At 36.4% G+C, this 144,179-nt stretch overlaps 4 protein-coding genes and 1 long non-coding RNA gene across 10 annotated transcripts in view; 3 read left to right on the top strand and 2 right to left on the bottom strand.

Moving 5' to 3' along the window:
- The first annotated feature begins 437 nt into the window (after positions 1-437).
- On the top strand, positions 438-71,348 carry mitfa (melanocyte inducing transcription factor a). Of its 6 annotated transcripts, none has more exons than XM_015347212.2 (11): positions 559-645; positions 28,480-28,562; positions 35,396-35,648; positions 59,607-59,834; positions 61,888-61,983; positions 62,890-63,007; positions 63,895-63,987; positions 65,663-65,719; positions 66,199-66,274; positions 66,914-67,061; positions 67,457-71,348. In XM_015347212.2, the coding sequence occupies exons 2-11, from the start codon at positions 28,507-28,509 to the stop codon at positions 67,859-67,861; spliced, it is 1,530 nt and encodes a 509-aa protein (XP_015202698.2). In that variant the 5' UTR covers positions 559-645; positions 28,480-28,506; the 3' UTR covers positions 67,862-71,348. The 6 variants fall into 6 exon arrangements, with proteins under 6 accessions (XP_015202695.2, XP_015202696.2, XP_015202698.2 ...); XM_015347211.2 differs by lacking the exon at positions 559-645 and adding an exon at positions 23,309-23,339; XM_015347209.2 differs by lacking the exon at positions 28,480-28,562 and having other exon boundaries at positions 438-645.
- On the bottom strand, positions 70,948-78,962 carry eevs (2-epi-5-epi-valiolone synthase). Its single transcript, XM_069189357.1, has 5 exons — positions 78,717-78,962; positions 76,138-76,771; positions 74,281-74,514; positions 73,596-73,848; positions 70,948-73,182 (listed from the first exon to the last, which is right to left on the bottom strand). The coding sequence occupies exons 1-5, from the start codon at positions 78,902-78,904 to the stop codon at positions 73,082-73,084; spliced, it is 1,410 nt and encodes a 469-aa protein (XP_069045458.1). The 5' UTR covers positions 78,905-78,962; the 3' UTR covers positions 70,948-73,081.
- LOC102695979 (uncharacterized) lies at positions 78,261-98,027 on the top strand. Its single transcript, XM_006630612.3, has 12 exons — positions 78,261-78,351; positions 79,967-80,084; positions 85,144-85,333; positions 85,437-85,528; positions 85,631-85,863; positions 88,084-88,320; positions 89,102-89,176; positions 90,245-90,461; positions 91,609-91,817; positions 92,131-92,203; positions 95,147-95,264; positions 97,600-98,027. The coding sequence occupies exons 2-12, from the start codon at positions 80,069-80,071 to the stop codon at positions 97,793-97,795; spliced, it is 1,656 nt and encodes a 551-aa protein (XP_006630675.2). The 5' UTR covers positions 78,261-78,351; positions 79,967-80,068; the 3' UTR covers positions 97,796-98,027.
- A 15,438-nt stretch (positions 98,028-113,465) lies between these two features.
- mdfic2 (MyoD family inhibitor domain containing 2) lies at positions 113,466-132,714 on the bottom strand. The gene is made up of 4 exons (XM_015347206.2): positions 132,630-132,714; positions 132,201-132,285; positions 118,319-118,564; positions 113,466-113,875 (listed from the first exon to the last, which is right to left on the bottom strand). Exons 2-4 carry the CDS (start codon positions 132,283-132,285, stop codon positions 113,619-113,621), a joined length of 588 nt encoding a protein of 195 aa, XP_015202692.1. The 5' UTR covers positions 132,630-132,714; the 3' UTR covers positions 113,466-113,618.
- Positions 132,715-132,754: 40 nt separating this feature from the next.
- The window catches only part of LOC138238437 (uncharacterized), a 71,409-nt gene continuing 59,984 nt past the window's right edge, over positions 132,755-144,179 (top strand). The window contains exon 1 of the long non-coding RNA XR_011189475.1: positions 132,755-132,844. This is a non-coding gene — a long non-coding RNA (uncharacterized lncRNA). The remainder of the gene's footprint in view (positions 132,845-144,179) is intronic.

Here is a 144,179-nt window from a genome sequence, read left to right on the forward strand (position 1 = left end):
AATCACAAAAAAGGCTGCATGCGCACGTTTGGCACCATCACTGATACTGTGTAGTTTATGAACGCAGAAGAATCGTCAGTCGATACTTCAGATTCTGAAGAGCTGTACCCTTATTACCCGGAGCTAATGCTCCATAGGGGGCTATAAACAATTACACAGCAATTTCCACTTGCAGAACGTCTTTTCCCAAAGGTCTGAACGCGGCCAAGGAATGAAGACGGTGAAATTCCAATAGCTACTGCGACCAATGAAAAGCTGCTGACATTGACATACTATGAAAACACCATACGCTGGCGACCAACGCTGCAGCTTTGCCGCCTGGGACTTGTAGTTCTTAAGAGCGTGGCTTCCAATTCGATTATGCTTCATTCGACACTCAGAAAAACTACATGTCCTACAAATTCTAGCGCCATCAAGCGTAGGGAGGACAGTGACAGTTTGCCACCGCAGCGGCTGGCACTGTGCGTTTGACACTGATAACATTATTGCGTTTTCTTTTAACATCTGTATTTGTTAAAACGTGACATTGACAGCGGACACAATGCAGTCAGAATCGGGGATAGTACCAGATTTCGATGTCGGTGAAGAATTTCACGAAGAACCTAAAACGTATTACGAGCTGAAAAGCCAGCCTTTGAAAAACAGGTTAGTGCGTAATGTGATGTTAACTAGCTCATTTGCAGTTTGCAGGGAATTGCCTGAGTCGAAAACTCCTAAAAACAATGATAATAAAAATTATGACGATACGGTATTTGTAACAGTGCAGTATTCATTAATTTTTTATAACTGTTCGTATTTTTCTTATTTTGCATATCCCGAAAAATCCCATATGAATGTGTTCCATATGTTAACTGCGTTTTTTGCCACACAGATAATATTCTAAGTACTATGTCATCATATTACTTCCAGTCTACATGAGTTTTCTGGGAGGGTTTTGTTTGCTATCGGTTTTCTATGGGTTTCTTTTACACAGATATAAGCTTTAATTTGGGGTATTGTCTTCCTCAGTATCTTCTATAAATATTGTTAATTTTAAGTTATGATAAAGCTTTAAAGATTTAATTATGCTTTTTAGATTTCTTGTAGAGATATTTAATGATATTTAATGATAAGTCATTTTTACTTCAAAAATGGGATAACTAGAAACCGTTAAGCGTGGATCCATTTATTGATTTAATAATGCTCTATACTTCTTGTGTCTTGTCAGTAAGAAGTAGCTATTAGGAATTGATCCTTAAATTAGGAAGTAACAACTAAAGAAAGGAAAACAAAGAGCTATAATGTATGCATCAGTCTGCAGCTTTAAGAAACAATACGGTGGAAAACGAAAGAACACAGAGTATCATAATTCATCAGAGCAAATTTCCCCTAGAATTTTGCAGATTAATATGACGTGTTATGTAACAGAGACTTTGCAGTTAGGGATCGTTCTTTGTTTGGACATAGGTTAAACTGCTGTAGGTAGACATTTTAATGAATCCATGTCTTCGTTAGTAATTATCTAAAATAATACATTCATTTTACCGTAAGTACGGTGAATGTCCTGACAGTTTGAATTGCATACGTTAAGGAGCACGTCGGAAACTTGAGAGTGCTGACGTGTTTTGGATGGTTTTTGTTTTAGTCTTTAACATCGCACTTCAGAAGATAAGGGTACAATGATTTTTTTAAAAGATAGGTTCATTTAAATAGATAAAATCAATTAAAATGTAAATTGATTTAAATATTTTTCTGACCGTTTTATTTAGTTTTTCAAATAAAGTATTCCTTCTATCCGTGTACAGGCATTCAAAACGTATTGTGAGAATAGGAAAATATTTCCTATTTACTGTACATTGGATTCAGTCCTTTGTTTCATAAGATATTCTACTCTTCTGCTTAACGGAACTAAAGTCAATATTTTGTGTCAGAATTCAGTGTTGCACTGTTGTCTGAAATGGGTGGTAACTTTGTTTAACAAGCCGTCATATTTATTTGTTTTAGAAATTAAACACGGCACAGTGGTGCACTGGTTAGCATGGCTGCCTTACAGCCTTGGGTTCAATTCCTGGACTGCTTTCTGCAGGGAGTTTGTATGTTCTCGCCATGTTCAAATGGGTTTACTACAGGTGCTCCAGTTTCCTCCCACAGTCCAAAAACATACTGGTTGGTTAATTAGCTTCTAAGAAAATAGGCCCTGGTGCAAGTGTGTGCGTGTCTGTGTCTGCATCTGTGTGTACCCTGTGATGCTTGTCTGGAGAGGCTCCAAGTCTTCTGCCATCCTGTACTGGATAAAGATCTAAGTAGATGGATGGATTATTTTGTAAACGATATACAGGTGAAGTGCTCTAAATAACTGAAGACTGGTTGACCTGCCTTAAGAGATTCTAGTAAAAAGGATTCATCCATAGTTATGCCATGTACAGTATAGTTAATAGTCTTGCTTTCTGTTCAAGTAACAGCTTCTTTCTGAAAATGCAAAGTACCTTAATTGTAATACTAAAGTTCTGCAATATCTCCTAACTTATGCTTGTGCTGACAGATAACTACAGTTTAATTACTTAATAGTTCAAAGTTAATTACTGCACTTTATAGTTTACATACAGTATACATTTACAAATGTCATGACTTACAAGTGACTTAAATCATTTCCTAGAGCTACAAAAAAAAAGCCCTTTGAAAGTTTTTCATAATTTGAAAAAGTGAAACACTATTTTAAAGCAATTTTCTGGTTCGGTTCCACTTGCTTTCAAAATTCTGTTTTCTGTTTATTGTCATTAAAACTATAGGCATTAAAAGAAAACTATTCCCATTTTTCAAGTAATTAGGGGACATTTCAAAAGTAACAGGAAAAACAAAGCAAAAAAATGGTTGTATTTGTAATTTCAGAGTCACTGCAGTACCTTATTAGGGATATGTACCTCCTAATATTAGAAGTAATACAGGATACATGTAAAAAGAAATGCTGCTTCCAAAAATCTGTACTCTGTACAAATACATAGTGCTTTCTGTCATCCTCATAGCAGAGGCTGGGACAGGTGAAGCATTGAGCTCTTGTTGCAACCAAAGCATTTTCTCCTTCCAGCTGAACAATGTAAAGCCAGCTGAGTCAGGGCCTTGTTCTAGAGGTAACCTTTCACCCTTTTACTGAGAAGAATAGTTGAAAACCATGAGAGACCAGGCTTTGGAAAGCCAGCAAACTATCAATACAGAGCAGGCTATGAGAGAGTGAATAACATAACAGCAGCACTGGAATATTGCATCTCTGTGCAGGAAAAATACACCGGCATACATGACTAGAGTTCTTGGAATTGATAATTGATTCATTTTTTAATTCAAATGATTTAATCTAATTTCTTGTGGTCAGAATGCTGGTAATACTTTTGGATTCATCTTTTAATTTTAAACTTCTGTGTCTCGATAGCCATGCCTTTTTTTTAGAGTGCGAATACCAGCTAAGAGCTCTAGATCGGTTGGCAGTTGATCTGTAATTCTGCACACTGAAGGGATGGGCACAGTGAAAATGTGTTTTGCCGCATTCTGACAGTGCAAAGAAAAAGACCATAGAGGCCTTTAGCATAAAGGATTAAAACCCTACACAAAGCAAGAGTCATTGTAGTCTCTTTGAAGAACAAAAACGGGAACAAAGGCCAGTACTTAGAACTTGGGAGTATTGGAGTAATGTTTTTTTTACATTGATAAAACAGACACTGTTGCTCCAGTCCATGTCATTATAGGAACAAGTAATAGGTTTATTCCATGCTGAAAAGAGAAGAAAGAAAACACAACGTTTCGGCCGTGGAGCCTTCTGATGCAGCATGTGACCCAGATCGCTGAGGAGCAGTGACTACTCATGAAAAGAAGAAGCGTGTCTCAGATCCCTGTTCGTGCTGGTGGTCTGTACTCATCGACACAATATTTTCTCATAATATATGGAGTAACACTGCACTTTTCTCTCCACTTTTTAAAACCAAGATGTCACAGTTCATTTTGCCTTCTTATCATTAAAAACAAAATGGAAAAGAGAAAGGAGCTGAGCTCACGCACAACGTGAAGCTTGTAACTTAATTCATAATTCTAAACTAATTTCTTCATTAGAAAATTTCATTACTTTACTAAGTTAAAAACTGAATGGCATTTTTGTGCGCTCAGCTTTTGAACCACTGCCACTATTTCTTTGGGAAGCTGAGTACAATTAATTTGCTCTTATCCTGGTTACAGTTCAAAACCAGCTGAAAACAGTGGGACCTCAAAAATCATTACAGTGTGACAGTGGCAAAGGGGCGTTTGAATTTTTAAGCCCAGTTTCTATGGCAACATAAAAACATGAAGGGTAACAGCAAGTTGGAGCTAATTAGTCTCAGTTTGTCTTGCAGGAGAAAAGCAGAAGAAGTGCAATGTATTGCTACAGTAGCAAGGTACTGGGTGTTTGCTGTTATACTTATGCACAGTAAATTGTACCTTACTGTAAGCTAGCGGTGTGTGATGTCACTTGCAGCGCTATTCTTTTTGTTTTTGCTGATTAAACCGAGAAAGCCAAAAAAAAATCATTGCTAGTTTAGAAATCACTGTAAGTTTGATTATTGCTGGATGTTATTTGAAAATATGGTTCTTTCAAGTAACCCTAGGATCAAATTGTCCTAACAATAAATGCAAAGGACATAATTATAGGTTCTGAGCTTGATAAATCAGTTTTTTATTATTGATGCTAATTTACTCTAGACAGCAAATGTAAATTTGCTTCCTAGGATATAGAAAGCACATGATAGAGAGAACTGACATTTGGCTTCTAAGTATTTTTAAATCTAGTTAATTTAAATGGTTTACTACTTAAAATGTTCTATCCAAATATTTTTCCAAAGTTACCAAATATAGCATAGTGTTCTCCTTTGGAGTGTCTATCATTTTTGTCTCATACTTTATTTGTTATTCGTGGTACTCTGCAATTTGTTTTCTGTTGCAACATGTAAGGAAACTTCGTAAGCACAAAAACAAAAACAAAAGAGAAACCCTATGTTTGTAACATACAATAGTTAAGTGACCTTTCATTTCAACAGTGTGTTGTACTCACCACCTTCAAAATATTAGTGTTCCTTGAAAATATATTTATATTTTTGATTTATTAATTATAGTGGCTTGTATAATGCCGTATACAATATACAGTATTTTTATACTGTGTACTGTAGTACTGTTATAAGATTAATTATAACAGTGGTTAGCATTACTGCCTTACAGTGCTGGGGCCCTGGCTTCATTTCCTGCAGTGCTACCTACGTGGAGTTTGTATATTTTCCCTGTGTTTGTGTGCGTTTCCTCTGGGTGCTCTGGTTTCCTCCCATAGTCTAAAAACATACCGGTAAATTAATTGGCTTCTGTAAAATTGGCCCTGATGTGAGAGTGTGTGTTTGTATCTGTGTCTGTGTATGCTCTGCAGTGGCCTGGCATCCCATCCAAGGTTTATTCTGCCTTGAACCCGTAGCTTACCATGATAAGCTGGCCCAGCTTCCCCCATCACCCTGTACCGGATAAAGCAGTTTAGAAAATGGATGGATGGATTTATTCATTCAGTAGATGCTTTTATCCAATGCAAGTTATAATTGTATCCAGTTAAGCAAATATGCAAAGGGTACGTATGATAGTACCATGAAACAACAATAAAACCACAAGACATAGTAATTGCAGGATGACGTGCTAGATGGTGTACAGTACTAAGGAGTTTCAGAAAGTCACAGATGAGGTGTAGTGTGTGAATGTGAGGTTGTTGTAAATGACAGCACCAAAGTTCTTGGCATTCCCACTTGGCTGTGATGTGTGTTAGCTTAGTGTTGGAGAGATTGAGCTAGAGATGGTGGTTGCTGAAAAAAGATCATCACAGTCATGCTATGACGTGTTAGGTAGACCTGTATACTAATTGTATAAGGGGAGGTAGAATTGGTTATCAACAGTGTGCAGTGATACAGGAACCTTTGTGAGAGAAGAAGAGAAAGACCCTGAGGGACTCCTGTTTACAAGCTCTGATGCAGAAGCCAAACCTCTCCTTGGCACTTTGTAGGATCTTCCTTTGAGATAATATGCTGAGAGTAGTGCCAGTAATGCCAGGGTTGACAAGAGTGTTGAGGAGGATCTGGTGATTTACAGTATCAAATACTGAAGAGAGACTGAGAAGTTTCATAACAGAAGAGAGCAGCTCAGAGTATAAAGCTTCAGAAATTGACAGGAGAGCAATCTCTGTAGACTGTCCTGCTTTGAAGCTGGACTGATTTGAATTAAGGAGGTTTTATAAGACGAATTTGGAGAGTTGGTTAAATACAGCACATTCAAATGTTGTGGACAGGAAAGATATGAGAGAGATTAATATATTTATTATTAATAACATAATTGCAACATATGTAAACAATTTTGCAATTAACCTAAGTAATTGCAATTAGAACATTCTAGTAACCTGCATTATCAAACTGAACAGCAGCTGGGCATTCTAAGGACATGAAGTTCAAGTAGGTACAGTAGCCTTGTCAGCATGCATAGACTGCAAAGAAACAAGTAAAGGTTTATTCCTTGCTGAGAAGATAAGAAAAGAAACACGTTTTGGCTCTGGAGGTTCATGAAGAAGGCTTCACAGAAGAACAAGGCTCTGCTTGCAAAAGGCTCCTAAATTCAGACCACTTCAGATCTCCTTTTTTTTTTAACCCTGTTGTGCTTTCTGACATTCTTGTGCCAATAATGTCTGCTTCTATAAACATTATTGGCACTCTTATCTTGAAACTGTTCTTCGCTAATTTAGTTCTTATTAAACTCTAGGAAACTGTCCATTCTTTATGAAACCAATTACAAGCATCCTTGACCTCCTTTGGTTTGGATAGAATTTTGCAGAACTTTCATTAGGAGTACTAGTCTGACCTGTTAGAAACCTTTACTTGTTAGTAACTTCCTGTATAATTGTCATAATTGTCCATAAAGTAGATTTGACTTTTAGGTGATTATCTTAATATGTGACACTGTCCCACATCTAAGAACAGCAGAAGATGCTCTTTTCCTTTGTGGCCATGGACTCAAGGCTCTGTCCATCTGCTTGGTACACAGAGTGTCCTCCCTGTAGTACAGTTCAGTTGATATCAGTTCATCTCCAGGGTCTGTAATAAGTGGATCTGGGTGGTGTGGGAAAAGAAAGGGTTCTACTGGTCCTCTAATATGTAAGAAGTCGGAATTGGACTTCATGTTCGGCTGTGACTGATTCTACTCTTCATGAAGTTGACTGGAATGATTCTCATACAAAGCTTTGGACACTGACAGGGAGAGGCACATGGCCTCTTACCTGTTTTTACCTTTCAGGATAGCTTCTGTTCATCTTGCAGTGGTGCTCTTGTGAAATATTCCATTTCACGAGCAAGGACTCTCTTGCAGACTTGTGCAGCTGTCCTGAATTCTGAATTTGGTCATGGTATGAGAAGTACCAAAGGGTTTTAGTACTTCTAAGTGATGGCAAATGTTGAGAAGGTGGTTTGTACTTTTTATAGTGGCCAACCAGATAAAAAGTAAATTATTGTCTGGAACCTCCTAAGATTTCTCTACAAGAAACATACAAGCTTGTTTTGAAAAAGATGAAGAGGGGCAGCCTCATAAGTCTGATAAGCATTCTCATATTGTAACAAAAAAGATTAAATGAGAATTCCTATCTTTTACTAGCCAGTAGCAAACAAAAGAAAACATATGTTTTCAATGTTATGACTGTGCTTCATTCTGCATAATGCAAGTGAGGTTTTCGTTAATTTCACCAACAGCTAGGAATTCATATCTTGTAGGAGTTGATCCCTCAGTTGTTGATAATATACAGTCTGCATCTTTGTGTTTCTGTGAACAGATAAGGTTCAACATTGGGTGAGTCTGTCAGTTGTTCACTTCCCATATTGCACTGATTCCACCTCACAATTTTGAAATCATCATCCTAACGTTTTTCAGACATTCCTGAGAGACATTCATTATGAGGTGTGGAACACATTAGATAAGAGAAGGAATACGCCTGTCTGTTCAAAGCTTCCTTATTGTCACAGCTTTTAATTTTTTTTTTTAAATGCGCCAAGTTTAAGCAAGTGCCTAACTATATTTGTGATATTTTATTTTATTTTGCAAGATTCAGTTACTTGTGTTTGCGGGACACTTAAGTTAATTAACACAAATCTGCTGTAGCTGCTGCAGTTTGTTACAGCTAGTAATTAGCAGCATTACCTTTTTACAAATAATACCTTTTTAAATTGTAATAATTGTGTAATCACTTCATTCATAGGATTCACCTGAGTTTCTGCACTGTGCCACAACCTGTTGGAGGCACCAAATTGAAGCTTGTAAGAAATGTAAATGTTGTACTCAACAATATATGTATAAAAGAAATGAAGAAAATGCAATGATTTGCATTTTAAGTGGAGTGTTGTAAAAAGTCACAAAATCAAACAGAATCAGAAACAACATTTATGTAGATTTTATAGAACAGTATATAAAATTATAGTATAGCTCCAGCTGAGAGTTTTATAGTGACACCAAATCTACATGTTTTAGTCAATTATCTCTGCGGTATTATGACCCCAAATGTTAGATGGGGTCCATAATAAATCTTTGACAGTTTGTTAAGAAGAGGAGCTCACGCAAATTATGCTTTACATTATGATACTTTCTCCCAGGGCAAACATATCTACAAAATGTAATTAAAATCAAAGGAGGTCACATTAAAATGGCCTTTTTGTGATTGATTTCACGTAGAATGATAATTATTAACAATAGTTTTCTCAAATGTATTACACATTGATTCTAGCGGGTGGTTTTGTATTGAACATTTTAGCAAGTAGCAGTGAAGATTCCAGATCAATTACATGAGTCTGGGATAATACTTGCGTCTGCAACTCCACAGATTTCTACATTGCCAGTAAGAAACAATCATTTAAAAGTAAATGGAGTTAAAACCGTTTAATTATTAATGGATTAGTGAAATACATTGTCTCAAATGAGTGATGACAAAACTTACATCTTCCAATGTATACTCGCTGGTCAAGATATCAGGACCCCTGCCAAATATTATACAATTTTTTTGCTCCATGCAGAAAACTATTTTTTCTGTGGCTTGTGTAAACAAGATCTTGAAATGTTTATATCCAAATGACAATTCTAGTTATATCGTTCTGTGGTGAAGTTATGATGAGGATTGTGGTGTCTGGAACTGACCAACACTTTCCAGCAGCTTTCAGATGGAATGTAATCAGGGGATTGTTCCTCACATTTGCCATACTTTGCCTGCATGGAGAGAGTCTTTCCTCTTGAGTGGGGGTTACTGATGTACTGGCCAGTGAATGTGCCATATCTATTTGTATTGCCTGAGCTGTATGTAGATAGCTTTCAGAACTGTTTCAAGTTCTTCCCTTTGCTTAGAGGGAAGAGAAAGAGGGGTAAAGAGAAAGAAGGAAAAGGGAGTCATGCTTACTTGTCTTTAAACCAAAGAAGGGAAGTGAGACCAAGTCTGTCAGCATATAGACTGTTTTTTCAGTTAATAATTTAATCAGGCAGTTCTACAATCTCTCAACATATACTAAGTACAGAATGACTAAGCAAAGGCACAAGAAATAGGTTTATTCCATGCTGAAAAAAAGAAGAAAGAGAACACAATGTTTCGGCCGTTCAGGTGTGAGGGCGTAAGCAAAGGCGTATGCTCTTTCAGGTATTATTAAGGTTATTTTTGTATTTGTGCCCATTCTAAATTGTCACCACAATAACAAAGTGTGAACGCAATAGACAGTTGAAAGATTTTGTGTTTCAACACTGTGTTTCGACACACATCAGTCAAATACTGTAGAAAGCGATTATTTATAACCTCATCCCTGAAGAGCCCCATGTGAAATACTAAGATGTCAGTGTGATCATCTGAAACATATTATAAATAATTGATTATTGTCAATTATTTAATTGCAATTAAGGATATAATTTTTAAGTTCAGATCATAATCATAACAGGATTCATTACATTTATTATCATAGTTCCTAAGTGAAAGTAAATTTCAGTCTCTTACAAACATACAGTGAACAAACATCTGTCAGCATTTCATGTTCTTGTTTTTTTTAACATTTTCATTTCTAGTTTATCATAATCAATTTTTCTTTACCCCATGTTCCTTTTGACACAAATAATACAATCCGTCTTGAAATGAAAGTTTATAGTAATGAGATGAATTTGAAAGTTGGGCTAACTGTCTTCATGATTGGAAGATACTTTTTGATAGGTTAAGAAGATAAATTTGTAATGCAAAGTGCACTTTATTAAATATATAAGGCCCTAAGTTTACTGTGGTATAGTTTTATGCAGTTTTTTTTCTAATGTTTCTAATGATTTTATTTTAAAAAAATTACTTCCTACTAAAATATTAAATAGCATCAGACATTTAATGAGAAATATGAAAAGCATATTACAGTAAACATCAAGAGACTATCACAGTAACATTCAAATAAAACACTCTTCGAAAGTAGTTCTGGCAGCAATAATGATGAAAGTGTGTTTAAGTGAATAATGGAGATTTCACAACTTTATATATGGGTTAAAGCTTCTTCGAAAGTGGCTCAACCAGTGTAGGCATTTAAACAGATTGACGCATAAGATCCTGACCAGTTTTAATCGGACTCGTGCTATTGACTTGTATGGCTATCATTGCCAAAGTGGCAAAAGGATAGGTTGGGTATTAGTTGGTTAGGCCCTCTCACCTTTTGGCAAAACAGACATTCCTTTGGCCCCCTGGGTATGGTGATCACAGTTCGAGATGGGCATCTCATCTCCTCCATTCTGCAAGGAGCATGCAGCCTGTCAAAAAACGTGTCTCTTACAGATGAGCAAGTTGAGGAGGATGTCTGTCGATCCTTACTGTCTCTGTGTGGAACGTGAGTTGGAGGCATAGACCAGATAGTAAAACAACCGGTAATTCTTAACTGATTGGGTAAATACAGTAGGGTCTTGATATTCAAATGGGTTTGGTGCAGAGAACTTTTGTGAATAGCCAGATTTGCATACAGTATAACTAAGTCCACCCAATACGGTCAATGATGTGCTACAGTATATAATATATATAGTAACCCTCCCTTATATGACATTTAAAGTACCAATGCATTGGCCTTAAATTCATTAAAATAATATGGGTCATCTAAATTAAATGATAATAATTACATACTTGTGGTAATCTAAGCAGTAACCTTAGTAAGCTAAAATAAACAATGTGAATTCCTCCTCTGCAACCAGCAGATGCCTGCACTTTCTATCTTCCCAGCTCCATGAGTAGCATGGCCAGGGCAATAAAACTGTCAGTGAGCCTGTAAAGTCGTCTCCAGCCTGTCATTCCCTATGCTGACACAGAACCGGGAGCATATGTTACAATACATAACAAGAAGCAGTTGGGATGTGGATGCTGGGTAGTGGGTACTTGGTCAGGGAGAGGCTCACTCACCAGCTAGATTCGTCTTACGATCCTACTCTGTAGCGCAGCTAATTTTAAAGTTGAAATGCTGCCCTTATCACCCTTTGGCTCAGTTTCAGCGCACTCTGCTCTTACTTCTATCATAAGACCTCGTTGGCCAGGTAGGATCGTGAATATGTAAACTTGCAAATGTTAAATTTGTAGATGTTGAGACCCTACTGTAATTAATTCTTTACTTAATTCAGAGTATTGTAGAAATAGTAAGTCAGCCATATTTGGCTACTACCACAATTGCTAGCAGCACACAGAAACTGCATTAAAACACAGGACTGCTGCAGGTGTCACCTCTGCATGTTACAGTTCCTCACACTTAGGTATCTTCAAGGCACCTACTATCAGCTGCTGATGAGTTGAACATACCACATAAATGGAGGAGCCTACAGTACTTTGCCTTTGTCAGCATAAAGTAAGTAGCATAAGCCTTCATCAGGCTTAGTGTATAGTCTGTTCCTCCGTATATTCATTTTGAGAATTAATTTTGATTTCTTGCTGTCCAAAATGTTAGTACTTGTCCAAAAAGCTGTCTTAAAAATGATTGTTTTCAAATCATAGAACTTTCTCCTACCAAACAGAAAAAAAAATCCTGAACCATTGTTCAAACCAGAAGCTTGAATTACTGCTGACAGTGCTGTATATTCAGGTATGATTTTGCATTGCCCTTCACTTTAGTTGCGACAGTTTCATAGTAAATTAAATCCTGCATTTTTTGCCAGTTCTAATGAGAAAACTGTGTTCTGGTCTGGTTGATTCCTTTTGAATGTACTTTTCTTAAATTTGCTAATTCAAGTATAGTGGTTTGTAAAATAACCCAGTAAATGATTACAATGTGTTACTAATACTCTGTGACAGCTTTACCAAGAATCTCAGTAGTGTCTGATTGAACAAATTCAATAGCAGGCTTGTTCTTACATTTATAAAACGTTTATGCTAATCAGATCATTGTACATATCATGGGAGTCACATTAACAATGATCTTTTCTATTTTGGAGTCACATGACTTATATATATACAATTTATATTTATGTTTATATATATTTTACGAAAAGGGTGGAGCGGTGGCTCTGTGGCTAAGGATCTGCGCCTGTGCCTGGAAGGTTCAAATCCCGCAGCCAGCAGAAGAATCCTCCGTTGGGCCCCTGAGCAAGGCCCTTAACCCCAACTGCTCCAGGGGCGCTGTACAATGGCTGACCCTGCGCTCTGACCCCAAGCTTCTCTCCCTGTCTGTGTGTCTGTGTCTCATGGGGAGCAAACTGGGGTATGCGCAAAAATGAATTCCTAATGCAAGAAATTGTATATGGCTAATAAAGTGATCTTATCTTATCTATACAGTATATATATATCTTTAACCTTTTTAGTACCTTTTGTAGTTGGAAGATGCCTTTGGTTTGATTGTGTGGCTAAATGAATGCAAATTCCCAGAGACATTTCCTTCCCTACAGTAATTTAGTTGTACTGCCAGTTGCACAGCTGGTACAAGTACTGTACCTTGGTGCTCAGGGACTCTGGTTGTTGTAACTAGTGCCACTAAAATGTACAGTACCTGCAAATAGTTTATATCACACCAGCCAGACAAAATGTTCCTCTCTGCCAAATTGTAGACCCGGAAATGAAATTAAACTGGTATTGAAAAAAACACTCATTATGATATCTTTTTCTCTTATCCTTTTTTTTATTGAAAGTATTCCTGAAAGTCATGTGTCTTGAATCTAAATGAACATTTCTCAAATAACTTCTTATTTCATTGTAATATGAATAAGCCCTCCACATCGAGCCTTATGTAAGATAAGTTCCATATTTTAAATAATGTGATAATGTGATAACAACCCATTGACAGGTAAACATACCTAGAATAGAATAAAACATAATTTAGAAGAAATGCATTCGTTTAAAATATGTTTAAGTACTTATATATTATTATTTAAGGCAGTAGCAACAGTATATATTATGTATATATGTGTTCCTGTGCCTCATGGATTCTTGATTAACCTTTAGGCAATTAAGAACAAGTCACACCTTGTCCATATTTGCATAACATTATAACACAGTCTTATGGTATGTACATGAAGTTTATTTTTAAGGAAAAAGTAGGTCTTTTTAACAAGTCCATACTATTCTCTACTTATATTTTCTTTCCTTAACTGTCTTTAAAAATCATGTTTCAGTTATGAACTAGAACACTTCTTGGGTGTTAAAAATATAGAAAAGTGATCTGTGAAGCACACACAAGGTAAAAGTTAGAAGCATTACTTGCATGTTCTTCACAGATCTCACAGAAAAAAAAACTTTTTTGTAAGTTTGTAACACTCACATTCTCCAGCCTTCAGAGATTTGAATCACCCAGCTAGACCTAGAGGAATACAGACAGGGTTGATTTTGAAGTCTGAGAAACTGTTTAATGCAAGAGTCATATATTCAGTGTAAATTAGGATTATAAATTTAGCAAAGGAAGTGAGAATCCAGAGGAGAATAGCATTGCAGTTTGATGCTATTAACTCTGTTTGTACTGAAACAAGAAACTGCTTACTGAAATCCTTCATATAGCTGAGGACAATATGTGGTTCCAAAAAAGAAAATGCAGTGCATCATTTTTAATCAGGGGTCACTAGTTTCATAAACATACAAAGTTATGAATTCCTTTTCAAACCTTATATTCAGTGTTTGTGTCCCAAATGTCCACCTGTTCTTGCTTCACTTCCTTTATTAAAAAAGGAATGGCTTTTGAATTTTATGGTTGTATTGAAAGATGTAAGGTGTAAATGTCTGTTGGTTTGTGCCTAACAGAAACATCCTTGTCAAAACCAATCATGTAAAGACTTCTATAATTTGAAATGTGTGTTCTTCATGGCAGTGGAGTTTGAAGTTCTAGCCCACTGAGTGTAACACCAAAGGGTTTCTGCTTCAGTGTGATGTGCACAGCAAAAGAGATCAGGGATACTTGCATATAATCTATAATGACTGTAAAGGTCTTAGTGGCATTGATTTCTGAAGAAGTGCTTTGCGTGTCAAATTTCATATTCCAGTAATTAATAATACTGGATCTCTGCACCTGACCTTTCACCTCCAGAGAAAGGCAAGTTGGCTCATTTGCTTTTACAAAGAATGTCTTGTTCTTTTAAAAGGAGCAGCACATCACATTGGAAAAACTAGTAAGCATCTCCTCAGATACAGTATGTGGTTATGGGCCTGCTATGGGACTGATCATCTTTTAGTAGAGGTGCTACAGCAACATGGGAAGTTGATTCATGGGCATTGCTGTGGTTTAATTCTAACCGGAGAGAGAACAGATGTTACCCGTAACTCTTTTGAAATATCCTGCTCATATGTAACTAACAGTGAGTCAGTCCATCGACTGATGGTTTTTATTTAACCTCAGTTTTTCTGTACAGTTGAAGGAAAGATCACTGTACATTGAGCAAAAAATGTTTTTGATTTCTCTAATGTTTTGTTTTCTGGTGTTTTGAAAGCATTTGAAAGGTTAGAATTAAATGAGTAAGAGTGAAACATGGCTTAATAAGTAAGTAGGTAAAGGTTTTTGCTTGTGATTTGCAAAATCACATCCAAGTGGCTTGTAAAATGCTTTCATCTTGTTCTGAACTGGTCTTAGAGAAAAATTGCTGAAGATGGTGGTACTGTATAGGCGGATAGGGTGTTTTTCTTATGTTGTATGATGAAAAAATACCAATATTTTTAATATAGGACAGAATATCTTTATCTTCTACTCATATCAATTTTGACGTGCAAGTCACAGCATCAGTAAGAATTAAAACCCACATTGACATACAGTATTAACAATGTTAGCAACTGCAGCATGAGTGTTTCCAGAAACAATTTCATACAGTTAATGAAATGGAGAGCCGTTTCCTTTTGCAATTAGAGAAATAATGTGTATTCATAATACTCCAAGGTAATGGACAGTTGTTCAGTTGTTGTACACTTGTTTTTTTGCTTTATAGATCTCACTCTCAATCAAGTCCTCTATTCCATAAATTAATGTAAAACCACTACATTTAGCGCTCATTAAAATTTTCTTGTTGTCAGGGTAGTGTTCAATATGAATTTCATGACTTGACCTTTATGTTCTATTGATGTCATCTTCTGTAACGCTGGAAATGAAATGGTCCAGGAGATGAGTTTAAGGAACAAGTCTTCTTTTGTTTCATTGAAGTTGTCGCTATAACTTTAGAAATTTGGTGACTGAGATTTTTTTTCCGATTTCTAGAGTCTTCAAAGGGCATTTAAGGCTGTTTGTTATGGTCATTCTTTATGGATTTGTACTCCTTTGGTTCCACATTTGTTTTGCTTAGCTCATCACAGAAAATCCAGACATGCAGCTAAGAAGGATCAGGATTATTGTGTTTCAGAGGATAATTGATTTTAAGTGGAAACCGATAAAAGTTTTGACATTCAGCTCCCAGCACTTCTTAAGGTGTTCTTACATATTAACTTTTTAGACCTCCCATGTGTCACAGACCTTTAGAGGTAATTTCCATCTGAAATGTCCCCTTAAACATTTTACATTAACATTTAAGTGTAGACAGTAGAGGCCTGGTTCAGTTATTTAATTGAAGTTATAGGAAAAATGTAAGAGACCCTCAATTCACTCTGCAAGTTTATTTATTTTCTGTTGGGATTCCTCCTTAAAAAGCAACATCTAATTAAATAATAAGTAAAGTAAACTTTACATAGAATCATTCAGAGCCTCAATGTAAAAGATAAAGATAAAATGCCAGTCAATGCTATGCTTGTGTTCAGTTTTTTTAGATAACAGATAGTTGTTTTATACAGTAGCTTTCAGTGTATGTGTACTATTTAGTTGTATACTGTATACTGCTCTGTAAATGTCTTAAACATTATAGGCACAATCTAGCATTTCAATATACAGTATGTACATTATAAGCATTGACAGTTTATCAAATACATCCCCAGATATTACTATTAGACTATCGTTAATACAGCTTATCTTGGATGAGAAGAAGCTAAAATGAGGTGTAAAGTAATTAATTACTCTGTATAGATTCATAAAGCTTAAAGTGTACTTTTTATGAGAAAAAATAGATACATCAGGACTCTCTGTGAGCTTAAAACAACAAAGCTACTGTTTAATATTAATAGATGACCACCACAGAATTATGCTTCTGCGCAGAAAAGGAAAATGTTTAGTGAAAAGAGTTCAAGAATGCAAAATGTCCAAGCAGCAGTGTGTATGTATAATCTATATATACTATGTAATCATCAACCACATTCGTTTTCTCTGTTTGTTGCTACCTACATCATCCCTGACATGACCTATACTACATATACAGTATATAAGCTCACTGCCTTACCAAACAGTTTTCAAACACAATAGGTCTTTCCACTCCAGGCAGTGATTACAGCTGAAACACATTGCTATACTGCTTCCACTAGATGTTCACAGATGTCTAGGGACCACTCAGCCAACAGCAGCTGGTATAGAACGAGTTGTAGATACCAGTGAATTACATCTGATGTGAAGTTCTAAAAACAATGGTTCTCAGTCCTAATCCTGGAGGACAGCTGTGTCTGCTGAATTTTTATCCATCTTGATCTTTGATGTTAGCTTCTTCTTTTCTTCTTTAGCGTTTCCACTGCATGCCAAGCGAGCAAGCAGCATCATCATCAGCTAGGTGTAAAGCTGACAGTCCACCATTGAAGCGTGTCAGCGGGCAGTCGTTCACAATGTGTGACATAGTCTGTAGTGCACCAGGGCTGTGTTGTGGTTCAGTTGCCTGACCCCATCGGACAAGGTTGACTGCACAGCGACCCTGACCCTGTCTAGGAGGGAGTGGTTTACGACATCTGTTGTCGACCACTCAGCACTCCAAGCCGAAACAGCTCTCGTATCCTCTGGTGGCAGATCCAACCAGACTGGACGTCTTGAGGACAGGCGTGCTGTTGGATGAAACACAATGTCCATGTGAAGTGGACAGCTTGGCAAAAACTTCCTGTCAACGTAGGTGTGGTGGTGGGATGTTGCTGAGTACTGGCAGCCATGGTAGTGGAGTAGGACACAGGGTTCCAGTGATGGTATGCATAGACATGTTAAGCACGTCAACCAGCTTGGTGTGGGATGATTTAGACCAGACTGGGGCATAGTACTCTGCTGTTGAGTAGCACAGAGCAAGTGCTGTTGTCTTAAGTGTCTGAGCCCTTGCACCCCAACTTGTACCTGCCAGTTTACTAAGCAGTTAATTACGAGTACTGACGTTAGCTGCTGTCCTCTTCAAGTGTTCGTGGTACTGTAGGTCAGCGATCTATCCAAGGTTACACCCAGGTAAACCAGATTCAAGTCATCCTTAATATGCTGACCCTTGAGGTAAATATTGAGTTCCTGGTTAGCCTTTGCACTGTGCAGATGGAAGAAACTGGAGACAGTTTTGGTTGCACTTGGCTGAAGACGCCACTTAGTGAGGTACTCCGCCATCGTCTCCATGTCTTTGTTCAGCACACTCTCTACCTAATTGAAAGTGTGACCTTGGGTTCCGAGGAAATATAATTGGCATAGATGAATTTGCGAGACTTGGTCACTGGTAAATCGTTGATGTAGACATTAAAGAGGCTTGCAGATAAGACCGAACCTTGTGGTAGTCCTTTCGCTTGCTTTCTCCAAGAGCTGCATTTGTCTCCCATGTGAATCCAGAATCTTCCATCGTGTAGGAAAAGACTATTTCAGCTACCCAGGGGGGCAACACACTGTGTCATATGCTGCCATTTGGTCAAGAAAACTGTTCCAGTTTTAAGGTTTTGCAGGAATCAGTTCTCGATAAACATGGTCAGCGCAAGAATTGCAAGTGCTACATCCTTGCTGACACCTGCCTGCTCAACTATGATGGAGTTTTCCAAAACCGTGCTGTTCCTTTGGAGAATCAAACGCTCCAGTAAGCACACAGAAAGCAATGAAATTGGGCGGTAGCTAGCCACACTGTATCCTTGCCAGGTTTCGGGATGGCAATTACCTTTGTCTGGCACCATACTTGTGTGATCCTCTTTTCCTGCATGATCCTTGTGTAGAAAGTATCAAGCCATATCTTTGCCTTTGGGCCTAAACGTTTCAGGAACTCAGGCAGGAGTCGAGCTCCGATTCCTTGAATGCCTCTGGGCTGACACCATTTAATCCAACTGTCTTTTGGCGGCAGTACTGCCGCCACTCCTCTTACACTTGATGTTGGTGTTCCTTCTTTAAAGATGCTTTCGCCATGGCTAGCAACAGCATTAGGGCTGACAGCTGATCGAGCTTGGACTGGTGGTTTTTGATCAGCTCCCAGTCGACTAATTAGCCTCCATCATTTCCAGCTGGAATGAGTGAAGGTGAGCTTCTCCGTACTTTCCTCCCAATTACTTAGTCTGGCAGAATCCAGAGAATTGGATCAGCTTTCCTGTCGCACTCCCTGTCAGCACCAACTCAGCCTCCAACCTTGTTCAGGTGTTGCGAATGATCCAACTAGAAGACCAAATTCCAGTGATGAATCTCTCGGTCTTTCAAGCCATTGGACCAGCTCTTCAAGTTCTACAACTGAACATTGAGGGTCTATCAGCAGCTAAACGAGCTCTCATCAGCAGTTTGGCAAGTTGCTACAGTGTTGATGTAGTCGGTCTTCAGGAAACACATGTAGCGCGAGGACTCGATTTCATCTCATCAGCATGACATGCTAAATTCAGCCGTACAGCATACAGTATGTACATTCGGACATCACTGATGCCTCTCTGATGTTAGCTGATGCTAACTGAGACAATTACTGGATATGCTTGCCTGTTTTGCAAACCCTTGTCTGTACTTAGTCCTTAGTTTGCTGTAATGTAGTATACAGAACTTTACACAGGCTTTCCTCAACTTGTTCTCAATCTGTGGACATAAAAGAGAGAGTATGCTCCCTTTTATTTCCTCTTAGAGCTCTTAATTGGTGATTGATTTATGATGAACATGCAGAAGAAGATTGACAAAATATCTTCAACTTTTTTTTTTCCTTTGGGAGAGTTCAACCTAGTTATATTTGACAGTACCATACCAGGATGAGAGGGGTTCTGAAACTCAGAAATTGTTACAGGGTTGATAATGATTTCAAGTTCCATTCACATGTTTAAGAGCTGAAATCGAGTTTAAAAAGTGAAACTTGACATCAATGAGCTTGTGAGTAAGAATTTGGCTGGAACAGAAACAGAAGACACAGAAGTCCCACGGGACAGGGTTGGGAACTACATTAATTGTAGTCTTGGGCTAGTTTTGTGGTCATGGTGGTAAGGGTATCTTTAGTGACATATAGTATTAGACAGGTCTCCTGTTGTCATCAGTGACTTTTATTTGTCTTGTGAGGTTTCTTATGGCAGGAGCCTGCTGTTTTACATTCTTGGAAGGACCATGTGGAGGGTGATTCACACTATTTTGGACAGAACTAGCTAAACTTTGGAACAAACCATTCTCTAATAATTTGGTAGAGAAGTGCATGTTTTTCTGTACGTATTTTTCACAGTATATATCAACTATATGTGTTTATTGGTGCACACAGATTTTAAAACTACTTTTAGTAATTTGATGTCTTAATCATTTAATATATTTGTGGTGGTAAATTACTGGACTTTACTATGCCCATTCACAGACAACAGTGTCCACCTGAAAAGGAAAGTACAAATCTACATCTGTTCCTTAAAATCAGTAGAAAGTTACAAATTTATGAATTTTCATATGCATAGCGTGAGGTTTCTATGATATGAGATGTGAAAATTAGATTTTCGGACTCCTGAGCAAACTTGAAAAGGAAAATATTACACGTAGAGACACTATTTGTACAACCTCTGTATTGGTGGCTTTTTCATTACATCGATTCCAGATATTTTTCTCAGTCTGTGAGAAAAATAGCACAGCAAAGGGGGGTGAATTTCTTTTTGCGAGATCGATGCAACTTGACAAAAGTCTGCAGTCCTGCTTTTTAAATTGCAGCTAATTCACATAACAGAATTTGTATGGAAGAGTCTGAGGAAATAGGTTTACTGAGATGTTTTTCTCTGAAATAATGGACTACATGTGCTTAGTGTGGTTCGTGTCCAGGCTAGGACACAGACTTCTCAAGATGCTCCAACTGTCTTTTTTGTTTTTACTGTCCACAGACATTGTCAGTTGAGTCCCAATCTGCTTTAAAATTACGGATCAGATAAGTGTGGGTGGGGAAAGATGGTTTTAGAAAGAACTTACCATTCCTCTAGACACCACCAGCTTTGAACATCCAGAGGCTGAAATCATGCTTCTCACCAGAAGGTGAATGTGTGCTGAGAATATGGTCCAGTAGACTAGGATTCTAATCTCCTACTGTTCTTACCACTCCACAGATGTTTAAGCACACTCTAGAGGGCTCAAGGCTGAGGCTTTAAAGTGTTAACCTTACAAAAGTGCAATCTACAGTCTTGGAACAAACAGTTCCTTCTTCAAGAAAAGAAAGTTAGCAGTTTATTTGCATGTCTAGTCTTTGTTTTTGCTGTGATAGGTTTAGTGTTACATCAGTGCAAAAGTCTCAGTTATATGTTAAGCACACATATAATAAAACTGCAACTCTCAAGACAAGCAGAGGACTAAGTGCACAAAACTGTAATGTGGCTTGCAGAGCAGTATGTTCTGGAACGAATGGCAGAGGTTAAAGAGACTGACTGACAGAGGCAGGTGGCTGTTTAGGGGCTTTACTAATGATTGTGTAAGCACATTACTGTACAGTTAGTCATATGAGAGGTATAAATTCATGTATTGGTCACCCGCCATGTTTTTCTTAATAGATTATTCCAGGTTATTATTTAAGTAACAAAGTGGGGAAAAAACTGTTGGACTGAAAATTTGATGAAATTAGCATGTACAATGGCAGATATTGCATCTAAAATGTAATATCATTACAATGCCTAGGTCTGCAAGCAGTACAGCTAAGAAGAAAGAAAATATCTTTCCTCATGACTTCTGGAAGTCCAGGAGTTGTTCAGTCAAGTTTACTAATGCCAGTGGAAATCTATGTCTTTTGCAAGCATTTGTAACATAATTAACTTGGCAATAACAAACGTTACAAACAGAGGAAGCCATTTGACCTACATAGCCTGTTTAGTCACTAATAGATAATTGACTCAATCATCCTACTATTTCTTGAAAGAGGCCAGGATATTACAGTAGCTTTGTCAACACTGCTGGGTAGCTTGTTCCAGCCTCCCATAACCCAGCAGAAAAAAAGAAACATCCAGAAGGTTCTTGCTTGCCTTTATCGTACACATTCAGAGAAGAGTCAATTGCTAAAGATTGTGCAGCCTGAGATAGCGAGTGCTGGTGACAAATGGATGTGCACAGACACTCTGCTGAAGAGGGACTGGTGTGAAGAAGTAGAGTGAAGGGTGGAACAAAACGGTATTTTTAGACCTAATCTGTGCACGGAAACACTTGAGTCATCTGAATTGTTCCTGTTTTCAGTGACCACATACAATATTGAAAATATCCAATATTATTTTCCAGGACTTGTAAGATAATCTTAGTAAAATATTATTAAACTGGGGAAACGCCCATAGGTGAGTCAAAACCACAAGGATCATTATACTAAAATAAGATTCATAAAATATTATCTTATGTTTCCCCACAAATACATGTTTAAATTGTTATTTCTGTCCCTACAAACATTTCTAATAAAAATTAAAGTACAAACATATTAAAGATGGAATTTAAATGCATTTGAGTTTTTTTCATTCTTGAGGGTTAATACGATTGAGATATTTTCACAATTTATCACAACACTTGCTGTTGTCTTTCAATTTCCTTTCAATCCTAATGCCTTGCTCTGGAAGGAACCGGGCCCTTTGTATTCCAAGAAGTGAAACTGCCTATGTCCAAGACCGATGTAACTGAAGACATTGCAAAAGACTTTGAAAGGTCAACTAAAAACTACAAACTGAAAACTACAAAATAACTATAAACTGTGTTTGTCTTTTCCTGAAGTAAGACAGAAGCCATTGTTAAACATGGATGCTATCTATAAGATTTTTCTTCTTGTTGTATTCTTCCAGTAACATAGCCTGAATATATTTATTATAGATTTCAGAAATGCGTTATATTACATTATAAGTTTCTCCAAATGTAATTTTGAGTTACTTTTGGCCTATAGATTTTATGGAATAAATGTGCTTAGAATAAAATCTATAGGCAAGGTTTACAGTTAAGTGTATACAACGTCACTTTGAGAAAAAAAAGCTGTTATCTGGAAAGAAACATTCTTGAAGATATGGATGGTAGACACTTTGAACAATATTTTTCTGGAATAAAGGTCTGGCCATTAAAATAAATTGCTTATACGATCATCTTAATGTAGATGCCTATACACTTCTTGTCTTATTTATGTTGTTAACATATATAGCATTTTATGTTTACATTTTTAAAAGCAGTGGTTCCTTGTTTACTGTGTTATGTTCACAAGATATATTGCATAAACATACAGTTCTCTTCTCCTTCTCAGATGTTGAATTGTTAGTGGATTGTTGAGCAATCTGTGTTAAAGGGTAAATCAGTGCTAATTTCTGCAAAGCAAATAATTCTAATGTCAGTAGCATGGCTTGATAAAAACAACAAACCAACTAACACTTAACAGTCCCAGACTGAAGTTAAAGTTATGGTGCGTGCATTATTTTGGTACATTATAAGTTATGGTACTTGCATTATTACTCACAAAGGAGGAAAGCAAGAAGTATTGATGGGTAGAGGGAGTAAGAATGATGTCATCTACCGGAAGTAGGTGTTCAGCATAAGCTTTAAAAAGCTTCACAACCTTTTGTCACACAAAGCAGTAACAGTGAAGCATAGTTAAAAGGTGTGAATTAAAAGAATGAAGATTCCAAGGTAAGGTTTTTCTCACGCAATATTTCACTGTAAACTAAATCACATTTTTGTTGTATTCTGATTTACTTCAGTATTTATTATTTTATATACATTTCCTATTTCAGTTACTTTTGTATGATATAATCTTGTTTTAGAAAAAAGATTTGAAATTAAATTAAGATGTGTAGTAGGCTGTTATAAAATCTTCTGAGGCTCGTTGAACTTCCTAAAGCATGGTCAGCATTGAGAGCTGTTTAAGACTGCATGTTGCAGTTCAATAAAATTATTTGGATAACCTTGGTGGCTCCTATATTAACTCATGATACTGACTATTCACTTTTAAAAGAACAGAAATCGTGAAAACGCTGTTGCGAAGAAATAGAAGCAAATAATTTTAAACATGCAGGATGAAATTACATAAAAAATTGAAACCTTGTTGTCAGAAATTGAATTCATCCTTGTAGGTTTGTGCAGAAGACAATGATATCCTTAGCCATACTGCCATTTTAATTACATTTGGCTTAGCTTTGCTTTAAAGTGAATGTTTCAATTTGTTTAAGTTAAAATTTTCGACCGTGGCTTCAGGCCATGTTAGAAAATATTAATTCCCACTGTTCCTGCAGATGTTAGCTGAAGTCATTAAATGGGGAGAATTATATTTATGAAATATGTTTATCTGCTGACAAAGCCCATGTCTGGACTGACAGTTCTGATAACCTAAAAAAGTATAGGTTTAGCTGAACAATAATTTATCTTTTGCTATATTTGTGAAATGCCAGCATGGTGGTACAGTGGTTAGCGTTGCTGTCTTGCAGCACTAAAGTCCTGGATTCCATTCCATACCTGGGTGCTATCTGTGTGGAGTTTGTATGTTCTCCCTGTGTTCACTTGGATTTCCTGTGGGTGCTCTGGTTTCATCCCACGGTCCAGAAAAGCTCATACTGGTTGATAAATTGGCTTGTGGGAAAATTGGCCCTGGAGTGAGTGTGTGCAGGTCTGCCATGGGATGGGCAACGATGTACAGTACCTTATCTTGCGGATGAATGGATTTGTGAAAGCAGCAGCCACAAAGTAATACCAATGTAGTCATGACGTCTGCATGGCATTAAAATAGCAATTTTTTTCCAGTAGCAGCAACATTTTTTGCACCGCCGGATGACACCTGGGTATCCCACCAATAGTTTTGAAAATGCAACCTAAAAACGGGACCATCAAGTCTCAAGACAGAGCTTTAAATTTTGGTCGATGGTTGTAAAGATGGCAACAAGCTAAAATAGGGCACAATAACTGGGTACCTTAAAACTGCACCTGTGGAATGAAGCACTCTAATCAGTTTTACATTGTAAGAAGAAACAAAATGCACAAAATGCAGAGAGATGGCAGAGCTATACATCATACTTATAGTATTCTGAGTTATTTTTTAGTTAACTAAAATATTTCAATGTGCTGTGTAGCCCCACACATCTATAAAAAAACTACAAAGTTCTTACTGAAAGAGTGTCTAGAATGTGTTTGTGTATAATTGTTTGTTTGAAGAGTATGGGGATGTGTAATGCTTGATCATTTTTGAGTACATTTCTTTAATAATCATTGTTTTGGAACTTCTGTTTAATGGAGATTTGCTTGGTTGGAGTGGCTCACATGATTTGCTCTGGGAGAATACTTTGTTTACTCCTTGGAAATGTCCCACATAGGGGAAAGGACAGCTTTGACCAACTGTAGAGAAGACCTGCTTTGTCCCAAATGAACAGGGAGGAGATGAGCAGCATCATAGACGAGGACAGTAATTTTAAAATTCAGCATCCTGGACCAATAGATATTTTCTAAATGAGGAAACGAATTAGAAAAAACAAATATAGCTTCTTAAAAGGGGCTTTAGAACACATCAACAGAATTAAAAATAAAACAAAATACCATGTAGTATAATACCATGTAGGCCCCAAAATGAAAGGCAATTATCTCATAATACAGGTAATGTGAAGTTTTGATTGCTGTGTGATTGTTCGGTGAAACCAACTGTAAATTGTAAAAAGGGATATAGTTATAATCTTGACAGAGCCATTTAATGTGCCAGACATGCAAACAGGCCTGGTAAAATGAATGGGTCTGTTCCGAAGTTTGGTATTTATCACATTTATAAAATAGATATTGCAACTAGTATCCCTGTTTTGGACAGTATCTATTTTGTCTAGGACAAAATAAAAAGCTTTCAAAAAAGCTAAACACTCAACAATTGCCTCAAGAAAGTTTGAGCTTTTTATTTGTAGTTTTAAATTACTTGAATGCAGGACAGTCATTGTGAAGAATCTAAAAATTAAAAAGTAGGTACAAGGTAATTATAAGCATTCAATTTTAATTCAGTTTAAATAATTGCACAAAACGTTATATTTTAAAAAATAAAACAGAGGAAATATTTTTATTGATATTTTACAGCAAAAACTTGTAGTTTCACTCTTTTATTATCAGTCACAGTTGTGTATAGTGAGCGAATTTTGTAACTTAGAATTTAAAATTGTGTCACTGTTTTTGTCCATTTTTTGTCTGCAGTACTTATGTAAACAGTGGATCCATTTCAGCATGCTTAATGTCATTATCGTGTTAAAAATACTCTTCATGTGCTAGTTGCCTTCCTGGGGGATAATTTTGTTTAACATACTGTACATTGATTGCCAATGCAATAGCTGAAAATTAATCAAATGTAAGACAAGGAGAGAAATATCTAATTCCTTCTGCAAAAGCTACAAAATTGCATTTGAAATCCGGGAAAAAAACGAATTAAAGTAAATAGTGCTCCGATAGTAGTTATTTGCAAGCAGTGACTGAACATATGATACTCCAGGCCTCACTGTGAGCTGACTTTGTCAGTGAAGGTGACACAGAAGGTGAAGGAAGAGGAAGCAGAGCCCCCTCTAGTGTGGAGAAAAATTAATGAAACATCCCAGCAGGTATTATTCACGCATATCCTGATGTGCAAAAAACCTTCTGCCCATTATCCTCGCATGAAAAAAGCATGGAAATAGCATTTTAGTGCTGTGCGGTTATCAGGCATGTTGTCCATTTCATTTGCTACTCATGTCTTTTGAGAAAAAGGGGCTCTGAAACTGCACTGGGAAGTAACCTGAGATGAAAAGTGAGTGCCGGAATTTCTTGCTCATCCCTGTTTGTTGAGTTGATTTTTTTCATTTTGGGAAATAATAGATTTAAAGATTTTCAGAAGTGCACTGTATGGGTGTACCTTTTTGTGCTAGAATCACAGCTGCTGTGAACCACCAGTGAGCCTTGTAGTTTTGTTACTTGGTTACATCCTTCAGAAGCTGGCATTATTCCCAGCAATACACAGATAGCTTTGAAAATAGATATAGCTATATCGTTCTTGTCCTGAATACCTAGGAACAGATGCAGGCCATTCATGTTGCATGTTCAATTTTCAAATAGTCTTTTTGAGCCTTATGAAAATAAATGTTAGTTTACATATACTGAGTGGTGAGGGTATTCTGAGTTGTACAATAACTGTTTTGAACATTTCACCATACTACACACCCGAAAATTCAGTCAAGTCATTGAATGTTATAGAGGTCTAAAGCCTTTTTTGATTTTTTGTTTTTAGTAGATCTGAATTATCTTTTTGGATCTGTTTAGAGTGTTTTATGGAAAAGGCAATGCATCAAATGAAAACCTTATGAACTTTTGAATTACATTGCGTTTCCATGCATGCCACAGACACTCATGCTGTTTCAGTACATATACAGAAAAATAAAAAATTAGTACAACGGAGATGGACAAGCGATAATAGTTTATGCTTTCATTCCCATAACTCATTAAATAAGTCTGTATTTCTTTATTGGGACATTTTGTCCCCACACTTTAGTTATCACCTTTACAAAGGGATATGTGTTAAAATTGTTAAGAGATTACCAGAAAAGATCATCTTGTGTGAAAAAGTTAAATTTCTTCACATAAGGTCATTTTACTGCTAAGACATTTGTAAACAAAAACATGAGAAAATGATTTAACCTTGAAATACATATATTGGAGACCATATGTCTTATCAGAATCTTTTGATAAAAATCCTTTCCTTAAGGAGGCTGGCTCATTTTATGTTCTTTTAGTCTTTGTTAATATATTATCTAGTTTTGATATGATAAAGGGGATTATAAAAGCATATACATCATATAGAACAATGTGTGATATCTATCAATTATAACGGTCAGATTGTTTGTCGTTTTAGAAATTCCATTTATTTTTGTAGTTAGATTAAGAAATTATCCTTAGAAAAGAAATATAAATTTTGAATAAGAAATGTAAGAATCTTAAACACTATCATTATCTGATAGTATTCTTAGTGATAATTGATTCCTCAGTCATATTCATTGCACTTTATTATACTTCTTTTATCTTATATTGATCCAGTTTGAATTGTACAAAATCAGAACCTTTTTTAAATCAAACAAAAAATACTGAACCTACCAATGTTTTTTTTTGTTTATATTTGCCAGTGTGTGTTGTATTCTTAGATTAAATTGAAATTCAGTCTTCTGTGTAAAGAGATATTATGGTTAGGTTCTCTAATTTTTCAGCAAAGTGCACCTTTTCATCCCCAAAAGAGTAATGTAGTGCTTAAAATGATCGTTTTAATTAAAAAGTCAGTGCCGACAAAGGCCTTTTTATTGTAATGGAAAGCAGGCAGAGTGGAGTTCCTGTGGTCAAGAGGTGGGGAGATGTAAATTATGTTTAATTATGACAGTAGTCAGGGTGCTATGATTTCTTCTTATTTTATCCCAACATGTTCTGGGATAATGGAAACAACATTGTTAATGTGATCTGGTAGGAAAAGCAACGATAATCCTGAATCATGGAAAGAAATTAACGGTGGTTGTGTTTGTAAAAAACTACTTGAACTCTTAAAACACCTAGCTGAACATAAATTGTATTATGTGACGGTAACAGTGGCTAGCTATCGAGTGTAAAAGGTTGTGCTGCCCTGCATTGTTTCTCAGGTAGGTGTTGGATTGAGCAGGTCTGCTGTTTCTGACAGGCAGCGGGGCACAGGCATTTAGACGAAAAGCTGAGTCTGGATTGGAGTTGCCAGGGCCTTATCAGGAGCCTCCCCCTGTGACACATGCACAGCTAGAGCTGGGTTTGACTTTCACTCTTCTCCAAGGGCTTGCAGAACACCTTTAAGAAAAAGATGGAGGCTCTTGGAATACAAGTGCACAGACCATGCTTGTTTCAAAGCTACTGCGTGTAAGTACCTTATTTTATATGTCATTGTAAAGGACTGCTGAAGGTGCATTCTGTATCTTCGCTATAAATACCCTGCCCATATATAAGTCTATATTCATTTGAACTCAATGGTCTTGCACAGGTTTTATTGTATTTACCATTACAGCTCTTGAAGAGGTAGTATGTGCAAAGCTAAAGTTCCTAGGCAGTGTATTATCTCCAGGGGTATTGATCTGTGTTGAACTACAGCTATTAACCTTAAGTGTCTCTAGTCATTACAAGGTTGCAGACAGCAAACATGCTGTACAAACCACTCCTTTAAAATGGTACAGCAAGTATAAAGATACATGTGTTTCTAGAAATACAATTTACAGATCCGTTTGTTATAGAAAGGTATCTTAATGAGAAAATAGGTATTCTGGAAGCGCTTTGAATCTGTTCCTTAAAATACCATCTGTGTTATACGTGGTCTCTTATATCTGTCTTTTTAAGCTGGTTAGAGCTAAGGGAGTTAGAAACAAATAAGGAATGGTTATACCATGTAATGTAATTTAAACTCAAAGAATAAAGGTATCCATTCGATTTTTTTAGTCCATACTGTGCATCCATTCAGAACACTCACACAGATCAACAATGCTTTTTGTATTTCTGATCTACAGAATGGGCATTGAAGCGAATCAGCATTACGGGGTCTTATTAAGTCAAGACCCATGCAAACGCCACCTCCACAGCTTATTAATAATTTACGGAATTGTTCTCGGGTCATGGGAGAGGTTTTGGTTGGACTATAAAGGCATTGTGTTTACTAACAGTGCCTGAGCACGGGGAGGTGTGTTACAGTATGGGACAGAAAAGTGGAAAAATACTTGCAGCCCAATACAAAAGAGCTTTTCTATTTTTAGCCCGTATATTATGCTGCTGAAGAAAATAGGTTACTATAAAAAGTTGGCATTGAGTGCTAACTGCAGGACAATGGAGGGGCAGTTGCAACATATTTGCTTAAGTAAGCCACGTTTGCCCTGAAATACACTAAAATTATTCTGCATTGTGTAATTTTGATTAAATTGTGCTTGGTTTTGTGGATTCAAAAGACTGTCTTCATGGAAAATCATTTAAGAGTAAAGCATAAGCAGTGATTACCTTTGCTGCTTAGCAGGGCTGGGGTCCTGGGTTCAGTGCCAGATCTGGGGTGCTATCTAAGTGGAGATTGTATATTCTCCATGTGTTCACATGGGTTTCCTCTGGGAGCTCTAGTTTCCTCCCACAGTCTACACAAACATAATGGTAGGTTAATTGGCATCTCTGAAAATTGGTTCTGGTGTGAGTGCGTGCGTGTCTGGGTTTGTATGTTCTCCCTGTGTTCACGTGGGTTTCCTCCGGGTGCTCTGTTCGACTCCCATATTCCAAAGACATACTGGTTGCTTAATTGGCTTCTGGGAAAACTGGCTCTCCTGTGAGTTTATGTGTCTGCGTCTATGTGTGCCTTGTGATGAACTGGCGTCCATTCTATGGTGTACCCCACCTTGCTCCTGTTGCTTGCTGGGATAGACTCCAATTCCCCTGTGACCCTGAATTGGATGAAGCAGTTAGCAAATGGATGGATGGATAGAAATCTATAGGGTTATTCTGAGTACTGTATACTCTGAACCCTTGCTGTACAGTACAAAGAAGCTACAGTTACAATTCTAAGATGTGCTGAGGCTGGATAGAGTTGGAGGACAAAATAGCAGATTGTTAATTTTCTCAGGAATGTAACGTAGACTGGGAAAGAATCCTGGCTGAACAACTTTATCATGATGTTCTGTGAGAACCTTTTGGGACTTATAATCTTCCATCTCTCTGGGGCCAGCTTGCCCATTTTTATCCTCAAAATAAACTGCTGGTTTGCAAATTAGTACAGTATTACAATGTTCTGTCAGTTTCAGTTGCACAGAAAGAGACTTTTGTTCAACAGCTTTGTGCAATCAAAACAAATAGGTAATTAAAATTCGGGGGGCAAACCATGGAACACCGCTGTTTTTGAGCACTAGAATTGCTTCTCCCTGGTACAGAAAGTTTAAGGGTTAGGATGTGAGCATCTGGTTTCTCATACAAAAAATAAAGTTTGAGAAGCAGGGCGGAAGAGATAGAGCTGTATGCTAAAACAAATTACTACAGTTCTTGATTTATGTTTGCTATTTGAATTACATTAATGTCACTGGGGATCAAAAGTGCACTGCTAAATTTAGGCTCGGCAGGCACAGTTTCAGACTACGTCAATAGCTTCTCTTGATCGTGTGGTATTTAACAGTACTTTGATTGTAAATATCAGAATGTTCTGAAACTGTTATCAAATTCAAAGAGAGTTTATGAAAATTAACACCTTTTATGATTAAAGTATTAAAGACAGTGAATAGTATATAAAATTCAAATGTCTCTGTATATTAAACTGGGTACTCCATCATATAGAATCTTTGGTGTATTTCTTACTTTTTTGTGACATTTTGTCTACCACATTATCAAAAAAACTATACCGTATGCAGAATAAATTGTGTATAATACTATTAATAACTCAGACTTTACTTTCTGAAATCATAAAACAAAAATTGTATTTATATACTATATATGCTATTCTTATAAATGTAGGCATGGTTGTATGAAGTTTAGTCTTGCTGCCTCACAGATCTTGGGGCACATTGTGTGTGGAGTCTGCATGTTTTCCTTAAGTTTGCATGGATTTCCTCCATGTCCTCTATTTTTCTCACACCTCCCTGACAAACAGCAGCTGTGTGGATGGCTGTGGGTGTGTGCACGTGAGTGCAGTAGTGTACAGTCCCAGGGGTAGTCCTGCTTTGTGGACTTGGCTTCTGGGATTGGCTACAGGTCACCATGACCTTAACAGGAAGAAGTGGCTTTCTGAAAATGGACAAATGGGGGCATGTTCTTAAATGATGACAGTATCTTTTCACAGGATAAAAGTTTTGGTCCTTTTTTTTAAAGGAACCATGTTTAATTTACTAGAATGTGCTTCAATTTAAAAACACTACAGTTATAGATCTGGTGATTGCACTATAGATCAGGGTTGTCAAATCCTAGTCCTGGAGGACTGGGGTGTTTGTGAGGTTTCAGGTTCCACCTTAGCCTTAATAAGACAAGACAGCAGATTGTAGGCTTAATTTGTCCAAATTAAAGGCTGCTCCCAGCTCTTCTGGTGCTGCTGCTTTAAAGAGACCTTGAAAACCTACATATGCACCAGCCCTTAAGGACCAGGATTGGATCCTCTGCTATACGATCATACATTTTAGAAAGATGGACATTTATATAAGCTTTGGTATAATAGTAATCTTCATCAAATAGTAATACTTTTAATTACATTAAATTAATTTTGGCATAATCTGGGAGGTGAGGATCTATACTTTCTGATATGGTTTCATTCATTAGACACCTGTATTTTGTATTCTTCCTTAGAAGTGATTATCTGGTATTCAAAAACTTGACACTTTCCCCCTGTTAATTAAAGAATATATTTTTGGGTGGTGTAACTTACATTATTCACTCCTCCAGGCTACAGTTGTGTTTGCAGTATTTATGCATTTTGCTTAAGCTGCAAAAACAGATGCTCAAGGTAATAGATGCAGATCAACACAAATCTGCTGTGTTTGCGGTTCTCTTTGCTAACTTTTTTTTTTCAGAGAAAGAGATGAAAATCCTCTTCTTCTTTTGTCAAAACAAGGTCGCTCTTTTGCACGGCTACTCCTGACAGGGCTGATTACTTCAGGAAGGGGGTCTCCTGCCAACACCTCAAGGCTAGTGGACAATGTGGATTAGACACCGCATGTAACCTACTGTATATATATATATTTGCAACCTAGAAGAAATCGTAGTAAAACAATCAGTGTAACAAACACATACTTCAGAGCATTACTGCAATGTGAAGTGCTGCTGCCAACAAAGTGACAGCTAGGAATTAATTCATATTTTAATTTAATACAGTGTTTCTCAACCATAGTCCTGAGACACCCTTGTAACTTCCAGTCTTCATTTCGATTGGGCTGTTAATCACTCGTGCTAATTGATGCCTGTAATAGGTCCACTTGCTTGTTTAGAATTTTTTTAAAATATCCTAGTTAGAGTGTACTGTATTTCCCGCATTGTGAGCATACATAACTTTATGCAGTCTATCTTTAACTTGCTAATTACAAATTTGTACCCTTATTTCTGAATAAGCAACTGTGATTGGGAATGATAATGTATCAGACACTTTCACTATAAGCGTTTGTTTATTTTTCTTCTGCTTAGGTCCAGTTGGTTACATTTCCGCTAAGATGACTGAATGAGAGCAGTTCTGAGGCACAGGGCTTATACCAGTTACAGACTCTGTAAAACGTTTTAATAGCTGAAAGACAATTTCAAAACATGCCTGGAATAGAAAATTGAAAGCAGTTTGCCTGTGATTAAGAGCTTGGCTGAAGCAAAAACACAAAGCAGAAGACAAAGCAGTGCCTCAGGAGTAGGATTGAGAACCACTGCAGTGGGGCCCTAGATTTAATTCCTGGGGTGCCCTCGATGTTTCTGCCAGGTCCTCTGCTTTCCTCCCACAGTCCAAAGAAATACTGGTAGGTTAATTGGCTTCTAGGAAAATTGCTTCTGTGTTTGTGTCTGTCTGCCCTGAGATGGACTGGTGTCCCATCCAGCGTGTATCCTGCCTTGTGTCCATTGCTTGCCAGGATAGGCTCAGACTCCCCCGTGACCCTGAATTTGGTGAAGCCATTAGAAAATGGATGGATGATTTAATTTTCTGTCTACATGTGTGGCGTCATGGCCATCTTGTGGTTATATTGATCTTGATCAGGTATATAAGAGTGAGATGCCAGCATAGAGCTACATTAAAGATCAGTAAAACTCTTTAGTTTTTGATCTAATAATATTGTTTGCAGAAAAAGGTTTATCATTACGGATTTCACTGCTTTTTGTTACTGTAGCCAATATGTGATGCATGCAAAGTATCTGTAGTGAGTTTTTAGCTTAGAATAATGTAAAACAAAATGTTTTTAGATTTTCACAGTATGAAGGAAACAGAAAATCTTGCAGGCAAGCACATGCAACATGAAGTACCAGTACCAGAAACATTTTAACCTGGGGTCCTCTCCAGTAAACCCTCAAAATATAGGCAAGAAGTGTGCAGATTGTGACTGAAATTACTTTTTTTTCCTTCAGAAATCAGATTATATGAAGTAAATCTTACAATATTTATTGGAAAACTCAATGCCAAGGGATTGCTCTGGAGTGGGGATGCATTTTGACTTCAGCAGCTAATTAGTGCGATTATTCCACAGCTGCCTTGGCTCAAAGGTTTTCTCTTATCAAAAGGATCACTCACTCTGGGAATGCCTTAACTTGACAGGTCCTGCACAGCAAGATAGTCTTTATTTTGGGGAAAAAGAGGATTTTTCCGGCTGATAATGTGCTAAATTTAATACAGGAGCAGTCTTGTGTGTTAAGATATAAAAAAAACACTCTTACATTCTTATTCTTAAAATTATTTTTCCATCTGTAGTATTTTTTAACCATAACCACAGCTAATTCAGATTTAAGAAGAAAATTTTGCCCTGTCTTACAATATGCGGTGCAGTGCAGAATTTACATTAAAACTGTAAATACTAACAGAGACGTGTAGATTTAGAGGTAAGACATCAATAATGTCTTTTAACCAGCTTTAGTGCTCAAGATCATATTAAGACAGGGTTTATGTTATTGACAGAAAAATGTTCACTCCACAAAACTTTTGATTTAATTAACTGTGGTCTTTGCTTTAATTCTGTCTGATTTATGTTATTTTACTATTTCAGAAGACTTGGTGGTTAAATGTCTTGCCTGTTAATCCATTAGATCTTGTTCGAAATTAAGCCAATTGAATGCTTTCAACAAAACCACAAAGATCATTATCCTATATTAACCTACAGTATATCCGTATAGCACTGGGTGGCCTACTCTTTTGCACCATTGAATTCCCTTTGGAATCATTTTCAGAGAGCTCCCTACTTAAGAGTCAGCTTGGAGTTAAACTCTGCTAAAGACCTTGAGACGTCCCACCTAATTGAATGTGCTGACCACGATACACTTGTACTTATGTAAGCTAGAAAAGAACATTTTGAATTGAATGTTGTTCAACTTCCATATATTTTGAATTGAACTTTGGCTTTGATTCTGTTGTTTCACCACTAAATTGGAATCATGCACCTGATTCATCATCCATTTTTCCTTTTAAAAAGTTAGGCCTGGGTGCATTTTGGCACATTTACTGTGCTGTACTATGCTCACCATTCCTAAAGAAAGCACTGTGGCTGGTTGGTTAGTTAGTTAGTTACAAAGGAACAAGTAATAGGTTTATTCCATGCTGAAAAAAAGAAGAAAGAAATGTTTCGGCCATGGAGCCTTCTTCAGGTGTTAGTTAGTTGGTTAGTTAGTTAGGCCTGCTTTTAGTAAAGTATGTGAAATCCTACAGCTCTTTGCTGTCCGGAGCCAAAAGAGCATTGAAAGTAAGAAGTTTGATCATACAAGTCTTCACATATTAATTTTACCCCTCAAATGGTATAATTATGTTATCTTAAGCTGGAACTTAATTAAATTTGAGTGGAAATGGAACACAAAATAAAAATAGTTGCTGTACTGTAGTAAAACACACAGTTATGTTTTCAAAATGTCTTTAATGAACCTTATTATTTAATCAGATCATGGTCTGCCCCCCTTTTCTCTCAACGAGCCTGAATCTTCGCCATCCCTCCAATTAAACCCAGACTTCTTGGAATAATTCAATTACAGGGGCCAATAAGTTTGACGCGGCAATTGAAGCCCTCCTTTTCCTTTGCCCGCAGTAATTCGTCAGAGCAGCACGGGTCCTCCAAGCCCCCGTTAAGCACCTCGGCTATGACATCACGGATCCTGCTACGCCAGCAGCTCATGCGTGAGCAGCTTCAGGAGCAGGAGCGCCGGGAGCAGCAGCAGCAGAAGCAGCAAGCGGCTCAGTTCCTGCAGCAGAGAGCGCCCGCCAGCCAGACCCCAGCCATCAACGTCAGCGCGCCTAGCAGCCTGCCTCCGGCAACACAGGTACCAATGGAAGTTCTCAAGGTAAACTGTCTGTTTTCCTCTCCTGGGGGGGGGGGGGGGGGATCTCATGTGCTCAATTCTTGTCTTGCTGCTACCTTCCCATGTGCCTATGTCTCCAATGCTGCGGTTTCGGAGTACCTGATGAGAAAATGCACTGTTTTTTTTCGTTTCGTGTTTTTGGGAAGGGGGCTGGTGGGTGGGTGGGGGTTTCTAGTCATGCAATGACTCAATCCTCGGGGGTCCCCTTTTCCAGAATGACAGCCGCATTCAGCAAAATATTCATTTCAGCTACAATATCACTCTATAATACAAAACACTGTTACTAGAGAACAAGCTGTGTTAAAATCCATATGGGGATTATCTTCCCAAAGAGAATTTCTCTTTAATGCATGCTGTGTTTCCAGTCTTTTGGCATTAGACATGTTTAATCCTATTTGCTCAACTACATTGACGTCTTTTCATAGCTTTGATTCCTTGTTAGTCTAGGGACTACAAACTCATGTTAATATTTCTGTACCATGGGAGACAGAGTGTGATAATTACTGTAAAAATTAATATGCATCCAAGAATAGATACTGCTAACACAATTTGCTGAGGGCTGCTTTTCTGAGTATGCATGTTCGGATGGCGTTGTTTTAGGAAATTACTTTTTAAAGAAAAAAACATACATAAAGGGACAATCTTCATGCAAATCGAAATTCTTAACGGTATTCTGTAGTAGAGTATTTGATTAATTAAAAACGTTTAGTTTTTAATTTTAAGTACAATATTTTATACCAACTACTCATTTGTGTCACTGGGCTTTGCCATATGATACTTGATTCAAATTATTATCCTGATATGAAGCACAATATCCCAGCTCCTGAATTGTGTAATTACTGTTGGTTTCAGGTAGCTCTCCAGTTAAAACCTCCTAATAATAGTCTATCCTACTATGGTGTTTGACAACATAAATCTTGCAGCTAGTGCTCACTGAGTGTTATCAAACAAGAGGCTGATTTGAATTATGCATGAAGGAAAGGAATGTGTTTTTGTGACAGGGATCTAACAGGCATCATATATGGAGCCTTAATTGTTCTAATAATGGAATTTCATAAAATACGGAATTATGAATAAAGGCACATATTCCATCCTTCACTAATATTTGAAACTTAACAGGCATACAGTAAGTGAAAATTAATTGATTTTATATTATAACATAACAGAGGATTAACATGTATTGCTTACATAGGTCGTACTGTATTTTGAAATTGTATTTTATATATGCATCATGTTATTCATATTAATTGTTAATCTTTGTGTGGAAAGTGTTCCTTTTTCATTCCCAGTCCATTGATCTTTTGTTACAGTATACACATTAAGAGCTCCTCCTCCTTATCTTTCAGTATTTTTGGCTCGGAAAAGTTGGCCATGTTTGAAGTGAAGGCTTACATTCAGGGTGTCTTAATGAAAATCAAATAATCTTCTCTTATTAAACGTGCCTTTTAATTTTCTGGTCTATCTTGTCGAAAAGGGCGATCTGAAATGTATGGAAAAATTGAGAGAAAATTGAGATTTTCATGTGCAGTTACTGTTGCTTAATTCACCTGCCAAACATGCTGGCAGACCACCCACTTTGGCTTGGTGTCTGGCCATGTCTGACCTAAGTCTGTATGTCTGCTTCTGCACCCTCTTGAAGCACTCATGCCTGTCAAATTCTGTGCAAGAATTTAGTAACCAAACTGGAAAACATTTCTGTTCAGAATAAAATCATTACAAAAAAAAAATTAGGAATACAGAGCAAACTGCACCACCTGTGTTTGTCTTGTTACATTATAAATGCAATTTGTAAGTATTTTATATACAAATGCCGGTAAGAACACGTTTGCACAGTTCACAATGAAACAAATGAATGAAGTTGCTTAAAGTCCTAAAATTAGTTAATAATACAAAATGCAGTAGGTCCATACAGTATATAAAAAGTGCAGACTATATGCATGGTGTGTGTACAGTACCATCTTTTCCTGTTGTACATATATGTGTGCTGAGGGTTTGTGGTAATCGGTAAAATATACTTTTATTTTTTATTTACTTTTATTATTTTTACATCCAACCTAAGTAATGTAGTCACTATCTATATCTCAGTTTGTTATACTTGAGACTATACAGTATATACATCTCCAAAATATATAAATATGATTTCATTGCTTGAGAACATTCTAATGATCTGTTAATAAATCACACATTTTCTTGTGCTTTATTGTCTTTAGATCTTTTTCCATTCTTTCACAGAAGGTTAGGCCGTCATACTGAGTGAATTCAGGGTGACACTCTGGAGAAATTCTTGTCATACAAGAGAAGCTTAAGTGCATTTTTTATTGGCTGAATTACAAAAAATTGTGTTCTGCCCAGCACAGTATGGCAGTTTAACTTGGCTGTCTGTGACAAGATTAGTAGTGTGCTCGCAAAGCTATAAAAGTAGGAGAAATTAGCTTAAGAGGTACCAGGCTGAGCTGCTAGACCTTAAAAGTGAAAACATTAAGCTTAGATGAGTTTGTCTAAAGAATGATTGGTCCCTTAATTAGCCAAATGACCTATAACCTTCGAGAAATAAGTAAGGGATAACTTTAGGGATCAAGACAAAGGCGCACACAGTATTGCCACACACTGAACACTAATTCATCAAAGAATGCTGATAATTAGTCCAGCTGCTTTCATTCTTTGGCATATTTGAAGAAAAAAATACTGCTTTGAAATAATGACTGCAGGATAATATCTGAGGCTTTAATATCATTATAGTGCCTACTAAACAAAAAATGTGTACTGTTGATTTGTAAAATGATTATCTAATTTTCCATTAAAGATGTGGGTTTTAAGTTGTTTTTCTGGAATATCATTAAACACACGAGGTATATAGCATTTGTTTAGAATTTGTGGTGTTGATATTAATAATGTTCTATATTCTGTTTGGTTTGTGAGCTATTGTCTGTCTTGGAATAATCCTAAATATTGATGATCCTGATAATAAATAATACAGTACGAAATGTCAAAACTCTAAGGTGTTGAATGCATTGATATCTTATTTACCTAAATGCCTTTTTTTTACATATTTATGTCATTAGCAAGCTTTAGCCAGGATTGCCAAAACAGCAGAGCGCAACTGGCCAATCACTTTGGGGGTGGACAGGTATTAGTCAGCATCAGACAGCATCAACTCCTGGGACCTGCCAGGCACCCTTGAGCAGTAATGGCATCACTCAGACACACATTAGTCCACCAGTCAGTGTTAACTTCCCTGTAAGGCACCGTGGAGCATTGCAGCTTCCAAAACAGGCAAAAAGCTCTGAAAAATGGGGTGGCTGGGGAACTTGTCCACTGTTTGTCACTGATTGTGAAGTGGAGGGGTCGTTGACACAAAATTGGGGTACATAAACATTTGGTGATTCAATTATAAAAAGTATGCTGTAGATGTAGTCCATAGTAATGTTTATTTTGGTTAAGTGTTTATTTATTCCACTGTGATGTAATCAAAGGTTTCAAGCAGGCTTTTTTCAGAGTGCTCTGATGTGAAATGTTTTGTAGCTTCTCTCTAGCTTTTATATTCTTCTGTTGTCCTGCAGTACTTATTTGTTTTCTAATTTGTGTTCTATTTGAGCTCTAAATCACTTTGTGGTACCCTTAATTGAACTGACTTCTTTAGTTAGAGCACTTTAATTGCTGTTTTAAAAAAAAACTGGAGATTTCAAGTAACTTTTAAAATGTTTTTGGTAACTTGAAATTCCTCAGATATTTATCTTAAACTACAGTATATGGAAAGCTAAAATGATGGATTTACTTAAAATGATATTTCAAAGTCAAAGCACAGTTTGCAGTGCTTACTAATTGGAAACAAGCAGCTTTCACAAGGACAGATATGACACACTGACAGATATGAATGTGAAAATAAATTGGATTTACAGTTTTTGGTAAAATGTTTATGATAGACCAGAAACTGTGTCTCATTAACATTCTGTGAACAGATTTTTGGAACGTAATATATTATTGGGGAAGCAGATGTTTTACAGTTCACGTTAGTTATTAGATAAATCAACATAAAAAATTAATTTTCTTATTTTAAGAAAAATCACTTATTTTACTGTGAAATTGCTGCAGCTGTTAATGAAGTCCATTCCGTAGTGCTGCAGTGCTCATTATAGCACAGGAGAAATGAAGGCGCCATAGACACCTTTTCAGTAACACTGCTGTTTCTGTAAATGAAATCATGTAAATGTTCTTATAGGATCCTCTAAAGACCTGCTGTAATTTAGATTATTTAAAAAAAAAGGTCAGTCCAATCATTTTAAAAGAAAAAAGTTTTAAACAAGAAACTTTGTAACATTCCAGGCAGCTTAATCTGCTTTTTCTCATTTAAGTGAAGAGCGTTTTCAAGTGATATTATTTTAGCCCATTTAAAGTTTGACAAAGTCATTCAGTATAAAAAGGGACAGGTACACTTTGTTGCCAGTGTTGTGTTATAAGAACCTTTGCTTCTGGTAGTATTACTAAAAATCCATCAATTTTCTAGCCACTTTATCCAGTATAGGGCTGTGAGGCAGCAAAGCTAAGCACTGCGACACTGTGCCACCCTCACTAAAAATCACACATGCAAAGTTACTTGCAGTAGTTAATCTTCTGCTGGTCTTAATCACATGCAGTGATGGGTTGTCATTTTCAGGTTGAGGCCCTCACCATCTCCTTGAAAGAAATTTTCCACTTATCAGGTATTGGCTCCATGATCCTGCATGGTTGAATCCTGTCTGACCGTTTCCATTAATAGATTTTCTTCATGCTGGGAGTCTTAATTAAATTAGCCATGGCCCCCAGGCCTTCTGAGATCTCTTGGTCCCCATAGTAAGGGGCATGAAAGTGTGGGTGGAAAATATTTGCACTCTATTTTAATATCTGTTTAATGATTGCACTTTTTTGTTTCAAAGTCCAGAATAGGGCAAAAAAGAAAATACATGTTTTATTTTAAATGTTTTGCACTTCCTGCTTTTGACATTACAAATACCTGAATACCTAACATAAGCCAATGCAATAAACTGATAAACCTTTATTTAACCAAGTACTGTAAGTCAAATTTCTAATTTATAAAGGTGAGTGCTAGGGTTACTAGACATAATGTGATGTATTATGCCGTTATACTGTAGGTCCTTTTAAGATGTCAATTTTATATTAAAAATGATGTAAGTGGTGCAATATTTTGTGTTGAAAGCAGTTAGACTAAGACTAGCAGTGGCCAGGAACAGAAGAAAGGCCAACGCCTCAACTACTTCCCTTCTGCAGACTGCCTCTGTCTGTGGAACTCCACTGCTTCAATGCTACGAAATGGACTTTCCCATAAGAAAGAAATTTTAACAATTAACCATCCCCCTAATCTCATTATTTTATTTAATTTTTAAAAAATATTTTTATATATTTTTTAGAAATAGACAGGAGTTTATTAGTTTTGGTGTAGAAAACTTTTGAATTCCTTGTTTCTTACCACATATCTAAAAGTAAAAGTAGACATCTGCAGAGTGTTCTGCTTCACAGGCTCTGTGGAAAGCATTTTTAACTTGGAAGAGTCAGTGATGTTCCCCCAAAATAATTTGTCAAAATAATGACAAAACTTTTTTTCTCCATTGTTTTCAAATAAATGCTTATTTGTGAAATAGCTAACACACAGTGCCTTGCAAAAGTATTCACCCCCCTGCAAACCTCCACAGTTTTGTCCTGTCTGAGCTTGCGATCACGATGCTTTAAAATTCCACAACTACTCCAAACTGCTAAAAATAAAAATGCGGATAATAAAATGTAAAAAGCTGGATCTTGAATTAAAATGAGAAGATTCTCAATGGCATAGATATACAACAACTTTGTTATGACGATCCTAAATCAATTCCTTTAATCAAGTAATACATAAATTGACCATAAATACTAAGAAACTTTCATAGCAAATTTGGGTAAAGAGATAGATAGGGATTGATCAGAACACTCCCCTGTGCCTCTTCTGGGTACAGGGAAGTCCATCATTAAGAAAATGGAATGTGCATTATCCCAGCCAGGCACTACCTAGATCAATCTGCCAAACTGATCATCCAAGCAAGCAGAAACTTAGGGATCTCATTGTGAAGCCACTAGTGACTTTGGTCTCTGGTGGGGGCCACTGTTCATACTTCAGCAATATCCCAGACCCTACACAACGCAGGTCTGTATGAGTGAGTGGCAAGAAAGCAGCCTCTACAGAAAAAGATTAACTTTAAATCTCATATGAGATATATTGCAGACATACGGCAGGAGGATTCATTGTCAGACAAGACAAAAATGTACAGTAACTTTTTCCTCTTAATGTGTAGTGTTACATAAGCCTATCACAGTTCAGTACTCAATCAACACCAGCCTTACTATCAAGGATGGTGGTAGCAGCAGGATTCAACAGTAGGGACTGGAAAGCTTGTCGAGACTGTTGGGAACACATCTTAGAGGAAAACCTGCTTGAGTCTCCCTCAAAAGACCCTCTATAGCTGGGTACAAAAAAAACAATTCAGCAGGACAAGGTCAAAGGCATACTGAAGGGAAAGGACAAAAAGAAAATGAATATCCTTGAGTGACCCAATCTTGAATCCAAGAGGAAATTTATTGTGAGACTTAACTATTGCAGTCCATCATCTGTCCACAAAGAACTTGTCAGAACTAGAGCAGATGAGTAATTTGTGCCAGAGGTGCTTTCGTCAAGTTCTAAGTTATGGGGCTGAATATATAAACAGTCAGTACATTTTTCATTGTGTACATTTGCAGATTTCGAACCAAAAACGTTAATTTGAAAATAATCATATACAGTACTTTTAATTCATCAAAATGTGATATTATTGGCAGGGAATTAACACTTTTTAAATGAAAATTAGCAGAGGACATTGAAAATGATTGTCTTATTTTTTTAATTGTTTTTTGTTGGTTGTAGAATTTAAGAAATTTATCTTATGTAACAAAATAATAGAACAATTGCTCTTTGTGAATGTGTAGTAAATCTACGAGCAGGATTATTTTACCCTATGAGTTTTTAAAGCTCTAGGACTGCTAATCAAAAAGCATTTAGCCTTCTGTGCGCATGAATACCATTCGTTTGCTGTTGCTTGTCATTTCTCAGTACTACTATATTTACTGTTGTTTAGGTTTTTCACAGAATAACTACCCATTAGTCAAACACATTGATTCAAAAAGATAGGATCAGAGGAAATTATTTCTAACCAGAATGATTTTCAAATGCCATCAGATAAGAGAGGCAGCATGATCTTGTGTTGCATGAATATTGGCTGCAGTGATTTTTGCCAGTTTAGTCATTGGTTATGATGACCTTATACAAATAGAGCTGCAAGGTTGTCCCACAAAAGCATGAAAGTGCTCCATCATGTACTTCCTCTGGGCAGAAACGATTCTATATCAAAGTGTAATGCCTTGTTAACAAAAGGAATCTTTGTTTCACAGATAAATAAACAAAAAAGACTTTGTGAATTTTTTCCCCTGTAAAGTTTTCAGCTGTGCTGTAAAAAATAAATAAATGTGTCGTGTTAATTTTAGCACTGCATTTAGACCATAACTAATCTTAGTCCCCATCTTGATATTTTGTGTTATGCTTTCCTTTGTAGAATTTAAGGGAAGATTTTCTTGTTTGGAAAGATTTGAAGTATCTGTTCAGATTTAATTTTCTTGGTCTCACTCGTTTCGAATCTCTTTTTGAACCGACATGAGCAGACATCCTTTCTGGGTAGGGTTTTTGTTCTGTTTTAGCTCAGCTTCAAGTCAGTTTTCCCAATTGCTTTATTCCGTGGACATATTTTCCTTGGCAAAAGGAAATGCAATGCCAATGAATAGAGCTTTAGAAGGCCTTTGCTCTAGTTGATTTTTTTTTGCTTTTCCATCCATCCATTTTCTAAATGCTTCATCCACTTCAGGGTCCCAGAGGACCTGGAATCTGTTTCAGCAAGCAACAGGCACAAGGCAGGATAGACCCCGGATGGGATGCCAGTCCATCACGGGGCACAAACAGACACAAACACTCACACCTGTGCCAGTTTTCCCAGAAGCCAATTAACCTGCCTGCATGTCTTTGGACTGTGGAGCACCTGTAGGATACCTACTTGAGCATGGGGAGAGCATGCAAACTCCACACAGATAGCACTGACACTAGGGCCCCAGAGCTGAGAATGTGCTAATCACTGCTAATTCTAATCACTGCCCCACAGTGCTGCTCTTATTGCATTCCTTTAATATATTTTTAAAACAATTTTGCCAATTCACTTCCTTTCAGTATGGAAATTAATATTTAAAAATAGCAACTGAAGAATGATGAATGGGAAGAAATGACTATTCTTCAATGCTGATTAACTTTAGTTTATGCATGAAACAATGCAAAAAATATATATTTTACTGTTCAAAAGTTATTTTTCTTTTCATCAGCTCAGTAAGGAGGTTAAGTCTGAGTTGTCTGTAAGATGCTAATGACTGATGGAAATTTATTTTGAAGTTATTTGAACAGTTTTGGGAAAAAAAAAAACATTTACATTCTATATACCTTAAAATGTTGTTACAATTCTCTAAGCCTTTACCAAAAACAAAATATGTGGTTGTATAAACCCCAGATTTATACTCATTACGGTAGCCATACAGGATTTTTATGGTCTTATATATGTAAGTAAAAGAAGCCTGACTTATCCTGACTTATCATGAATGAATTTTGTTCTTTAGTGAAATTCAGTTTGAAGGTTTGAACAATAATTAACTGTGTGTTTTCATGATGTATTATCTTCCCCCTGGTTAGCCTATACTGAAGACAGTTTTATTAATGATAGATAAATAACCTCATACAACATTGTCTCTCTTGACTTTTCAGTAGTGCAGTTTACTTTGTTTCCTTGTTTTTCACTTCACAGAAGCTTGTAATTCAAATATCTCAGGGCATTTCAGTTTGGTCTTAGATAAGAATCTGTACATTTCCTCTCATGTAGTCTCATGTAGTACAGTAGTGAGGGTTATGTGTAGGGATAGTTGTATTCTACTGTTGACTGGCAGAACATTTAAATTGCTATTACGAACTTCGTTTTAAAGCAAAAGCAATTTCATGCTGATTATATTCACCTGTTATTATTTTTATTATTAGTTATCAATCAATCTAGATATATAAATAATAATAATAACAATAATAATATTGTTATTATTATTGTGATTGTTGTTATTATTACTCATAATTGTTCAATGTTTTATGTGGCAGCAAAGAAATAAGAATTAACTTCGGCACAAGCTCAGGAGCAGAATTTAGCCAGGATGCTAGGGTTAACACCCTTGCTTGTCCAACCACTGTCATGTGATATTTAATGATCAAGTAGTGAGGGGCTCAGTTTAGCATCTCATCCAACAAACAGAGCAGTGTTCTAAGTCACCAAAGTGAGGCGTTTGTTTAGAAATTGTGGTACATAATTAATATCAATGTAATACCATTACAAAAAGGCAGGTAGAATAATTATGGAACACAAATGCCGTGCAAAAACAAAAGTTAATTAACCAACAGCAAGTTTGTTACACTCTATAGTGCAGATACTGTACAAAGCAACAATGCAGACACCTTGGCATGTGGTCCATGATTGCTGTGAATAAGTGCAGCTGGCAAGTTACAGTAGATTAGCTGTATGTGAACATTAGCACAATACAGTGTAAGAGTTACTGGAGGATGTAGTCAAGAACTGCAAGGTTACAGGTGCTGTCTGAACAGATGGGTCCTGAGCAGTTGTGGAAAGGTAGTCAGGGGCTGACCAGCTCTGATTGCTGTGAGCAGATAATTCCATTGCTGAGGAGAGAAGGCAGAGGAATGAAAACCTTACAGAAGTGAGGAAAAGATGGGATAATTAAGGGTGCGATGTATTAATAAAAGAAATTCCAGTATTTCACAGTAAGTGTTTAACTTTTAAATTAAAATTAATTTAATTTCAATTAAATGACACAAAATTAATTGTACCACTGAAACATGGAACGGAAAATAAGGCTGCTTTTTCTCAAGCAGTTGAAACACTATTTCTATGTATTAAGAAATTATACATTGTACTTTTTTGTTTTACAAGATTTTCATGACTATTTTGTTTTAATGTTTATTTTTTAATATGCAGCAATAACAGGAAAAATAATATGATTCTATTCCTTTCTAATTTAGTCTTAAAAAGTTTAAACTGGTCTGTACCTTGATTATTATTATTATTATTATTATTATTATTATTATTATTATTATTATTATTATTATTAATAATAATAATAATTAATAATTGCTTACACTTACATAGTGCTTTTGCTTTTCTGGACACTCCACTCAAAGTGCTTTACAGGTAATGGGGACTCCCCTCCACCACCGCCAATGTGCAGTATCCACCCATAAATATTAGTTATGGAAGCAGCTGCTTTTGTGAATGTTTCAGTGAGGGTATTTGAAAAAAGGACAAAACCTTTTGATTACAGATAAAGACTGAACTGGGTGCTGCCCCTATTTTTGGATTAAGAACTGATGTATAATGTTTTTTTTCACACACTTTTTAAGGGGGAACCTGTAACTGTTACAAACATTATTTTGTTTTAACCCTAAGTGTAGACCATGTTGACTTCTAACATGACTGCCTGAAATACAATGAATAGTTGAATAGTTTGAAAGTAAGTGTGGCTATGTACTACACAGTATAATATCATACAAAATACTATTACTCATTCTGGTACTTATTGGGGACTCTTTGTTTAGAAGACCTCTATTGTGGCTGAATCACATTAAATTATCCCCAGAATAATATTCGAATCGGCCTTTAGACTTCTTGGCAGAACTTTAACTAAATGTAGACTTTTTTTCCTGTAACTCACATTAGCTTTATTGTTTGCCATTTTGCAAGTGCAAGATAAGATTTTGTTAATCACTTAAAAGTAAGACAATCTTTCCCTTTGTGCATGTCTGGAGTGTAGAGGGAACATTCTTGCTTATGTATCTGGCTTCTGGCACAGCTTGAAGTTAAAAAGCACATCACACTTAAAAAAATGCAACTCTTTGTTCTCTCCTCCTCCTTGAAACTAAACGGGCAGTATGGTGCGTGCAGTATTCACATAGTAATGTCTCTGGCTCTTGACTTTAAGCAGAAGAAGAAAAAAAAGTTTTAGCCCTGAGGAGCAGCAATCTGCGCACATGGATTGTTTAAACAGAAGTCTCTCTTGTCTTTGAAAAAAAGAAAGTCAGCGGTATAATGTAACCCCTCATTTCATGTTTCATTTTGCATTACAAGCTATACTGCTGAAGCTAAGGATGGTCACAGTTAAAAATAACTATAACTCTTAATTAAACCAGTATATTTATTTCATTTTATTTAGATTCTTTTAGATCTGTATTTATTTCACAGGGCAGCTTCTCACAATGAACACCACTGGAACGCAATTGTAACTGGTCTTGTTGTGCTATACTGGCTAGTGTTAAGCATGTATTTAGCATAGTTCTTGAAACATTTGTTCCTCAGTTGTAACATTGTAAACAATATATATACAGTGTCTATAGAAAGTCTATACACCCTTTCCAAAGTAACATTCTTCTTTTGCCTGACAGCCTGAAATCAAGACATATTAAATTCCAATTTATTTTATCTTTTAATTACACAATGTAATACACCATCCCCAAGTGAAAAATGCTTAAACATTCTGAAAATGAATTACAAATAAAAACAAATAAAAACCTAGAAAAACTGGTTATATAATTGTGTACACTCCCGAGTTAATTACAGCCATGACTGTATTTGAATTGGTCTGTACCAATGTAGCGCAGCTCGATTTGGCAATGTTTGCCCATTCTTCCTTACAGAACTTAGTTTGTGGAGTTCATTTGCTAACGGACTGCATGTCAGGACATGTACTTCTCTTTCATATTGTGTACCTCAGTAACAGTGGCAGACCTACCATTGAGGGACAGCTTTCACTGATAACTCTGCCAGCTCTGTTGCATGGTAAGACAGGGATACCATAGTCATGTACAAGCTGGTTTGACCCTTGTGATGCTCCTCCATTTATGTACCAACACCTGTGGTCAGAACTCTGGTGTTGGCTAATGAAGCAGCTGGGATTTGAACGTACAGCCACTGGGCTGCGGTGCTCATCCTTCTCTCTAAATCAGAAAATCCTATATGGATCCCTTTTTGAGTTGTGTTATCCCTCTGTCACAGTATTTAACCCAGGCTCATGCATGTAAATATTACAGATTATTAAACATTATATAATTATTGAACAAATGTGGTAGGTCATGTGCTTCTGATATGATTATGTATTACATGATTTCATTGGTTTTGGTACCTGTTTAACAAGAGACTGTAAGATGAAGAGCAGTACAAAATATCTAGCTATTGTATGTTATATCTGCTCTTCCTAATATCGCAACACAGACAGACTTTATCAGGAATATGCTATGGGTTTTTAATACACGTGCTACTAGACCTACATCCTTTTTCTGACTTGCACATATATCCCAATGAAATAATAAGGCCCAAATTAAAAAAATAAAGAATTTAATAAAAGTAAAACTAGAGGTAATTGTTAAAAATAAAACAATGTTATGAAAAGCAAGGTTTTGCACACAGAGAATCCTGAAAAGTATGGATGTTTAACATCATTAAGAGGTGCCTACTACTAGAACAGACTCTTTGGTCTCTGCTGAGATTAGAGACCATGAAGTGGAAATAATCTTAACAATATGCCACTCTTAGGGAGAAGAATATAAATTCCACAACTGAATTTTGACTGTTTTTTAAATAAAAAGGTTATGCTGAATTCTGGGCTGCACTAGGGTAAATTCCAATCAACTCTGTTGACATGGCAATAAAGTATTGAATCTAATGTATTTAATTAAATGTTATGTTTTATTTAGCACTTTCTTCCCATGTCTTAAAGAAAACCCATTTCTAAAGGAAATGGTTTTAGTGGAGCAATAGGTAACAATCTTCGCTCTGGATCAAAAATTCCAAACTGTGCCTCTGTACATTAACAAGGACCACTGGGATGAAGAACATGGGGCTCTTATAGATGAGCGTTTAAACTGGGATTCTGTTCATGCTGTGGTGCTGTGTCCCAATATAAAGGCAAGCTGTAAGATCTGGCTAGGGTTCCCTCTCCACTTTACAGGAGTCATCTTTCAGATTGCAAAAGAATAAGTAAAGGTTTATTCCATGCTGAAAAGAGAAAAAAATAAACACAACGTTTTGGCTGTTGAGCCCCCTTCAGGTGTGAGAGAGAGTCAGCTGATAAAGCATGGGAGAACAAAAGCTAGGAGTAGAGAGGGGGTGGGAGCAAGAGAGAAACAGAATGGACACTCGGGTGGTGTGAAGTCAAGAGAGTTGAAGAGAGGTGAAGTCAAAACCTGCACGTGAATGGAGAGGAGTACAAGGAAATAAGGATGTCGTTGAGAGAAGGCGGGAGGTGTGATCCTAGTTTTGAATGTCTTTCTGCAATAGGAATCCCAAAACCCCTCTTTGAGACACAGAGATTAGAAAGATCATGGCCATTAAAGGTGAAATGGGAAACCATGGGCTTGGAGCGATCTTTGATCCTCACAGCCCTGACAGATCTTTCATGACCATGTTCACCTTCAGAGTGCTGCACTTCAGCCCATACCTGTTGATGTGCTAATGTGGTGCTCCATAGTACAGCTCGTTGGGATCAAGTCTGTGTGGAAAGATGATATAGTTAAACACTCAGATGAGTATTACCACTAAAAACAACATTTACTGTTGCTGGGTATTTGTTTGATGTGGGGGGAAAATGACTGCTCTTATTTTTCCAACTTTTGAGGGTAGCAGCATAACCAGTCAGCCTAAAGGGGTTACTTATACAATCAGCTTATTTTGTCACAGTTTGTGGGTCTCACTTTTTTAAACAAAGGATGTAGTTTTGCAGTCTTAGGTTGTCTTGTGCCTAATAGGATAAACACATTGGATCACTGAGACTCTTTGCATTGTTGATGTATTAAGAAAAGTAACATGAACAGATCATTATTTATTATAGGAACAAGTAATAGGTTTATTCCATACTGAAAAAAAGGAGAAAGAGAACACAACGTTTCGGCCGTGGAGCCTTCTTCAGGTCTGACACCTGAAGATGCGGGACATACCATGGCTGACTTGGTTCAAATTATATAAAACACCGGAAAATGCAAACACACATTAATCTCAAAGTACACAGTTGCTGTTGCAGTTGAGTAGCTTTATAAAATCTCAACTATGAAGGACTGGGAAGCCCTACTGCGATGATGAAATTATGGGATTATCGTGCATGGCTGAGTAAAAAAGGAGAAATCCGATATTGGAAAGTAAAAGTACTTGTGTTAGGATTGTTGATCTTGATCTCAGAGAGTTTTATATCACATCACTTTTAAAAAAACAAATAATACTGCAAAAGTGAAGTGGTGCAATGTACTGTGTGTTTTCATTAACCTTCAACAGAAGGAGGGAATTGCTAGTGTAACACGGGTCAGTGCATTAAGCATGTTATAGAATTTATGTTTTCCCCTTGAAAAGCACGGGGCAGAGTAGAGCTGCACTCATCACTGGTAGTAGGTACAATTCTCCTGGGCCGGAAGACTTGGTCTTTTGGAAAAGTTATTCAGTGTCTAGGAAACTGAGCTGTGAGTGCTCAGAGCCTGCACACACCCATCCATCCATTTTCATGGGGGAGCTGGAACCTATCCCAGCATGCAGTGGGTGCAAGATGGGATACATCCTGGATGGGACACCAGTCCTTCACAGGGCACACATCTTCATACCCAGGCTAGTTTTCCCAAAAGTTAATTAACCTACCAGTATATCTTTGGACTCTAGGAGGAAAACAGAGCACCTGGTAAAAACCCCATGCAAACATAAGGGAGCACATACAAGCTCCAGACAGATAGCACCCTATGTCCAGAATTGAACCTCAGGTTGGATCTGCTCTTTTAGTTTTGTATGACAGATCGTAGCCTCAATCAGGATGGTCTCTAGTGCCTGCACACATAAAAAACTCAAGATGATCACAAAGAAGTGAAGTCTGAGAGACTTTATTTTAATCCTTTTAAAGTCACAACGAGGAAAATAGCACTCAATACCACAAATGTCACTAGCACTTTGCAGGCCCTTTAAATACCAAACAAACCCTTTGAGAATCTGTTCTGCCCCTTCATCAATTACACATTAATTAGATAATTAACACCATTGTGGCTATTTGCTAAGATTAAAGACCTCCAGTGGCAGGTTACATGTAGCTGCGGCTTCTTCTTAGACCTTGCCACAGTTGCTTTTTTTAGGCTAGGAATGCTTTTCAGAGTGACTTAGATGGGGTATCATCACAGAGAGATGTTATATAAAGCACTGTGGGACAAAGAACACTATCCAGAACAATCCACCCCTTTCAGTTTGAGATAAGACTTGTAAGAAACAAATCCATTGTGTTAATGCAGTGCTGATATTTTCTAACTCTCTTTTGGATGGGCCATCCCCAGAAGACCTTTAATTAAATGTCCTGACGTACATGTATAGCAATTCCATATTCTTAAATGCTATCTCTAATCAGAACAATTCATGTATTTTTCCTAAAAATATATATATATTATTAACATATTATATTTTTAACATGTTATAATTTCATTGTGTGGTGATAACTGGAGGAGAGGGATAGCTGGATAGTGGCGGCCAAGATTTCATAGTGACATCACACATCCTTCAAGGTCGTCTCTTTCTGTTGCTGTGAAGCAGAATTCCCCCCAGTTTTGGGTTGTTCACTCACTAATAGCAAAAATGAGCTTTGAGTTTTTCTGTCAAGAGGCAGGTTAGTTTTACCCCACTGGTTTGTGTTGTTGCAATAGTAATCCTGCTTTGTGTAAGAGGAACTGCAGGTTCAGACAGTTGGTGCTTGTCAGTGGAGCAAATGATTTGCAGCTACTATCTGTCAGAATTACTGGAAGGTTACTTACTCCAAGTCATAAGCAATAAAGAGATTTTAAGGAAAGCTTTACATTTGAACTTTTGATGAATAATTTTACTCAATGCTTCAGGCAACATAGTGATATAAAAACCATGGCTTCAGGAGTAGTATGCAATTCTTATAAATATTAATTTAAATTAACTTACAAATTTGCTTTAACTGCAAAGAAAAATAAGACAAACAAATCTCTTGTTTTGAATTTCCTTACCAAATGTGTTATTTTCTATTATGAAAATAGAGTATTGTATTAAAGTGGACACAATTACAGCTTTGTTTTTCCATTGACCTTAACTTCATGGGTTTGGAAAACTTTCTCCTACCTCCTAATTTACTGTAAACGAAGACCCAGCATTTAAACTGTAGTGTTAGATTACAGAGCGGAAAGCAAATGATGAAATTTAATTATGGTTCTGTACTTTAGTTCTAATGGCACTGTGCAGCATATTAAGAAATTGTGAATAGCAGATGCAGCAGAGAACTACATAAACAAGAATGTACTGTACTTGAAATCTAGTAGAATTTCATATTGATGAGCCAAAAAGGCGAACCCACTATGATCTCTGGTACCTTAAGTTATGCTTGACTTGGTATGTATTATAAACATTGTGTCATGCCTTTTGCAACTATTATTTTTTATTTGAGAGTTTAAAAAAGATCATATAAATGAATAGAAACTAAATAAATTGCTTCTGTAAAGTCTTGACACACAGCTGTTCTTTAGTGCTGATCCCTAGCCTAAAGGATTGCTTAAGGAAAAGGCCACATTATGAGTACAACAAAGACATAGCCTTATGAATTTTTCTTCTTTAAATCAACTGTGACGTCTTTTACCAGAATCCTGTTTCCGATCAATGTGTATACTGTTCCAAAATCAAACGTACACATTTTTCTTACTTCAGAAAGAAATACTTCAGAATTTATGAGAAATGGGAAAGGTAGTAATACTAAGACTCTCATTCAGATTTTGGTACTTTTTGTTCTTCTGTTTGTCTTTTCATTTAATACATTTAATTTCCATTGAGACAACTAAGATGAAAGGTTAAAAAACTATTTGTTGTACATAATTCAATACCAAGAGTTTTCCCTTGTTAATACTCCAGCAGAAAAAAAATCAACTTTTTTAAACTGTAAAACTTCTTTACTTTACAGTAAACCGTAAACTGTAAAACTTTAATGTATGTCATTTTATTTTTTTCGTAATTTGCTTGCACTTTACATTATGTATATTAGAGTAAGACACATTATTTTAATTTCCTTTATTTGCAGAGCTTCTTCCTTAAAGAATGTAAGAAAAATTATATCAGATTAAATACCTGGATTAATATTAAGGAAACATGTTTCCATGCTTTTTTACCCTACAATTGTGGAACACAATTTAATCAACAAAGTTAATAAATTTAGCTTGAAAGCTACAACATTCATACCTGAACTATGCTTTGGATGTTCTACAGAAATGTGTGCTACAGTATCACCAATGGCTGTGGGTTTCACAGTCCCTGCAGGAGAGTTAGCACTGATTGGAGCAGTGGTAAACCTATTCTCGGTAACACATCAGGTCACAAACATATTGCAAATCACAGGACTTGTTACTGGAATGCAAACAAATCCTGCCCAGATAGAACCCACGCCTCCAATTTAGGAATCACTCCCAATCAGATACCGAAATAACCCAGGCCTGAACAAGCACTGAACTACTGTATAGAACTTAACCTGTGTAACAGATTCCTACTGTAGAACATACCTTAGCACTACTGGCCTTAGCAAGGCTCCAATTACTTTATGTTACCTAGATCTTATTTGTTTCCCACCAATTAATTGTAAAACGACTGTCATTTTCGGCAGTCAAAATGTGATACAGTACAGTTCTTTACAATACAGTGATTTGGCAGTTTGGATTTTAGCAGCACATGTCTAAGACTGGAGGGGGTTGATTTGATTTGTTTCCTAGCAGTTATATTGACTGCTAGTTTGCTGTGTGAGATGATTTAAATTAATGAATGGAGTGTGAGTTTTCTGTTCTCAAAATACGCACTCTATATCCTTCCTCAATCTGATGATTTGGTTGAGGGGGTTGACTTCTAGTTTTCTACAACCTGGCTAGCCATGATTCTGAAAACATTTCTCTATGTCAAGAACAGTTGTGAGTTAATTTTTCTGTCAGAAACTCAAAGTGAGGACTACTGCCTGAAGACGTACTCTATGTATTAAAATTAAATCGAAATAAGATACAGTATGCCTGGAAGAAGAACTGAAACCTACAGGAGCAGTAAGAAGTAAGATTAACAAGTAGGAGTTGGTGAAGATAAGAAAGCTGGCAAATCATCTGGGAAGTGATGGATAAATGAAGAAAAAGAAAAATCTAGAGCATTATATTAGAAAGAAATCGCATTGGAAAATTGAACTTTGTTGTTTTAAACTAGCTACAGTACATTGGCATTGACAGAAGTAAGACAAGTTTCTTTTTATTTCCATATGTTCATAATATAGTAAACACTAGTTTCTTGCTGTCACAGTATGCAGTTTGCTGCTTTTACAGCCTTTTGTCAGCACAGCCCATAGCAAATTCCTTTTCACATCTATAAAGTATTTTATTTCCTACTAAAAGTAGCACATTTAAATATCATGTTTATCTCCATTTCTGGACCAATCTACTATATTTGCATAGTGATCCCATTTTTTCCAGCCCTTGTCATATAACAGCAGATACACATTTGAATCTGACACTTCTGATAGAACTAGGTAGTATTTGTTTATCCATTTCTTTTAAAGGAATTATAGCAGTGGCTGCAATATTTACACATGATTACACTGGACCAATATCAGTACCCTCAATGTGATTAGGGAGTGGTGTCTTTAATATTATAAATTTGAGTGAATGATTATTGTAAAAATATGGTAAGAACTCCATACTACCAGATTTTTGTTTTGTATAAGAATGCTTACAAAAAGCAGGTCTTTTTTCTGCCCCATTACCCATTTAGGATTATTAGATACTGTAATTCACCCCCATTGATTTTATCCAGTTGTTTCTTCAAAGAATCCAGGGTGTCGACTTTGACAACATGGCTGGGTTACTTGTTCCATACCCCCACAGACTTTTGTGTAAAGAATGACTGCTGTTCTTTAATGCTAACATTAACTGCTCTGAAACTCTGTCCTAAGCTTTCCGGTACTGCATTTATTTCATATATGTGTCCAGTGAAAAGTTATGTAAATCATGTACAGTACCTGTAAATCACAAAACCGGAAAATTACAAAAAGAAATAAGAAACATATTTTTCTATCTAATAACTTACATACTAGCCTGGTATTGAAATCAGCCTGGCTTCCAGTAGTTTTCTGCAGATTGATAAAGTCCTGCTAAGAAGTGCTATTGAGTGAGGTGAAATCACAAATCTGGTTTTACTAGAAAAATCAGAATTTCACCAGACAACCTTTTCTAAAAATACTATTTAAAAATAAAGATTTTTTTTTTCATTTTGTCAGTGCTCGTAATGCAATATGGAAATGAGTACAGGGCTTTCATGTTTGCGTTAATAGCAATTACAAGTGTATGCTATTCTTAAAGCCAAATTGAGACTGGTCAGCACTCCCTGTATAAAAGAAAACATTCCCTTGGCAAAGTCCTTCCACCCATCCTCCCATCATGATTTCCCTTCAAGACTGCAAGGAAAGGAACGTTAACTCTGCTATCTCTCTAAGGAGAAAAGAGCTTTTCTATAAAACCAACCATGTTTCTAATCAGTTGTAAGTTATCATCTACCAGCCAGTTTCCTCTAATGTGCTTGCTGTCCTGAGTGTATATGGGTTGCATGGGAGTAAGTTAATAGGATATATGTAATCCATGCCAATTGAAATAGTCATTTTTTTAGTACAAATGTAAAGCAGAGTTTTATTGATTATTACAAATTATTCACTTTTAGAAACAAATAAGAAACAAATTAATAGATCCATCAGAAATAGTTGTCCAGTTGATTTTTTTATTCTTTTGAAAACTAGTGTGTCACTGATGAATAACAACACTGTTTATTGTGCTCATTTATATGATCATTCCCTTTAAATGATTTGGTGCAGAATAAGTCCAGATATGTTGGTCTTCTGATGTGCCTGAACAAGACTACTTTGTGGTTTGACATTCCAACTAGAATCACAGATAATGTTCTGAACTGTGGTTTTAAAATGTCATTTAATTATCACTTTGTCTATTGATGGGTTGAGTGACGAGTATGCACAGGAAAATTAAAGTTTGTTACTGGCAACTATAAAGCATAATAAAGTTACAAATGAACATTCAGCATCAGTACTTTCATGCAGGTTTCCAAGCTTGTAAATATATCTTTCTAAAAACATTTTATGTGGAAGAATATGTGTATTACATCTTCATCTAAAGGGATTACTACAGAAGGGAGTTCTGACCTCTCTTGACAACCATGCTATGCCTCCAGCTAAGACTGGTTTTGCTTAATTGCAGAGATTTACACGTGTCTGACCTGCACATGCCTGACTATTGGTAGCTATAAATTAATGTCAATTTCTAAATATACGTGGCACAAGAACCTATATTTGTACTGCAGGAGTAAAAATCCTGAATTTAAATATAACTTACTCTTTTTGTTGTGCTGCTCTTATAGAACAAAACATAGAGCCAGTGCAGATGAGCTAAGCTGATAACTTTCAGTCACATGTTTGGAGTAAATGTCATAGTTACCCTAAGGGCCTTCATTCAGCAAGATGCATCTGTTGTGTATAAAGTATATGGTTGTATGAACTTTGTGAGAAATACCAAACAAAATCTGTTTTGTAATAACGATAAACATTCCCTCTGCTTAATTTTAAGTAGAACTAATTCTGATGAATGGGTACACTTCTGTGATATTTTTCCCACTTTTTCCATAGAGTCCTTTGTGAAGTCTTTGTTTTTGTGGTGGTACAAGTGGATCTGTCGAACTGCTCTGTCCGAAGTTTGTGATGAACGTTTTACACAAAACTCTGTAATAGCATAAACCTTTTTTGGGGAAAAATACATCGCACTACTGTCAAGTAAGATACAATTAGTGAACAACAAGGCTTTTGTAAAACATTTGAGTTCAATGAAGAACTGTTCTTTGAAACCTTTCTCTAAAAGCAATCGTAGCTCAAGACGAGTTAGAAAGCCGTCGTTTGAACAAGCAGAGGAATTTTGTTCGGTTATCTTTACCTGCCTCTGTGACAGTGACACCTGCCGAAGACATCAAGGTCATTACCAGCTCATCGTATCATCCACAGGATTTCAAAGACTTTTTAGTCAGTTTAATCTGTGAGTCCTGAACTGGTGAACTTGGTCCCAGTAGAAAACCAAAGGCTAAACCAAATGTACTTTTTATGTACGCAGATAATTCTGAATATTTTAGATTATTCATATTTAATTTTCTGCATGGAAAGAAAGTGATGATCAGTAACCCTCTTGTGTGCCCTGAACACCACTGAAGCAAAACAGTAGTCTGGGCTTGGGGCCATATTCATTGGACCAACTACACTTCTAAAGTTTTGTTCACTCATAAGAGCTGTTTTGTCGTCCAGATGACATAATGTCGTTCCAACACATTTATCAGACTTTGCTGTGTTAAAACCTTTATTACAAGCATACTTCTTGAAGTAAATGTTTATGTTATGAAACCAATGTTCAGGTTACATTATGTAGAACAATTTACTGGATTACCCCTCCTATGTTATATATTGAAGCCCTTTAACTTCTTTAGTTTTTTTAGAGATGAAGTCACGTTACAGATACAGTATGTCTCTCATTTTAACGTCTCTTGGAATTTTTCTGAAATAGTTTTTAAGGTACATTAGTGACACTTTATGTCATATTAATTCTGCTGATGTCATTCACTTTTTCCTTGAAAATGAGCTTTTCTTTTAAAGCACCATCAAATTTTGTCTAAACATCCACAATTGTACATCAATAAGCCACAGTACCAATAGCAACACTTAAAGTGAGAAGTGCAAAACTGTTTCTTTTATTTTAGGATTTTTAAATTGAACAAGAATCAATACCAAGTCTTTGTTGATTTTTTAGCCTTCTTATTAACACAGTCAGCTTGCTGTGTTGAAATGAGGATCACTGTATTTTTGTTGTGTTATTTTTCTCTGGCATGGAGTCCTGGGCGTTTTGATGAGATTTTCAATACATTGGCAGCAAACACAATTCATATTCCCACTGTTTAATATGCTGTACACATGTAAGTACCTGCAATCCTGCCTTAGTCTCATATGACACCTAGTCTTTGTGTGTTTTAGGATGCCAACTTTTTGTCCTTTTCAGAAGAGAATGGAGTACATTCTGAAAGGATGTCTTGTTTACTGCTTTAATTGTCTTAATTTAAGTGCTTAGGTTTTTTCCTGCTTTTTACGATATTTGTAAATGAAACTCCAGTGTTGGATAGTGTGTTTCCTTTCCTGTGTTGTTTTCTAAATAGGAAGGATTGGATTAATTAAAATGTTAGTTTCTGTTTAGCTTGGATTGTGTAGGGTGTATCATGTGGTTGCTCCCTTTGAGAAAATGTAAAATACCCTAAATGGTTTTTCTTCCTTTCATTCTCTTGCAATGAAAAGGAATGTCCAATTCAAAGAGACATTATCCAATGACTGCTACAAGGCACTGATTTCCGTAGTGGACAAAGCACATTAAGATTGAATTAATAAAAAAAGGGAGACTTCTTATCTTGTTTATCCTCACTGCTTTAAATAGTATCTGTCATCTTAAAAAGATGTAAAAAGATACATTTTGAAATACAAAAATCTCTCCAGGGAATGACAATGCTGTGGACAGCGTGCTCATCAGTAACAGAGCCTGCTCTGTACACTGTTGTGGTTTTAATTATCTGTGCCGAGAAAAATGCTCTTATCTTAAAAATTGAATACAGTTTTAAAGTGTTGTTTAAAATAAGGATGTTTTAACTAATCAGGATACAGTGAACTTTAAATTGCCATATACCTACAAAAGGTACTGGGTTATATCTGAGTGCACTGCCTTGGTTCAAGTCCACAGTGTAGTGATTGTCCTCCTAGTGCTCAGAACAAACAATGTTTTATGCTGGGTGAGTGGAACTAAAGATGAAAAGTTAGTTAGCCTTAAGCTAGTGTCAGTTTGGAAAATGGTAACCTACAGCTTAAAAGAGCCCTTTGTTGATCTGAGATGGTGACGTCAAAGCAGTTCTATAAAGGCACAAATTCATATTTTAGATAAGACAACACAACATCTAAAAGGATCCTTGTGTGTTCTGATTTCATTACATGCATAACTAATTAGGTTTTGGCTTAATAAGCTGAACTTGCTAGGTTCCTCTTCTTGATTAGAATGTATACATGTCAGGTCCACACATACTCGTAGAACCTAACGGCCTGATAAAGGGAATCTTAGTGAACAGCTACGCCTATCAAATACGGAATATAAATATTGTAATATGTTGGAGATGCTTGAATATAACCATTACCAGGTGAGATTTAGCTTTTTTCTTCTTATTGGATGTTTGTTTTAAGTAAAAAGTAAGATGTAATAGTTAAAATGAATTTGTCTTCTTCTTTTGTCTTATGTTTGCTGTAATTCTGAAATGAATGTTCATTCACAAATGCAACCAGTGGTTTATGCAGAGTGTTTTCAGTGGCCAGATGGAAAAAGTAGAAAAGTTTAACATTGGTTAATTAAAAGTGTTTAGTTTTGTACTTGAAAGGTTTACCATTCTTACACTTCTTCTAAACAAATTGTAGATTTCTTTTACAGTAAAGATCAATGTGCGACCGCCGCTGACATTCTGAAATTAGGAAGCCTTATGATCAGGACTCTGAAGGTTGACTTGAACTCATTTAAAATAATCCTGCATTATTTTCACCTGCCATGTACTTGTTTAATAATTTTTCATGACGCAGCCAACACAAGCCAAAGGCAACGCTCCTCATTGTGTTCAGCTATCTGTTTCTTTTTATGCACAGGTGCAAACACACCTTGAAAACCCCACTAAGTACCACATTCAGCAAGCCCAGAGGCAACAGGTCAAGCAGTACCTTTCCACCACATTGGGAAACAAGCTCACCAGCCAGGCCATCAGCTTGCCTTGTCCTAGTCAGCCTGCAGAGCACGTAATGCCTCCTGGACCGGGCAACAGTGCCCCCAACAGTCCTATGGCCATGCTCACCTTGAACTCCAACTGTGAAAAAGAGGTAAGCTAACATCCCTGAAACAGACTGCTGTGAACGCACATTAAGTTGCATACAAATTACCTGCATTCAGGATGTGCTCAGATGTGTAATTGAGGAAACTACAGAACACTCAAGACAGAAAAGGGTAGCTCATCCAAAACAAGCTTGGAATGCAAAAGCACTTACTAGAGTAGAAAAGAGTTAAAGGAGGATACCGTAGTTTGAAACATACAGTGGATTATTTGAAACATACTGTACGGCGTTTTTTCCACATAGAAGAAGCATCTCATCCCCATGGACTTTATAGGATTAAGGTAACCACTCAAAACCATAAAAGATAACTTGCAAAATGTTATTTCGTTGTGAAGATGATCAGTTCTTGTGATCGTTCTCACTTCTGTTACTGAGAATGCAATTCTGCTCCTTTTAAAACTGAAAGCAACTAGTGCTGTTCGGCATGTTTGAAACTCGCCAGACTTGAATTCACAAGGTGGCATAGAAAAATGTTACATGTTTTTAGCATTATCATTCATATATTGAATAATAAAATTGTATAAAATAGCATTTAAAGCGTAAGAAATATTTTGCATAAACCCATTTTCCTTCTTAATTTCTCTTTGAAATTACTCAAGGGTCTTCAAAGGTTTCTCTTTGCAAACACTTAGATGTCTTAATAAATGTATTTGTATGTAATCAGAGAATTACACTTAAATGCAGTAATTGCTGCTCGGCAGCTAAGATGATCTGCATTGCTCTGAATGTTTTAAATACTATATATCTTAAAGAGAAAGAGAAGAGAAATTACATACATTTTGGATATAATATTCTGAAATCACCACTGACCAGGCAAGGCCTAAAGTACATTTTCTAGGTCACTCATGTAGGAAGAAGAGAAAAGACAAGGAAAAGGGGTGAATAAGAAAAGAAAGTAAAGTCCAGTCAGCAAGAACCGAGGACAGATACTGTATAAGAAGTGTTGAGACTTTGGGAAACAAGAAGGAGAGGCAGAGAATGTGCCACAGTAACTCAAAGAAACTACATGGTGTCTTACATTTGTGTATGATAACGTTTACAGCATTTCAGTACTGTTGTATTTCACTGATAGTAGTAGTACCATGTTCCTGATTATGGAATATTTGTGAAGAAAGCTTCTATGATGCAAGAATCTGAATGCAAGGAGCAAGGCTTTGAGGTTAAGATACAGTGCATTCCGAGTAAATATTTTTAAGACGGGCATGCCACTGAAATAAGGTAGAAACTATTGAATAATGCTGTAGTTATCTGGTTATCAAAAATAGATGTATATGGAAATTGTGTAATTGTAATATTTTGTTTTAGGATTAGAACGCAGCACATTTTCAGCAGGCACAGATCTGTATTTTATTTACTAGTACAGTTGTTTCCTGTCATTGTAATGTGCAACAGTAAAATGTAAAATACGGTATAGGAGAATAATGCCACTGAACTATACTGGAGGTGCGTTTTGTTTAAACACAGCATCCTCCTTGTCAGGACAGGCGCAGCTCTAAAGTCAGTCTTGTGTAATTGCAATGTGTATCAGTTGTAATAGGGTAGTTGCAGGAAGAAAAATAGCATATAGCTATTGTGCAACCTTGTCAGCGCCTTTCTGCTACAGTTCTTTCATGGGAGGAGAGAGGAATGTGTCCCAGTGGACTGTCATTAATATTTAACAGTAACAAATATGGACCAATGCCGAGCAGTTAGGGCTCTCGACTTGTAACTGGAAGGCTGTGGATGCAAATGGGGCTTTGGATAAAAGCAACAGCCAAACAAATGCGTGATAAAATGTGCCTACAATGCATTTTTGCTACCAAACAATTTGACATTATAAACAGATCGAACATCACTTAAATTGTAATGGAACATTTGCATCGGAATATTTGAATTTAAATGGAATTTGGAATTGCTTATTTGGAATGAAGGTGGGCAAAATAAGCAATTTTAGAAATGAAAAGAAAACACGTACAGCAGCATGCACTGGAAAGTCAGAATGAGAAATGCAGCATGTGAAATTTAAGCGGCTTAAATTGACATATGGATTTTGTTATTACAGATGGATGATGTAATTGATGACATAATTAGTTTGGAATCAAGCTATAATGATGATATTCTTGGACTTATGGACCCAGGGCTACAAATGGCCAACACGGTAACTCAGTTTTTCAGTCAAATATTGTACTTTTACCTTAGATTTTGCACTGGTCAATTAAAAAAAAAAGAGTTTACTAAAAACACAATGAAGTGGAGAAAAAATGAAAAAAATCACTGTTCCAATCATTTTGCAATGATACATTTGAAAAAATATACCAGTGCAGCAGGACTGCAAAAGAAATGTCATATTTTGGATGAAGTAATTAGCAAAGCACCTGGTGCTTGACACAAAACAATACCCCAGTAGAACCATATGCCCATTATATTGCAATATTGTAATAATATAACAATATAATAGTATAGCATATAGTATTGCAATAATACTGCTTTGGTCTATTAATTATGTTTGTAAGAGAAGATAAATGCATTACTGAAATAAAAACAATTTCCCGCAAGCTCATCAGTTTAACAGAGGAGATATTAAGAAGTAGAATACTACGTTTGTGTTTTACGTAACATGTGGAGCACTCTTATTTGGAGCAAATAAGAAGCAGAAACCAACAAAATGCAAGTGGGGAGCTTGACCAACAAATGCACCGCTTACTTGCCATAAGTCATTTAAGTACAATGTTGTCATGTACAGTATAAGTGACACGGGCACCTGATTTCCTGCAATTGCATGTGTATAGCATCATGAAAAATCAAAACATGAAATATTATTAATATTAGATTTCTCCACTAGTGTATGATGTCTCATACAGTGCAGACACAATGTTCTGCTCAATTCTTTGCTTAATTTATTAATTTAATTGAAAACTAAACTCATAATTTTACGGTATTTTTGTTTTGTCATTTGCAGTAAGCTTGTAATACGTTCTTGAAGAAAAATTCCCATTTTGTGTTCAGGTAAACATACCAGGAGATATTTATTAAAACTTTTGATTCTGTTCTTTTGTTTTCTCAGCTCCCTGTCTCTGCTAATCTTATAGACATGTACAGCAATCAAGGGATGCCACCAACAGGCCTAACTATCAGCAACTCCTGCCCTGCTAACCTGCCCAATATCAAAAGGGAATTCACAGGTAGTGACAAGCATTTCTTTTCAGTCTCTTGGACAATGTTCTTTGCTAACTGACTAATTGTTGGATGTCAAAATAGTTACTGCTCAAATAGGAATTCATTGATTGTATTTATTGGTTTGTAAAATGATTTTAGTGGGTATTGTATGAAGAAAATTGTATAATAGCGATAAAAGAGACAGAAAATTAGGAATAACTACCCATCCATACACATTACAGAGTGTGTACACAAGCTCATAGACATTACAATGGGAAATAAATATGATTATTTTTCTCGCAGGGTACAGATAAAGCTGATTTCTTTCTTTGGTTTGCCTTTTGAAGTGATGTTTTATTCTAAATATACAGTATGTGCAGAAAAAGATTTCTAGTTACCGTGTGTCTGATAATTGGGCCAGTGTTTTGTTTGAAATTCTCATAATATAGCAAGAGCACTGTGAAATATTTCACCTGAAAGTGTGATACTGTTAAATTTGTGATGTCCTCTGCTGTGATTAGTAAGACAAAAATGCCAGTTTCTGAATCTTTTCAGAAAGAAACAATCTTAACACCAGGTTAAAGTAAACAAAAGTTATAACTTAGTTTGAAGGGATTAAGACATTCCTATCCCATACTGTAAGTCAGTTTATTTACAAGTTGGTTAAAATTAAACTCCATCGCTACTGTATATCAAAATCTACCCAAGATTCACAGCCCACCTAGGAAAGAATTTGTAGACTAACTGTTTTCTGCTATGACAAAAAAAAATCGGTGCTGAATTTAATATAGGTGACAATTGTAAAGACCAAAAACAAAAGAAAGATGTCTGTAGATTTGCTGTATATAACTGTAGAAATACCCATATTGTGTGCAATTGAAAACACGCTACAAAAAATATATGTACTAATTAGTTACCCCAGCTCCTGCCATGATGCATATTCTGGACAAGTCTGGATCGTGTGCCAAGTTTGAAAACTATCAAAGGCCTGAAGGGTTTCCAGTAGGTATGTTGTTATCATTTATGTTCTGAGTGTTCTAAATTTAATCATTTTATGTAAACCTAACAAAGTTTTTTTTGTAGATAAAAGCTTGGGTATTAACTGACATTTTAGAGATTGGAAATGATTGCATGTCTTCAGTTCCACATTGGCTAAACATCCCAATTCGTGAATGTGAAATTTAGAAAAACATTTTTTTATTATTTATTGAGGATTTACTTAATAAAATTCTTCATGGCAGTTAAAGCTTTTATTTATTTAAAAAAAATCTGTACAGTAAATTATTCAAAATATAACTAAAGTTTCAATTCTTGTGTACTTAACTGACATTTTGTGTTTACTTGACATGAACTTGTAAGTTCTTTTTAAAATTGACAGTTGATTTAATATTGATGACATCCTGACTAATGAACAATATATGTTGAACTACGTTTTTATTATTATTTTTATTCAACCTGTTTCTTATAAAATAGAATGCTTACCATACCAGTATGTCAACTTTCAAATTGCCCCATAGTTGGTTAAACATAAATCTGTCCCCTTTCCATCTCTGCTTATCTGCAGTAGATTTACCTAAAGGGAAAAAATCAAATTTGACATCAAAATTAAATATAGACATTTGTATTAAGTATAACTGAATGATTTCTTGCAATGCTGTTTTCAGAAATGCAATTACTTCTGAAATTGAATTTTCTGAATCAGTGCATTACTTTGTAGTTGCATTTATTTTTAAACTTTGGAAACAACATGCGTTTTATTTATTTTAAATGCGTAGCTGGATTGCTCACTAGCAGTATGGAAATTGAACTCAATATTGCACACAATATGGAAAACAAATACATCTAAAAAAATGTACGCAAAGGAACAAGTAATAGGTTTATTCCATGCTGAAAAAAAAGAAGAAAGAAAACACAAAGCTTCGGCCGTTTTTTTTGTGTTTTCTTTCTTATTTTTTTCAGCATGGAATAAACCTATTACTTGTTCCTTTGCAGCCTATGCATGCTGACGCAGCTACCCACCTAAAAAATGTATAACTAGCATATGTCAAATTTCTCAAACTCTTCTGCCCGTTATTGAAGTAACCTTTTCTAGAAGAACTGATTGAATACATTATCACTGTGGTTCTTTCATGGTGGTTTCACTAAACTACAACATAACATGGGACCTGATTCCTAGGATTAACTATCTTAACCTCCAGTAATTCAATTTTCCCACTGTTGTAAGGAGACCCCTGAGAATCACCATGGCGATTCTGTAAAATGACACCTCGTCAGGAGAGGCAGAGACAGCCTGGACTGACCTGATATTTCCTGGGTTTGACATCTTACAAAAATGTGTAAATAAAGATTAAAATCTTTATTGCCAATTGCCAATTCCCAATTGGATTCTAGTAGATTGGTGATCAAGGACTTCATCATGTTACATCTCAAGGGGTGGAAGTACATTAAAAAAAAAGAGTTTCTGTAACTAGTAAGAATTAAAACACACTATGGTTTTCCTTCCTACTCACACATTGTTAAAACTGAATTTGGGTGTTGTAGTTCATAGTAATGTACACAAAAAATTGACAACATTGCTTTTTTAAAACAAAAGACACTGCTAATAACTATTGCATATTAAGGGTTTTAGGGTGTTTGGTGGCATTAGAAAATATAGTTCTAAATGTTCTTTCTTATTTCAGAGGCTGAAGCCAGAGCCCTTGCAAAGGAAAGACAGAAAAAGGACAATCACAATTTAAGTATGTTTTTGCCTTAAAATGTTTTCTTGCTTTTTCTATATAATATAAAAAGACAAAAAGTGTTTCTGGGGAAACAAGAATATGGTGTGGTTACAAATTCCAGGAACTATATTTTGAAAACATTCAGTTTAACTTATGTTACATTTATCTTAAGAAAACCAGTACAAGAATGCATTTAATGATTCTATTATTAAATTACTAAATGCCATTACATTTAGACAATTTTTGTTTTGAGGGGTACAGTGGAAAAATGTAATTATTGTATCAAAGTCAAGGAACAGCTTGATTGCTTTTCTTAACACTACTGTATTTCAAGAAAGTTACAAACAGTAAAACAAGGAGTATCATTGAGTATGAAATTAAGTAAGGTTTTGTATAAGATTTAAAAAGCTTATGACAACATTATCTAGTAGGTTGTGCAAGAAGATTGCAGTCTGGATTTCTACTAATTTCATGTCTTGAACTCCAATTTTGTTTAGTTGAAAGAAGACGGAGGTTTAACATTAACGATCGAATTAAAGAATTGGGGACTCTGATTCCAAAATCCAATGATCCGTAAGTCTACATAAATTCGGATATATGTAGATTTTTTTACTCTTTACACTTTTTATCAGGTGCTTTTTTATTAAATCTTTTAAACGCAATATAGACTCAGACATGGGTTTTAGGAATATTTGTTTAAAGTGATGTGACAAACAGCCTCTAAATATGTTACAAAACATTCTAGTTGCCATGCTCAGACTTGCAATGACAACAGCAATGGCTTTTCACAATCAGTTCTGTCATGTCAAGGTACTTTAGTATATCCTATCCATTTTCTAACCCCTTCATCCAATACAGGATCACAGGGGATCTTATCCCAAAAACAGCCACAGGGCTGGATACACCCTGGAGGGGATGACAGTCCATCACAGGCCACACACACAGACACCATTTTCCTAGAAGCCAGTTACCTGTACCTTACCATGTATGTCTTTATAGTATGGGAGGAAACCCAAGCTCTCGGTGAAAACACACAGAAACACGGAAAGTACATACAAACTCCATGCAGATAGTACCCCAGGTCCAGAATTGAACTCATTGCAGACTTCAGTGAAGGACTATATTGACCAGAGCATTTGTTTCTTGTTATTATTACTCTGATTGTCATCATCATCATTAGCATCATCACCGCGATTGTTGTTTTAATCTTAGGGACATGCGTTGGAACAAAGGCACCATTTTGAAAGCTTCTGTGGACTACATTAGAAAACTCCAGAGAGAACAGCAGAGAGCCAAGGAACTGGAGAACAGACAGAAGAAACTGGAGCATGCTAACAGGCACCTGATGCTTAGAATACAGGTTTGCAAATATGAATTATTCAAGGTGGTTTCTAAATACATTTTGGAGATGTGAGGTACAGTAGTCAGGGCTACAGACTCATAACCAGAAAGATTTGGGTTCAAATCCAAAGTGAGACACTGCAGTAGTATCCTTTAGCAAGATTCTACATGAATGAAATCCTGACATTCTTCTGTCTTTTGGGTGTTGTGCTCATCCTATAGCTCTTGTTCTAAAGCAACGGTAGCCCTTGCTCTTCATAGTTGAGAGCAAGTTGTTTTTTTTCTTTTGCAGTTAATTTAGGTTGCAAAGCAAACGAGCATCTCTGACCAAACGTGATGGCCGAATTTAGAGGGTTGTGTGTTTTCAGAATCTCCAGACAAGCACTGAAACCGCTGTGATTTCTGCTTCTTCAGGAGCTGGAAATGCAAGCCCGTGCGCATGGACTGTCAGTGGTAGCTTCGTCTGCACTGTGCTCGTCTGAACTGGCAGCGAGGGCCATCAAGCAGGAGCCTGTGTTGGGAGACTGCAACCAGGACATGTACCAGCACCACTCCGTCCCTGAGATGTCCCGAACGACAACCCTCGACCTCACAGACGGCACAATCTCCTTCAGCGATGGCCTGGCGAACGTCGCCGAGTCCACAGCCTACAGTGTGCCAACGAAAGTTGGTTCCAAACTGGAAGACATCTTGATGGACGACACTCTTTCCCCTGTGGGAGTGACTGACCCACTGCTTTCTTCCGTGTCTCCTGGGGCTTCAAAACACAGCAGCCGAAGAAGCAGCATAAGCATGGAAGAAAATGACCATGGCTGTTAGCAGGACAGCTTTTTTTTTTCCTGCTACACTCTCCATATCTTATGTTAAAACTCTACTAACACCATGCCGGTTTTAGTTTTTTACCTTAATCTAAAGCATCTTTACCTGCTATTGTGAAGCAAAGCCCATCGTCTGCAAAACAAACAAAAACAGGTTCTCACACTCCAGGTTGTCTGTAAACATGATGGTGCAGCTAAGGAAATGTTTCGGTTGTTATGTGCACGCATGTAGATGTTATTTTAAAAAAAGCATTGTTTACACTGGTTTTTTAAAGAATTAAATCTCATTTGTGTTCTGTACAGGGAAACTGGCCAATCATGATCTGTGGAGGGTCAGTTCTAAGCAAAATTTGAAAGTGTGGGTTTAAAAATTTTGAACTCAAGCGGTATATATAGTAACAGTGTGCACATGAAAATAACCCAATAAAACAATGTCATTTTAATGTGTTCTAATGATACTTTTATATATCTATAGACTAATTTGGCCAGCAGCTGTCCTACAGACTGCAATATACAATGAAAAGTGAGAGAGAGAGGAAAGGACAGAGAGACAAAGTTAGTGGGCATTCATTAGAGGTCATAATGAGGTCATTTGCAAGTCAGCTTGTTGTCAGAGCTGGACAGGATTATGGGGAAGTCTAGGGGTGTGAAAATCACAGATGAGGAAACTGTGATCCATAGTGAAAATGTTAACCTCTGTAGATACAAAATTTGTCACTTCTGTTCCCAGATATGAGTGTGCCTGATTCTGGCGCTCAAGAAGAAGGCTCTAGCAGGAAACTTATCACTGCATCTCCCGTCTCCACACCCGGTGCTAATTCACCTGTGTCAAGAGATTCTCATTGCAGAAACGCCTTTGCTGTGGGACCCCTAATCGCTGAAACATTTGTCAGATCTTTGCCAGCGGATGGTCTCCACCTAGTGCATATAGAACATTCTTCTCAGATTCTTCCCGGGTTAGGTTCCCAGCATATTGAGGTGTGGTTTAGTTTCACAACATAGCAGACCATGACCCAGGACGTGACAAGTGGCTCAGTGGAGATCACTTAGAGGTCCTCTTTGTACCAGCCTAAAAAAAATCCCATTTTTTTTCAGGGCAAACAGTCAGGGCAAACTGCTTCATATCGCTTCTTGAACCTGACAAACAAGCACTGGGGAGTTTCAATCAGCGCTAAGAGAAGTTGTGACCCTCATTTTCTTCTTCCATATTCTGCTCATCTTCCTCCTCACTCAGTTGTTTGTCATTCTCCGCCTAGCCATCTCTTAGAGTCTGTTGATTTGTCTCACTGTCATTCTCTTTCTTTCCTATGGGTAGCAACCTCTTCCTCTTTATGGTTAAAGCTCTGCATGCACCCTCTGCTCATACTCTTCCAGAACCGATACGTATCTCTCTCTTTTCTCCTTCTTTTCCCTCTGCCCTTTGCCCCTTTTTTGCTCCTTTGTCACAGCAGGCTTGTCATCACCTGTGAGAGGATTGTGGGAAGGAGTCATTGTGTGCATCTGATCTGTTTCCTTGCTTCTTGATTACTGGTCATGATCAGCTCGGTGGGTGGATTGTCTGTGCCTGCACTGCTGTGTGTTCACCAGCAGAGAGTGCTGATAATCCACTTTGTTCTGTGAAGGTCTGAGCCTTTCATTTTTCACAACTTCACAATGTCAGCTGTTTTGAACACCTTAAAATGAACATTTTTTAAAACTGAGTTCTTTTGACCATTTAAAAGATAATCTCTATGAGCTTGTTAAAAGCAAATATATCTTGGCTTATATTTTCACGTACTTTTCCTACTATTTAAATTATTTCATGTTTGGTTGCACAATCATTTGATTTGCATACCCTTTCTTCATTTTAAGCAGTTATATTCAGGATATTTTTGAATTTTAAGAATGTTTATATTGAAAATACTGATATGGAATATAGTGAACCTTGTGGATTTTTTGTGCTTTTTTTAATGTAAGATACCTGCATTGTTAATAAACACTGGAAGGATGTCTAAATTCAAGGATGGATATTTTGGTTTGCTAACCAATGTTTTATATATTCTAACAAATGTATTTAGAGTTTATAAGCATACATTGTATTGTATGAATGATTGTAGTTAAATATATAACACAGAAAAGGCTTTATTGTTATTTCTACTGTTAAACATGTACAACTGTAGCAATGTAATTAGAATTATGCCTTTATGACAATAACTGTTGAAGATGTTAGATTTTGATTAGTGCTACATTGCAGCTTGTGAAAAAAAGATAACTGTTACTTCAAATAACTGTTACTAAATATTAGTTTTTAACATACAACATTGTTGTATATGTAGTTGCAGTGCATTATCTACTTTGGTGTAGAACTATGCAATTATAATTACTGTATTTAAATATATTGTGCCTATGTGTTTTACAAAGACATTATGGTGTTAAGAACAAGGTTGGAGAATTTATTTTCAAATTGTACTAATGTATTGAAAGTGGCAGAAGAGAGTTGTGTTCAGAATGAAGTGCCTTAAATTTCAAAAGTAGGTCTTTTTTGGACTTGCACTGACTGAAGAGTGGAGTGTGTTTTCCGAATAGGGATTTTGGGTCATGTATTATATGTATCAGTGGAAAGTTGTTTATAGATGTGCTACAGCTGGAAAGAGCACCAAATCTAATGATTACACTCTCCTTTTTCTCAACACTGCTCTTGGGCAGGATTTTGTAGCTGTGGCCCCAAAAATGGTTTCAAACACCCGAATGGCACAAGAAAGGGACAGCACAGCTTTGAATTATGATATTTAGATGTTTTTTAGATTAAAAAAAAAAAACGTTTGCAAAGCAAAAATGTTACTTGCCATTTTCTAAATATTTTCAGCAATAAACTTAATGGTGTCTCCCAATATGGATTCCAAATATCCTTTGGAAGCAATAGAAGTGGTTTCTTGGTTAGAGCTACCAGTCTGATTACATGGTTACATTGGTTGAACTTCTTAACATAGCCTTAAAAAAGTGCTTCGAGGAGAATGTTCAAATACCACTTTAAGTCTGTTTTATTCTTCCTTTTGTTTGAATGTGATTCAGAATGGACTGCCAAATATATTGCCATAAGTCAAAATATGCAATGCAATAGATTTTCTTTATTTAAATGTATTACATTTTGTTCTTCAAAATACAAAGCAATAATTTTACTATAGCAATCTGACATCAGAAGTAAAGCACAAAAGACATGCACTTACAGGGATTTTCTTGAATCAAATGATGCACTGGGGAGATGCCTTTTATTTTAAGAGATAGCACATTTAAGATTGTTATTTCTTGACAAAGTGACATTAAAATACTGCCTCTTGCTGAGATGCTTGGTACTGTAATGTAATTAATACTTAGTCACTGTTGACTGAAGCTGTGACCTGTGTATGATCCTTATTATTGTCTGATATGGGTCAGTGATAACATGTATTCATTGAAATTGAATGTGGAAACAATTTCATGATAGAGATATTAAAGTACATGGTTTTACACATCTGTGTCTGAGAGGGATTTGTCCTGGGCTCAGTGTGAATTTGTTTTGTAATTAGGAAAGAAAATCACCTGTCATGTTCTGAAGCCAGTTTAATACATCATTCACTATAGGGTTTGGTGTTTCTCACATTGAGGTAAATAAGTATTAAGAGGCTAAATTAAATTACTGCAAACTACTTCATGTGTTTGTTATCCTTTAATTCCCATTACCTTTCTTACTGTGGCATCTCTTTGCTAAGAACCAGCACAGTGACATTATGAAGATAAAAAGAAGATCAAATCCTTTTATTAATGTCTGTTTTCACAAAAACATTATTTAATATGATCACGCAATTAAGTGGCTTGAAAGATAGTACACCCATACATGAAACTAAACAAAACTGTTTTAATTTAAAAAAAAACACTTTTATATCACTGGTTGGAAAACATAAAGTGTACAGTATTTCCTTTCTTCTAACATTTTTCCATCACACCCTCAACATACATATACTGTATGTACTTCATATACACTATACAGAACGCAGTTTAAGTAAATACCATATTAAAAATCTTCAAATTTCTTCACAAGACAGGAACTTATATTTCAAGTAAAAATGTTGTGCATTACAATTACACTGCCATAATTGTTTTGTTTTTTAAATCACATCTTAAGAAATTGTTGCTGGTTACCATGCTGTACACTGTACAATCCAAAACATTTGTACAATATAAATTTAAGTTTATTATAGGTCTACAATTTGCCGTATGATAATAATGAATAATCTAAATTTAAAATGTGGACGAGCTCTATTTAAAATCATTTTGAACAATATAGAGTACTGTAGAACAATTTTTCTTTATTACAATTAATTTCTTAATAAAGTCTAGAATTTTTGTCAATGCCTATAGGGATCTACAGGAAAATATTTAATAATATTTATTTTCAAATCCTGTCCTTTCCTGTAAAAAAGCCAAAGCATTACACCTGGCACAATATCAGCTTGCTTCTGGTGGAATCATGTATATAAAGCTCGTTAAATGTTGCTACCTGTTCATATTCAAAACCGCACAAATGATCTTCACTAAATTTGGAACATTGATACAGATAGACATGTCGGGAGACTGAGGTAAGTTAACAATAGTATAATTTATCTAAAATTTCCTCATTTTCGACTTTATCGTTCTAATTTTTAAAGCTCGACAAAATGCATACAATAATACGTTCTAGCCAATAAAAATATATTTCGCCAAATATAATTGTCTCAATCAATAGCCTTACATCCCCGTGTACAAATTGCCCTAAAACGTTTGACATCTGTCATAATGTATTCTGTAACAATCGGAGAAGAACTCATAGTGAAATGTCACACTGTTGCTTTGATTTGATGTTGGTTTGTCCTTTCATGGGCATCACCGTGTCCTCCAGCTGTTTTTTTTTTTTAAAAAAGGTAATGATACACGTACAGACCACAAGATGGCATGTATTGGTGTTTTGGGGATAAAGGTTTAACTTAATAGAGTAAATTATGTATAGGGTGAGAATGTCTCATTAGCCGAGACGGCGTTTCTCTAAAGTCCCTTCAATTACATAAATGTTAACACTTTTTTAACACTGACAACAAATTGAAAGGTTTTTAATAGCTGCATTCAACTTATAATGTGCACAATTTCTATTTTGCTGCCCTTGTTTTGATGTTCTTTAGTACCTTTATTCTAAAACACAAACAATTTGAAACAATCACTGAAAGTCTCATCATACTTTGTGACCGCTGTCTGTGTATTCAGTGCTAAGATCATCACACCATTTCTTAAAGGCTCGATCCAAGACGTCATCACTGGTGTCGTTAAAGATTTCTTTAAAAAAAAAACAGACATTTAATTTGTATTTATTCCATTAAAACTGGTTCAACAGGTTTGTAAATTTATAACGATATTGGTTTGTGTGTACTTACAGATGATATTAGGCCCTTAATCTACTTGCTTGCTCAAATTTTAACACATTATTGGCTTGATTGATACTACTGAAAAGATTCCAAATAATATTAATAGATATTTAATAGGGTTATTCCATGCTGAAAAGAGAAGAAAGAAAACACAACGTTTTGACCGTGGATCCTTCTTCAGGTGTTTTCTTTCTTCTCTTTTCAGCATGGAATATACCTTCAGTATTACTTGTCCCTTTGCAGCCTAATAGATCGTAATAGATATCTGTAAGTGTGAAGTAAAAACAATAAAAGGTCATTCAAAACCACAAAATCGGGTTTTACCTGCTTGTCCCAAGCCTACCGGCAAGGGCATTCTCATCAAACCACCGGAGTGTTTCAGGCGTTCACGCAGTGATTTCTTCACCAGGCTCAAGTTAAAATCTTTGTGCCAAACTGGAAGCTCTAATTTCCTCATGCACTCAATTATTCGGTTTCTCTCTCCTAGGGTTAGTAGGCCCCTTTCGTTGGAAACATACACCATGAATGCCATGTCTATGTTAACAGCTTCTCCATGCAATAACGCCGGAAGGACTTTCTGGGAAGAAATATAAAATAGATATTACTTTCAAGGAAATTACTTCCAATAAGATTTACGTTGGCATACCATTAAGGGCAACAGCTGGAGTTAAATGTTTATGAGAGCACATGCTTACTTAACACGACATTACAGGCATGTAAACGGGCATGTTCACCACTCTTAAAATATCCATGAGGCAACACACTAAAAAAACACCGGCGTTCTTAATTTAGGCTATATCAGTTTACTCTACTTGCATGAAAGTATTTGATGTCCATAGACATATTGTCTAATATATCTAGATGTTATGTGGTGACAAATACCAATGACTGGTACAGACAGAATGCTTACTTACTCTATGAAAAACATTTTCACCTTGCTGCCTTGTACAGTATGATATTTGAAGTTAATATTCAGTTTTCAAGAAATATCCATGACTTGGTGATTTACCATTTCTAATTCTGGACTTATTAGATGACCGAAGTCCACCAAGCGATCCAGATCATCTTCCCACAAGTTGGGGGCCAGCTCTTCCAGCATGGTTTCAATTGCGATCCTTGTAGTCATTGTGGCAGCATTCCTGTGATCTAACAAACCGTTGCTGGACTGAAACTTGGAATCTAGCAGGAATCTGCCGTGGCTGTCCAGCATCTCAAACAAATCTTTGTGTTTCATAAGTGCCATCTGGGAAAAGCAAACAGAGAAAGGGGCGCATGGTACTGCCATTAAATGCAAAACAAAATGTTTTTCCGTATCTCACCTTTCATCATACAGTTCAGTTCCAATGCAACGAGACACCATAAGAACAGTATTTTCCCTGCCCTGTCCATGATATTTCACAAGTATTTGTTGCATAACACTGCAGAGCCCAGTTATCATCACTTACACCCAACTGGTACACATTGTTGTTTTTTCTGTCAACATTATTTTGGCCATGATTTCAATGACTGGCCGCATGCAGACTTCCTGCTTCTCCAGGATGCGTGGAAACCCTATAAAGTTAAATAACCTGGAATCCCACCCTTGCTGCCTGACATAGAAATATGATCTGTAAACTAATTAAAGCGGCTCAGGTGTCAGGGATGTCAGAAGGGACGAACCATGGAAAGGCAGGAGAGAGGAAAAAGACCCATATGTAAAGCAGCAGAAAGGGGGGATAGTCTGGGCTCAGCAGTTCAGGAGTCATATAGAAACCAATGCCCTCAGGCAGCGGACATGGGGCAACCTGGATGCTATGCTGGTCTCAGGACATCCAAACGTCAATGCTGAGCGAAGGTGAATCGGAAATATACGGCCCCAGAGAGAGGGACAGCAAAGCACAGGAAACTAGGGACAGGACAGAGTAGGAGCACCCTCTGGCTGCAGAGGGTGTGACATCAGAAAGAAACTGGGAATTTGCATAGCTGTTTGCTTAAAGAAATCCAGTCAAGCTTCAGGCTCCTTTCTTGACTTTGAAAGACCAGAGGTTCTAATATAGGGCAGCGTCTTTTTTCTTTATCTCTGATCCTCAGTTAAGTAAGGCTTGATATACTGTAGGAGGAAACACTTTATTATTGACTAATATAAAATGTTTCCATGCAAGAAAGTTATCCCTGGTGTTATTATTTATTTTAACCAATTGATATATTATACTTTTAGAGACTAAGGGGATGAGTGACAGCTAGAACAAATAAATATATTTTGTTACATGAACAGAACAGCTTCTTTGGGGTCTCTGCAAACCCAAATTTCTGTTTGCTGTTACAACAGAATCTGAAAGAAAAACATAGCCCTTGTTTAACTCAAGGGTCAAAACTTAAAAACACTCCTCTACTGTGTATTTCTAGAGGTTTCAAATAATTATGTGACTATCCAAACATGCTGTATTGTTGAACCCAACCTTCTTTCAAGAAAGGGCTCAATCACTCTCAGGTATTTAGAAACCAAATGAGCTGGAAGAGCTGAGCAAACTCCTCTCATTTGTAACCTTTCTTGTGTTCTTATAATAAAATGACTGAAAAGAATGACTTTATTTGTTCAAGTATTTTGTCTTCTGAAATTCAGATTTTATATTTGTAAGGGAAACTATACAATTCAACCGGAGGCTTTTATATTATAAGGACTAATATCAAGGAGCAGCAAGAACCTGCCACCATGAGTGGACAAACTGCAGAATGGTTTAAGAAGTAAGGTGCAGATCGTTTTACTTTGGGAATGGGAAGCACAGCTACTGTCCCACACAATGGCAAGTCATTGAACAGCGTCTTGTATTTCTTTATAAGACACTCCCCTTATCACTGATCCCATTGCCTTGAATCCCATAAATACCTTTAACATCTCTGCCAGACCGTTGGAAATATGTCGTCGAGGAACAGTTTGGATAAAGGACCTATCTAAGAAAGCTGCTGCTGGTGGAATGTAGCTGCCCAACTTATTTTTGCACTTTGAAAAATTGACACCTGTCTTGGCTCCCACACTAGCGTCGATGTAAGATAAAAGAGTAGTTGGGACACGAATGTAAGGTGTGCGTCTCCTATAAAGAGAGGCGGCCAAGCCGACGATGTCTAGGCACACCCCTCCACCTACGGCAATAATAGGCTCAGTGCGCCTGTCAAGTCCAAATCTATGAATCTCATCCAGGATTCTCATCACCAGCTCCATGGACTTGTTCTCTTCAGTGGTCGGGAGGGGAAGGATTTTATAGATAACATTTCTCGCTTCAAAGTAAGCAATCACTTCAGAGCCGTACAGTTTGTTAACAGTCTCGTCAATGACAATAAAGCGCTTGACCGGCTTGGTGCTTCTCTTGATGTGCTCCAGTTCCTGTGGGTCTCTAATGTGACCAGTGAGCAATGTATCATTATGGGGATCAAGCAGGTTCTGTGACTCAACCACTTTGTAGCTGAAGTAGATAGGGCTGACAACAGTCCAGGAAACTCCATGCCCAGTAGCAGATTCGTAGCTGTAACCAATAGAAAGTTGCAAACATTAGAAGACTCCAACCCATCATTAGAACGTATGGAATGCACCAATAATTGCTCTAGGATAAAACTTGCCGTAACACATTCCCTTCATTGAAGAATGAGGGCTTGGCTGCTCTCTGCTTTTGAAGGGCTCTGGCAAGTAACAATGTTCAACAGATTCACTGTGAGAACCAACTGATAATAGTTTTGTAATTGAACTATTGGATCATAAATCTTAAGGGGTAGGATGGTGAGTGTGGGATTATTTTAATTATGGAACCAAGTAAAATAATACTTGATAAGGGCATATGTTATATTAATGGCCATTTAAAAATGTCTTAATGCAAAACATGTTTGCAAGTAAATTACTCCTAACGATTTATCATTTTCTTCTGTAAATTTAGGTTCAGAGAAGGATGAGTGAAAGCCAAAACTACTAGATGTTATTTTATTAACATGGACAAGGCAGCTACTCTGAGATCTCTGTACAATTAAGTCTATTGCTAATAAATGTTTGTTCACTTCCAAAATGTCTGTTTAGTAATATAATAATATTAGTATTATTAGCAATAATAATTTAGATATTTATCCAGAAATGCAGTTCACAATGAATAGAACCAGATAAAAAAAAAACAGAAAATCGCCTTATGTATGGCCTTTCATTTAATTCAAGGTAAAATCACTCATCTCCACCTACAGACTTTTTAACAATTGAAGAGAAAATCCAAGCTTACATACCACCCAGGATTAATGTTCGAAATCTTTACCAAAACAGACAAAAGAAACAAAAAACAATATTAGGGTCAAGGTCAAAAGGGTGTCATTTTAAAGCAACTAAAAGCATGCTTTACTGTCAACTTATCATTTTAAATTGCTCTGGGGCTCATAGCTCTATCACCATGCACTAGCCTATCATATGACATTGCAACTGTAAGAGGTATCTGCCTGAGGAGGACTTTTTAAAAATATAATTGCTCACCGACATCTGGTGCTTAATAAATGTCACAGGGATTTTTAAAAACTTTTAAGAAAAACTGTACATGTGCCTAGTTATATCTATTTTTTTGTCTGTTGTGTTGTTTGTGTATGGTCAAAAATATTTTGGTGCACCAATTATACCAGTTCAAACTGCTTGTACAGTACATGAAATGTACTCAGGGAATAAAAGTTATCCCAATTCTGCCAGAATTGGCTTCAGTCCAAATGTCAGATTTTATAACTTGCTACAGTACAGTATGTTATTTTTTTTTCTCAGAAAGTCTCCTGAAAGACTATTCGGATTTACTGAACTGAGAACTGCAGATTCCAAAATATTAAATGTAATGTGTTTGATACACATTTTATAGTTTAAAGAAATATTCATAGACATAAATTAAAAAAAAACACAATCGTGAAGCATTCCCATGGCTCTTCTTGGGTAACTGCGTTTCGGTAGGCTCCACGGATTTGAAAGTTTGATTACATTACAGGAGACGAGAACCTGTTTCCTTGTTTTACCAGTCTTTCATATCTCATCGCAACTTTGCTCAAACACACTGGGTTTTTTTTCTAGGATCATCCGTCCGCATGCCCTGTTCTGGTATGATATAACCTATTGTATAAATCTATAAACCTATAAAACTATAAGTATATAAATTACATAACCTATACATATTTGCAAAGTGTGTATTTACACGATTTCAAACAGATGTATTTATTGAAATGTGTATTTATTAAAATATGGCTTTGTAATAATATAGCCGGCTTTAGGGCAAAGAAGAGCGAAAGCACAGGTCTAATCTTTATCCCGTTTTGACTCTACATAACTTACCTTGGGTCATTTGAAACTAGTTTAATAAATGTTACAGTATGTATTCCACTGCCACTGTATGCATGTACTGTAAATGCCACTGTATTCATATAACGATTCAATTTTTATTTAAAAACAATACACTTGATACTTACATTTTAGCTTCTGAAACGTGACTGTGGGCATTCAGACCTCCCGTCTTGCGGACCCAGGTGTTTTTAACCTGTACCAGGTTGAACTCGGTGTCTTTAGACATTTTGCCGTTTGGTGCATCGCCTTTATTTTTGCTCATCTCACCTGCGTTTGCAGCGGCTGCAGCGTCAGACAGCAAACTAAGTGGCATTGCTCTAGCTAATTTTAAGTTTGTGACTTCACGGACAGGGTTTGCAGGCAGTGCAGAGTCTACAAACCTGACAAAGTTATATATATCTACCTTCGGGGGTCAGTTCTAGGTGTTAGGGAGGGACTTGCATCACGCCTTTCGAGAGGGTTGTGTAATTTAAATCAGGAATGCAAACTGTACGTTACACAAAATGGTATGATTTTCTGAGATAACACCCGTGAAGAAGTGATTATGTGTATTATAAAATAAAGTGAGCTAATAAATAATTTTAAAGTGAGTATATTTTGGCCATTTACCGTATACAGTATGTACAGTATGTTTAAATTAGGACTGTGCATTAATTGTGCTGGTAGACAACCAGCGTTTTGTTTTCATTGGGTGAATAAGTATGTCTAGAGTATCTTATTGAAAATGGACATATTGAAGGAATGATGCGCTGTGACACCCAGTGAAAAACTGACCAGCCAGTGTAAAGTCAGGGGTGTTTCTTACACTTCCGTATTCTGCGAAGATGCTTTTTCTGTCCTCATTCATTAAAGCAGATCTCGCTGAAGGTTATCATTATTGAGTAACTGCACACCACGAACTACAGAGATCTTTAGGTACCTTTTCACCCAGGAGCTAAAACCGGGACAATCTGTAAATGAAAAGACATACTGTACACCCGGCGCCCTGTGACAGCCTGAAGTTCGTGCGATCACCGCACACACAAATGCGCTATTGAATGCATTGCATTGCACACAGAAGTGCAACAGCCCAACTTGTATATTGATTAATACCGACTCTTTGTTTTTCGTTCTGCTTTTAACATTCTTAATATACTCTGCTGGGTCCATTTTAGCGGTGAAATAACTAAAACCTAGCTGCAGGAAATACCTTTTCTTTAATTTCTTCTGCTGTAAATTCTGATGTAATTGTTTTATGTAATATCACCCATCTTTTGTTCATGCAGTCACGTTGCCTAGAACTACAAAGAGCTGGAATTTCGAGTTTTTCAACTGCTTGTGTAAGCTCAGAGCTGTCAATCTAAGCGCTTACACAATTTAAAATTTGCTCTGATAGGCGGGACAGCCCAGCTGCCGCGCCGTCCATTGAAGTCCCAGGATAGGATGCGTGCCACGTGTTTCCGTGCCAAAGCTACTGGGGTCGTTTTCTTCTATCAGCATGCAAACGTCAAAAGGTAAGAATTCTCTTTATAACTCTTTTACTGTTATAGCTGTGCAATAAAGATGAATTGGGGGAAATGCAAGCTCAGGAAGGTAGTATGTTAGTCCTTGCGGACAGCGCAGTGCTTTTCCGTCCTGAAAGAATAAGATCCAGTTAACTGCATATTTGCTCTCCGGATAGGATTGCAGAATGAATGGTCCTGCACTTTCCCTCTTAACGTTTCTTTTTCGCCACACCAACTTTTTAGAGTCAGACACCTGTCAGTATCACAACCCTGTTTACACCCTTAACTTCTGTTCCCGAGCTGGACTGCATGCAAGTTGTTTCCCGAAGAACTTCCCATCCGAACTGTGACTCCATTCTCTCTGCCCTTCCACCAAAACCACAAACACTTCGCTTTCACATACTGATTCAGACAATGCTTGGATTCACTAACACTGAATGAACATCTATATTTGCTATTATTATTGTGTGGTAAAATATTGTTACGCATCCTTAATTTACTATACTGTTTCGTTCAGTGAATTTCAGTACAATTTAAGAGCTTTTGGAAATAATCAGATACTATCCAATTTATGTCAAGTAAAGACGAAAACTGCAAAGTGCATTACTTGCTATTGCTTGCGTGGAATGCCAGTAAAAATAATTTTTAAAAATGGAAAAAAGTTAACTACTGTTTTAACATATGCATGCGGTAAATTCGGACAGGGGAATAAATTGTGGCAACGTTAAATAGACACAAAAAGGGACAAATGACTCCACAATTAAACATGAACAATGCATGAACATTTTAATAATATTACAAACATTACAATAGGGATAATATAAGGTTAAAATATGTAACATGTAATATACCATATATAATATAAGGTAAAACGTAAATAACCTCGGTATTCAAAGATATTGAACATATTGTAACCCGTTGCGTTACAATATTAAAAGATTAAAAACATTTGTTGATTTTGTTTCTTATTCTTAAAGATTGTAAGAATCAATTATTAATTTCACCGTTGAGGTAAGAAAAAATCATGAAACTAACAAAAGGCTAAAAACAGTAATCTCACAGAACAAAATGCTGTTTATTATATTAATAAAGAACAATTTAAAATATGTTTTAAACACTTTTCAAATTAAAACTTTATTAAAGCCATTACTCCAGACAAAATATTTAGCTTGTAACAACTGACTTTGAAATTATTCAAGTGAAACAAGGTCATAACTGTTTCGCCAGGTTGAAATTTTTACAAAACAAAGTTTCATAAATTTGTGTGAATATGTAGTCATTGTAAAATAAATGCCAAGGGTGGTGAGGTTTGAAACCAGTTTAAAGTTGGCAAAACTGTAAAGAAACAGAAGCAAATAACTTGACTTAATTTAGTTATTAAATTGCATCTGGTTTTAACACTCAACATTTTGTAGAATTTAATTGGTATCATCATTCATAATATAATTAAAAACTTAAATAAATTAAAACTTTATTGAAGTCATTACTCCAGACAAAATCTTTAGCTTGTAACAACTGACTTGTAATAAAAAAAGTGAAAAAAGGTCATAACTGTTTCCCCAGGTTATAAAGGGAGTTAATTTAGTTAACGGGTTTCTAGTATAAATAGAAAAATGCTTATTTGTGCCTTTTTGTCTATTTTGTTTTTATAGCACTTTCCATGTTAAAGTGATTTACAAATCCAGGTTACTATGAGCACTATATGAGTTACTATAATTTTACTGTATACAGTATGTATTATTGCCTTTCATGCATGGAATAAACCTTTACCTGTTCCTTTACAGCTTAGGCATGCTGATGCAGCTACCTATGTGAAGATATCTTTGAGCCCCTTTTTGAAACTAATGACATAGAATAGCATGGGAAGTGTCTTATTAAGTGCTGTATTTGTTTGACTATGAGTCAGATTATCTACTGTACGTCCTAAAATCGACTTCAGAGTGTTAAAGAGTCAAACACTGAAAGCTTCCATACACAAGATTAGTCTTAGCTATTATAACTTGTCATGGAAGTGTACTGTCATGTCGGACAGTTTTCAGTCATGTCCTCACAAATAAATGATTTTTTTTTTCCCCCCAAGACTCGGTGGCATGGTAGTGCAGTGGTCAGCACTACTGCCTCGCAGTGCTGGGCCCTGGGTTCAATTCTCACCCTGGGGTGCTCTCTTGTGTGGAGTTTGTGTGTTCTCCCCATGTTTGCGTGGGTTTCCTCCAGGTGCTTCTAGGAAAACTGGCCCCAGTGTGTGTGTGTGCGTGCCAGTCTGTGTTTGTGTCTGTGTGCCCCGTGATGGACTGGCCTCCCATCCAGGGTGTATCTTGCCTTGCACCTGGTGCTTGCCGAGATGGGCTCTGGCTCCCCCTATGTCTCTGTATTGGAAGAAGTGATTAGAAAATGGATGTGTCAGACTCCGCCGCACCAGCTTCAGAGCAGGGAGCTGCATTAGCATGTGAACAATAAGCACCCTGGCGTGTACAGTGGCTATAAATGGCAGGGCGCTTACAGTTCATGTGGTAATGACACAAGAAGAAAACTACCCTACAGTTCCTCTACATACTGTAAGCTTGAACCTGAGTAAAACATGTCTCAACTACCCATGTTCTCCCCTGCAACAGAGGTTTTGTTCTGTTAATATTCTCGTCGTAAATCATGCTTTTTTAAAAATGTCCCTGGGATATAAATCGATCTCTTTGACAGTTTCGTAAAAGGTATAAATGCCTTAAATGTCTGAACAATGATGAGGTGTGAATCCACTGTTCTCCCTGAGGGGTCCCGAGTGGCTCAACCGGCTGGTTCAGGGATCTTGAGTGGCCCTAGGTCTTTCCTAGCTGTAACTGACACGTTGCTGGGAGATTAAGTTGGTCAACTGGGCTTGAGCCGACCAAAGTTAGCCTGATTGTGCAGCAGTGCCCTCTGTGAATTTTGGGGCACTTGCAGGGGTGTCAGCGAGTACCCCTCTCCCAGATATGTTAGCAAGCTCTATGGAAATCAAAAATGTGGGCACTAATCGCACACGTTTCAGAGAGCAGTTTGCACCACTCCCTATCTGTTAGCAGTGGTAAGCAGTGTGGATTATCAGTTGAGATTCCAAGATGTGACCTACTGCTAAAAAAAAAAAATTCCCTGTTCTAAAACCAAACTTCTGTTCGGTTTGTTTATTTGATTTAATGGTTCACTCATGACATTTTTAGGGAATAGTATGAAAAGGTTTCCAAACAGTGGGTGTGAAATTAAACAATGATACAGATTCCTGAGTCAAACATTCTGAAAATGAGTGAACATGTAATCTAGGCATTTGCACCTTCACTTTAGTTTAACATCCTTCGGATGAGACGTAAAACCGAGGTCCTGACTCTCTGTGGTCATTAAAAATCCCAGGGTGTTTCTCGAAAAGAGTAGGGGTGTAACCCCGGTGTCCTGGCCAAATTCCCATTGGTCCTTACCAATCATGGCCTCCTAATAATCCCCATCTATGAATTAGCTTCATTACTCTGCTCTCCTCCCCACTGATAGCTGATGTGTGGTGAGCGTTCTGGCGCACTATGGCTGCCGTCGCATCATCCAGGTGGATGCTTCACATTGGTGGTGGTGGAGGGGTCCCCATTACCTGTAAAGCGCTTTGAGTGGAGTGTCCAGAAAAGTGCTACTGTATATAAGTGTAAGCAATTATTATTATTATTATTATTATTATTACAAAAGAAAGATCAATTTTAACACATGCAGCCCATAAAAAGAGACTTAGGTGTGAACACTTAATTTAGGAGCTTTCCTGTTCGTGATTAATGAGTCAATGGAATATACAGCATCTGAAACACATTCCCCAAGACAAAAAAAAAAGAGGGCAGCTGTAGGAGGTTCAAGTTCATCGAGTTCATTTGCGAGAAAGTGTGTGTGCGCAGTGCCATCTTGTGGTCAGGCGTAAGTATGGCGCACATTGCGAGAAAACGCCACAGACTTCTCGGTTGTGAAAATAATTTTAAATTGTTCTCTCGAAGTCGTTGCTGAAAGAGAGAACAGTATAAATACTTTATTCATAAAGCATTAACAGCGTGCTAAGGGTAGACCTTTTGTGTCAGATGAGGAATGAAAGTAAATTGTAAACAGTCCAGTCCTGGTCTTGGAGGGCCGGTGTGTCAGCAGGGTTTCATTGCATAACATTTAATCCATATTTTTTAATGGGCTAAATTAGCTACTTACTGGCTTAATTGGACCAATTTAACAGCTTCTCCTAGTTCTTTAAGTGCTCCAGGACCTAGTCCTAACAGTTCTGTTGAAAAGCATCATAGTAGATCTCTTCAGATTGCCTCTTAAACTACAATGCATTCTTTAAAACGTCTCAATTTTGATTGTGTATCATAAGGCTTTTAACTAAAGTCAACTTCTTGTGCTGCAAAACGTGTTCTTTATAATGATCACAAAATGCTATTGGGATCTCACCCTACTTGCCTGGCTAGGTTTTAAATTATTTATCGAGATGGCCAAATGCCAGGCCAAACTACAGGCTTGACATACGTAGTTAGACCTAGCCCTAAATCATCATGTTTTGACTTGGTGTTAATTAAAACATTTGGCAAACCGTGCAGATGTGTTATAAACAGTATGATGTGTGTAGTTTAGTTTTTGTAATTCTTTTTGTTTGATATTTTCTCATAAATTACATTTTTACCAAAACAAAGCTTCATAAATTTGTGTGAATATGTAGTCATTGTAAAATAAATGCCAAGGGTGGTGAGGTTTGAAACCAGTTTAGTTGGCAAAACTGTAAAGAAACAGAAAGCAAATTAGTTAATTTAGTTATTAAATTGCATCTGGTTTTAACACTCAACATTTTGTAGATTTTAATTGGCATCATCATTCATAATAGTTTCTTGTTATTGAGAAGAATGACATAAGGATTCTATAATTTGAATAGAGAAGGAATTAGGTTGATATTTTGGATATAGTATTGATTGGAATAATGCATACTGGTGCTTCTGCTTTCTGATTTGAGACTGTTACTGTTTCTTCAAAAAGAGACAAGTCGTATCTTATATCTTACATTTGTTCTTTTAATGCTTTGCATGTGTTTTAGTATCAGATACACCCTTGGAGTTTGTAGTGGAATACTTGAGAAAAGCCAAAGAGATAGCAGATGGCATTCCAACTCTTCCTAAAGAGCTGAAGACTTGTCTACAGAAGGCTCTGGATATTTCGTATGGTCTAGACATGTATCTTGAGGAAATGACCAGTCATGAAAGTGAACAGCTTGGTGAGCTTTACAGGTATTTATCCCAGAGTCTATTTACAGTACTGCACATGTTTCTCACTGAACTTTAATACTTGTATTAATGCATGCTTCATTGATGTAACTTGTTGGTATTATAGGAAAACAGTGGCATGCGACTGGAACAAATTGCACCAGGAAGGAAAAACATTGTTTAACCTTCCCAAAGAGTGTATAACTGGTCATGTTGAAGGTAAGACGCATTTGATCTCCTCCTGTTTCCATGCTTAAAAAATGTCTGTTGTGCAGCTCCCTGAAAGTCTTAATTTAAAAATGACTGTTACTCTTCTGGCAGGTCAGGTCCTGAAGACACTTGTCGAAATAACGAAGGCTAAGAGAGTCTTAGAAATAGGCATGTTTACAGGGTATGGAGCTCTGTCAATGGCCGAAGGCTTGCCAGAAGATGGCACTTTAGTTGCCTGTGAAATTGAACCTTATCTAAAAGAATTTGCCCAGCCTATATTCGACAAGTCCCCACATGGCAAGAAGATAACCGTGAAAATTGGGTCTGCTATGGATACCCTAAAGGTGAATTTAATTTTCATGTTTGTCTGTCTAAGTCCTCCTTTGCGTGATTGAAATGGTAAGCTTGCCTGTGTGGTTCAGCTCAAGCAACTTTTAATCAAAATCCTTAAAACATGACCCCCCCAATGCCAGCTAACTAAAGCTTTTCCAAACAAGACTTCTCATTCATGTGGAACGCTTCACCATTCCTGATCATAGCAAACGGGGTGTAAGAAATGAGACGGTTGTTAGACACTGTTTTAACTGGTGCCTGTTTTCTTATCTGTGTGTCCATTTCTAAAAGAAATTAGTTTTGAGGTTCGTGCTGGCACAACCCCGGAGGTTAAGCTGCAATTTGAATTCACGTTTGCCTTGCCTGCTCAGTGGCTATGGGTTGTGCCGACAAGAACCCACCTTAACAAAGTCAAGGACTTAGGTTTAGCACTACACTGAGTGAATAAATTATGCATGAAATTTGCTGGCGCCTCTGGTGTGCAAAATTGCTCCTTTGAAATAAAAGGTTAATTCAGAAAGGAGTCCAAAATAGCTGGAAATTGCCGGGATAAGTAGATAGTATTTTTTTGCTATGAGCTGTTATTATCAGAAATTGCATTTTCTTTCTAGTATCCCTTGAGAGCCGGCTACACCAGGGGATATAAAGAGTGCTCAGTAGTTTATCATTTATGACTACAAAGAGCTTTGTGTGTGTGTTCTGGTTGTAATATAATGAAATAGTTGCTAGAAGACAAATCATTATTATTTATTTTTGTGTTCACGTCTGCAATCTATTACATTTAGCATTCATCCACAATCTTGCATTTTTAAGCATTTTATTTCCTTCAGTTGTGTCTTGAAATTACTTGTTTGGATTTGATATTTTCTTTTCCTTTTTTATTAAAAAATAAATTGTACAATTAAATATATTGGCTATGTATCATATTCTGTCTCACCAGTGTATTAAATGGTACCACATTTATTCTGTTATCAATTTCTAAATGGTAAGCTTAGTCACTGTGACTTTAATACCTTATATTTCTTGTGGCTTAATGGTACTTTTAATATATTGAAAGTTTTTTCTGTTCAGTGTGGATATTAGCAAAACTTTGTTGCAAGCATTAGAACTTAGTTCTGGAGCCTTGATGTTTTACAAGCAGCTGAAGAAAACATTCTTTTTTTTTCATTAGAGTTTTTAATTATCCACAGAAGCAAGAGAAATTCAAAGACATTTGATTCTGCTTGTGATCTTGCTCATACCCAGTTGTTTCTGGACAAAATGTGGAAAAGAGTAAACAAGCTCATACTGATTTGACATAAATCCATTGATGTATTTTAGCACAGCAAGCTTTTAACGGTCTGTCTTTTTATGAGAACCTATAGAATATATTGTAACCACATTACTTAGTATATTTTTTGTAAAGGAAGGGTAGTCTACAAAGTAGAGGAGGTCATTCAGGCTGAGCAAACACACAACAGCTACCATTTAATATAGGCAAATTCAGATCGCTCCACGCATAAAGTATAAATATAAAACAAGGATTGAGATGACAGTGAGCTTCAAAAAGCTGTGAAAGGTGTTGATATTGCCCCATCTTCTAGAAAATATGGGGAAGCAACATAAAAGACGGACAGCGTGTTAGGGTCCATAGCTTAAGGTCTAGAATAAATAACAAAGAATAAGGTAAAATTGTACAATGTATTACTAAGATTTGATTTTTGTAATATTTTGTGCAATAATGGTCACCACTAATATAAAAATATTGCTGTTCTACACTCAATCCAGAGCAGAGTGACCAGGTGTATTCCTGGCCTTAAAAGAAAGTAAAAGACCGTACTTTTGTAAGAGAAGTTTTTAGTTTCGAACAGAGACAACTAGAGTATATTCCGAATATTCAGAATCGTAAAAAGCATTGAGCAAGTCACTCCTGCTGACTTCTCAGAATAAATCAGAGGACACAAGTGAAAACGAAGGGGAAGTGCATTTGAAATTGAGGTGCATGTTTCTGCACTGCGGTTTGAGGGAGTCTGGAACAAGCTACCCAGCCATGCTGGAGAAACGACAGGATGAGATCCTCCAGTATGTTACGTAGCTACAAAACACAAATGAGTTTGATGGGCTGAGTGGCCTGCTCTGGTCTGTAACATTTCTTATGTTACTTTGGTCACTTTTCTGAACTCACATAACAGATACCTTCTAAAAGAAATTCATTGTCACGCATAGTCAACTCTGACCTTTTCTTTTTGAAGGAGTTAGCAGCTGCAGGAGAACAGTTCGACATGGTGTTCATTGATGCAGACAAACGCAACTACATTGAATATTACACCTTTCTCCTGGACTATAATCTCCTCCGGATGGATGGCATGATTTGTGTGGATAACTCTTTGTTCAAAGGCAGGGTTTATCTGCAGGATACAACGGATGAAAATGGCCTTGCCCTTCGAGAGTTTAACAAGTTCATACAAAATGATTCCCGTGTACAACAGGTTAGTATAGAAGGCCTCAAGAAAATTTCTTTTGTGGTGCTCTGAGTTCTACCTGATTTCGTCTATGACCAGTATGACTAAACACTGGTGCTTCAAGGATGTATTCCAGAAATTGGAGTTTTCATTCAGATGAACTTTCGGCCAAATTTTTATTGGCATTTTCTTTTCCATTTTATTTTTTAAACCTACATTTAGGTTTTACAGTGCCGGAACATTTAATGTTATATTATCCAGCCATGCTGTGTCCTTGCCAAATGAATATGAGCTGTAATTTGCTTTAATAATCCAGCGGCGTCTTAGATGGTTGTTGTTGTGTTTAATTAGAAATGAAATATGAACTTTACAGGACAGATTTCTTGTTCATAGGTAACATTCAGGTGTTTCCTGCTTAAACATTTGTCTGTGATATGATTATTTTATTAAAAGAATTTGTGACCTAATAAATACAGGGTTGGGTGGTGCAGTGGTCAGCATTGCCTTGCAGTGCTGAGGCTCTGGATTGAATACTGGACCTGCAGTGCTGTCTATGTGGAGTTTATATGTTCTCCCTCTGTTCATGTCAGTTTCCTCCACAAACTGTAGGTTAATTGACTTCCTGGAATATTGGCCCTGGAGTGAGTGTGTGTATTTGTCTGTGTTTGTGTGTACCCTTTGATGGACTGGCATTCAAAAGGATGGATGGATGCATACTAGGTGGTTAATCACAGACTATTCAAAGCATTGAAAATATTTTTTTATGCATCTTTCAAGATTTTTTTCCTGACATTTTGGTCTGTTTAAGGTTATTCTTCCTGTACGAGATGGGATCAGCGTTATTAGAAGAGTTGCTTTAGGATCATCCAAAGAGAAAACTGAGGTAAGAAGCAGCACTTTAACAGTTGGGGATATTTTGAACCACAAGACATTAATTTGTTTATTGTGTGTTTCATTGTGTCATTACTGGTCTTTGTATAATTTTGTATAATATAATATGTTACATACAGTTTATGTCTTGGGAATGATTGACAGCTTTGTGATTTTTGGAATTAATGATGAGTGCTAAGAATTTAAAATGTACTACTGTGCAGAAAGACCTGTATTTTATGTGCATGAGTATTGTAATACTATACTTTAATGGCTATGAGAATAGGAACAGGGGTACTTTTTCCATTAACAATTGAATTGTTAATGACTTTAAAAGGTTTAAATTGTAACAGACACTGACACTTAGATAAGCCAGTAATACTTCAATCTGTTCACTGCTGTTGCAAGTGCATTTTATGCCTTACATTATATGCTTCTAAATCTTCTATGAAAAATTTAAACATGCTAATGACATTATTAATGCTCATGTCTTTCTCTGCAAGTGTCTTTAAATTCACCGTTCCTTCACAGAATACCATTTCTTGGTCAGTGAGCCTCAACACTGATCTTTAATATCTGATTTTCCCTCACACGGTCCTTTCAGATAGTTTTCTACTTAAAATGTGTGTTCCTTTTTCAATTACCACTTGGTGAGTGCTTTCCTTTTCAGGTGTAATATATTGTAATATTAAGATTTCAGTGAGCAGAAATGGGGTCAAATTCTTGGCGGGCAATTAATGCACTTCACCAGTATTCTTCACAAATGTTTACTGTTGCACTAAATTCCTGTGACTAAATTCCTGTGATTTGCCAAATGAATTTTCTCATCGAGAAACCAGCTTCAGGGATTTGATAACTGGTGGCTTGAATCTTTTTGGAAGCCAATTAAAAGTCAATGAAATAGGGTTGTTTCTTTTGGAATTGTACTATTAAGTAGTTTTTCAGAAAAGGATCGGTAAGGCTCTCTGAATTCTGTGGTGCCTGGACCTGTGGTCAGACTGTTGTAAGCCCAGGTGCAAGTTTGAGTGTACCCTGGGCTCAGATGACTACACTTCTAAGCCACATGCGTTTTTTACCATAGGATGGGATCTTGAGAGACGAGGTTTTTTTTGGCAAGAATGGGAAAAGTATTCTGCAGCGCCTGAGGCTGGATGGGAAGGCTGCGTACGTGACAGGGGGTGGCCAGGGCATTGGAAGAGCCATGGCACACGCGCTGGGCGAAGCAGGGGCAAAGGTCGCTGTAGTGGACATCGTCAAGGAAAAGGCAGAGAGTGTGGTCAGTGAGCTTACTGTGAAAGGTAATTTGCCCCTCAAAATGACAGTGTGCCTTACATTTAATAAGTCTGGGCCTACGTCCTTTCAAAACAAAACTAAACTTGTTAATTTCTTATCTGAATCCTAATAAAATCTGCCCGGAGAACTTTGTCTCCTCTGAACCACATTCTCCTGTTCTCTGAAAATGCTGTACTTGGGTAGTTTCATATTCAAAGGGCCCAAAAGTCCAGAGCTTATCCTGGGATTTCCATGGCGTTAAGCAAAAGAAGAGCACACGACTACCCCCATAGATGGGAGGCCAGTCCATCACAAGACTGCTGTTTCCCATTCCTACAGCTGGGTGGGCTGTAACAGCTGGGGTAAAGGTACAACAATCCACCAGCAACCGTTCCTGGTTCCAGAGGCATATTTTTATGCTATGCTGCCCCTGAAAATGCTGTACTGAAAATAAAATATATAGAATTAAAACCATAAATCATTTGGTTTTAAAGAACCGGCTAGTACAAAAAATGTTCCTTCTTAGAATCAAGAGTGAGCATGGTTGTTTTTGTGCAGAAAGGAAAGTTCAGGAGCTTATTCTTGTTACACTGACACTAAATTAAAGGATGAATGGCACTGTTCATTCAGTCCCTTTAAAGAACCGTGAAGATGAAAACCAGAGGTACTGTAATTTGTAAAACAAGCAAGTTCTCTTTTTCATAATTAGCATTTTTGGACATTGACAGTGATTGTATGTAGGATATTTAAAACTGAGTGTAACAGAAAATTTCTGTGCTGAGCTGTGAAATTTTTAATGTCAAACACGTTTCAAGAAGAGAGTTTTGGTTTAGTGACATCCGATTGTCAAACAAAATGACTAACGGTAGTTCAGTATTTCACCAGCAGGGGGAACTGCAAGCTACAGTTTGAGCCGCAGACTCGGAGATTTCAGAACCTCTGAAAGTTACAGAGCATACAATGTACGGTACATACTCTCTCTTGTTGATATTAACGCAATTATAACTTCCTAGTTTCAGAATTGAAATTCTGCCAAACTAGTTATTATATATGTTATGTGAGGGGGGACTCCAAAATTAAAATTGTTTTCAATGTTATTATTGATGGTTACCGCTGAACTTTATTCAGATATACAGGCAGTGCATTTTTAATTCTAAAACATTTTTTTTCCAGGAATACAATCAGTAGCTGTTACTGCTGACATTAGCAAGCCAGAAGATGTTCAGCGAATGATTGAAACTATTGCATCAAAATGGGGAACAATTCACATAGCATGCAATAACGCTGGAATAAATATGAATTCAGACAGTGAAGACACATCTTTAGAAGAATGGGACCAGACTTTCAACATAAATTTAAGGGGCACTTTCCTTTGTTGTCAAGTACGTAACTTAAGACGGGTCAAACTGTACATGCTCAAGATGCCAGCTAACAACGTATTATTTTTGGTGTAACCAATGCCCCTTTGCCAAATGAATGATAAAGTACACTGTAAAACATATAAACTTTAATATTTAAATATTTTAAAGCTTTATTTCTTATTTTTTCTGGAAATTACAGGCTAAAAATAGGATTTGTTCTCCAAAACACCTCTTTTTCTCTTTCACTCCTGTATATCTCTGTGTAATTTGTTATCATGTCAATATTAGCGTGTTCATAAAAGACTCATTTGTCTTTCTGTAATTCCTGTCACAGGCTGCAGGTCGTATTATGCTGAAGCAAGGATATGGGAAGATAATTAACACAGCATCCATGGCTAGCTTAATAGGTGAGTGATGAGTCTCCTGTATTATTATTTTCACTCTTTATCTCCAAATTTTTAATTTCAATTTTCAGAGCGATGTAAGCTGTATTTACGTTATTAAACCTCAATGTGATATAGGAGAGATAACCTTAACTGCAGTGATTGTCCTATAGAAGCAAAGAAGTTAGGGCTGTAGTTCCCATTAGATGGGATCGGCTAACTTCAATGGCTAGCATAATTTGCACAAGCCATACATATTACTGTATCACACATTTTAACTTTTGAAGGCTTTCATTTTTATTTGCATTATTTTTTTGCATATGAGGCCTGTTTTTCCATAATGTTTGCGTGAACCAATGTATAGGTTCAAGTACCTTCTGTATTTTTAAATGCACACACTCAAAGAGCAATGCACAGTACTTCACCTTGCATATAGTACATGTGTTAATGTCAGGATTACTATAATGTACAGTAGTGCACAGTGTAGAGGTTGCAGTCCCAGGCACCACCAAGCATATGACCTGCACAACCAGACAGGCTTCAAACCGATTATGTCAAGAGGCCAGTCTTTAATCCATGGGTCTTAGACTTTTAGACACTCTCACCTGCCAAACTTTGCAGCACAGTAGAATATTAACCTCCATCGATGCCCTAATTATCTCATCTTACTTTTTGAGACCTGTTACAGAAGACCTGGATATGACCCTTAAGAAGCAGTTAGTCCATCTAAAACTCCTGTGGAGCTAAAATCCCATTTTCCTTGCTTTAGTAGCCCTATGATCAATCAGTTTCTTTAAAGCACAGACAGTTCTCATTTTTATTTTCATTTATAGTGTACTACAGAAAATTGTGATTCATTCTGCTAAAACAGAAACATTTTTTTTCTATATAATATGTAAACTGAAAACTTGAGTTCAGGATTAAAAGTAGGCGTCTGTACTGCCAAAAACATTTTTAGCTGTTGAAATTGACAGCAATGTTGTGTTTTTACTGAGTGTGCTGTAAAACAGGAATTATTCATTGAGCAATGTAATTTTTCCAACAGGTTCCTATATAAGAACAGCACCACTTCATCAGCAATATAGTCAAATAGCCAATAAACTTTTGGACCATATGGGCAGGAGTCCCAACTGCTGAGCTAATCTGTAAAGCAGTAACATGCTGGTAAATAGAGGCCAATGTAAAAAAGTGATCAATTACACACATTAAGCAGAGTCCTTCAGGAATTTACTTTATTGGTCTGGACATCTGTTATAATATTGTCATAATGTAGAATCAGATGGTGCTGGGTTTTGCCAAGTTAGGTAAGAAAATGTAGCAATGAAAGTCCAATTAAAATGCAGAATGGCAGTGTTATATCCATCTGCTAGACAAAATAAAATCTGTATTTGTTCTTATGCAAAAGAATAAAAGTGCTTGTTTCCTTTTTTACTGTGAAAGGGAACATCATTCAGTCCTTATTTAGGATACTATGATTTTGTGATGTCACCTATAGATGAATAAGAATATTATTAAGAATATTCAGTTGAATCAATAAGATATTCATATCTTCACAATTCCATAGCTTACTAGGAAACAGTATGTCACCACTAGTAATGTAAATCTTGGTTCTAAAATATCTTTACATAAAACCATAGTGATCTAAATATTTCATAAAATTAAATAACGACAAAATGAGTCTAAGCTCATCTAAGCTCCTAAGTTTTGGAATAAAATGAACTGACTTTACATATGGCAAAACGTTTTTAAATTGGATAAGATACCCATAAAATAAATAAACACCATGGTGTTGGTATGTAGGAATTTCAAATGTACACAAGTGCCTGTATTTTCAAATGTGCACTTGAGGAACAAAACATCATAGGTTTTATTTGTCAGATAAAGTCATTTGAACAGCACTGAGGATTCTGTATTGTGCTTACTTCTGAAGGGATGATCAACTTTTGGCATTTTTAGCTGCAATGCTTCCTCTGTGCTAAATAGAATTTCGTTCTGAATCAGATTGGAAGCCTGTACAGTAGCTAAACACCTCCTCCAGCTCTGATACCTGAGCTTGGCTGGCTTCAGATTGCATACGCTAGAGAAGTAAATATGAAATCACAATTCTGAAGAATTTGGTATTATTTGATTAAAAATTAAGTAAACTGTATACTTTCTTAGAGTGACTCCCAAGGAGTACACTGTGAGTTTCAAAACATTGTCATATTTATCATTCATGTGTGAATCGAGGCAACTTGACAGTAGCTGGGTGAGAAGGTTAACTGCAGAAGTTGTATATAACTTGGAACCTGCGTGTAATAATTAATCATCTGATAGAAAGTGGACCCATCCCTCGTCTCTCATGCAGTGTACAACATCTGTGATGGTCAAGGCAGCAAATGGTGTGCTTTGTTACTAAAGGCCATGAGTAGCTAAACATCTGATTCATTCGGTACAGTTTTATCATGGAGCCCACTGTGCCTATTAAATATTATTCATTAACATTCAGTACAAATTATGCAGTGTTGGAAACAGAGGTATGTCAAAAGGAATAATACACCAGCGACAATTTCAAATTGTATGGGTCTAAAATTATGCCATTATTCCCATGATTTTAGAATACTTTTCATATAAACATTGCAACGAGATTGAAGAACATTTCTAGCAACATTTGTACAACACTTCTGTAGGTCAGGTTTTAAATACCCAAGTGGACATGGAGAAACATGATTCTGTTGCCCTCTGGGAAAACAGCACATACAGTACATTGTTCAGTTTAGGCAAGTATCAGAACAGACTAAAAGAGTTGTTGCCAAACAACTTGGCCCTGATCCCAAAAGATTAAAATAGTGTAAAATAAGAACTGTAGAATTTAATCTATTCGAAATGCAGGTTAAAAATCCAGAGCGTTTGTTCTTCTGACAGTAGCACTGTTCTTCAGATTCATTCATATTTAAACACATTCTGAGTAACCTCATCTTCATGCAGTCCCTCATCCTCAGAATCAGTTGGCATATAACACATCAAAAGCTGGTGTGGTAAAACTGACACAGACACTCGGCACTGAATGGATCAGCAGAGGAGTCCGCGTCAACTGTCTCTCCCCGTAAGTATTGCTGAGGCTTCTGTAGCCGTAACCAAAATAGCTCCTGAATACCACTGTCCTCATGTTAAAACCTGAAACTGCACAACTGTAGCTGGGCATTTTATTGTTTAAGCATCCTCTCTGTCTCCGCGTGCTTCCTCTGTCTGCCTATGGATCTGTCTCTCTATTTCTAAATAGACGGAAGTGAAATGTACAGTATGAGCAATTTTGCTGCAGTGTTTAATTAATGATTAATTTATGTGAGTATTGCGAATGAAAGAATCACAGTTATGTTTACATGATGCTTGATTATAAGTTTCATTTTGTCCAAATTTCTTATCCCTGACCCTGAACTCGCATTCAGTTGGTATCTATTGCTTAACAATGAAATGTGAAGTTAACACATTTTGCTAATTTAAGTAACATTAACTCACTGTCAACATAAACAGAATGTCATTGTTGATAACTGGTTTGCTTAATACCATCCACATCTCTGCATATATTTTAACTGTTTTTAACTGCATTTACTACAATACAATAAGTCAATTATTTGTTTCAAGGATTCTCCAGTATGTATAAGTTCTCTTTTTCTTTTTATGGACTGTCACTTCTACTGAACATTGCACAGTATACAGTATATGCCAGGTCAATAATTTCGAATTAATTAATTTCCAAATTCGAAATGTTGGAGTTCAGCAAAACACATGCATTCCGTGTTGACAGGTGAAAAGGATAACTGAGTGTTGATGTAACTCTCAGACAGAAATTTAATTGAACAAGCTCTGCATTTGATTGGACCAAAAGGGTTCATCCTTAGTAGAAGTGGAGAGGTGTTTGTAAAGTGAGCGGCTTGCAACTGTAAGTGAAATAAATTATTTGTTAACATAGTGCCAATTAAAGGTCTTAGACAATACAGTTGCTTAATTAAATGTCATCTTGAGGGATGTATTAACTAAGAGTTGTTTTAATTGTTTTATTCAATTAGAGTCGAATTAGCATCTTAACTGTTAGTGTCACACGAGTGGTGGGGTGTTGTTTGCATCTGCTTGTCTATTAAACCTCTATAGGAAAACAAAATTGAAAAAGACAATCCTGCCTCAACAGACCCGTGCAGTTCCCCATAGTTACAGAGGCAGATCTTCACAATTTACTTGGGGAAAATAAATTAGGGGCAAGCTGAAGTAATGGAACAAAGCACCGTTCAGACACTTTGTTCATTTTTTATTTATCTCGAGCTTGTTTGCTAATTTTAATTTGCAAGAAGCAATTCTTTCTGCTAACTGGGTGCCTCAATGGGCTGCTGATTTCTTTGAAGTGACAGTCAGTAAATATGCATAAAAAAGGGATGCAATTAGAGACAGTGTGGTTTACTGCAGCCTGATTTCATTGGCAACTTTTACCCACCAGTGTTGATAAGCTACATTATCTAAAAAATTGGCTGCTGAAAAACAGCACCTCTGATTGCTAGGAAAGGTTCCAGATAACAGGGTGCTGAAGAGAAATATAATTGAGGTTGAATATGTTAACCAAGGTGTCACATGTTCCTTGGAAGCATTAATTTATCAGAATGTTAGGATTTTTATTAACACGAGCAATACATTTCTGACACCGTAATGAAGAGGAGTCAGTGGGTTAGGTTTTGTTCACTGTCATGTTTCTGAAGTTTTAAAGCGATTTCTCATTAGACACAGTTGTGTAAATATGTTTGTGCAAAGGTTGAACAAATTATGCATTTCATGAAGTGCAGAAACATCACTGTTGTCCTTGGAGCCTGTGACTAATCAAGAGCTGCACATCAGGACAGTCTGCAAATGGAAAATGCACAGTACAGTACCTATTTCATGCAGTGTGAGGAAAAGAATTACTGTCAACCTTTTGACTTGAACTAAAGCAAATAACAACTGTGGACCTGCACCTGTTGTAAGGAACGCGAGTGCAAAATGAAGTTCAGTGCTTTATTTAAATACTGATCCTGTGCAGCATCATCACTTTATATACTGTAGAGTAATATAGACAGAGTTCAAATTCCTTTGAACAAAAAAAAAACTCCAGGCTCATACTGCAACAGATTTCAGTCAAAGCAAAAAAAATAAATACAGGTTTCTTGGAAAGATTGCAAATGTGCCTCAGTTTATCTAAAATTCCTTTGAGGGTCAAATAGCATTTGGCTTGAAATAGATGAATTGGCCATTATGGCTCATGTGCCTGCTATAAATATTTGTTGAGCGCATTAAGAGGAAATGCTGCCGTGTGCCCTTGCGCTGTGAAGGATAATTGGTTTTATTTTTGTCCCCAAAAACGACTGTCTGAATTGAAACTGTCACTCCTAAGTTTGATTGTTTTCTTCTTTTTCCAGAGGCATTGTTGACACTCCTCTCATCCGCTCTGAAAGTCTGAAGCCTCTTGTGCAGCGCTGGCTGACAGATATCCCTGCTGGGCGGCTGGCTCAAGTGACAGACTTGCAAGCTGCAGTGGTTTACTTGGCATCTGAGGCTTCTGATTACATGACAGGGCATAACTTAGTCATAGAAGGTGGTCAAAGTTTGTGGTAGAAAGTAACTTTTTATTCTTTTAGATCCGTAAAGTGGATGTGCTTTAGAGCTAATACAGTAGTGACTCGGGTGTATGGGGGAGTTTAGAACAGCTGAATTTAGCAATATTTTACTTCTGGGTGTGGGAAATGTGGACTCATAAAGTAAATGATGCAGTTTGCTTTTTTATTTAAAAAAAGCCATTTTGGAAAAAAAGAATTCTTGTATATAATAAACAATACTTTCCTTCATAGTCTAATCTTTGTTTTAAGAATCAGGAAACACTGTGAACTAATAATACTCATACTTGCAAATAATGGAACAATTGTACACTGTTGTAAACATTTTCAGGAAATGTAGCATGAACACATTTACATTTTTCTTACCAATAACATCATAATGTGTATAACAATTGAGTTCTGGATGGACTTGGAGAAAAACAGGCTTGAGGTTAACACTTCATCCAGAGAGATACCCACCAACACAAACACAGGGAGAACATGCGAACTCCGCACAGACAGCACCCCAGGAATTGAACCTGGGGCCCCAGCACTACAAGGCACCAATGCTAACCACTGCTCCACCAGGCCACCCTTTAACACACCAGTAAATGCATCATGTTCATTTTTCTGATGTGGGACAGACTAGGTTACAACTATTGAGCTGTGAGTCATTTTCTTGGTCCCTGCTACCAATGTTCCAAGCTTTAGCAGCTGCCTGTGTCAAATTCGTTTTAGGAGCAATAGAATCAAGCTGAGATAAATTAAAGAGTGTGGTGTGAAAAAAATAGAGCGGGGACTTTAATTGCAGTGAAAACTGTGTTACAAAGACATTTTCATTCATCTTTCCCCCAAACTTTGGTAGAAAGGAATTATTTTAAAAAGAGATGATTCATACTCATTTTCATTTATATAACAATAATATATAATGTTGTAACAATATATTACATTAATTTTCCTCTAAGCTATATCTCTCTTTTCATAGAAAGACATTAACCATGTGTATTGTTATTTAGACTGTATAAACAACAAAATGTTATTTTATTTGCTGCTGCCTGAAGAACAAATGAAGGATAAGTCAAAATGAGAACTATGTGGCACACCAGGGTGGCACAAATATGCTGTGATACACAAGTAATATAAACACAATGGGAAAGTTTGAGAATATCGTGGGACCCATGCTCCTCAGTTTGGATAATCATTGGTGCATTATTGTTTTGAACCCTTTCCAGAGGTTTTTATGAGCAAGTTTTTACAGAGCACGTTTTATGTGGCTTGGCGTGTCTGTGCATGCAGAATGAGAGAAATTCAGCACTACATTGAATGGAGATTTCCTGTATCCAAACCACCATAATTTGGCAACACCGCTGTTTTCGAACCCTGTACAAGCCCCCCCACTTCTCCCTTAAGTTAATTATATCAGTGTTTACCCGCGCAGCTCAAGTGATGGTAGAGGCAAGCTCGGTACCCAACTACATGGTCTACGTGCTGTCTGGGATGTGACCAGTTTTACCCTTTTATTTTTGGGAGAGGGAATGGGATAAACTGAACTTAATTTTATTGACTGTTGTAGCTTTCCCCCCCCCCCCTGAACAGTCGTTGTTTTACATAATGGGCTTCACAATTTGTGCAAATCTAAGTGGTGCTTACATGTCATAATTGCAATCTGCTCTGTTTATATAGTAAAAAAAATGCATTTTACTTGAAAGAAAGGTTAACTAAGAGCCTGGTCTAGGTGATTGCAATTATTTCAAAGCAGTAGCAAATTATGAGATGATAATTCTTATTATGCACCAAATAAAGCTATGAGTCATCATGATTCCAGTCAGATACATATTCAGATTCTTAGCTTCCCTGAGAGGCCCCCAATACAGTTGGCATAAATGTTTCTAAGTGGACAGATTAATGGTAACAATAGCAAAGTATATTTTTGAGTGGACAGCATGTGATGTCATAGGTGTGCCAATGTGATGGTGTCATGGCTTTAATTGTATTAATTTGGCTGTCAAAAGCTTTGCCTAACATTTAACTACTGAAATTCGGTACAGAAAGTAATCAACACAATACACCACATAATAGCAAAAGCATTTAATCATCCAAGTAATAAAATGGTTACCCCCCACCTCAAGCACCCCTTACATCCATTTTTCTCCATGTCCATTTCTCCTTGGTTGTGTGCCTTTGGGAATCTCATACTACCAGATAAGGAGAGGAAAATCACCTAGAATATAGTGCACTGTTTTTGATTGTGATTTGAAAAAAAATATTCATTCAAATCACAATCAAATTTGATTTGAATATATATATATTGAGAAACAATAATAACTAAAATATTTCCCTTTAATTTTAACTAAGATCAGTAATGAGGTCTTTGTTGAGTCCCTTTTGGTGCCTAAAATGGCCAGATTGATTCAAAACGTGATTGCTGTAGCAACAATAGGAACACATTTTTGTGTATATAATGTGATTATGTGTTTTATGAGTCTTTAATTTGTGGACCACACAACCTTCGTGTTTCACAATACCGAAAAGCAATTAAATGTACTGCACTATATAGTGAGGGTAGTTAAATTATAAATGGGGAAGACATATTCTTAAAGGCCTGCCACTTAATATAATAAAGAAAATCAGTTCTAAGAATTGCTAGATGTACAGTACAAAAGCTGATTATATTAGATACTGTACTCACTTCCCAACATTCAATTCCTTTGAAAAATAAAAAAAAACTTTTGTTTTTAGGAGTATTGCGTATATCTTTTGAAGATGAGTTGACAAAAATAATAATTATTGTAAAAAGTCTCCTATTTCCCAGTAATTCTAATGATAACGTTAATGGTTGTTGGAGAATTATTACTTTTGATGCCACTGGGAGGCAGCCTGTATACGCTAGAGTCTCAGTTGTGTGCTTCCAATTTTCTTCAACCAGGAATAACTCATTTCCACACTTGTTTCATTTTAAAACCACCCAGTTATCATTCTGCACTGTAAGTCACGCGTGTCTCTAGTTTTCATGTGGCTTTGCCAGTCTGCTGCATGCTCAGAACGTATGTAATCTTCTGTTAGCAGTAATCATTCACTAAATAAATAAGCAAAAATAAATCCAGCATTGCCTCCAGCTGAAGATGAGATTGGGTTTTAAAAATGAATAAATAATTATGCATTTCTATTAAGTGAGATGCCACATGTAAGAAAATATTTTCCCTTTTCAGTAAAGTGATTTTTTCTGAAGTAATTATGTTTATCTTTTATTACTTTGTGCCATAGGGCACTGCTGCATGAATTTATAATATACAGGTAGATATTAATTATAATGACGAGTCTTAAATTATTTTCACGAGGGTAGGAATGTGATGCAGGGACTATGGGAGTTTCAAACTTAGTTCTGGCCCTCAGTGTGTAAATATTTGAAAGGAACTGGTTTTTAACATTCTGCATGGTCAATACCAATATTAAATAAGTTAGTTTAAAATAAAATATCAATTAACTTTGTGGAGTGCACAAAATGACCTTTCTCAATATCATTAAAAAGTCTATCCAAAAAATTCTTGACCACTAACTAGTTTTGTCAAAATTCATGGCCAGCTGTCTGAGCTGTAAGCACTGAAAAACACTCATTTAATAGTTCATGAGTAAAGAACATATCCTTTACTAACCTATAGCTTACAGACAGAGTATGAGACAACACAAAGTTTTGAATGTGTTAATTGAAACTAAGCTTTCTTTAATCCGTACATTTCATTTTGATGACACGGTGTACTGTGTTATTCAAAACAATTTAATGTTCAAAGTATGCCTTGTCTAACAACAGCAGCATTTGAAAGTAAAAGTATTAGCTCTTTTGAGATCTGTCTCTCGCTTCATGAGGTATAAGTGATCTTGAATACATTATTTATAACCTCCTTGTGCAGCAATTACTTGCAGGAGTGTGGCTGCGAAGCACAGAGTGATGTTGTGCTAAGCAGTTTTCAAGCAGAAAAACGCTTGTCTCCTTACACTCCAAATCAACTTTGATTAATGTAGATGCCTACCCTCTGGTAATGTAGTGTGCCAGGGATGAAAATAAACACACAAAACAGACATTATACAGAAGTGAAAAACAATGCTCAGTACAGCTATGTGACTTCATTGAAAAGTAAATGTTTGGAAGTTATAAAATTTACTTAATATACATTTAAGTATGCCCTTTCGTCCTAGAGCAAAACGAGCAAGAAAGGATATGGAACATTCTGCATGGGAACAGGATTCCAGAATGTAGTTTTTGCGTCATTAATGTTGAGCTTGTCTCTCTTTTAGGGTAGTATTCTAAATATGGGAAGGCTTGCTTTTATTAAACACCACAATAATTACTATTAAAAAAATGTAAACAGGAATGTGGTAAATACTTTTCCATTACCAAATCACTAATACTGCACTTGGAAAAAAAGCTTTGGAAAAATGTTCCATTTTGGAAATGTCTTATCTGGGAAAGAGCTGTACAGCTAATTTCATTAGAAATATGGCACAAAGCATATTTGAAAGTACTGTACATATTTTTTATATTTACTTTTAAGACATTCTCAGTTTGGAGGGGATCTTCTTGCAATTTCAGCAAGTATTTATTTTCTTGCGTTATTTCTTTTTTCCCAATTAAATTACAGAGTCATACTTGATAACACTGAAGCAAATGTTTAAATATATTTTATACACAGACAAACGCACAATCACCTTTAAAAACAGCCAAGTGGGTGACATTTGAGGGACCCTGCTTTAAAGTTGGGAATAAAGTGGTTTAATTATATACATGTTTAAATGAGCAATTATTGATAAACCCTAGTCGCTTAGGCCCAGGGGAGGAAAATGGCCATCAAGGCTATTTAATTCATCTCTTAAAGCTCCTTCAAGTAAATTTAATTGAATTTCAGTTTGAAAAACTGCTCTTATACCACTGTGGAATTTGATTTCATCTAATGTTAAGCAGATGTGTCAGGTTGGGACTGGTAAGAACTAGTATGAGACACCGTAAAGTAGATATGTTTTGTGTAGCAGTGTGTTTTGTGTTGGCAGCTGGGGTAGGGGTATTTGTTTCTTTGACTTAAAGGCAGCAGATTGACAAGATGGACTGTGACATGAGTATGGGTCAAAGCAGTGACAAACATGTAGGCTGATGTAATGGTTGGTTGTGTTACATCATCATTATGACACATAGTGTAGAACATGGAAGACACTAATCCCCAATAAACAGCGTTTTCCAGAATTTAAAATTAAGTGCTGCCATCCTCACTGTAAAAAAGAGTTATTATACTAAAAGACCAGACAGCAACATTATTTGAATTTTGAAGATACTACAGTGTTTGTACGATTCAAATACCGCGAGATCAGGTCTGGGTCACAGTGGGAAACCCAGATACCCAATGCACTGGTGCATTGTGAGCCAAGACTCCTACAACTCCTAGCTAAACTACTTCTCAAGCACCTGCGACCTGACATGACAAGGGAGGTGTGGCTGCAGAGCAATCAGCATTATTGGTCCAATGGATGGGCAGCTTAGAAGAGCCTGGGGGCACTTCCTTGCTTTCTCCATGGTGATGCAGGTGTTGCTACTGTAAGAAGAGATATCAGGACACACTTGTTGATTCTGAATTGATGGGCCATATAATGAAAACTATCTTACAACACCGGGAATGCGGTGATTGTTTGAACATGGCATTTCCAACCCCAGCATGGTGAAGTATATCATTTGGACATTTCTTTACCAGCAGTGATATGTGTATAGAGAGCATATAGTTCTAATCCATGATGAATGACAAAGCTTTGGCCGGATAGGTTTTCATACAGAAAGAAGAGTCGAGCACTATTTGAAATTAAACATCTGAAGTAGCAAACTACACCTTTGGGTTTTGAGTGGGATTGGCATCCATTTAAATGTATATATACTATTCAAAAATAAAAAGTGGTCAACCTATTTTCCTGAGATACTTTCCGTTGAATGATTGCTACAGTTGTTTGTATTAAGTTTCCTTGCTGGAATGCCATGATTGTGCCTAGGGCAGTATCCTTATTGGATGTAGAATTTCAAATAAATAATAAAGGGGTTAATATCACATCACCTTTCCCTGTATTTGAATAGGCAGGGTAAAACAAAGGCATACATTTACATTCATGATAGAAAGATCAACTGAAATGTTCCCAGAAACTGCTTTTGTGGATTATTTTTATTGTTTTACACTGAACCTCATGAATTCACAAGATTTTTCTAATAAATATTGAGCATCTGTAACGTATAACAATATGTGCATTGAACTGTAATGTTCAGTTATGCTGAATCAGCATGTTTACAGCACTGAGCTGCACTTGTACAGTACAGTATGTGCACCAGTGGAAAAGCAGATACCACAGAACTGGCTAATGCATAGTTATAGTTCATGGAGAGGATGGACAGAATGTGGCATATTAGTAACATCAGATTTTAGCAGTCTAAAGGTAATATTTATGATGTTTCTAAGACTGAAACCTCTATACATTATTTATATACTGCAAGTATTAGAATACAAAACTGATGTTAGGTGGAAGTACATTTTGGAAAGATTTTTTTTCTGTAAATAATGCTTATCATATAAAATACATTATTTTATTTCTCAGTGTACAATACAAATAGGTAGGTTTAGTAACTAAATGTTTGAAGTGAAGGTTATATTGATGTACTGCTTGTTTATGATCTTGGAAAGAAGGACCATTTATCACAGCCTATTTATGGTACAGTATCTACTTTTTCCAAATGGGAAAAAAAAATTCTGGATTTTTAAAACTTTATTCTTGCCGTACAGGCAGTATGTTCCTCATTATCCCTACCCAACTTAAGACTGTTAGAATATATGATATTATTACTGATGCTCTTTTTTGTCTGTGGTGAAATATCGTGTCTCGTGGAAAATAGCTTTGGAACGCCTGACCAGTGATGGTTCAGGATTTCATCGTGTGCTATACAGTAGTTACCTTTAATATTGGATGTTTTGCATTTATAATATCCTAAAAAAAATGGTTATGTTTTCAATATTTATTAACTTCTCATGGTATTAGAAATTGTGTGGGATTATTCTATTGCCATACAGAGGTGAAGCAAAAAAATTTAATAACTATTTGAAATCACAGGTTTGTTAATCATAATCTTGAGGCTGCTACAGTTACATTTTTGTATCCCAGAGATACACGCTGTGTATTCAGCTCAATATTACAAAAGACATTGATCATTACTTGTCTTTTTTTTCTTTTTTTATCATGATTGTTAATGTTACTTGACATCCAAACCTGCGCATCTCAATGGCAGTGCTCTAACTTTTATTTAATTTGCAGTTTCATTAATATCTATGAAACGTCTGATTGTCATCATCAGCATATTGATGGTATTGTAAGCCTTGCCTTCATGTAATATCTCCCCAGAGGCAAAGTATAAATGTTACAGGGAATTAGGCCAAGATACAAACCCATCGGAACACCCCTGCTAACTGGCAGTGTGGTTGGAAATTCATTATTGTAATAAATTGAAAATATCTGTGTATGAAATATAACTGAGACACTATCACCACATACTGTATGTGGCTTAACAAGACAGTGTTTCTTTGTTTATCCCAATGCTCACAGTCTTGAAATGTCTTAAATATGGCCCTGTATTTTTGGTGAGTACTATGCAATCAATTTCGGTATCCCCTGGTTTGAATAAGATGCTTTAACATGGGTTCTAGTTTTTACTTCTTGTGACACCCACAAGTAAGTTTTGACAAATGGTGATGTAGGCAAACCTGGAGTGTGCTGTTAAGGTAGTAATAATTACTTAATTTCATGTGAAATTTTATACCAGTTAACCTTCATACAAATAATATACTGTTATTAACCGGGTGGAGCTGATCACATCGAATAATCTGCTTTTTTTAAACAGCAGGTGCTGGGGAGACAGCTTGTTTCCTGTCTCCTGATGACCAAAACAATCATGTTTGTATATAAACCCTTCCAATAAATATGTATTAGATACATATGTCTTGGAATAATTTGGAAAACACAATGTTTTCTCTTTATTCACTTCCAAATGAAAAAACTGTTCTTAAGGATGTAGAGTATGCCGTATATTACATTTTCTTCTAGTTTTGTGCTATTGCAGTTTCTGGATAGGCCTGGTTTGGTGGCCCCAGAAATGTTAAAAGAGCACCAGAAGCAACAGAAGAAGGAGGAGGGGAAGATGAAGGAGGGGTAAGAGAACAAAAGGATTTGGTTGGTCTCACAAATGAACATGTGCGTTTGTGAGAATTGAAAAAAGTTTTAACTGTTCAACTGCACCCTTCACCGTAATGAAAGCATTCTTTTGGGACCCTATGCAGAAGACACAATCTGTATTCTGGGGGGTGAGTCCGGGGCAAACAATCCAAAACAGAGTCCAAAGGGAAATCCAAGACGAGGCAAAAGTCCAAAGCCGGGCGGTCCATCAGAGACGAACACAAACAGGATTAAAAACCGGAGCGGGATCCGGTGGAGGGTCGGGGGGAACAAGGAGGGAACTTGACCAGACGCTCGAGATCCCGGACTCGCTTGGTATGGGAACCAATGCAGAGCCTGGAACAGAGTAGCGTCTGGCTTTTATAGGGAGGCAGGAACCGGGAGCAGGTGCACAAAATCAACTCAAAAGTGAAAGAGCTGATGCGCCCTTAAGGGGGAGGGACTACAATCGTTACATTCACATTTATCCGGCCTTATTTCCAACTGATATGCTTTGCAATACCATCCATCAGTACATTTTTCATCAGAGTGCAGTCTTTCGGGTTGTGGGCTTCAAGGTCCCCAAGAAATAATCAGCCTTCTGTTTTGCAGAAGAAAAGCCTGGAGCCAAGATGTCAGCATGAAGAGATCGCTGAGTTATCATTAGTCTTGGCGTACTTCTGGGGTCTGAATGCACATAGGGCAAGCTGCCGATGTATTGAAGGATTACCTTTCATGTATTGATTCCCAATACTGGTTCATGCAGCTTCGAGCTAACTGAGAAAAAAAAGGCCATGATAGGTGTTTCCATATCTAACTTCCACAAAACGTAATAAAAAAGACAAATCACCCAAGCGATTTAGGAGATGAAAGCGCTTTTGACAATCAAAAGAAATTCAGTGTAATATTCAGCATCTATGTGCATATCATCCCAGACTATTAAAGCTGGCCCAACTATTATAGTCCCACAATTATTACATTTTCTTGTCTAGGGATATAATTCTGAATACAATTAGAGTTAAAGCGGGTATTGTCAAACTCTGACAAATTGCCACAATGTAAGACCATATGAATATGTGTTTTTAATTAAACATAACAGCATGTTTTGTTAAGAAGGCTGAGATGTTCAGGTGGGTGTAACTTCTGTTTAGATTTAAAACAGGGAGGATTAAGAGAGGCTAAATTTCAAAAGCTAAAAATAGTGGCACCTCGGGACCTTACATGATTGTAGTTGTCTAATCATTTTAATTTATGCATGACTAAAGGAGATCTCATTAGCATTCTGGCGTGTAACATTCCTCTCTCTTGCAGGAACATTTCAAAGGCTCCATCAACCAGAAATTAATTTCCTGTTTTTATTTTTATTGTTTGGAGCCACGCCAGTAGATAGCTTCCCAACATCTCTTTCAATTGCATCCGGTTCTCCCAGACAGCGCAGGTACAGTATGTAACTACCTATTCCTTCCATCAGGTAGCTCTCGGAAACAGCTGAACATCCCCAAGTTGAAGGAATGTTCTCACATTCATTTGCATGTACTTTATATTCAGCCTAGTCAGGGGAAGAGATGTAGCTTCAAAGCAATGAAAATCACATTAACTTTGAGACATTTAAATCTAATTGCGACAATATGAGGAGATAGGGATGTTTTGGAGTGCAAATGGCACCTTTAGACCTCTGGAGACATCTTTTCTCCTTTCCTACTTCTGATCATCAAAGTCTTTCAAAACCCCCAACGCAAAGAAGAATACATTTAGATAGCTTACTTAAAACTCGTCATTCTAAAAATGTACTCCGTTATGATTATCTATTATTTTACTGTAGTTGTACAATATGTATTTCTGTTGAAAGTCATGCATTAATTCACTAGTCTAATTAACCTGTAACACAGTGAGACAGAAATGATTGATTCTTTGAAATCCTGGGCTGTCAAAATCTATGGGCACCATTGTGTAGTACACAATCTGTATCAACTGCTTGATTGTAGGGCCACTTGTTCTAACCTTGCTTGATCTTAGCTGCTGAAATTCATAGTCTCCTTTTGTATTCCAGTAAACAAAAAGAGAGAGGCACGACAATTTCTAAAATGCATTTAAACAAAGGCAATAATTTATTTGCCATTCTAGATTTGTTTTGTTTAATGTGTGTTTTTTGGGGGAAATTTCAAGGAACTTTAGATTTTTTGGTACCAGTGTTTTGGTTTCTTAATCTTTTTAGACATATTACAGATAGACAAAAACCTTTAGAATCATGCATGACAGATATTCAATAATAATTGGTACAGTTTCCCTTTGACATCTGTCTTTCAGTGACAGCTGCTTTGTTCTGCGGTCAGATTTTGTACTTAACACATCAAAGCATGTCTGTATACCGTTAACAGTGAAAGAGGTTCAAAGGAATAGAAGCTTGGCACAAGGTTATAGTTTGGGCTTTTCAATGGAAACTTAGCAGACCTGATAAAAGACATTTAAGCTGAGTTTTTAGATATCTATTTATAAAAATGCGAAAGGTCCCATATATTCATTTTCATTCATATTTCATTCAAAGTAATGTTTTATGATTGGTCTGAACAGTGAGCAATCACTTTTAGAGTTCATGAGATACATTAGGTAGAAGTCAAAATGGGTCTCTCCATAAATATGAAGCATTAAATACTTTTCACGTCATAAAATCTTTTTGGCCTTTGACCTTTCAGGACCTCAGTATCGATATTAATGGCATTAGCAAATACTATAGATGTTTCCCATTTTAAACTTATTTTATAATATTTTCTTTTAGTTCTTTCAGAGTTCCAAGCATACTGTAAAAATCTTGGTCATCAAATTCTCCTTGTCTGTGGTATTTTCTTTCTGAAACCCATATAGAGTGGTAATAATTAAATGTGAGTAATAAGGTCAACTCTGACTGGCTATTTAGCTGGGAGAAGTCCAAAAAAGGGATTCTGAAGATACACTGGAGTCAAATTGTAAGTATTGAAAGGTAACAGTAATGTGCATTTTCATTCCAAATCTAGAAGGTGAACAATCAATTCCAAGCTAACATACCACCCATTATTTTCTTAAATACATTTTCTGAGCATTGAAGTGTACTGTATATTAAAAGCGCTTGCTATCATCTAAGCATCGCCGGTCCATTTATCATTTATCAATTCCTCCTTATGTGTGCTGTTGAAATTGAGGCTAAGTGGTTGCCTTCAAGGATTTTTAAAATTTCATACAACATATTTCATTTATGGAAGTGAGTTTACAACTATATTTAGAAGGGATTTGTCAAGAAGGATGCCTTTTCTTCAGTGAGTATTATTCTGCTTGTTGATGTCTTAACAAGAACACAATAAATTGTTCCTCATTATTCAGTAATTAACTCAAACTGAACTCATCCCACTGTGCTTCGCCTTAAATCATGGCTCCCTCCTCCTGCTGAGCAGCTCTTTAATTTCCTCTGAGCACCAGGGAGTGTTTCCTCCCTCTGCTCTCAATCACATTTTGGCATTTGTGCCATTAGGAGTTGAAACTCCCCATGTCTTCCAGGGAATAGAAAGCCCTACCTTGCTCGAGCGACAGGAAAAATAGAAAGAATCTCAAGAGTCACAGTCTATAGAAGAAGGCCTTTGACTGAACCTCAGGTTGTTTGGTTTCCTTAAAGGTTACACTAGGTGTAATGTGCTAGAAACCACCCTGACACCTTGACAGTCTTTTAGCATATTTATTTTCTGGTCTCAATTCAACTGCAGACAAGTCCAAATTAAGGATTTAAATGTGAGATTTAAAGGTATCATAAATTTATCATAAATTATACCTTGGCAGATAGTTGTTTTATTATAATGACAGATATCCTAAGCCAATATTTTGTAACAATATGTCAAAACATTTTCCATCTGCTAGGACAGGGATGAGCAACTCTATAGTCTTTGTAGACTGGAGTCCTGCAGGCTTTACGGAAACATTTTGATAAGCCGATTAAAGCCTAAAAAACAGGTGATTATACTTCTTATTCAGATAGTTCATTTTGAATAAGAACTATTGAGCAATTAATATTAGAGGTGAGATGAAAATTAGACACTCTTCAGCCCTCAAAGACACAAACCTAGAATATGCAGTACATTTTTTGCGAATTAAGTGGTTTTGCTAAATTAATAATTAATAAGTTGTGCATAAATTATTTTATACTTATTTATAAAATAAGTAAATAAGAAATATGTTAAACATTTTTTTAAATTAATTGACTTAATAGAATGTATAATACATTTTACATGAAATTTGTGTTAGATTTTTGTCCTTATATTCAGCCTGGCTTCAATTTGCTGCTGTATAATAATAATATAATAAGAGCTTCATTTATAGAAGCAAAATTCAGTTCAAAAGCATTACATTTATGTTTCTATCAATGCATAAAGTTTAGAATCCTTAAAGCATTACACTTCCAAAAACCAGGATTATAGATACAAATGAATCGGTCCTCAAAAGAATTTTGTGCAAGATGTTAGTAAAAATAATGTTTGAAAAAATATTCTAAACACATCATGTTAATATTTTCCCCCAGGACTCTCCTCTTGGATTGCTGCGGAGATTTCTGATGGGAATGGCTATTAGTGATGTGTGGTTTGGAAGGGAAGCATACCTCATGGTAATGAAGCTGTTGGGAACGAAAAACAAACACAGAAAATAAAAAGAATAAGAACACAAAACAGCACATGCTGTGAGGATTTGAATTATACAATATTTTCAATCTTCTGTAATGTGATAAGGAATACATTTAGATCTTTATTCCCTCTTTAGATGGAAGACGGTTTAGACACCACCAGCTGTTTCCTTAAAGACGAAAGCCTATTGACTTCCTGTAGGGTTACGTCAAGACACTTGATGTCAAACTACATGTGCATCCCTAGGTCCTGAGCATCCACCTCTCGTTTCTTCTTTCTTGTTCACTTGCTCCCTCTGTTATCAAAACTTGTAATAATCCTACAGTATCTGACTTTTTAATGCTTCTATTTCCCAGAGTCATTGATGCTGTGGCAATTTTCTGAAAATGTATTTCTTCCAAAACTCCTTGTCTTCTGTGCTGTAGCTGCTAACATAAACCTACTGTGTTTATCTTCCCAGAAATCAAGGCCACTCAGTTGTTATTACTTCAGCTTTCTTCGGCTTCTTCCATCTGAGAACACAGAAATGCACATTTTCAGATCCAGAGTCTTTTCTTTCTGTGCTTCATCAATGCAGCTCAGATGTGACTTCAATGTCTTTTAACTAAAATTAAGATTCAGCTTTACTTTCTATTTGTTTCTTCTTGATACTTTCAAGATTTAGTTTAGAACTTTGAAAAGCACACCTGCGAGCAAATGGAAGCAGCAGTTGGCAGAAACCAAATTCTTAAAATTGCAGGCCTGTACTTGCCCATAATGAGCAGGTAATTTGACACAGTTTCAATAAATTTAAGCCATATGTAACACAGATGTTCTTTTTTAAAATCTATTTATACAGACACACATTTTACGTTCAAAACCACAGTGGGCTGCCTGAGTATTTTATGACATAGTATTGATGGGAAACGCTTTTTTTTTTTACTTTTACATGTCATATAGCAATCAAATTAGTAACAAAAAGTACTTTGTATGAATGCAGCCATAATACAATTGAGCATAAATGTTATTACACTCCTACAGAAAGACTGCTTGTCTATGCAAAGCAAATTAAAATGACTTTCTGGAATCCTCTAAGAACACTTTTTGCTGGATTTTTTAACATGTATATTATCCACCTGATAATGTCCACTTATTAAGTTCAACTCAGGATCGCTGTGAGACAGAGCTTGACCCAGCAGGGTGGTCAGGATGTACCCTGAATGGGATGGCAATCTTCTTTTCAACATCTATCCATCCATTTTCTAACAGCTTCATCCCGTTGAGGGCCGAGGGATGAGCTGGAGCCTATCCGAGGAAGCAACAGGCACAAAGCAGAGTACACCCTGATTGGGATACCAGTCCATCTCAGGGCAGACAGACACAGGCACAAACCTACACGGTCACACCAGAGCCATTTTTCCCAAAAGACAATTAACCTACCTATGTCTTTGGACTGTGGGGGGAAACCAGAGAACCTGAAGAAAACCCACATGGAAACAGGGAGAACATACAAACTCCACACAGACAGCATTCCACATACAGAATTGAACTCATGGCCCCCAGCACTCCAAGGCACCAATGCTAATCACTGTGTCACCATGCCTCCCTCTTTTTCATATGTGAATTAAAATACAGTATGAGCTCAAAAACAACAGAACGGAGCATCAACAGTCAAACCACATGCAACATTTGTACCATGCTCATTTTATTAACAGAACTAATATCATAACATCACAAGCAAAAACAGGAAAAATACTGAAATACATATGTATTTGTGGAGGTATCTTGTTCCTTTAACAAGTTTCATTCTAGAACAGACAGCTGACACTACCATATCTGTCTTCAACAGGAAAAAGTTTTGCTGAAAAGTGTTACTTTTTCAGTGTATTTTATTTCACGGGAAGAATATATGCCCATAACATATTTTTAAAATGGAACACATTTTGATGAAGTGTGAGATTATTATCAGAAAGAATTCAAACAGAAACACAGTAAATTATTTTGAATTATTCCAAAAATTGATCTGAACTGTATCCAGAACTTTAGAGATGGACTGGCTAGACAGAGGCTGCAGGCATTGTTTGAAGCAAAAAATTAAAGATTTACAAGAAGACAGATTTACTTGTCAGACAAGTTCGAGTATTACACAGAATGATATTGACAGAATGATAGCTATAGTAGGGCAATCTTCTGGTATCTTAAATCCTGCTTAAAAAAACTACTGCCAAGCTGTTCCAGTAGCATTCCTTTATACTAACATACAGTATGCATTGTGCAGCAATGAGGTAATCATCAGGTCAATTTTCAATTTACTGTATGTTTACAAAGCAAACAGAGAAAAGTGCACATGCTGTACTTACAGTAAGTGACCTCTAATATCAAATAATTATTGTCTATCTTAGCTACAGTTGTAGTTCCACTTTAGGCAAACCTATGGAGAACCAGAACACAGATAAAAGGCCAATTCATAGTCCTCCTATCATTGCACAACTGGCTAAATGACTAACAATCCACTAAAAACCAACCAGGTGATCTTCATACTGTATCTTCATCCAGTCTTGAAAAGACTAACTGTGTAGTGTTTTGGATCACCCACTTAAAGACACTGCTTTGAACCACATGAAATGTTTTTTGCTACCTTTTATATGGATCCACACCAATCCTCTAGACTTCCAACTGCCACAGTATTGAAGCAGACACACCCCTCATATACCCAAAAGGATAAAAAAAACAGATATAGGATTTACAGGACATTGAACAATAGATACATCCAGTTGTATAAATGCTCTTAACACTGGTATTTAATCTACCTTATACACAAGTTGGTGCTTGAAAGATCTGGTACAGAAATTGTGCCTCACTGGTATTGTTTTGAATTATGCAAACCAAGCATACAGTATGGCCCTTCATCTGTCTTGAGTATCATACTGTACCTATGCTGTACATTGTGCCATGTTGTTGTGAATGACCCTTTCCAAATAACAACATTGCTGTGGCCACAAATCAACGATAACAAATCTCAGAGATCTCCATGGCCAGTTCCAGGCATTCAGTGGTCTCGTGACACGCATCAAACAAGCTGCAGTCGAATTCGCAGTTACAGATGCAGTCGCTGCTGGCGGTTTGATCAGTGGATGCATGCTGGTATTTGAACGAAGGGCAACAGAGACTCGCTGTGTTTTCGCACATGTCAGGCAGCATGAGGAGGAAGTCGGAAAACTTGCAGAAGAGGCAGGTCAGAATCAGGGTAGCACAGTCATCTGAAGAGAGAGAGCAGAGAGACAGGCAAGAAGTGAAACTTAGCATTGAAGTACCATGGTAATATACACAACATCTCAACAATATGACTCTCACATATCCTGACATTCGAATACTACCTCTCTACACACAGCTAGTGCCTAGAGGGGAGGGAAACCATTGAGCCTTATATCCCCAGAGATAATTTTTTTCTTGTGCAGTTTTTTGTTTTTCTTTCCTACATGCCTCATGTTTACACCATAACTCTGTAATACTTTAAAATAGTTCTATCCACTTACCCTCATTTCCCTTTGACTTGTTCGATTTTATAACTCTTGTCTGTATAGGCCCTGTAAATACTGTGTGAAAAATGCTTTATGGCAACTTGTGGCAAAGGGTGCTACACAAAAAAATAAAATTGAATAGAATAACAAACCTGGTTTAACAGAAACCTAACCATCCTATAAATCTCTAGATTCAATAGAACACGTGGGAAATTCATTTTGTTTTTTATCATTTCCTCCTGTAAGAAATGCTGAACCCTAACATTTTTGCCATCAAAGGCAGAAGTTCAATATCTCCAAAAATGTGGCTTATTTTCCTAGTGAAAATGTTAATAGGCATTACCACTAGCAACAAGTCTTTCAAAAGTGCAATGGATATTCTGATAGCGTCACGTGGAAACTTTAGCCTTTAGTAATTCAGTCTTTTATTGATGGAACAGATTTTTGGTCTGTCTACAAAGGTCACATGAGACATAGCAGGCAATTTTAATTTGCAGAGATCGTTAATGCCCTGTTTACATTGACTATTTAAAATTCATGCTAATTAACTTCTGCACAAAAAATATATCAAGGTTAAACTCAAGTAGGTCGTAGCATGTAAAAAAAGTTTTAATTTTTCCTTTTGGACAACTCCTTTCAAAAACTGCACACAATACAGCAGTAAAGTTGCAGATGTCCTCATGTGGGGCTACTTTAATGAATTACTGAGGTTATGTGATAACTGGTTCTATACCCACAGCTCTTTACTACTTTACTAGAGAGTACAGGCTTTGGGATATATTTAAAAAACTAAGACTAAAAATTTGTAATAGCAATAATTTAAAATTTATCATTGGTTTTTATGTAAATATTATGAATAGCCAAAGTATTCATATGCTTAATTTGTAAGATATAGGTCAGGGTCAAGCAACTTTATATTCCAACCAAACAGAGTTGTGCCTTTTATACACATATTATGGACACATTTTGTTACATTTCTCAGGTGACCAGTAGACCATATGGTACTATTCAAATGCCAGTAATTTTAGAACAAGTATGTTTAAGATTTTTCAAGTATGTCTTTAAATCTTACAAAAGTTGTACAAATTACATTTTTAAAATGATTTTTATTTTTATTTTTGGGATTGCTTATTAATGATCTAAAAAAAAATTGAACTTATTCTTTGAAAACTTTGAGTATATCTACATACGCAGTATAGTATATGCAGACCATGTCAGGTAGTGTGGCGTGAAAGTGCTGTATATGGAGCTTTATAAAAAAAGAGAACTAAGAGCTAAGAGGATAAACAAGCAAACAAAGTGTCTATAATGTGCAAGTCCCATAGCTGTCAAAATGTCAATTTGTCTTGACAAGAACTGGACAGCTACTAAGAATACTGTTCATCACGTTTAAGAGCTTCTCTCCCCTATATACTGTATTTTTTAAAACATGCATAATTTAAGAAATCACAGTCTTTTACTCCCTAACAGTAAGACAACTATGGAGATTGTTCTTAGACATAATCAATTAACATCAACCTCTAAAGTCAATTTTAAAACGATCCTTTGCAAGTTATGGTAATGCTGTCACATGGCAATATTCAGAGAGCCTTTCATTTCACTTGTCTAATGGCTGCTGAGGAACACAAATCAGGACAACCTATCAGTTGTCACAAGTGGAAGGTTATAGGTACACATTAAAAATAGCTGAAAAATAACAACCAAGCAGCTTCAGGGGATGTAATACTTTTGGGGTTGTTTACTAGATTGTGCAGAAAACCTGTGTTTTGTGAGTTAAAAATATGTTTTAATGTAAATGGACTTTGAAGTTTAGGGAGACATCTAAGCAGTCATCAATCAGGTTCTCAGCCTGCATAAATAAATGTCTACATGTTTAATATTAATTAATTAATTGGTATAATTGTATAATTGGGTTTTGATATTTGGTTAAAAAAAAGGTTAAAATGTTGCACAGTTTCTTAACTTTTGAGTTTCAAGAGGCAAAAATCACTTTTGGTTCATATTCCAGGACTAATGATAATTATTTACCAATAAGTTATGATATAGTATCCTTTACCGTAGCTGTGTTTGTTTCAAAATATTTATACATTGCCATATAAACGTATTCAAACACTTACTATTTGTTATTTTGTTTGTGAAGTTATAACGTAATAGTTTTTTAAACTTAATATTTTATTCAAAACCTGAAAGCTCAAACTAAAACTTCAAGGAATAAGATAAGTTACAGCAAATGTCAGAAAAAAAACTAAAGAGAAAAATATGAACTATTGATTGCCCAAGCACTCAGACAGCCTCAAGTCTTTCTGGGTCTCTACCAACTTTGTACACCAACATTTTTTTCCATTTTTCTTGGCAGATTTGCTCAAGCTCCCTCACGTTGCTTGGGGATTGCATATGGACAGCAGTTTTCTTCTCTATTAAGTTCACTGTAGAATTCAAGTCTGGAAGTTTGTCTGGGCCACTCAAGGACTCTCCTATTCTTAAGCCTGTGCAGTGCAGCCTTGCCCTTTGCTTTGCATCTTCATCCTGCTGAAACATGATTTTCAATCCCAGTTTTATGTCTGAACCAGGTTTACCTAAGATTTGCTGGTACTCTACCTATGTTCCCAATTTTTTAAGTTTTCAAAAATGCCACCCTGTCCCTGCTGTTGATAAGCAGAGCTACAACATAATGCTGCCACCACCACACTTGACAGGATGGTAAGTTTTGACTGACTAAAGCACTATGTTGGGTTTTTGCCAGATATAATTCTTTGCATTTAGACCAAAACTTTTCAGTTTTACCTAGTCTGATCACAGATCTTTTTGCCATGTTTGCAGCTACTGTACCAGTATTTGCTTTGTTACACGTGGGATGTAAGATGTTTTTTGCCCCATACAAGCTCCTTGGTGGAGTGACTGGGATATTACTACCCCATGAACATTTTCCCGCATCTTAGACACTAAAATCTATACAGTAACTCTTTCAAAATCTGTCACTCTTGGCCCCACTGTGATACTCCTTGCCTACTCCAGTTTCCTCCTTGCCTAGCTGCTCAGTTTGCAGGGCCTCATCTAGGATCTAGGATCAACTTCATCATGCTCAAAGAGATATTAAGGGACTTGAACTTGAAATGTTCTTAAACCCTTCTCCCCATCAGTGCCTTGATACAATTTTGCAGCTCATGAAAACCCCTTGGTCTTCATGGTTGAATCTTTGCTTGAAAATCACTACCTGACTGAAGGACCTTACAAAAATAGGTTTATTTCTTTCTAAACTCATGTGAACCACTATTATGGTTTGCAGACAGAGGCCACTCAACTCATTGTGTGGCTCCTTAAAGGTAATTTTGTGCACCTAATTTAATTTAAGTTTGCCACAGCAAAGGGTTTAAATACTTAAGCAATCATGATATTTCTATTGTTTGTTCTTATTAATTAGCTATTTATATTTTGCTTTTAAAGTGGGGAGTTGATTCTGTATATACAGTAGTACATGCCAAGAACTCTTTTAAAGTGTCATGACTGCAAACTTTAAAACAACAAAATGTGAAAACTGATTAAGGGTCCAAATACTTCTGCAAGACCCTATATATTGTCCAATGAATGCTTAATAGATTTATGCTTTCAAATTGGATCTTATACATTTATACTTGTTGTTTTATTCATCTTATCTGAATGTCTTAAATATACTAGTATACTAATAGAATTAATATTACACAAGTAATTTGAGTTTTTTATGTAACAAACTGTATTACAACTGTAGCAGCCTATTTATTAATGATAGCGTGTTTTTCTAGCTGCATGGTTTAAATCATTCATGAGGTTTAATAATTAATATTTTCAAAGCATATAAATGCATGTTTATAGCCATACTTAAAGCCATTAAAAACAAAATTAATCGTTTAGATCTAATCTGCAATTTTTTGAATGAACAAGATCACTAATAAATGATGACATACAAACATGAAAAAAATGAAGAAACAAAAAAAAACTATGGCTTTTTTTTAAAAAAAGGGATTTTGACTTAATTATATCTCCTGATAAACCCACACTACACATGTAGCCTTTGAAGTTACAGTAGCAATCAATAGCCACTAAAATGAAATTACAACAGAGGACTCAAATTGCCAAGTGTTTGCAATAAGGCCCGTAATAACATTTTTATTGATGTAATGCCAAAATGTAGATACTGAGACATACTTCCACTGTTGGGCTGATGGGTTGGTGAATTAACTTCTCTGGGAGAAAATCGGCCACTGTATCTATCCACAGAACACAAGGAATAACTAGATCTCCCCCATTCACTTCTTCCTAAAGGCTCTGGCGAAGGTGTGCCTGTACTGGATTTCTCCTCTTCATACTCCACAATTCCACCCATCTTCCTTGAACCTTCGGCTGGCTCTGCTTTCCATAGTTGGTCCTTGTTAGACGGATCCATGTTTCCTACTGTAAATGTTAAAGAAAATATTTTTAACAATTTTACAGTGTATATAAAACAGTCATACGTTAAATTATTATCAGTGAAAGTAGGTAGTAGTACAGTATACAGAAAATCTTTCCTATTTTTAACTCCTAAGGCTATTCAGTAAAACTGTTCGAAGCAGTGCTTACATTTCTTTACCATTGCCAAATATAATTTCAAACCCCCTGTCCCATGCTGGTGCAGAAAATCAAATTTCTTGGGACTTGGAAATGATTTTTAAGTTTACATTTTCTAACAAATTTTTGATATTATGTTAAAAGGACAATTCAGCTTTTTACGTTTTTGGATTAACTTGTATTAAGAAACAAACAGGCTCTAGCTTTTGGCAATTTCCATCAAGAAAACATGACTGCTCAAAGGAAAAGTGCTAACGCATTAAAATCTGAACAGGCACGCATTAACATTTAGATCCCAAAGATTTTTTTTCTTTTTTACAGACAGAACCAAACTGGGCATCCTTTTAAGAAAGTAACGCAATGATCCGACTGACAAGTATACTGGAGATGCTCTTTTTAATAGGGAAAATATTGATTGGAGCATATTATTTGGATTCAGTTACTTCTCCTCAAACTGCCAGTAGGTAATCTGCCAAAGCATAATGAGGAATGAGCTTTATTTTACTATCTTCATTTCTCTGCACTTCAAACATTTAAACAACCAAGTTGAAAGAAATCCTGACTCCTTACTGAAACTTTAGCCCACACAGAAGACAAGCATAGGCAGCACTGACAGCTCTTAAAAGCAGCAGAATTGTGTGCTTCAAACAGCAAAAAAAGCACAAGAATATGATTAATACATAAGATGCTGACAAACAACCCCATCGTCTAGCTTGCCTGTTTCAAGGAAGCTAATAAAATGGCCATCTTCTATTAGAGGTGAGATGATGGCAAAGGAGAGAATCACATAATTGCGCTGCTTGTCTTTAAGAATGGAGTAATCAATTTCACTTTCTGAATGTGTACCTATTTATTTAGTCTAGATAATGCAATTTGATTAGATGTCCACCCATGTTTTGGATAATACAGAAAAATAACCACAGGATAGAACTTATCATAATGTTTGTGACATGCTGTCAACCCAAACTTAAGAACAAAAGCAATGTATGTACTTGCATATTAAACGTCACTTACTATACAAAGATTAACTGACAAAAATACCCCGTTTCCAGGTAGTAAAGGCTAATATGATAATAACCTAAAGCACTTCCTCAAAAGTCTTTGGAAATCAAGTGTCATACAAAGATAAGGCAGAATCTTAAGACAGCTGCCTAGTACATCTGTGTACTTGAAACTGCCCTGGCCAAAGTCACTAACGATATTGTAATAGCTTCCGATTCAGGTTCTCTTTCTAGACTCATCCTTCTTGATCTCAGTGCTGCTTTTGACACTGTTGACCATGAAATCTTACTTTCTCGTCTTGAGACTATGTTTGGAGTTTCTGACACTGCTCTCAAATGGCTCAAGTCTTACCCCACTGATCGCTGTCACTTTGTCTCTTTTAATTGGTATAGATCTTGTTAAGTCTGGTGTACCTCAGGGCTCAATACTGGGCCCCTTGCTCTTCAGCATTTACATGTTTCCACTTGGTCAGCTTTTAAGATCACATGGCCTGAGCTATAGTATCATTTCTATGCTGATGATACTCAAATATACATCCATATCAAACCTGACACTGATGTGGCTGTCAATATTCTATTTGCATCTCTGACATAAAAAACTTGGATGACTCAAAATTTCCTTAATCTTAACTGTGACAAGACTGAAGTCATGCTTATTGTCACCCCCCATCAACTTTGTAAAGCCAATTCTGTAACCCTATCTGTAGATGGTTCTGTACTTGAGCTTCAGTCTAAATTGAAAAAGCTTGGGGTGATATTCAACTCTGGCTTAACATTCAACCCACATGTGCAGCATAGTGTCAAAACATATTTTTTCACCTCAGAAATATCACTAGACTATGTTATCACTAACTGAGGCTGAAAAGCTGATCAACACATTTGTGTTCTACCGAATTGACTACTGTTAAGCTCTATTCGCTGGGGTATCTAAATCTACATTGAACAAACTGCAGTATGTCCAAAATTCGACAGCCAGAATCCTGACCAGGTCTAGTGCAAGTGATCCCATTACTCCTATCCTGGAGTCCTTGCACTGGCTTCCTGTCAAATTCCGTGTGAATTTTTAAAATCCTCATGCTCACCAATAAGGCTCTGCATGGCTTGGCACCATAGTACCTGTCTCAACTATTATCTCCCTACTCCCCATCTCGCAACTTCCGCTCTTCTAATTCTGGTCTCCTAACTGTCCCCCAAGCCCATCTACATTGTATGGGTGAAAGGGCCTTCTCCTGTTATGCCCCCAAGCTCTGGAACTCTCTCCCCAAGGATATCAGAAAGTCACCTTCTGAAACTCCTTCAAATCCAGACTCAAAACCTTCTTCTTTAGAAGAGCCTTTACTTAACTGGTTCCATTCTTTACCCCTCTGCTCCTACTATACTTAGTACCAGCATCCAAGGTTCCCACTGTGTATTGTAATTGTGTTTTATCTTGTGTATTATTTTTATTTATCGTTGTTGTCATTCTGTAAAGCGCTTTGAGAGGCCACCTTTAAAGGCGCTATATAAAATAAAGTGTATTGTTATTTGCTCAACATGTCTGACCAGGCAAACAGGATTGAATAATAATAATTATAACAACAACAACAACAACAACAACAATAATAATAATAATAATAATAATAATCCTTCTTCTTATTATTATTATTATTATTACTATTAGGGATCTTAAAGTGCTTTACATGCAAGATGGTGACCACTTCATTCTCCACTGAACTTCAGCACCAACCTGGTTGATGTGTGGCATCTACTAAAAAAAAACTAGAAACTGCTTCATGACTTGAATAAAGAAGAGGGCTTCAGATAGTGCAGATTGTACAAACCCTGTGGTGAAACCTTGAAATCAGTGAAACCTTGAACAAGCAACACAAAACTAAGGTGATGTGCTTCACCGGGGAACAAGAGGCTCTTTTTATACAAGGGGCTGTCAAAAGTGACACTTTTGACTGCTTCTTTCAAGAAAAGAGCTGAATGAGATCCTGAGATCAATGAACTAGCAACTAGCAACAAGATGAGCTGAATGGTTTTCTTGGTGCACTGTGTTCTCAGACAGCAGAGGTTGAAACAGATCTAAAGATTGAGAGTTGCAACAAAGAGGAGGTAATACCAGGCAGGAATGAGCAAAATGAATAGCGAACAGATAGATGATTTACTGAACCAGTGTTCAGCAGTGCAGTGAACAGTGGGATAGACCATAATAGAGGCCTACATTAATACCCAGGGTTGGTGAGAACTCAAGTTCATCTTTCTCCTGAATGTTTGTAGGTAATGTCATTTATCCTTTAGTGACACACTCCTTTTCTTATTATGTCTGTATATTCACATTTACAGATGCTGAGTGTTTGGGTTTTTGAAGTGTAAGATTATTCATCCTGCCATTTTCTGACTGCTTATTCCAATTCAGGGTTGCTGGAAAGCAGGAGCCTATCCCAGCAAGCAACGAGTGGAAGGCAGGGTAGACACAGACACACACAATCAAACCACAATTCATTTTCTCAGAAGTCAGTTAACCTTACAGTTTTTTTTTCTTGGTCTGTGGGAGGAAACTGGAACACCTGGAGGAAACACATGCAAACACAGGGAGAACATACAAACTCCATATAGATAGCACCACATATCCAGAATAGAAGGCAGGGTCCCAGCACTGCAAGGCAGCAATGCTAACCAGTGTGCCACCAGTGCCGACCAATGAAGTTTATATTTTATATGTGTGTATAATTCTATAAATCTAATTTCCTAAAACTAATTTTATTGTAGTCTAGTTTTGTTTTTTGTACGGGTTAACAATGCTTATTCTTCTTAAAATCTGTGTAGAAAATATGTTCTGCCAGTTAATAAATCATAAGACATTAAATGTTAAATAAAAGAGAAAAAAGTGTAAATTATTCATTTAGGAAAGGTGGTAGAAAATAAACAGGGTAGTGCAGCCACAGCAATAATTCATTAATAGTCTGCATTCAAATCTGTCTATAAAAAGCAGACTAATTATTGAATTATTTCTAAGCACAGTTTTAGACCCTGAAGGCCGAATTTATTTCCCATCATCCACCATTCTCTGCGCCTGTGTTTACCACTGCATAGGTCTGCAGCTATCTGGAACTGAGCACTCCACAGTAATGAACCCAATTGGAAGTAGATGGGAACACACACTATTTTATCATTTAATTCAGAAAATAAATGCTTAAATAACACCCAGATATAAACAACACATTTCAGCATTAAGACAATAATTATGTGGTCTCTGTGGCAAAACATGTTTTTTTCCCTCTGATGAAGTTTAACATTTGCTTTAAGTACACTTCCAGTGTTTCAACAGCATCAGCTTTACTGACTTGTAGCCTGATCTCATCACATCTCAGAGCTCTGCTAAGCAAGGCTGGTAGTGGACAGTACTGGGATCAAGACCTCCATGACTCTGTAGTTCAGCAAGTGAAGTTCTTCTTCAAGAACTTTTTAGATGGGGGACAATGTTGATCACTGGCTACTTTTTCCTTAAAGATCCCATGGTACCATTCTTAGCTGAAGAGTAAGAGTTAACCCCAGTGTCCTGGCTATTCAGGAATGTTGCATTCCTGAATAGGTCCCCTTCTAGCCTATGTCAAGACTAGATAGATTAAGTTAGTTGGGCCTTATAACTGTAAGACAATCCTTTAAGATAAAGAATCTACTGATTTTTTAAAACTTTGTGATCGCAATTGTACACAATAATCTAAATAAGGTTTTATGGGTGTGCTGTACGATTTTTTTCTAATGTCCCTTTTTTAAATTATGCAAATTAAACTATATCATAACATTTTGTTTCCTTTTTTATTACTTACCTGTTTGATATTAGAAATATGTCAACAAAAATGTTTTAAATAAGCACCTTCTTTAAACTTAAATTTAAAATCACATGTGCACATACTGTACAGTACATTTTTACTTACTATGGAGCTTCTACAGTATTATCTAATCCTCCTATGTTGGTGTCAATTGCAAACTTGACTAGTTTGCTAACTGCACCTGAATATAAATCATTCAGTTAAAAATTAGGAATAGCAGTGGCCTTAGTACAGAGTATTAGTGCCACCCTGCTAATTCCATCACTTCAGTTTGAGCATTCAACCTTATCAGTACTGTTTTCTATTATGATTAATGGAATTTGTATCCATAACTGCTGGGTATCCACAGTAATGGATCTATGGAGTTTATAGCAAAAGTTAAGGAGGAAAGTTATCCTAATTTCACCCACTTTCAAATTTCTACATACTGTACATGTATACATGTACTGTATGTCATTCTGGTCTTCCCATTTCTCTTACCACATGCGGAGTATTGAGGCAGGGGAAAGCAGTGACCAACTTTAAGAATGTTTTAGTAAAAAACAGAGCAGAATTTACAAAGACATTGTATGCAGCATTTCCATTAACTAAAGAACCTGTACTTCAGTATCCCAGCAACAGTTACAGTATAGTGACACCTAGCAGCATATAATAATAATTATAACAATAATTGCTTGCACTTATATAGCGCTTTTCTAGACACTCCACTCAAAGCGCTTTACAGGCAATGGGGACTCCCCTCCACCACCACCAATGTGCAGCATCCACCTGGATGATGCGACAGCAACCATAGTACACCAGAATGCTCACCACACATCAGCTACCAGTGGGGAGGAGAGCAGAGTAATGAAGTAACAACACCAGACCACACCATCTACAGCTTTGCAGTGTTCTTTGGCTTGTGGAACTGAAGGGGGGTTCGGTCAGTCTTATCTTTATGGTCAGGCTGCCATTCCCTCAACTAGTTACGTCAAATAACGTCTAATGCATTCATACCTCTATCGCATTCATATGGATACATATGAATACATACTGTATACTGTCACACATATACTGCAAGCCTTTTCTTGAGTTCTAAATATTTTATTTTTCTTAACTTTATACAGGTGTAAGTAAGACTTCAAAGTCTTCCAAGCCCATAGTTATTTGATTCAGTTGTCACTTTTTCTTATTGGTGGCTACTACATTAGCAGTTTTTCAGTCAATGGTATCACCTCTGTCTTGAGTCACTGCCAGAAGGGTTTTCTTAATTGCCGATGGATAACACTGCTCTTCAAGTACAAGTGATATAACTTGGGCCCTGGAGATTTGTTTATTCTAACTGCCTGTAGTACGAACACATAGAACTTTGTTTTCCTGAGCCTGAGGCAACGAATTGTCAATTCTTTCCTTGGTAAACACCTGGGTGAAATATTAATACATTGCTGATTTCCCTTTCATCATCTAAAGGTTTCCCATCATTAGCTCTCAGACGGTTCATATTATCCTCTACTGTCTTTCTGCTGTAATACCTCTTAGGTGAAAAAAAAACAACCTTTTCTTATCTATTTTAGCATCCATTTCTACCCAATTTCCTAACAATTTTCTTCTCATTTTGTATATGCTTTTTTACCTAAGCATACAATTCATTATAGTGTAATACCTTTTTCTAATTTTAGAATTCATATTCTGTCTTTCTCTATATGTTTTATCTCTAGAGTGGCAGAGTGGTGCTGTGGTTAGCATTACTGCGTCACAATGCTGGGGGCCTGGGTTTAATTTCTGGGGTGCTATCAGTGTGGAGTTTGTATATTCTCCTTGTGCTTTTGTGCATTTCCTTCTGGTGCTCCAGTTTCCTCCCACATTCCCAAAGACATAATGGTAGGTTAACTGGCTTTTAATTGGCTTCTCTGAAAATTGGCCCTGGTGTGAGTGTGTACTGTACATTTTTATTCCTGTGTGTGCCCTGTGATGGACAGGCATCCAGTCCAGGGTGTATCCTGCCTTGTGCCTGTTGCTTGCCAGGATAGGCTCCAGTCCCTTGTCCCCGTTTATTGGATAAAGTGGTTAGAAAATGGATATCCTGGATATCCATCTTAATTGATTCATAATCTCTGTCTCATACCTGCATATTCTTTCCTGAAATTCTAAACCGGTGTTCTGGAATCAAACTGAGAAGTTTGAAAATATGCAGTGCAAAAGTATACAGATCCTTCTGATGTTGTTTCCATTTCCATATAAAATGATCCACACTCAGTTTGCAGGGTCAGTCTGATTTAGGCAATGCCTTCGTGCCTTACACTCCTTAATGATCAACCTCTCCATGTTAAAAGATGTATTAAAGATATTTGAAATGTCTTTACCCAGTTCTCCTGTTCTGTGCCTTTATACTCCACAACTCCCCCCCGCACCCCGAGTTGTTTTAAAACCTCTTCGTGGTTGAATCTTTGTTTACAATTTCTTCCATACAGAATGTGCCTCATAGAGATAATGTAGGTGTATTTATTGTGAAATCATGCAAATGATCTATTATTGCAGAACAGTGTTCAAGACACTAATAGTGTAACTCATTAAAGTCATTTTCTGTTCCTAACATAATTTAGGTTTGCTACAGCAAAGGGATGGAATATTTATCCAACATTATTCAATATTTTTTCCATTTTTCTTTCATATTACACATTTACTTCTTCTGTTTTTTTGCTTTGTTTGGAGATTGTGTTTGTAACAAAAAACAATTACTACTTCAAGGTGTCGTGACTGAGAGCTTAAAAGCAACAAAATGTGAAATCTGTGCAAAGGGTTTTCGGATTGGGTTTTCATTTTGACTGCGCTACAGTATATGCCGTACACTGCCTGTATCTTTCTTGCAGATTCTCTTCTCATTTCCTTTTACATGCTTATGAATTTCTCTGCAGGTCTTTGTGCCAAGACAACTAGTGAAAAACTCATTCAGATGTGAGCTAGCTACTGTATTTGAACAGATAGCCTTTACATTTTACTTCTGCTCTGAGCACATTTATCCAGTTTTCCTTTTTTCTTTCCTTTGTTCATTCTTTAACGCCCTGTGATTCTGCTATCCAAGCAGATATACATTCCTGCTTGAGCTACGTGCCTATGGCTCGGGTTCGGGTCCTGCATGCTTCCCGCTCAAGCCAGTTGCCTCAACTTTCAGGCAGTTCCAGCACCAGTCCCCTCGGCTTCATTTTCAATACAGACGGGCATTCTGGATCAGTCTGCAGCTGTCCAGTCTCTACTATTGAAGTTCCCAGTTTGTATTCACACAGGCCTGACCACAGCTTCCCTCACATATTCATTCCTTCTTCAGGTTTCTGTCGGGCCCCTGTTGCTAGATGTATTCACATCTTGGCACTTGCATTAGGTGTCTCACCTTCTTCTGGCGTTCATCTACAGCTCTCTCTTATCCTCTAACCCTCCAAAACTTCTGTCACATTCCTGAAGCAGTACTTTCTCCTACTTCTACTGTGAGCTTTTTTATATTCCATACATCACAATATATTCATTCCACACCCAGACACTTTCTCTGCATCAGCAAAAATAACTACTGTATATTGATTTAGCCTACTTTATCCCATTCTACTAATCTTAACTCACTTTCCTTTTTATGTTACACATACTGTATCTTCTAATGCTAACTGCTTTGAATTTAGCATTAGCATTCTGTACTTTCAAAAATTATCTCCCCTCTACCTCCCTCAAATGAAAAAAATCTTCAGTCTGTCTGATTTTTCAGTTCAGCATAATGTCTCTATTCCATGTGTTAACAGCTTGTTCAGATTTGCATGCGCTTCTCTTTATCATTGATTAACTTTGTGTATCATCTTCGCCCGGGCAATGTGTATTTTAGCCCCAACACTCCATAACTTAATAAAAAAATCACTGTAGCATATGATGACATTTACACTGCTGCTCACAAATCCGCCTGGAGGTGGATCTGTGTTATTAAAAAAACATTCTCTCCCAAACACACCACTCAACGAGCTACAGTGACAACGTTAGTTTTTTCTGTAAAGAAGTCCAATCAGCTTCTACACAGAAAAAATATCTACAAGCAAACCAGTCACCCTATTTCTTACGTCAATAAATTAATACATATATAAACAATTCATAAGTCAATTATTTGTTTAATCAATTACATTGTTATTTAATCAATCCATACTATGACCTACATGTTACACTAGTTAGAAATCTTCTGATGTTATCAATCTGTAATCATAGTGTCTTTAAAGTCACTCACCTTTCAGCTGGCTAGCTGGAGCACCTACAGTATATCTACTGCTCCAACTTCAAGTACTGCAGACCTGCTGGAATGAAATGCTTATTTGCATGTACTGTATGCTCCGATACAAAGATATTAAAGGAATCACCAAAAACCTAAACACCGAACAGCAGCAGCAACAACAGGTTAAATGACATAAACCTAAAAAAGTCAAACGAGTAGTGTGAGAAAAAAAAACATGAGTGTGAGTCAGTGGTAGGGGAAGAGTTCAGTAATCTTACAGCTTGTGGGAAGAAACTGTCTGTAAATCTGCAAGTTCGTGCTTTTACGCTCCTATACTGTTCACCAGAAGAAAAGGGGAAGAAAAGTGAGTAACCAGAGATTGGTATCTTTAGCAATACTTCCAGCCTTCCTGAGAAAGCGAGTTGTAAAAATGTCCACAATAGAGGGGAGCTTTATTCCAATAATATACTAGGCACATCTGATCACCCCCTGTAATGCCTTCTGATCAGACAACGAGCAGCTGCCAAACCAAACTGTAACACCACATGCGAGCACACTCTCAATAGCGCACCTGCAAAATGTAGCAAGGATAGTTGAAGATAGACCACATTTTTTCAACCGTCCTTGGACTGTCTTCAGTGGAGATGTCATACCAGGGCACAGACTACTACACTCCCACAACCCTCAGCTGGCAGCCAGAGTGGCTTAATGTCAGCTCCTGACTCACTTCCTCTTCCCCTTCCACCTGGCTGTTGCAATGTTGCTGCAAGTCCTCTTACCTCAGACACTGCCTCCCTCAACAGGTCTCCAGGTGTCAGTCCAGAATTTAGCCACGAGCCTTACATAAGTTACACATACAGTGGGTGTCTCTCAGTGAGCTGACATTTTAGTCACCCAAAGAGGATAAATCAGCCACTTGATGGGGCACCTGGGCCTGGCAAAGTCACATGCAATCTGGCATTAAGGCCTTAGAAAGGTTTAATGGTTTTAGCATTTAGTTAGCATATGTGAAGGCCTGCTTGGTCCCCTCTTGAGGGTTCATATGGATAGGGTTTTGTCCCTCAAAACAAATAAAGTCAACACTAAATATTCTGCTGGTCTAGATGGTCAGCAGTAATATGACTGTGTTTACTGTGCAGCTAAGGACATTATATTGCATATGCATTTCTAACAGAATTTTTCTATCTTTTGTGTTAAAGCTAAATCCATAATTTCTCTACTTTATATCCTTGGGTTTGTATTTACTCTTCATAAGAGTGTATGGGGCTCACCTAATGCCACCTGCCTTGTCTCTTGGTGAGGGGGCCAACCCTGAAACATCATTATCAATGTAACACTAAACACTCTGCTGCGTTTGCATTGGACTTTAAACAGTTACTACTGAACAGACAAATCATTTACAATAGTTTTACTTTTTGTAAGACAGACTGATTGATCACTGTTTGAAGGAAGCAAATTAGGCATTCTATACATTAAACAAATTGTAAGACTACTAAAATACCAGAATGGTATTGATAAAATCAGCTCAAAAGACTAGCATTTCAAAACCAACAAGGTTTGTGAAACAAGGACTTGAAGACAGAAATAGAAATGAGGAAAAAGTAGATCCATCCATTTTCTAACTGCTTTATCCAATACAGGATCGTGGGAGCTGAAACTTATCCTGGCAAGCAACGGGCACAAGGCAGGATATACCCTAGACTGGGTACCAGTCTAATGCAGGGCACACACAGACAAAAAAAAAAACACTCACACCAGGGCCGATTTTTCCAAAGGACAGTTAAGCTACCAGTATGTCTTTGGACTGTGGGAAGAAACCGGAGGACCCAGAGAAAACGCATGTAAATATGATGCCATCCCTGGAAAAGTGCATTTAGGACTGAAAACAGGAGACATTTACAGAAAGGGTAGTGGGTGTCTGGAACAAAATACCCACCCATATTATTGAAGCAGATTCTCTGGGATCTTCAAGAAATTACTCGATGACATCCTCACATCCACAAGCTACTATCAATTGATCAATTGAGCTGCATGACTTATTTTAATCATTTACCTTTAACTTTATACATTAAAATATTCAAATACAGTAACACAAAATTAGCCTTGACTTGTGAGGTAGCTAAAGATGATAAGAAACAGGGATATTAAGTTCATCTGAATTTTATTTTACAATGCAATTTTTACTCCCAAATGTTGGGTTGCTGATGAGAACCCTTATATGTAAATGTAAATCTGTAAATGGAACGGTACACCACATTGTATTCTAACACTTTAAATTTCAGTTGAAAGTTAAAATGTTAATTCAAAATTATTCTCCACAGTGCAGTCCAAATTGCATCAAATCTTTACTATATTTGGATAACACTATCATTTAGATTTGATACTGGCATTATATGTGTTGTGCTTTTTTATAAATAACTAATTGTAAACTTTTTATCATTTTGAATAGAAACAAAAGCAGCTGAAGCTGAACATTGACAGATCCGATCCACTTAAGACATTTGTATTATAATCCACAGACGCTTGCGTAAGGAAGATTGCCTTCACTGGCTTTTAGCACAAATGCAGCCATCATAAACTGCAAATTGGCTTAATGTACAAGAAAGTGAGCCATGATTTTCTGAAATTTTAAACCTCTGCAAAAAGGTTTGAAATTGACATAAACACCAGGGTTGCTCCTATGAAACACAAACCTTTTTGTTTGTTATACATGTAAATACAAGAAGAAACTAACTGAGACAAACAAAACATCATATTACAAAATTATAAATAACGTCATATTACAAAACAGAAAAACACAAATGTACCTTTAATTCTTTTTGTCACAATAAATTGTTACGATGTACTGTATTTGTCAATTCCATTTGAATTGTTTTCTAAACACTTGATTTTCAGTTTTAAACTCTTTTGTAGAATTAACAACTTAGATAACTAAAAACATGTTGATGTACTGCACACACATATAGCATTTTAGATGCAAATAACCCTTGTACAGTGTTCATTATAGCAGCAAAAAAGATGTTGTCCTAAAAACATGTTTTTAAGCATCACCACAGTTATGCTTGAAATATTTATGTTTTTTGACATTTTGCTACTTAAGGTATCTGTTTGGGAAAAATTAATGTTCTGATAATTTCCTAGAATCAGGATCACCTACAACATAATATCTTTAAAGGCTGATTTTGAGCATTCACATACAGTACTTTGTTTTATTACGCTTGAATTGGGATTCAGTAAACTGTATGTACATGTGACAGTAATATTCTGGATTTAAAAAAAAAGTTATTTGACTGTTGTTTTGCAACAGTCAGTTACATTATCTTAGAACAAAATCACATAGGACATTTATCTTCATTTATCTGAACAGACCAGCTGGACATTATTGATCAGCGGACCATCTAGCTGGGATACTAAAAATAAAGTGACAATATTATATAATTCTTTGTTTGCAAATGAACATATAATTCACTTTATTAGAATAACAACATCAACAATTTTACATGTTTTTCTACAGGACAAGTGGGTTAAGGCCCATTTCTGGCCTTAAACATTTGGTACAACACTGTATGATTTGCATTGTTGTAATTTACAGTAAGTATTCAAATCATTTTAAGAAACCTGACAGTCAGAACCTTGATAACACATCTTTGCAAGATGTGTTGTTCATATCAGGATATGTCCTTTTTCCATTACATTACAGCAGAAACATTTCTTTGTAGCATCAGAAATAAGAAAATGAAGTTCCATATTTGATATCTGTAATTTCACATTAAAACATTATATTGGAAAAGTGCTGTATGAATAAAATATTATGCGAAGGCTACCAAAGTGTGTTATCCACAAATAGATACAGGTGTATTATAGTTTATTCTCACCTGAAGTCAAAATCTTTTGTTAAGATTACAGTACGTGGATGTAAAGGAATGTACTGTATGAACTGTTTCTGGGTTCACACTGCAACCAGGTTACAAACCTAACCTTAAGTCTGTATCCTGCGTTAATGAAACAATTAAAAGAATCTATAAAGTCTATAAAGATCATTTCAAAGTGCCCTGTTTTTTAAGGATTGTAACAGTATGGATGAAATGGTCAAATCCTGAGGGAAAAAAAGAACAAGATAAAAATAAGAATAAAAGGAAATATAATAATATATAAGAAATAAAACTAAATCTTATAAACTTAAATGGCAGTTTAGGCAACATAACTCTTTGTTACCTATTTTCAATGTACAATGTACCAAATGTTGTTTTTCAAAGAAAGAAACCTTCCTAATGCAATCACTACAATCCTTGTTGTAACTCTTTAACATCAGTTAATGTTTTTGCAACTGTACGTTGATAATAAAAAATTAAGCATAGCAAAAAGTTTAGTCTCAGCATCTTAAAGTGGGTTGTGAATTAGGAGTTATCAAAACAAGGCCATCTGCCTGATGGAAAAAAGCTTACCACTGCTTAAAGGACTTTTCTCCTCGCCACTCACAATAGATTCATTTGCTTTTTTGTCCTCTGTTCTCGAAGTCTTGGATGCCATCTGATCAAAGAGAAATCCCGAAAAGCATTAATGAATAAAATATCAAATCATTGATCATAACTCACGTAACACCTCTGAAATGCTCTTTAAAGGGTAATTACTGCAGTACGTGCTTTAGATGTTGCCTAAATAATGACAGACACTTTTAACTTCTTACACAGGCTCAAAACTATCGACTATATATTACCATTTATAGTTCTGCAGATGGCCACAGTACATCATCTTGTTATGACAAAACATTTCCATCTGCCAAAGGGGTATTAAAAACGAAAAGGCAGCGTATTTTGTACTGCTAACAATACATTAATCAGGTCGGCTTATAAGAAAATAAATTAGCACTCTACCTGAATAAACTTTTCCAAAAGAATACCGATAAGGCACACCGGTACATCTGATCTTTCCTTTCGAAAGTATGTTAAGCTTGGTCCATCAGTGCTGAGCACACCTTTCAACAGGCTGCTCAGTCCCTCCCACTCCGAGACGTGACGTCGCCTGAAACGTTCGAACCGTCTTACAGACTTATATCAAAGTTTTAAAAACAAAATACATTTGCAAGAAAGTAAGTGCATTTCCCTTTTCACCCATTCGTTGTTTTTGCCAGACACTTTTAGTGTGGAAGAAAAAGCTGTAGAGTTTACTTTTCAGAACCGAGCATGTTTTCATGACATGCCCAGCTGTGTGGAAGCTTTTGCGTAGTTCTAGGAAAGTGCAGCGCACCTGCTCCTAGGTTAATTTGACCATTTTAATTTTTTTACGTTTTAATTCCTTTTTTTAGAAGACTTGCTTTGCAAATTGTTCTATCGGTTGTCAAATACATGTTATAAATACTTAGGTTTCGTCTGTTTTGTTTTAAATACGCAGGCATTAGTGCACTAGTGTTTTAGATTTTAAGGGGAATATGTTTAATGTAATTTGAGGGAAGCATTTTACTAATTCTTGGATTCTTAATACACGTGGTTAGTTCATATTTTATTGGTCTTGTAATTGGTCTATATTATCATGTAATATCTGATTTTACTGTCCTTCATAGCCCACTCCTTGTTTACGCAGGGGTACATTTTAATTGCACAGTCCCGTTTCCATTCGGAGTCTTAGTAACTTGATGATCTCCAGGAGCACAGGAATGGGGGTTCAAATTCAGTATACTGATATTTGTTTTACCTGTTACACCTTTGATTAATGGTTATGGCTTAGGACAGTATGGTTTTTTACCACTACTTAGAAATGGTACAGTATAAAGAAGATGTTGGTCCCATCCAGCTCATTTGGTCACTAGCAACTTATTGATCCAAGGATCTAATTTAGCTGTTTCTCGAAGGAAACTTGGCTATTAACTCTAATAACATGGCTGGATAGCTCGTTCCCTGCCCCGCTACCCTTAATGTAAAAAAAAGGGCCTCCTGTCTTGCTTATAAGTGGGTTTTCATGTAGTTGCCATTTGTGTTCTCTGGTTTGTTTGTTGATTCTGAAGAAGTCCACTGTATTGCCTTTTTTATGGCCTTTGGGGATTTTGCATATATGGATCAAGTCTCCTCATAGTCTTCTCTGTGAAGACGAAAAGGGATTCTGTTCTTCTAGCCAGTCATTGTATGACATTACTTTGAGAACAAAATGGAGTTGGTGGACTGATTCTAGAGCATCACTATCTTTTTAAAAATATAATGACTAAAATTCTATTCAGACTTCTGAACCAAATTTTCAGCAGTGTTCTTGTATTTTTTCCCATAAAACCCATTATACAACACTGTATTGGTAACATTGTTAAAGGGAGTTTTAAGAGTGTTTTTGTAAGCTCGTTGATTGATTGTTTTTCTCGAGGGTGGAAGTTTTGATCGGATGTTAATGTCCACAAATTATTCAATGTCATTTTTAATGTTGTGGGTGGCTTGCCAACCGCAGGGATCCTACAGTGTCTCTTTGAATCCATGAATGAAGACTCTTCAGCTTAGAAGCTGGCTTTAAAGGACAAGTGCTGCCAATCATGAACAGATGGTTTCTTTTTTGGATATTGTACAATGTTTGGGAGATATCATTTGCCGCTATCCATCAATGATTGGCTTCTAATGAAACAAAAAATATGAAACACTTTTTATGATGGAATGTTAGCTGATGTGGATGTTTTATTTTACTTAAATCTTCCATTTGATTGATATTAAGTTGTGTGCACATTTTTTCTTAGTTTACTAGGCTGCCAATTTACATTCATTAGACTGCACATTAGTGTTGCATTTTAAAAGTAACCCTGCTGTGTTTGCATATGCTTAGAGTAAAAGAGGCATGTTAATTGAAAAATTAAGATGTGAATGTATTTGTCTATTAGTGTACAGCCAGCTGCCTTATTCAAAGGAAAATGTTTTGTAAATGTAAGTCATACAGCATGCTGTGGAATTTATTGCTTTATTTCTGAAAGTGCTCACAAAAACAGTTGTTTTAATTGGAGGTTTGGCATAAAGAAGCATCAGGCATTTTGAATAATAATAATTTATGGATATACAGTACTGTATTGTAGAACACTTGCTTTTTTAATGCAGAAAAACAAGTCGTACTTAGAAATATGTATTGTCACAATAAAGCCCATTTTTTGCAGGAGGTGACTGGAAATATACAATCCCAAAATAAATCAATACTAAGCTGATGCTCTTTTGAATACTTAAGTTAAGGAAGCATCTTTAATGTAAAGCAGTTTAATGCTGCCAGTTGTTAAAAATAGAATAGCCGTTGTGTAATATAGTTCAAAGATTGCTAGTTCAAGACTGAACTTGCTGTTAACTGATGGTTAGTGGGATTTCCCAAACAACAGCACAATTAGACAACTGTTTACTGAGTATGCTTGAGAGGACCATACATCTTGTATTACTTTTGGCTTACCTGGTAATTAAGTGAGTTGTCTTATTAGTAAGAGCCGTATCACTCCTGTCTTTGATATGAACACTGATGGAGGTACTGTGAGGCTGACAGGATGAGAAGAGGTGGACAATACTCCATCTAGACATGCATATCCATCCCCTTCCATTCTCACATTAGGAGTCCTAGTAGTGAGGTGAGCAAGTGTTGATTTTAAATTTGGGGTAACAATAGAAAAATAGGTTTGCCATTGAAATATAAGTATACCATGGAAAGACAATGCCTTTTTTTGTGAATAGCTTGTTTTATGTATAGAAGTATTTCTCAGGTGTGGAATGCATTTCTAAGGGGGTGATAGATACTGTACCATAGGTTGAAAATAGTAATGTGTGTTCTTTTATTGACCTTTCTTTGGACTGTAGTTCATAAATCAGCTCATTCACAAAAACCTAGACATTAAATTAGAATGTCTTTACTTAAAGTATTATGTCAGTTGGTGAGCACCTGATTTTGTTTTTAATTAAGTCGAAGTTTGATTTACATCTAAACATTTCCTCTCTCATCTGATTTGTCAGGGGAAGAATTGTTTCATTTCAATATTGCATGCTTCTGTGATGGGTTTTCTGTATGTGCAAAAAACAGATGATTAAGTCTAAGTATGTAGACCATGTTTAGTCTGACCAACTGAATTTAGCCAATTAGCTGTGGGTTTTTTTTAAAGCCCGCGGAGAATGTGTTCTTTGAGTTTGCTCTGGTGAGTTGGAACAGATTTTCAGTGACCTTGATAGAAAGACAAAGACTGAAAATGAGGTTATGTAGTACTGCATGAGGTTCTAAATTGCAATTGTTTCTTTGTCATCTTTGTGGTTCTTCTTTAGGGTCAAGAATGTTATGCATAAATTAGCAAACAAGTACATGATGCTAGTTTGTGCTTATGGATTTCCATGGCAGGTACTAGCTTAATGTATCTAACCTGCACTTGTATAAATAAACATAAATCCTGTCATCACTAGTTTATGTTAAAGTAGGCTATGGAGTGGGTGATCTTGTAGGGTTCATCTCTATGAGTAAATTGACCCTTTGTTCTATACAGTCTTAAATTCACTCATGTATTGATGTATTACAATATGTAAGTTATAAATAAAAAAATGCTTAACTTTATAGAATATTTAGTTATTAATAAAACATTTTTCAAAGATTGTGATGAAGTGTGATGAATCAGGACATTGTCAAGTTAAACATTTTAAAATACTATATACTGTATATGCAGTATAATTTCTCTCTTATGCTATAGACGTTCTTTAAAAAATACTTCCTGGAAGCTGATCATATGTTGAAATTATATTGATATTTGTTACCTCTGATTATATTTCTTATTGCATATAAAACAGTTACTGTGGTACTTGTGAAAGATCTATTTCATAATAAGGTCCTTCAAAGAAGTGCAGAAAAGTATTCCTGCTCAGGCATCAAACTTTTCAGAAACAGTGACTTTATGCTTGGAATTATCTTAAAGTCTTGCCATTCATTTGTGCTAATTAATATATAATGCTCTACAGAGGTACACCCCTTGTAAGAAACATTGTTTGAAAAGTATGAAATAAAATAGGACTAGGTATGACATGGTTTTGTTCACTGTCATTACTCTATTTATAGTCTGATTTTGTGTTTTGGACCTTGTTAGGCTTGTTAGGCATTATTTGGTGGGAGAACTATTCTTGTCATTTTCATTAAGCAATCAGTACTGTCATTTCAACCTAACTGAGCACTTGTCAGGGCTTGTCTTTCAGACATCTGTGTTTGCAGATACCTGCTCCTCTCAGGTAGTAGTGGGACATTACTACCAGTCCAATTGTGACTGGAAGAAAATATAAAGAAGAAAAAGCTTCATGGTGGAGCTGGAAACAGAAATCCCAAATTTTCAAATTAAGAATGTAGAAAAATGACCCTATAGAAGAACTGTCAAGAAAATATGAAAGAAAGAAATTAGATTCTTCCAGACCTGATGGCATGTGACTTAAGTCAATTGGTGTTTCCTTATATAGCTGAAATCCGGTGGTATCCTGAGGCACTGGCTCCCCCAGGGATCCTCAGTGGTAGTCCAGGGGGCTGAGAAAATCCTGGAAGTTACTCATCCCACTAAAAAACTAAATAGATTTTTTTGTCTTTATTACCCAAAAGATGTGCAATTGCTGTAATTATTGAACTTAGAGACCTGGTTTAAAGTCCTATCTTCTGCTATCTTGGCTGTGGACACTATTTAAATTAGTGTTCACCTGAACACACAGAAAATGCATTTTCATTTCCTTACAAGTGTGAGCCAGGGACCACCTTAAGTTTCTTTTTATGTTGCAATTTTGGCTGTTTAGGGAGGCCAGACCATTGTGGTTGGGAATGGGGTCTCCCGGAGTTAACATCATTAAGAATCTTTGACCAACAAATAGGAATTGCTCTTTAAAGTATTTTCAGATCAGGCTGATCAGTATATGTCTCTGTAGTACAGAAAGAAAGCTCCCTGTTATTCTTTTCCCAAGCCATTGGAAAAACCTGAGTTACATGTTTGCTGTTCTTGCAATTCTCTTAGATGACCTAAAATGACACGGTTATACTGTAATAGTGTGAGGTGATAAAACAGCAAAAGTCTTATTTTTAAATTTAAAAACAATCCTAATATTGTAGTATGTATTAAAATCTAATACCACAGACTGTGGAGAGGATAATTACTTATAATGTGATAACTATTTTAAACATCATAATTTTTTGGATCAAGGTACTGCCTCAAATAATAAGCAAAACATTCACTGACAGGGACCTTTGGCAGTGCTAAAATATATACTTGTCATTAGTGCCAGTAATGGCACAGAATAACCTCATACTAGGAAGTGTTAAAGTCTATCAAATGTTTGGTGCTTTAGCCCAAAAGCTGTTTAAGATGACTAATTGGATTGGGAGCTATTAAAGGCTTGGGATTTGCTATTAGTGTAATGATGTTATTACATTAGACATTTTCAGTAAAGTATTGTCCTGTTGTTATTTTACAAGACTGATTATAATGAGACTTGAGCCAGCACACATTATGAAATGCTCAATAAGTAGCTATATACGATTCACACAGAAAAACGTCATGGCCATGTCAAACTGGTTATAAGTGGCGTGATTCATACATACTTTTAGAGTCAAGGGTAACAAAAAGCAGTACCCATATTTTTCATTTATTTGTCCTTGCTTTTAAGGGTCCTAGAGCTCTTTCCCATTCTAACCCATACTTCCTGGTATCTGCTTCTCACCCAGAGTGCATAAATTTAATTTATATGTCAATGATGTTTTTATACATTGTCAATCTATCTAGCTCATTACAGTCATTAATAAGCACTCCAATACATCTCGTTACAAGGTTAATTGGGACAAAGCTAACCCCCCCTAAAATATGATATCTCTCAAAGCATATCCCTCAAGGTTCGTTGCAGAAGAAATGGCAATATTGTATGAAAGACTCCTACGCAATGTTCAGGTCCCTAACAGCTATTATTATGTTACAGAACTATACTTTGTTATTATATTCAAATTCTATTTATTTTATCTTGTCTTACATTTGATGGTGGCACCTAAAAATCATCTGAATGCTAATGAGGATGTTTCACAATGCCCATTTATTACAGAGTCTAGACATTTTCCAAACAGACATTAAAGGATAAATCATCAGTCATTTCTTTTGCTTTAGCAATGGATGTGGTGATCCAAGGTAAGATAGAATGGCCAGTATCCCACATGAAAGGCTAGCTTCCCAAGTGCAAAAGCAGTTTTGTGCAGCTGGAAGTTCACCGACAATTTCTTTTTTCAGACATAAGAAAAACAGGCTGCTTTTTTGATGATTTTAAGATGATTATCTGATTTTTAGGAGCATTGCTATACATTCAGCACATTGTTAGTTCTAGATTTACAGCAGGTCCTACACCAAGATTTTCTTTCCTCTAAAGATGCCGACAGTATATGCCAACCTTACAATTATTTTTTAATACTGCTGTTCACAGTTTTAGGCATCATAGCGACAGGTACGTTTCTTGTTGATTGAAAACAAGATGTCACTGCCTGGGACTCCCACACCTACTGACAGTTGTGATTTAATATTGTAATGAAGATGGTAAAAATGTGGCAAGTTGAAAAGACATTTGTTTATTCGTGCTCTAGGTTCAACAAAAAACAAAACATCATTTTTTCTAGGAAGCTGAAGCGAGAAGAGGATAGCATGTGCATTGAAACACTTTTTGTTCCCACTCAGGTGTACATTGCTATAAGCAATCATACATACTGTACATACTGTCTCAGAGCTCTCACTGCCCTCTCCTGACTGAAGTGGTTTACACTGATGAGACCTGCCATATTATATGTACAATTTTTCCCTGCCATTATAGCCTCAAAAACTCAACTCTAAACATGTACAGGTATGTGGAGAGCGTGTGGATTTTAAATGGAGTAGTAAACCTTTTTGTTGCTTGCGACTATGATGCACCCATTTCATTTTTATACTGTTAGCCCAAGCTGTTAATTATTTTACTGGATACTTTCTATATCAGTACATTAAGATGTACAGTAACTGTCTGGGTGAACAGAGCCAAAGCCAGCCATTGAGTTTTAGAGATGCATACGTTTTTTGCCAGTCTAAAGTTAGCCTCAAGAAAATCTGAAACTATGATCATTAACTAAAACTTATCAGATCACTAAGCAGTTTCCTCAAAACCTCAGCAAACATGCTCTTGTTTAAACAGTTGTTTAATGCAGTTACTGTATATCTACCCAGTAGACCCACAAAGGTCTTAATGGAGATTGTGAGACTTCTGTTTCTTTTCATCTCTAAATAATACGAAGAAAGATGTAGGAAGGAAGTTATTTTTCTTTGGTGGGTGGTATGTTTTGTTCAGTGATTTTGTGAAGTGTTTCTATAGCTTCCTCATAATATCTGATTTTATACTTGAGGCTTTTTACTAAGGATGGGCTTTCACTGTATAGCTCTTTAAGGAATGGTTTCAGTCTCACTGAAACATGGTGAATATGAAGTAGTGTATAATATTAGCATTTCATAGGTTTTCTTTACAAATACACATATTCATCTGCAGATGTTTTAAAAAATACAATAAACATTGATCCATCAGTTTCTAATTGTGAAATAATTTTAAGCCGCCTACATTGATTGTAAATTTTAAAAATCAATAAACACTTGTAACATTTTATAAACAGAATGAAGAACTGAAAAATATTCTACAACCTGTGTTTTTGTTACTAGTGAAATTACTTTTTCCAACAATAATGCAAAGCTTTATGATTAAGAAGTGTAGCTATAGTTTGCTAGTCCAGTTCCTTTTTCTCTGCTGAGATCACATAGACTAGAGGAGTGCACATGACTGGCAACACTCGCAAGATGAATTGAGCACTCTTCTACAAACCTCGTTAAGGCTGAAATCATTGAAAAAATAATAGTTATTAAATTAATTGCAGTCATATTCTCGTAAAATATGTGTAGAAAAATTATACGCTGTTCGATTAACACATAGCATGAGTGTCAAATCTGTAATAAAACCCAGATCAATAAAACAATAACTATGTTGTTAAAAGCAGTCATAGAAAGGTGTTGCAGGCAATGTATTTTAGAGGTGAGCAACCCTTTTAATATAAACGGATTTCATCTTTACACTGTGTCACCTAAATCATGACAATGTTTGTGTATACAATTATAATCTGACAATAAATTGCAGCAATGGATGGATTAGGAAGACTTTGGCTGACCCCATATATTAGAATGTGTCATAGCCCTAGAAAATGCTTGTCTAACAATCTGTTGATTACAGGATGAGCAAACCACAGCGAGAATAGACACTGACTGTGGCAGCATACGTTATTTTAACATATAGTAATGTTTAAATCGATAAGTTTCAAATGAACATTAAGTACTGTAATTAATGAAAATATCTGAATAACAAAGGTGACTGTATTCATTTCAGTTTGATTCTGTAGGATATTCTTAGATTTTTTTTATATTTTTTATGACCACAGGGGAAATCAGACCATAATAAAATGAACACTAGAGTGAGAATGTGGTGACTTAATTACAAAATGTAATTCCAATACTAATACTCTGATGGCACAATAGAGCACAATAAAAGTGTCTTTCTACATATATATGTATAATATATAGTAGAAAAAACATTTTACATTTTTATAGGTTCTAAACTTGATTCTTGAATCATTTAATCAAAATGAACATCTCATTTAATTTATTTATTTATTGTGCAGCAAGGCTCATGACTTGAGGAAAGTAGCTATAAGGATAAACTATTCAATACGTGTAACATTTCCATGTATTGTTCATTTAAAATGTGTACAAATTTGTGTTTTTTGTTTCATGGTAGTTTGTCCCCATAAGAGCAACTAAATAAAAAGAAAAAAAATATATACCACACTTTAAGGGTGTCTAATTGATAATATATCGTTGTAAACCAGGGAGCTGGGTTACGATTATGACAATGATAGTGGCTAGATGTATGAATTTTTTAGGCTGTTTAACGAATGCACAGCATTCCCCATAAAGGATAATAACATTTTAGCATTGAAATCTGTTATCCCTGAAGGGATTATTTACACTTTACGCATTTTCTGATTAATCCTTTTCTGTAATTAGGCATGGGTAAAAAATCTTGGCACTATCCCATGTTTCTTTAGGTTTGTTATCTATAGCATGATTACTGCCGCGGTGTAAGTGCTGAGCACTTTCCCAGAGTGAAATTAGCTTCTTTTTATCAAAGAGAAAATACAGCTTACTGTATGTACAAGACCAAGTGTTTTTGCCCTACTGCTTTACGAGATTAAGGACAGTTGCATGTGTTTGTTAATAATTGTTAATTGTTAATAAGCCTTTTATACTTGAATGACAAAGTGTTTACAAAAATAAGTAATCTTTTCTCTTACTAATGGTGTGGAAAGAATAGTTTTCTGTGTGCATTCCTGTTATCACATAGTTTCCAATCTGTTATACTGTATTATCAAAGGTACATTGTTTATCAGTTATTGAGGTACATATTTCCATTTTAAAATGACTAATTATATAAGCACTTAAATGACATTCAGTAGGCTGTGTGGTATTTTAGTACTGACGCTTCTCTCCATTTTCAAAGAAACCTAGCATACATTGCATGAAGCAGTGAAGGGAATGAAAGGATCTTTGTAACCCTAGACAGGGCCAAATAAGTATTAAGTAATCACCCGTTCAACTCATAAATGATGCTGTATAAGAAAGGTTTTAAAGATGTATATTTCATATATATGTTTCATATAACATGGCTAATTAGCTTGTACTGTATTGGATAAAGTTGTAGCCAAAAAGTGTCAAGGTCCATTTGAATTCTGATGATGTAGTGAAGTTTCACAATACTTTTAATTAATAATCAGTTAATAGAAGAGCCTAATTAATTGCTATGTTAAGCATGTTTTTTAGCATGCTAAAAACTTACCTACATGCCTAATATTTTCACCATTAACAAAGCAGAATGTGGGTAATCACTTGTCTCAACATATTAAAATAAGTCAATTTTCTAGGTATGGTACAGTATAGTGTTTGTTGATGTACATTTGTTGATGTATGTTATCCACTGTGTCCTTTCTGTACTCATTGGTGTGTTTGTGGCAAATGTGGTCTAACAGTTATAATTGTATCGCCCTTATTTTATAACAGTTGCTGTGAGCAAAATCAAGAAGACCCATAGCTCTTCACCATCACCATCATTTTAGTGCTGTAGTAGTCAGTAGTTCGAATTATAGGGAAAAAGCCGAACAAATTCACAGTGACATTCTAGGTGGGCAGAGGTGGAACCCACTGTTTACCATTAGCCTTAAATGGCTAATGAGCAGAGCAGAGATAAAAAGATATCAGTGCTCTAGGACCAGGGGATACAGACCCTTGTTTTTTTTCCTGTTTCACAATACCAAAACCCGTTTTAAATACAACCCAGCTCACTACTTGAGAGTGAATGCCTAGTTATATGTATGTTCCTTTGGGAACAATTACATCATGCCCAGTGTTTTCCATTATTACAGCATGTTTCTGCAAAGCTCGTTGTGTACTGTATATGTTACAGAGCACCCTGCCTATGACCATCCCTGTCTTGTAAGGCACCTCATTAAGGAATAATATGATTCTGTGCAATCTACTGTCATACCTTTTACAAATTCACTGACACCTGTCTTGCTAGTCCATGTTTGAAGCTGATATAGATAGACAGCTATAAGAGCCTATGTAGCTCTAGTCTAATACAAAAATATTATTAGATTATGTAATTTCCTCAAAATCTCTACATTTGTGTTTGTTTAGTTCTGCAGTAAAAAATAGTTAAACAGAAGGACAAAATATCCAAAGACAACTACAAAGAAATTATTTTTTCAAAAGTATTTTGAATGAATTAAAAATATGGGAAAGTATACTTTGTTTTGGGTGAATGGAACAAACAGATGTACAGTAAACAGTAAAATAATATGTATGTGTGTATCATGGTGTGTAAGATCCCTACTTTTCATAACGTGGTCTTAACCAATTTACTGTGCTAGTAGTTTAGTAGTCAAGATGATCATTTCATCTTGTGTAGGAGAGCTTCACAGAAAATATTGGACTGCATCCTGGATTTAGGACAGAATAAGCACTTGACGTGCTTGATGTATTAAATAAACTTAAAAAGCACTCTAGTGAACTTTAAAGTGCTCTTGGTAACATTATGGCAAATTATCAGACTGGGAACTGACAGAAGGCATCAAACTTGTGACCTCTCTTTTAGTGTTTGCTTAAATTAACCTACTTTTGTGACTTACCAAATGTTTTCCTTATACTAAAGTGTTTTCACAGCTACAATTGTATTTCATTAAGTGTACATAATGAAATCATAGTTCACATGAAAAGTTAGTAGGGTTGTGTTGCAAGAACTAGAAGATTGATTGCAGTGTAGTTACACAAATTTTGCACTAGGATGTCTTCCTCTAATATTTTGGTGCGTATGTTTCAAAATTAATGA

The sequence above is a fragment of the Lepisosteus oculatus genome, chromosome 4, assembly GCF_040954835.1.
Source record: "Lepisosteus oculatus isolate fLepOcu1 chromosome 4, fLepOcu1.hap2, whole genome shotgun sequence".
Lineage (NCBI taxonomy): Eukaryota > Metazoa > Chordata > Actinopteri > Semionotiformes > Lepisosteidae > Lepisosteus > Lepisosteus oculatus.

Excerpts from the sequence above, each read along its gene's own strand:
- mitfa (XM_015347209.2), top strand. The coding sequence starts at position 542 with ATGCAGTCAGAATCGGGGATAGTACCAGATTTCGATGTCGGTGAAGAA. Across the intron at positions 63,988-65,662 it reads GCCTGAAGGGTTTCCAGTAG|AGGCTGAAGCCAGAGCCCTT; the intron begins GTATGTTGTTAT and ends TTCTTATTTCAG. Across the intron at positions 67,062-67,456 it reads ACCTGATGCTTAGAATACAG|GAGCTGGAAATGCAAGCCCG; the intron begins GTTTGCAAATAT and ends CTGCTTCTTCAG.
- eevs (XM_069189357.1), bottom strand. The coding sequence starts at position 78,904 with ATGCCACTTAGTTTGCTGTCTGACGCTGCAGCCGCTGCAAACGCAGGT. Across the intron at positions 76,772-78,716 it reads CACGTTTCAGAAGCTAAAAT|CTACGAATCTGCTACTGGGC; the intron begins GTAAGTATCAAG and ends TATTGGTTACAG. Across the intron at positions 74,515-76,137 it reads GTCTGGCAGAGATGTTAAAG|ATGGCACTTATGAAACACAA; the intron begins GTATTTATGGGA and ends TGCTTTTCCCAG.
- LOC102695979 (XM_006630612.3), top strand. Across the intron at positions 85,529-85,630 it reads TATAACTGGTCATGTTGAAG|GTCAGGTCCTGAAGACACTT; the intron begins GTAAGACGCATT and ends CTCTTCTGGCAG. Across the intron at positions 92,204-95,146 it reads ATCCATGGCTAGCTTAATAG|TCCCTCATCCTCAGAATCAG; the intron begins GTGAGTGATGAG and ends ATCTTCATGCAG.
- mdfic2 (XM_015347206.2), bottom strand. The coding sequence starts at position 132,285 with ATGGCATCCAAGACTTCGAGAACAGAGGACAAAAAAGCAAATGAATCT. Across the intron at positions 118,565-132,200 it reads GAAAAGTCCTTTAAGCAGTG|TAGGAAACATGGATCCGTCT; the intron begins GTAAGCTTTTTT and ends TAACATTTACAG. Across the intron at positions 113,876-118,318 it reads CCATCAGCCCAACAGTGGAA|ATGACTGTGCTACCCTGATT; the intron begins GTATGTCTCAGT and ends CTCTCTCTTCAG.